Consider the following 144,179-nt stretch of genomic DNA (forward strand, 5'->3'; position numbering starts at 1 on the left):
TAGTCGACTTCCAGTAATGAACGATGGTGTCATTTTAAGAGTTATTTACTGTGGCAATAGTCGACTTTTAGTAATGAACGATGGTGTTATTTTAAGAGTCATTTACTGTGGCCATAGTCGAATTGCAGTAATGAACGATGGTGTTATTTTAAGAGTCATTTACTGTGTCCATAGTCGACGTGCAGTAATGTACGATGGTGTCATTTTAAGAGTCATATACTGTGGCCATAGTCGAATTGCAGTAATGAACAGAGGTGACATTTTAAGAGTCATTTACTGTGGCAATTGTCGACTTGCAGTAATGAACGATGGTGTCATTTTACGAGTCATTTACTGTGGTCATAGTCGACTTGTAGTAATGAACGATGGTGTCATTTTAAGAGTCATTTACTGTGGTCATAGTCGACTTTCAGTAATGAACGATGGTGTCATTTTAAGAGTCATTTACTGTGGCCATAGTCGAATTTCAGTAATGAACGATTGTGTCATTTTAAGAGTAATTTTCTGTGGCCATAGTCGACTTGCAGTACTGATCGATGGTCTCATTTTGAGAGTCATTTACTGTGGCCATAGTCGAATTTCAGTAATGAACGATGGTGTTATTTTAAGAGTCATTTACTGTGGCCATAGTCGACTGTAAGTAATGAACGATGGTGTCATTTTAAGAGTCATTTACTGTGGCCATAGTCGACTTTTAGTAATGAACGATGGTGTCATTTTAAGAGTCTTTTTCCTGTGGCCATAGTCGACTTGCAGTAATGAACGATGGTGTCATTTTAAGAGTCATTTACTGTGGCCATAGTCGACTTGCAGTAATGTACGATGGTGTCATTTTAAGAGTCATTTACTGTGGCCATAGTCGACTTTTAGTAATGAACGATGTTGTCATTTTAAGAGTCATTTACTTTGGCAATAGTCGACTTTTAGTAATGAACGATGGTGTTATTTTAAGAGTCATTTACTGTGGCCATAGTCGAATTGCAGTAATGAACGATGGTGTCATTTTAAAAGTCATTTACTGTGGCCATAGTCGACTTGCAGTAATGAACAGTGGTGACATTTAAAGAATCATTTACTGTGGCCATAGTCGACTTGCAGTAATGTATGATGGTGTCATTTTAAGAGTCATTTACTGTGGCCATATTCGACTTGCAGTAATGAACAGTGGTGACATTTTAAGAGTAATTTACTGTGGCCATAGTCGACTTTCAGTAATGAACGATGGTGTCTTTTTAAGAGTCATTTACTGTGGCCATAGTCGAATTTCAGAAATGAACGATGGTGTTATTTTAAGAGTCATTTACTGTGGCCATAGTTGACTTGCAGTAATGAACAATGGTGTCATTTTAAGAGTCATTTACTGTGGCCATAGTCAACTTACAGTAATGAACAATGGTGTAATTTTAAGATTCATTTACTGTGGCCATAGTCGACTTGTAGTATTGGACGTAGGTGTCATTTAAAGAGTCATTTACTGTGGCCATAGTCGACTTGCAGTAATGAAAAATGGTGTCTTTTTAAGAGTCATTTACTGTTGCCATTGTCGACTTGCAGTAATGAACGATGGGTACATTTTTAGAGCCATTTGCTGTGGCCATAGTCGACTTTCAGTAATGAACGATGGTGTCATTTTAAGAGTGATTAACTGTGGCCATAGTTTACTTGCAGTAATGAACAATTGTGTCATTTTAAGAGTCATTTGCTGTGGTCATAGTCGACTTTCATTAATGAACAGTGGTGACATTTAAAAGGTCATTTACTGTAGCTATATTTGACTTGCAGTAACAAAAAATTGTTTCATTTTCAGAGTCATTCACTGTGGCCATAGTCGACTTGAAGAAATGAGCAATGTTGTCATTTTAATAGTTATTTACTGTGGCCATAGTCGACTTGCAGTAGCGCTCATCACATGCACGCGCACTATCAAGTTGCTTGATTATATATTTATTATCGATGTACATTAAACTTATAAACCATACGTGTAATTTATTTATTTATTAAGTACACCATACACATCCATATTTGACCATTGCAGATAGAAGACTAGTACCAGTACATATAATTTCATTCGTATTTAAGAATGAAATTTATGTTATTACTATTTACTTTTTATCTTTTAGTCCTCCGACGTTTTTCTTAAACTAAATGTTCTATAACCGAACTTTTTTCCATAGCCGAAACAGCCAATCGAAACAGCCAATGGAATCAGGAAAATGGAAAAGAGTGTTTCCCCAGAAAGGGAGCTCACCACCACTTACTATAGCCTATCCTCTCCCCTGATTCAAGATCAGTGTTCTGATTGGCCAAAATGATTTGGGCGACCGTGGACCAACAGGCCTCTGTTGTCATGTGCTTTATACAGTTCAACATTTCTTCCTTCTGTTAACATTAAGTCAATTCGAAAATATTACACAGACGTGAGTGCGTATAATTGCGGTCGAAGATTCGTCGGTGGTGCAGGAGTGTGAAACTTTATGTGAGTTTGTTTAAATTATTTAAAATTATTTTTTTTTAAATGAAACATTTTTTTGTAAATGAATTATGTCGTTTACAAAAATGTTTATTCAGCATACTAAATGTAGTAGTATACATTATAAGGGATATGTCATCGTTGTTGAAGTTAAATCAGACGGTAAGAAATCCATATCAAGAAAATTAATGAAATTACTTTGTTTGAGACAATCACATATCGTAAATACTTGTGTAAATGAAAAACAAATGTTGTGAGAGTTTGCTTCCTGCAGATGTATCCGGTGATTCAATAGTCGTGTCAAACTATTTTACCACTTTTGTACAAAGAAACGCTTATTGCATATAGGATAGTCAATGTCAGTTTTAATTATTTCTTAGAAAACATTGTTCGTATTAGCTTATTTTGGTTTCGAGCAAAGCATGAATCTAAGTGGATCACATTTATTTGCATATTTGTTTTAAATATTGACTATATTGACGTCATTATCGGAATCCCCAAAACCCCCTATTGTTCTTTTATTGTAAAGCGCCATTGAACGCACAATACTGTATGAAAACGGCGCTGTATACATACGGTATTATTATATTCAATTAACACATGAGCTACTATAAAGAAACTCGTTTATCTTAACACCCCTTTTAAATGATGAATATTTACTACAACTACTACTACTACTACTACTACTACTACTACCTACTTCTAGTACTACTACCACTACTACTACTACCACCACTACTACAACTACTACTTCTACTACTACTTCTACTACTACTACTACTACTACTACTACTACTGCTACTACTGCTACTACTACAACTACTACTACTGCTACTACTACTACTACTACTACTACTACTACTACTACTACTAACTACTACTACTACTACTACTACCTACTACTACTACTACTACTACTTCTACTACTACTACTACTACTACTACTACTACTACTACTACTACTACTACTACTACTACTACTACTACTACTACTCTTTTCCTAATATTACTTCTACTGCTGCTACTACTACTTCTAATACTGCTACTTCTACTTATGCTACCGCTACCCCTGCTACTGCTACTACCAATACTACATCTACTTCTACCACTTCTTTTACTGCTTCTATTTCTACTTGTACTACAACGTCTACTACTACTACTACTACTATGACTACTACTACTACTACTACTAATACTACTTCTTCTGCTACTGCTACTACTACTGCTACTACTTCTACTGCTGCTGTTTAAGAATACTTCTACTACGACTATTACTACTACTACTACTACTACTACTACTACTACTACTACTACTACTACTACTACTACTACTACTACTACTACTACTACTACTACTACTAGTACTACTACTACTAGTACTACTATTACTAGTACTACTACTACTACTACTACTACTACTACTACTACTACTACTACTACTACTACTACTACTACTACTACTACTACTACTACTACTACTACTACTACTACTTCTACTACTACTTCTTCTTCTACTACTACTACTACTACTGCTACTACGATTTACTACTACTTCTACTACTACTACTACTACTACCTACTAATAATACGTCTACTACTACAACTACTTCTACTACTACTACTACTACTACTACTACCACTACTACTACTACTACTACTACTACTACTACTACTACTACTACTACTACTACTACTACTACTACTACTACTGCTACTAGTACTTCTACTACTACTTCTTCTTCTACTACTACTACTACTACTACTACTACTACTACTACTACTTCTTACTACTACTTCTACTACTACTTCTACTACTACCTACTAATAATACTTCTACTACTACTACTACTTCTACTACTACTACTACTACTACTACTACTACTACTACTACTACTACTTCTACTACTACTACTACTACTACTACTACTACTACTACTGCTACTACTACTAATGCTACTACTTCTACTACTACCACTACTACTACTACTAACACTACTACTACCAATACTACTACTACTTACACTACTACTACTACTAATACTACAACTACTGCAACTCGTCCAACTTCTATTACTTTTACTAATACTTCTACTTCTACTAGTATTAGTGCTAACAAATTAATTTTATAAACACAAATATATTCAATTTTCCCTACATGACGTGTATAGCGCATCATGGAACCTGGATTACCCCCATTTAACATTTCTAAACGCATGTTATATATACGTTGTGCGCGCATCAGGCTCGGTTTCGATTAGTTGGGTGAATGAATTAAACTTGGGCTCTAATGGATCTCGTTGCAAAGACATGTTTTATTGCGACATGCGGTCATGCACATGTTCGCGAGACCTTTTGATTGGTTTGTTATAAGCGTCCTCCATCAAATGTATGTGTACAAATATGGTTAATTAAACCATATTATCTTGTTAATTGATTTTTTTTTTCAAATTTTACAAAGTGTTGATACGGAATACACGAATATGTAATATCATACCGAACAAACCTATACGCTTTGTAAAATGCTTCCATGACGACATGTCTTAGTTAAGCACGTGTGCAATACAGCCACGCTTTTCATTCGTGGCAAATGCTGCGTTTTGATTGGATAATACATTAATTTCTTCCTGGTCTGATATCATTGTCTGATATTATCGATTCTTCATTGTTATGGCTGTTGTGTTCTTACGTTAATGTATTGACGTTTGCTTCTCGATATTTATGCCTACTTTAATAAACACATGAGCTACTATAACATTGTGGACATCTTTGATTTGTTAAAATATATTAAACATTAATAATATATAGTAATTGTGTACGTAATGTTTGATTTTTCCAAAATTTTAATTGCTTACTGACATGTTTTTTTTTTAGATTTAAGTATTTTAGTATTTTCATCAAACTGTATACCGTTCATTAGCATTAAAAGGAGTACTTCATTAAGCAGTGTGTGAAGTTTACACAACAGTGTTTTGTAGGTTAACACAAACACTTTGTAAAATCTAAAAAAAATATGTTGACTATTTATAATGGTCACATTAAAATTGTAATAATTTAATAATCACCCTCTACATACTAAAGAAGGACGTTTTTAATACCAAGTCATGCCATCACACTTAAACCAGTACTTGAGATGTGTGCGGATTCCTCTTAACAAGGAAAATTATATACAGCTGGTGTGTTGATAGTGATGTCGGAAACACAAGAACAATACCACCATTGTCATTATGTACATGAATATGTATTTTCGCCCTTAGAAAGCCCTATGGTTGGTAAAGAAGTTTGTTTTTAGTAAATTCAATGTGTGCACTTGTTATTGTAACACAATTTGAAACAATATACACAAGAAGCTATGCAAAGTACTTTTAGTTGACCGACATTTATATTCTAGCCGCATGCTTCATAGATGTCCCCCGAACACAAACACACGCACACACACCGTCATGACAAAAGTACTTGCCCATCACTGCATACAAATTGTAAGGATTATATTTCAATTATTGTTCTATCTCGATATAAGGAGTCAATTTCATTATAAATCTGGCTTACAAATTAAGTTTCTTCCAAATTATAGCAGCGTTTAAGTTGCTATGCCAGATTCAGGATTCATTTGCGTATTGCAGTATCATTATACGATATGCATTTAGCAATTCTCAGTATAAAAAATAATTTTCTAATAATTGTTTCATCAAACAAAAAGAACAAGTATAAATTGTATATGCTATCAAATGGTGGGCCTTTAAGTGACTCATAACTTCCTGTGGCACACAAAGCGAGGCTAAGTAGATCTCAGTGACAGTACAGGTCAAGTGAAGACACTGATTTTGTTGCTGACAGCTTACTCTGAACAAGGCTTAATAAAAACAGATGTCCGTTTCCGGTTTCATAATCAATTTTAACTTTTTAGAGAAAAGTACTAAAATGTTAATTCGATTTTAATGAGCAGATGAAAATTGGGCATGTTTGTAAATCCGTTTAGGATAAAGATTTATAAATGGCGTTCGGAAAATAAGGCATACTCTGACAGCGCTCTTGCATGAATGTATCTTCAAATAACTTAGCTTAAGTAACAACCTTGATGAGAAATTGTTAAACTTGCAAAAATATGCCCCTATTTCCGAGGTTACAGTTTACGGTCAAGAGTCAAATGTAATCAACACTTATCACTTTTTCTAGAGCAAAAATCGGTTTAGAAAAGATGTTATACTTATTTTTCCACAAGCCACCAGTATTGTGAGACAGAGTGACTTTCACAGGAACAATCTCCCGTTTTAAAGGCCCAAGTCAACGTATTGTCTTGATTATAAACATGTTGAGCATTGACACGGTGTAGATGCATATCGGTGGCCTCTCTGTCAAAATTCTGCCTCTCTGTTCATTCTCGGCTGCTTCTCTGTCATAAACATGAAAAATGGATGATCGTAATTCACAAAACAGATAAGAAATCTAAAATTTAAACCCGTAAACACATTTGTTCATAAAAGAGGTAGTCCATGAGTTGAAGCATATATCCAGCTACAGGTTCAAAGTATTCCACAGGTCCAAACATTTATCACAAACTCTATCGAAGATGGAATGATGACGAAGGTAGTGGAATAATCGTGCATACATGCCACTTGATGATCAATTTTTAACATAGCTTTTTCGTAATATGTCAATGCTTATCGATCATCCATTTTTCATGTTTATAACTTTTATCACTAAAGAGGCCACATGTATTTTGATGAAACGAGGTCCATCTGTTTATCTTGACGTGTTTTAGGCTGCTTTCATATCTGGGTCACGTTCGTCCAAGTACAGGATCATATAGGCAAGTCCTACAAAAACAGTTTCAACTCGAGAAGGCAAAATTTATGCTCAATCATGATGAAACTGAGTCAGCATGATTATTTCGACAATATTATGGGCAATGTTGAAGTCCAAAAACAGGTTCACTTGTTCAAATCTGCGAGCAACCTTGTTATTGTAAATGGCATTCTTGCTATCCCTGAAGAAGTCACACACTATTGGCAAAATATTGATACCAATTGGTCAGAATGTTTACCATGACAATATCTAACCAAACGTGAATCACGGTAAAACCATAGTCACCAGTTTCATTTTTTCTCGGATCAAAAGTGGTCATTCTTGTTGGTTAATCAATCTAGTTTTACACATGACTTTTAAAATCACCTTTTTGCAAAAAAAACCCACAGAGCTTCAATAATGCTAGGGTAAGGGTGTATTTTATTGTTAAATGCCTCAATGAACATGTTTAGAAAAGCATCTTCAATGAGCACAAACACATTCATTTAACGAACATATTTATCAGAATTAATTTTCAATTTTAATTAAATATATATTCAGTAAATGTATATATTTTCCTTTCTATGAGTATGTCTGTGATAAAACTTCCTAAAGTTATTGTTTGAAGACAAGTACGCTGTACTTTGTATCGTTTGTAAATAGTAAACGCTATCTACTGCTTTCGCTTTTAATTAAGATGCTTCTCTTCACGAGGGTTCTTGAGGTGACGTCAGGCGAAATCCGGTTTTCGCACACGCTACAATTGAAACTACTTTGCACACGGTCATTCGATAAACGACATGACAGCAAATAACTAGTCGTGTACATTCAATGTATTTTTAGCTGAATTGATACTATTGTATCGCATTCATTTATGGCTAAGGATTTACTTTTCTATTTACAATTACAATTACTGGTTATCTTTTTAGTAATTGATAGTTAAAGATGAATAAAAATATGTGACCGGATATGTTTTCTTAGTTTAAAATGTAGTTCCTGATAGTGATCGGTGCGGTTTCATTAAAAGTATATGAATGTATCAGCATATAGATGCACCAGAGTAATTTCTATGTACGGACGAAGAAGGATGTTGGGACCGTGATATTTATCACATGCCATACCCTGTTTCCCATGTAATATAACCATTACATATATTTTTATCTTACACATGTGTACGTCACGAAATGTAAACAACATACGGGGTTTATCATTATGTTTGTGTAAAATATTTATTTAATTTGCTCATTAAAAGCATGTGATAAAAACGATCTGACACCTGTTGTCATATCATACCATTTTTTATTAAACTCGTCCAGGAAATTCGTTAGTAAGCTCGCCAAAGGCTCGCTTGCTAACACAATTCCTAAACTCGTTTAACAACATATGGTATGATATGACAACTCGTGTCAGATATATATATATATATATATATATATATATATATATATATATATATATATATATATATATATATATATATATATATATATATATATATATATATTTATATATATATATATATATATATATATATATATATATATATGCGATATCACGGGAACCCTATTATCTATTTTTAAACATTTGGAAACCGACAGTAAATATATTAAATAAATATTTTTTTCTATCATAGTTTGCTGTCGAATAACCTACAGTTAGGAGTATAGATGCGTAAGCATTAAATCACGAGTGCGAAGTGTCGTTAACAAATCATCATAGAAAAATATTATTTCGATTCTTATACGATTCTGATTGATTTGGTTCAAACAATTAGACTTGAAGTTTATTTTTTCAAAATTCCACCCTTCTTATTACGAAGCTCACTATTAAGTGACGTCATTTAATCGTTACTAACATGACGTAGTTTGCATTCATAATATTTTGCAAATGACGTCACTTTCATTGATAACAAAAAATCGAAGAAACTATATATATATATATATATATATATATATATATGACGTCACGTTTATTGATGCTTCTGAAAAGCTGTCATGCTATAAATGATTTCTTTATTAGATCTACGTTTCCAAACAAATAACATTCTTTGTAGGCGTGATTATGCCACTCATCACCAAATATACACTTTTTAGTTTCATTACATTAACATACATGCCACATAAATTACATTTCTAAAATAACGCGCCTACGTTTAAGATTGACACTTACGCAAGTATTTTGGACGTAAGTATTTTTAAGAAACGGCTTCCTAGGGTATATTCAAGTTCCATAATTCATCCAGATTTCCAAATATGGGCATGCAGTTGGTGTGAACAGATGCAGTTAAGGTTTTTAAAGTTTATAGTTTAAACAAGATGAAATAAGTATTTTTTTACAGACATTTATTTTTTAATAACTTGTTATCTACGGAAGAGCGCCGTGAAATGTAAATGGTTTCAGCCAAGTAGAAATTGGGTTGGTTAAAAACAAACTTTCATAAAATTCAAAATAGTATCATTGAGGTAATATTTTGAACATAGTTTTTAAAGATACACTATATACAGCAAACATACAAAGAAATGGACAGATTTACCGTTTACTTTTTGAAATAAAGATAAAAATGCAGCATGCATGATTCGTATTTCCGCAGAAAATCACCAAATTTAGCCATTACATTGTTTCAATTTGAAAAAAAATGACGAATGTGCATAAAAATTACAACATATTTAACAATAAACATGGCTTATATGCTATATTTAATCAAATTAAGTTAGAACGTAAATAAAATGCGTCGCATAAAGTATGCGTTGCCCGCAGGATTCCAACCTGCGCGGGAAGATCCCAAACGTTTTCAAGTCTATCACCTTAACCAGTCGGCCACGGCAACTTGACCTAGGCTCTTCAATCTTCGAAGAAATCGCGGGAAATGATTATGGGTGCGCTTCCTTATTAACCATGGAGTGAAACATACATAATTCATCATATTGTTAAATTAACTTATCCCTAATTCTCATATTATCGTCCCTCAGCATTTTAACGTGACGAAAATCCCTCAAGGGGTTCTGGACAGTACATGTGTTTCCACTTTTAGAAGTTTTAATTTATTTACTGTTTATAAATGACTATAACGACGCTTTTTCTCATGATTTCCGGTTTTCATTTGAAAGGTCATGCTTATTCCAGGCCGATGGTATGATTACACATAAATCACGAAAAAAGTATGCTAAAGCGTCCGAAAACTTGGAATAATATCATATATCCATCAACAACCTTACCACGGCGGAGATTGTATTGTTTTTGTTTTGTTTTTCAGTAAGATGGCCGCAAGCATCAGCTTATTCACCGACAAGGAGACCAATAACTGGTTAAAGGCGTGCTTAGCACTCAATATAACTAAGGAAGGACTAGCTTACTTTCTGGATACAGAATTACAGAAGTTTTACGCAACCGTTGGTAGCAGTTGTGGTAACTGCTCCATTGAAAAACTCATACCATGTCCAACGCCCCCATATTGTAAGAGTAAAAAAAACTGTCATTTCCATGTCTCACAGAAACCTCAACAATGCGCAGTATGTGATCAAGTGAAACAGAACATAACATTACATCACAGATACAGTAAGCCGTCCTGGCGCAACACTCATGCGGAAAAGTGGGCTAGCGACTATTGGGAGATAGGCAAATGCTTCCTCCCTCCGGAAGGATATAGCAGTGTTCCCACGGTGAAGGAATCGGACTTCAATGGCGTGATAAGCATCATGTTAAACTGCACACATTTCCAGAACTGCCTCTCTTCCTCTTGTTTATCACCTCCATCGCCTGATAAGCAATCTCCACTCGAAATGGTATTAATCTTAAGCACGAGTCTAATGCCTATACAATAGTGTGTCTATTTCTTTGAATAGTAAACGAATGTATTTAGGATGATTTAAGAGTCCTTTAAAATAGCTGTGGCGTATAAAATGTTGTTAATTTGCATAACATGCATCAATTCAATACTGAATTAAGTTGAATTTTCAGTTTACATTTACATTTTTTAAATTGATAACCATTTCATTTGATCACTTACTATATTATCTTGTTATTAAGGTCCGTCTGATAGGCCGAAATGTACGTCACACATCCGACTGCAAGGTTACAGATGCTGATCTGCAGGACTATTTCCAGACACTGTCCACGCTACTGGCTGATCCAACGTGCCTACAACATGACCACTCAGCAACCATAGCGCATAAGAGACTTAATGATGTAAGTTTACATATTAACAAGTTGAAACAATCCAACAATTAAGGTATAGTGCACATGTTGTAAATAAGCAAACTTAAACTAAGCCGATAGAAAGGAGCTGTGAAAATTGTTGTTTTAATTGTAGAAATTGTTATATGTTTAACGTGATCAAAGTGGGAGTCATTAAGCAATGCACTTGTCTGTCCAAATTTATCTTTGAACATCTAGAATTTGCGATATCAAGACCTCTTACCCCGCTAGTGATTTCGATTAAACGTTCATAGCTGAATGGCCTACATGTACATTATTGTTAAATACACTTTTTTGTGACCTTGTTAGACAGACATTTGCACCTTTGTCGGTGTTTCGACTATATGGTACATAAGTAAACATGAACCTCAAATTTGTGTAATCAACTCATCTTGTACTATTTACAAAAGAAACATATTTTAACTACAATATGTTTGTTATTACGAATACTTTGATAAATGTTGTAACGCAAGTTACATAGTGTTTTAGTAGCCAAAAACAATTGCTAAAAAACGGAAGTAATCAGTCGAATAATTTGTAATATTTAGATACACATATTGGTTCAAAATTATATTTTGGTCATAGACTTATAATAACTCAAATTATGCAGATAAAAATTAGTATTCTGAAAGAATTGTTTTTATATCATGTTTGGCAGTGAATGATTGGAGGACACCAATGATGGGCAAAAATTATCATGAGCTTTTGTGGTCGCCTTTTGTCTGTTTTTCGACGTCTTTCGTCTAAATTTATCTCGTGAACACTCTTGAAGTCACATGTATTGCCTAATATTTATCAAACGTGCCAAGTACATTGGTTCTATTGATATCTCATTTGAATTCAACAATAGACAATGTATGATGTATATTAAAGAGGGATTTCAAAGAAATACGTTTTTTAGTTTTAACACGGTGTTGTCATGTTCAGTTTTCACACGTACATTACATTTACATTTTATTTGCCGTTTATAATAAACAAAAGTGCGTGAACAGTTTATACACTTAAACAATGTTATCAGCATTAAATGAAAACACAGATTGAAAGGTCATCATAAACTATATTTGCTACAAGATTAAAAGAAGATTTAATTTTGAAAATATATACCAAATAAATCAATCGTGTTACAGGATTGGGCAACATATATTTATACAAACTAAACACAACATACTTTAAATCATCATTTAATAGTGAGATATATTTAAGTGCATGCTTAAACAGCAATTTGATTAAGAGAAATGAAAACATTTGAATTTGACTTAAATTCATTACCCCACCCACCATCGTACCTTTTTTCATGTGTGTAAAACCACGTTATTTGTCATTGTCAAATGATATTTGGTACATATTTGGAGCATTTAATAAGTATATAATAACAACACATAGTTAGTGTATTTTAATTTTATAAGCTAGAGTAAAAACAAAAGCACCGTACAGTGGAAATAATCGTACTTCTTTGAGAGACAAAATGTAGAAACTATAACACTTTTTTACAATAACATTGCTGAGCGATATTTCTTTTATATCATATGACATCGTTTTATGACGTTACATTTCATAAAAGCTCATTCCGCCTTAGCCTATACACAATATATCGTGAAAATATGTTTGTTTTGCCCACTGAGAAATGATACTGTAAAAATACGATCTAACTTTAACATAAACATTATGTTTAAACAACTGCACAGTATCCTTGATTATAATTAATATTTTTTTTGAGAAAACATTTGGTATGTGTTTGTAGTTGCAGAATAATAAAATGTCCCTCAAAGAACTTGGTGAGCTGTTAGATGAGACCTACCAAACACTTGGTCGTGTGAAAGAAGCAGGCAAGAAGGCAGAAAGAATCCTAAAAAAAGCTTTGCAGAAATTAGAAACTTCTATACTGGCTGGGGAACAACGAATTGACAGCAAGACACAGCTTGGGGAGCAACGAATTGAAAGCACGACTCAGCTTGGGGAACAACAAATTGAAAGCACGACGCTGGCTGGGGAACAACGAATTGAAAGCACGTTGCAGGCTGGGGAACAACGAATTCAAAGCATGACACAGGCTGGGGAACAACGAATTCAAAGCACGACGCAGGCAGGGGAACAACAAATTCAAAGCACGACGCAGGCTGGGGAACAACAAATTCAAAGCACGACGCTTGCTGGGGAACAACGAATTGAAAGCACGTTGCAGGCTGGGGAACAACGAATTGAATGCACGACACAGGCTGGGGAACAACGAATTGAAAGCATGACGCAGGCTGGGGAACAACAAATTGAAAGCACGACGCAGGCTGGGGAACAACGAATTGAAATAAAGGGACACGATGTGGAACAAGACCTTGAAAGACAAATAAAGGATGGGACACAACACATCGCACGCCATGTGCAGGATGGTATTGTGAGTTTGCTGCAGGCAGCGAACAAAACTGAGGCAGAAAACTATGAACGAGGCGTCGCAGGTTTGTAAACGGGTTTGTGTTTCACACATGTTTGTCTTAAAACCCTATATACGTGTACAAATTATCATTTAAAACACAAAACTGACTCTATTTTGATTTAAATTTGGACAAATCATTCAGACCTTATGCAAACATAGCCATGTTTTGTTACATAAAAAGCCTATATAAGCGGTTTCAACCAAAAATCTAAAATCAGTGTGGCGTTGTGATTTAGAAATTGCTTATTAAAATAAATATGTATGTATCTACTGATGGTATCAACATTGGATTTAACAAGGTGTGCTGTGTTAGTTCACTTAAAAGGGCCCATCACTCTCTTCTGCGTTTAGTTGAAATATGTTTAGCTGTTAACTAAGATAATCTAGTAAACTGTTTTCGTGTAAAACCTTTATACCACTGTATGCATGTGAACTAATAATAAAAATAATGTATTACAATTTACCACTTATTATGCCCCCCTTCCAAGAAAAGGGGATATATTGTTTTGAACATGTCGGTCCGTCGGTCGGTCCGTCCACCAAATGTTTTCCGGATGAAAACTCAAGAACGCTTAGGCCTAGGATCATGAAACTTCATAGGTACATTGATCATGACTAGCAAATGACCCCTATTGATTTGCAGGTCACTAAGTCAAAGGTCAAGGTCACAGTAACTCCAAACAGTAAAATTTCCGGATGATAACTCAAGAATGCTTAGGCCTAGGATCATGAAACTTCATAGGAACATTGATCATGACTGGCCGATGACCCCTATTGATTTTCAGGTCACTAGGTCAAAGGTGAAGGTCACAGTGACCTGAAGCAGTAAAATGGTTTCTAACGTATTCACACAATGGCTGCCACTACAACTGATTTGCCATTTGGGGGGCATGCGTGTTTTACAAACAGCCCTTGTTGGTTCTCTGTTTTTAAAGTGGGTATGCACAATTTTGTCAAATATTTATGAATGTACATGTATATAAAATGTGTAAAACACTTACTATAAATATATTTCTTTAAGAATGAAAATAAAAGTTAAGAATGACATGTGTTGAAAATGCGAAATAAGCCAGATATTTAATTCTGAAATCAAAAACGTCTGTACAGTCGAATTCGCCAGTATGTATATCATGCATGAACGGTGTGAATCTAAATTTAGTTTTACGGATCATTTTAATTTCCTGCAACGATATCTATTCATACGACACACGAACACTAATTCTGATCCTAATAAAAAGACGACTGCTTCACTTATTGTAGGAAAAAATGTACCAAATTTAATCGTCACAATCGGCTCGGGGCGCTTATTTGTCTTTGCTGCATTTTATGAAATTCGTCTTCAATGTATAGTTCTTCTTGCCTATTTGTGTTATTGTAACATATTTTTATCAATAATGTATAGTTCTTCTTGCCTATTTGTGTTATTGTAACATATTTTTATCAATAAAAAAATTATTTAATGCATATCAAAATCGTGCACACCCACTTTAAGATCACGGTCAATTCAGCAGAATCATAGTCGAGCGCGTTATTATTGACACTTGACAAATTTTACTGGACTATTGATGCTTAGTCGTCGGCGAAATGTTATGGTTTAGGTTTGATGTAACAACTCCATATCTACTAATATTACTTGTATTCACTGGAAACTATGCATATTTATTATAGACATTAGGTGAGATCTATGCCAATGAAGCCGAATAATGCGTTTTGTTACTACGAACAGTCAGATTAACGTTGCACTGTGAAATTAAGGTTATGTTTGACGTACACATACAAAGACCCATAACTCCGACTTTTAAATAAGTATATGTACTCCGTTTATTATATGTTGACTTTTATAAAGTATTGTTTCTATGCAGCAAACTATTGGGCAAACTACACTTGGTAGCCATTCGAAACATTACACACGAAGTCTGGGTTATTTTTTGAGGTCTTTTTGGATGAAAACAATTCTGACCAGAATTTGAGCAAACATAAAACATTATATTCTCAAAAAATAAATTTGGTTTTGCTTGGAGCAATTCCTGTATCTCTATGTTTATTTTAAATCAAATTAGAACTAAAAACAGGGTCTTACTATAAGGCACATAACTCCAATTTGCTGTTGAGTAGTGATACGTTTTGTTGCGTACGTAAAAATATTAAGTTATGGTTAACGTACAACGCCACTATACATGTGTAACTAGTAAATGTACTCAACTTCTACCTATCCTCAATGTGACAGACTCTGGCTCATAGATCTAATGTGTACTTAAGCAGAATAACTCATATTCTATACATACAAGTTCAAATAAAGGTGTTTGTGTTTTCTACTACAGGCAGTACTTCGAAACTTCAAATGTGACTGCGTAACACCTGAACACATTTTCTTCATGTAACAAGTTACAATTATGTACATTTATTGGTATTGTATAAATACTATTTTGTCCTTTTTTATTTCATTAAACGTGTACAGAATTTTACGTTCCTATATTAGGACTTGCAATGCTATGATTTCAGATCTTCGCCAACGTTTGATGAAATATTATAATGACACGACTTGCAATGTGCCTCTTTCAAACTTAGATGGCAGTCTTGATAAGCGAATAACAGACATGTATGCAACGCCCAAAATACAACGAATCAAAATAGAAAAAGATGGCAAACGCGTGAAAACAGACGAACAAGTACTGACCTACAAAGGCCTATTTTTCACGAACGATAAATCAAATCAACGTATATACATACAGGGAGAACCAGGTAGAGGAAAATCTACATTTGCAGTTAAGTTAGTCCATGATTGGTGCAACGAAAATCAGCCTTCACTGGTATCTTCCATTAACAATCCAGCGTTTGAAGATAGACTAACAATTCAGAAATTCAAGTTTTTATTTTTCATCACGTTGAGAGATTCGAGTGAACAGACTGATGTTACTCAGATGATAAAGAAGCAGCTAATTGATGAAACGTTTTCAGAAGACGAACGCGCCGACGAATACAAACTGTTCGTGCAAATAATGAAAACTGAAATTTGCCTCGTAGTACGAGAAGGTCTAGACGAATGGGTGTGTCCTAGTGATAGTAACCTAGCTGTGCCTTCAATGGCTGGATTTCCGAAGGACACCTGCACGGTACTTACAACTACTCGACCATGGAAACTGGCTGATGAAAAAATCAAGAACTCGCAAATCGACAGTCTGTTTGAGATCGAGGGGATTAGCAGTCCATATAAATTTGCTAAAAATATTCTTCGCAGCATAACTGACCAGACGAAGGCTCTAGAGGACACCGTGGATGAATTTGAGTTATTCATAAAGCGTCGTGAGCTCGAATCGTTATCATCCTCACCAATGTTGTACGCGCTGGTCATCTGTACCTGGGTAGACACGATTGGGGAGGAGGAACATTTGAAAGGATCGTCATTGTGTTTACTTTACACTACTCTGCTCGAAAGTCTGTGTAAAAAGGCTAACAATAACAAAGGTTATTTTAACGATTCTAATGCACCACCAGTGCATTGTTTTTCTAAAACAAATTACATACAGCCAAACATTGTACACTTAAATAAGCTCGCTGGCGCAGCTTACAAATTGTTATTTTCCTTTGAAAGAGAAACATCGATTGTATTCAATGATAGAAAATTTTCTAACTATTTTGTTTCTAATGAAGAGTTTACGGGTTGCAAGATGTTTGCACTTAAGGCAGGGATATTAACAAACAGAAAACAGAAAAGTCGGACAGAGAATTCGAACTCGTTCATACACAAAACTGTACAGGAATTCCTCGCAGCATATCATATCGCATGCAATCCAAATGCCATTGATGACATCATTTCAAGACATCTTAAATGCTTTAAGAATTCATATCTAGAAATATCGCAAGTTTTCATATTTGTGTGTGGAATGAACATTTCCGCTGCGAATAAACTGTCGGCTTTGATGAATCAATCTAACGTTGATAATTGCCGTGCTTCAGATGATTGGTTTTTAGGGGCACTCAGGGTTTGTGCGTTTCAGAGAGTCATTGAGGATGGAATCAGAGAGGCAGTAGCCAACGAGCAGGATGACATTCACCTGAAGCTCAGTCACTTTGACATTACTTCAAGAAACTTGAGAGATTTAAACTTGATATGGTCTACAATCACGTCCAATGTGAATTTATTGACATTTAATATAAAGCGGAATTCACTTTCACGTGATGAGCAAACTACTCATTTGGAATTAAACCTGTCATCGTGCCACAAGTTGAAATGGTTGAAATTAAGCGGAAACGGCATATTGCTTACAGGTAAACAAATATAATATACGATATATCATAAATGCATTAAATGTTGATTAATAAAGTTATTACACTAATAAGCTCTATGTCGACATGGATTTTATATTTATAGGCGTTTGTTTTATGACTAATAATAGACATATGTACTTTTCGTTCATAGAAATGGCAGCAAATCATAAGACCTCACTTTAAAACTCTATTATCATCTTTACCTATAATGGCGCTGTCAGTATAATAGAACGATTTATCGCACCTAGTAGATAAATGTTTGGCAAACAAAATTAAGTTAAAGAAACATGTAACAGAAAACGCAGTATTTGTAGAATTCTCTTTAGTTGTTGTAAAACTTAATTGAATAATTTTTATTTTACACTTCGTACGCAACCAATATAATTACTGAAAGTAAAAAAGATCAAATACCCTGATTGGGTTGCTGAAATTTTCAAAAGCATATTCACTATTAAAAAATCAACTAATTATAAAAGTAGCTACAACGTCTTTGTTGTTTTGGAAACTGCCTCGTAAATGTCGATGGACTTTATGAAACAGGGATGAACATTCTAGTGAAAAAAAGACGCTCACGCTGAAAATAAATCATTGTATTTACACTTTCTCCACGTCTTCTTATTTTAATTCTCTTGTGTTTAGAATTTGGTATACATGTTTTTTATATTTCGTCCATTTGCATTGTCATGATCTTTTACACAAATCTTAAAACCATTTTTAATAGACGCTCACGCTGAAAATAAATCATTGTATTTACACTTTCTCCACGTCTTCTTATTTTAATTCTCTTGTGTTTAGAATTGGGTATACATTTTTTTATATTTCGTCCATTTGCAATGTCATGATCTTTTACACAAATCTTAAAACCATTTTTAATAGATGCTAGCATGTGTTAAGCATTCATAATACTATTGGCAAATCAGTTAATTGTGTGTATGGTCATTAAATATGAATACCGTGTTTAATATATGTTTTCTGACACCCCTTTTTGCCAAAATAATTATTTTTCGTGACTTAATTCTCGGACAAGTGCGTTTTCGTCTATAATTAATGACTCTGAATTTGCGGACAGTTTACAGCGCTATTTTACCATATTTCGGCACTGTTTTCGCTTATCTTGTGTATTTTCGACCATGGATTTGTACAAACGAATTAATGTCATAAAACCTCGGAGACGAATGCCTTAGGGCAATGGACCATAAACTCTGCGTCTTTGGGGAAATAACCATGTATATGGGTATGAAACAATCACTTCACCCAACAATAATTTAAATGATATCTTTCATATTATTGAAGCGGTATGTTTAAAGCGAGATTATACGATATTGTCAAATATTTATGAATTTATAACAAATGTGTAGAAAACTTCTTAAACATATATTTCAATATAAATTAAAATAAAGGTTAAGAAGAACATGTGTCGAAAATGCAAAATAAGCCAGATATTTAATTCTGAAATCGAAAACGTATGTACAGTCGAATTCGCCAGCATGTAAATCATGCATGTACGGTGTGAATCTAAATTTCATTTAATGGTTCATTGTAAATTCCTGCAACGATATCTATTCATACGACACAAGAACACTTACTCTGATTCTAATAAAAAGACGAATGCTTCGGTTATTGTTGGAAAATATGTTTGAAATATCTTCGTCACAATCGGCTCGGGGCGCTAATTTGTCTTTGCTGCATTTTATGAAATTCGTCTTCAATGTATACCTTTTCTTGCCTATTTTGTATTATTGTAACATATTTTTATCAATATATAGTAATTCAACACATATAAAAATCGTATAATCTCGCTTTCAAGTTTTTTCCTTTTTTGTTCTGTATTATTTCAGGTAAGAGTTAGTAAAGCTGTGAAGTTGTATTCATTTCAAAGCAGAAACATTATTGTGCATTGATTTATTTCTTTTATTTCAATTCAATTTTAAAAAATCGGACATTTAATTTTTGTCACTAAATTTTCCGACACCTGTATTTTTTTTATATTTTCCGTATCTAAATTTTCGGACACGAAAAAAAATTAATTAAGTGTCCGAAAACTTAGAGTAATTACGGTATGCAGTTCACACTTATTTCCAAAACCGACGCAACCATTACTACTTTGACCACATAAATGCGTACGTAATGAAGTGAACATAGCATATTTAATAATTGTTGATGCTTGTTTGCTTCATTTTGTATTCCGAAATAAATAATTGTATAATCAAATTCATACGTACATTGGAAACAGCTAGAGCATAAGGCATTTGCAAGTACTATAGCAAACATTTATTGTATTGTCCATGTATAGTCTTTAAATATGCCACTTAAATCCTGTCAAGTATAGCATATTTATTTAATCAAAACAATTAGAAGATTACATTTGAATGTCAACTAACAATATTTAAAATTAGTAATAATTATGATATTAACAATGTTTAAATTTCCACACAGGTAAGCACATCTTCTAATAACTAACACACATGATCGTTAACGTCGGGACCGAACTCGTAATGACTCTTTAAGATATAAAAGCACACTTTTGAAACAAATGAAGAAACAATAAATGAATAAAGCTAACCATCTAGATTGATCACATTCTTGACAATCATCATTCGGTCTCTGTGTGTCTGCCTCTGGCAACTCTAAGCACAGACTCTGATTTCCAGCAGTTATGATCGGGAAATACATCGCGACGACTCTCTTATCCTAGGGTAGTTTTGTACTGTTTCATACGTTTATGCAATTAAATATAAAATACATGTTAAGAGCATTTACAAATATCAACGAATACACATTGAAATAGTTTTAACTCGCATTCAGCGCATTCATATTTATGTAAACTTATTTGGATAGGTCAATCTGAAAGTAAGGCACAAATCAAAATGACAAAATGTGGCATTGCAAAGTTAGTAGGCAAACCCAGTTAATCTAGTCAAACATTGCTCATCCGTTGATGTTCGCTTTTATAAAATCTTCTGAAATACGCACTACGAACTATGTGAAACGTATATCTACATTTTATACTGCAAGCAAAGTCCTGGAGAGGATGAGTACCTGTCGCTTAAAAGTCAATGCTAATGATAAACTATAGTATTACATTCATATGTGGATGTTCATTTATTTTTGCCAGGTATTGTTTCCATTCGAAACTGTCTATAACAATTGTGACGCCCCGATAGTGTGTTACTTTGTTATGCTACAATGAGTGCGACGCAAATAATGTAAGAATACGGACTAGTAAAATCTCCGTTTAACAATTAAATCAAAATTATACTTACTTGTTAAAAAAACAAGTTATGCATATCCACATGCATATTCATATGTTCAATTAAGACTTAGTTGCTAACTCTTATGTTTAAGTTATTTCACATTTCAACTTTATATATTTTCGATTAAAATTAATATGTTCATATAAAGCCAGTGTCTTTGCAAGGTGTAATAAGGTAAGAAACTGCCAATTTCAGGAACATTAAACACATATGTAAATTTTTAGTGCCTTTTATAAAGTACGCCTATTCCTGTTAATATTATTGCAATACTATTAAATATTCTTAAACGTCGACCATAAATAAGCTGTTTAAAACCTCTGGAACAAACGAAATTTAATGTTTTACTGTGTGTATAATTAATGTTATACGTGCACGAGTGTTTTTTATACTTATTATTGTGTCGAGTTCCTTTATTGTGTCTCATTGGTTAGGCAATTATTGTCATGCTACACATAAAGAACCACATTATACAATAAGGTTTCTCTCCTGGAGCAGCTGCAGAGTCACTTTTTGTGTTTGCTATCAGTGTTAGTAGTGGTGATGAGGATTTTGACGTTTGTGCGGATATATCGCTTAGAAATCGCTTTGTGATTTCGGACAATTGAGAAAATGGCGGAAAATGGCAAGCCGTGACAAAGAAAAGAAAAAAGGCAAGTAGTAGTAGCAGTGAAAGTTTTGCTAACTTGTCTACTGATGAGAAACTAAACAGTATATTCGCTCAGTTAAACAAAAACTTTGAAAAGATAAGTGATGTAGAAAACGCGTGCAGGAGGGACGTCCAAAATGTGAACAAGTACTGTAGCGAACTTGAAAACAAAATTATCAAAATGGGACAAATGTGTGAGAGACAGGAGCATATGTCAAAGGTACTGTGCTATAGATCAATAGACATTGAGGCACGGAGCATGAGAAACAATTTAATATTTTATGGAGTAACGGAAAAGTTGACGCACAAATTCGGAGATAAACACTTAGTGTTTCGTTTATGGAAAATGAGTTAAACATAAACACAGAAGATAATTGAGAGGGCACATCGATTAGGGCGAACGTCCCCGCAATCATACAGAGATGTATGTGACCAGAAGCGTCCTTTAATAGCAAGGTTTAGGGACTATAATGACACAGAAGTGATCATGAGGAAAGTGTATCTTCTGAAGAACAGCGGCTTCGGGATAAATAGGTAATACCCAAAAGAAATATCTACAGCAAGTTCGGCACTGTACAAGTCAGAAGAAGCAGTGGATGCCAGATCGAACAGAAGAAATGTCCAGATACGCTACCCAGCCAGGTTATTTATTGACGGCAGGTGCGTAAAAGATGTTCCTGACTGGTTTGAAACGTGCTAGGGACAAATAGACTCGTCGGATTTAATACGAAGTTAACAAAAGAAGAAGACTTAGGCACAAAGTCGAAATCAAGGGCATATTCCAATGAGACAATAGTATATACTCTCGTAAGCAGCGTCTTTATTGAGGACAAGAACGCATCATTACAGACAAGACCCGCCCACACAAATGTAAACAATCCAGAAACTAAGTCAGGCACGTGCGATGAACTAAAAGGGATTAGGGATCATACGGCCCATGGACCATACGGCCCAGACCATACGGCCCAGATTCTCGGACCATACGGCCCAGATTATCCGACTTTACGGCCCAGATTTGCGAACCTTACGGCCCAGATTTACAAAGCATACGGACCATGTCTTCATTAATATTTCTTTCGTGTTCCTTCAATATTGTATAAATTAAAGAAAATATTAAAATTGTAGAATTTCATGTTCATTCAAGCATGTTTTATATTATTTCATCGTGTAAGGATTATCGGATATACGGCCCAGATTTGCGGACAATACGGCCCAGATTTGCGGACCATACGGCCCAGATTTGCAAAGCCTACGGACCATATCTTAATTAATATTTCTTTAGTGTTCCTTCAGATATTGTATGAATAAATTTAAGAACATATTAAAATTAAAGTATTTCATTCAAGCATATTTTATATTATTTCATCGTGTAAGGACACAACTATGAATACCCTAGTAAATTCCTTTATTGTTTGTTAATATAATATCGACATCAAAATACACAACAAAAACTAATATATGTACAACAAATAAAAAAACAATTTCAGGCACATATATATAGAACACTTCTAAACAAATACATATATATGTACAACAAAAAAACAACATTTATAGCAATTTTGTGAAATGTGAGCAAACAAATGTACAAGAACAAAGTTGTATTACATACATACAATCAAACAAATATATTTTATATACAATCAAACAATCAGATATATACATTTTCACTCAATCGTTCACACTAGCAAACAAACAAACACACGTACACATTTACACGGGTCCATACAGTCTACACTCTCTTTCAGAGAAGCTCACTCGTACTAATTTCTTTTTTCCCGTACCGGTCCCAAGCCGCGCACAAACGCCCTTGTGTGGCACGTGTGTCACGACTCTGATGCCGCTGCAATTTCTTTTCCTTGATGAGTTTGCACTGCATAGGTACTTCATTCGCATTCACATACGAAACGCAGATTACGAACCGCTTCGTACTATAACTCTTCCGATATTGAGGTGTTTCCACATCGGATATGATGCCAACGTTGGCACTTGTCACAAGTGAGCGCTCTTGAGTTGGAGTAAATTCTCCTTAAACAAAATAAACACGGAGGCGCAGGCATTTTTCATCGAATATGGTACGACCATGTCCATACTTGATATTTATATTGTCTTCAATAATAACGATTGTCACACTTTACCTTTAATTAGTAATTAAAGACATGCTCACTCTATGCATTAGTGTAATTACAAATTTTTATTTGCCGTTTTCACCACGCGGCATGTATTAAATTTAATAATTATGTTATAATTTTTTATTACTTTTTTCACCACGCGGCATGTTTTAAATTTAATAAGTATTAATTTACAACTTTATTAAAATATATTCTGTCGATTAAAGTGAATGTTTGCGTGATGTGTACTGCTTACATAAATAGTTGATGACAACATTAAAATGAATTTAAAATCTGAGAGAAATAATAACTATTTCATTTCCCGTGTTATTTATTTTCAAAAGCGAAACACATACTAGCATGTATTTATTTTTAACACATTCATAGTACAATGGTAGCACAGTATTGTAGTGTATTCGTGTTTTAGAATTATGTACATGACGTTAAGAAACATGTGGGCCGTATGGTCCGCAAATCTGGGCCGTATAGTCCGATAATCTGGGCCGTATGGTCCGCTTATCTGGGCAGTATAGTCTGGGCCGTAAGGTCCATGGTCCGTATCGTCCGTATACCAACTAAAAGAATGTATCGTCCAGTCACCTGTTTCGGTCGGTAACCTATTTCGGTCGATCGCAGATTTTTCGCGCGTGCGCTCTATCAAAGTTACGTATGACGTCATCGTTTTGTGTGTATATAGAAAGTATCAACACAGACTGCTAGTCGCATTTTTTTCGAAAATGAGAACGAAACAAGTAAGTATTCCGATCTGAATTTATAACCATTGATATTTTTATCATTTTTGCTATTACTTTTTCTGCTCGTTTTATAAAATGAACATAAACATGTAGAAAATCCGATATTGACAGTTCCGAGTATGTAGAGGGAAGATTTTGGCGTCTGCTGTCAAAGTCACGTGACTGTCACGTGGTTAAAATCCAAAATAGCGGTACAAGGGGCGTTCGCAAAGTTTCATCAACTTATATTTTCTAACAATAAAATAGCAGACCTATGCAATCAGGACACTTCAGCTTGTGATTAAAAAAAATATATTAAGTGATCTGTGAATTATATAAAAGAACTTGTAATCAAATTTAATGATACTGAAAATGCCAAAAATAAAAAAGATTGGTCTTAATACCATTTCTGCTCTGTATTTACAGTCATATCCTGTCAAGTATCCGGTCAAGTCATCCTTAAAATACAGGCTGTATTCCCCAACTGCAATGACGAATGCATTTAGAGCTGTCAAGGAACAGCAGATGTCAGTGTGTAGGGCATCCATTCAATTTGGTGTGCCAACTACTTCACTTAGACAGAGGGTAAGGGGAAGAGTTGATCCAGAAGTGATTTCATCAGGACCCTCTCCCGTTCTGTCCCAAGAAGAAGAAGCCATGTTTGTTGACCATTTAAAGTTAATGGCTAGTGTAGGTTATGGCTACACTCGGATGGAAGTTGTGAACATGGCGTCAGAATATGCGGTTTGCCTACACAAACGCGACAAAGAACATCCCTTCTCCATGAAGTGGTTTGAAAGTTTTATGAAACGGTGGCCAGAACTTAACGTTTCGAAACCAAGAGCTTTGTCGTTGGCTAGAGCTAAAGCAACCAGCCAAGAGGTAGTGACCACCTATTTCAAAGAACTCAAAAATGTTCTACATAAACACAGTTTGATGGACAAACCACAACATATTTATAATGTTGATGAGAAAGGCCTACAAACAGAACATTCTCCCCCATTCGTAGTTGGCTGCAGGGAAACCACAACACCAGCTATAACATCAGCTAGAACAGCTACTACCACTGTTATTGGGTGTGGGAATGCTTTGGGAGCACAAATACCACCATATTTTGTATTCAAAGGGGAACGCATGAGGGAGGAACTGCTGGAAGGACGAACACCTGGAGCTGAAGGTACAGTTACTCCCACAGGATGGTCAAACAGAGAAGTGTTTGAAAGTTACCTTCAAAACCACTTTCTCAAATATGTGCAGGGAAGAGACAAGGACCAACCAATATTGGTATTGTATGATGGCCACAAGTCCCACATCTCTTTGCCTTTGATAAACTGGGCAAAAGAGCATAACATCATATTGTTTGTACTGCCAGCCCACACCAGCCATATTTTACAGCCCCTGGATGTTGGTTGTTTCGGCCCTTACCAGCGAATTTTCAACTCTGAATGCCACAAGTTCATGCGTCACAATCCGTCGTCCAGAATTACGAGGTACAACATCTGCTCTCTGGCATTTAAGGCATATACTCATGCTTTGTCCCCTGATAACCTCAAGTCAGCATTTCAGAAATCAGGTATTTTCCCATTCAATCCCACTGCAGTAGATTCTGCCCAGTTCAAACCAGCAACAGTATATAAATCTAAAGGTCCATCTCCATGTAATGCAGAGCCCATAGAGTTGCATGATGTACAGGAATTGACTGTCAATGGCTCAGATACATGTCAACATGATTTTTTTGTGAAGAAAATGGACTGCATTCAAATGAAATCAGTGGACAGTATTAAACAGAGGAGAGATCTAAGTACAATTGTTGGTGGAAAGGCCATCACTGAAGAAAACACTGTCAAAAAAAATGAGGACCACCACAAAAATGTCAATTTAAGTACAGATCAGGCAAAAATTGTGAAAAAAAATCCAACAATAAATAAAAAGAGAAAAGTATTTGCTACAATAACAGAAAAACTGTATAAAATACCGAAAGTGTCCAAACTGCAGGATAATCCCAACCCAGGCCCATCTGGACTTCAAATCCTTCCAGTCTCCGACTGCAGTGATTTTAGTTTAACTGATGATGAGGATGATGAAAAGTGTTGTGTTTGTGGAAGGTTCCAGCCTATCGAATTGACCAATTGTGTGTCACTCATATTTACAAAATGGGCACAGTGTGATGTAGAGAAATGTGGTCACTGGACACATTTACAGTTTTGTTGTCCGCAAAGAGTTGTGAGAAGAGGTAATCGCTTCTGCTGTCCATGTCACATGGCAGTGGAAGATAGCTGTCTTTAATTCCAACTATTTCTTTGATGCTGTTATTCTTTAAGTTATATGTATTTCTGCTTTTATTTGAAGATCTCACAACCAGATCATCATGTATTATATCCATTGTCTATATAGTTGCTAATATTATTTACACCCTGCTGTTATTCTGAATACAGACATTCCATGACTGTATAAACTGTTAAATTGTTGCTGATATGAGCAAAAAAATACATCAAAGCCGGTTTAAGAACTTTTCAATAGGCTTGTTAGTCATTCCTGATTTTTTATATAAGTTTTGGAACAACCCCCGTCGAAATATTGAGGTCTGGGGTCAATCGACCGAAACAGGTGACGCAGTACACAACTTTCCTCGTATGCTGTCATGGCCAAATCTCGGTGTTACGGAAAAAAGGGGAAGCAATTGATCGATATCGATACACGAATTAATGGAGATTGAATAAGTCTTCCTGTACGTATTTTTTATTTTGCCGACTTCACTTTATTTAATCTGATATTTTTCGATTATTTGTTACATCGACCGAAACAGGTGACTCGAGGATACAGAAACTGTTGACTTACCCGAACGTGCACAATAATCCACATATCGTCAAAAAAGCACAAGTAAAAATAACAAAACAACAAGAAATAACAACAACGAAACTTCTAATTATCCAACACCAACAATATCATCTGAAAACCCCAATACGAGGAACAGCGAGCAAAACGTGAAAAGCGAGCATACCATTGGCAGTCATTGTGATAAAAATAGCGTGGGGTGAAAAGAAACTTTCTGTGGGATCCCAATCAGAGTACAGCGGATGGAGATTCGAAACAAGACAACGCGAAAGGCCGCAAAGCTGGAGTGACCAATCAGACACCAATAAACAAAAATAAGTAGGACGGCGATGAGGTCAACAACGAGATCAACCTGTGTTTACTAAATGTTCATGGACTTATTGATAAACAATATAACAAACTTGATAGTACAGAAATAAAATTACTATTTAGTTCATATGACATACCTTTAATTATAATGTTGAGAAGTTTACATCCTTTACTTTACACAGACAAATTAAATTAAAAAACTCTAAAAGAAGTAGTGGTGGAATTATTATGTATCTTGTTCATAATAAACTGAAAAAATATGTAACATTTATTAAAAATACAAGTGATTGTATAATGTGGAATAAACTAGATGGAAAATTGTTTAATTTGAACAATGATTTACTAATGTGTTTAGTTTACAATGCACCACAAGGCAGTGGAAGAGAGGGTTGTGACCCCTTATGTACCAGTCCCTTTATGTACCAGTCCCTTTATGTACCACTTTGAGACTTTATGTACCACCAATATATTATGTAGGTGTTGTCCATTCATTCATAGCAGTATGAAAGGGCATTAATTACCTGTGCAAACACAAGTGTTGATTGAGTCAAATTTGAGTTCATCAAATATTGTCTACTATAACATTGCAATTTATTGTACTGAATCATTTATTTCTTGCTATCAGAAAAGTTTTAACAATTTGGAAAAAAAGTTAAATAAAACTGAGCAACTTAGTAACTCAGTTCTTACTAAGTAAAATATTGCTAAATTTTATATTTTGTTATTGCAATTCATGATGTAATGTTAAGAACCAAAAATTGAATGCCGGACAAAACCCCTCCCGGATAAAAACCCTCCCGTCAGTTTAATAGGGGCCGGACGAAAACCCTCCCATGAATAAACGGGGACGGACAAAAACCCTCCCATGAAAAAAACGGGGGAGGACAAAAACCCTCCCATGAAAAAACGGGACCGGACAAAAACCCTCCCGTGAAATCCGAGCCACGAATTCAACTATCAACAAATATTTATGAATTTTTAATCCGAAATCGGTCATTTCCGAATGTCATTTCCGACATTTGTATTTTGTTGTCGGTTATCCGAGATATTTATTTTTTGTAATAGTGACTTCACTTCAGTAGGTAACATTACACTATATATTGACTAATTAAAATATTTCCGAATTAAAATGTTGTTATTTTACACCCATTTGACGTCAATTATATATGTTTGAACTAAGAAAATAATGCTTTTCAATTGATTTCAGATGACATTCTTCATTTTAAAAATGAGTATGTGTATGAAAAATGTGATTTTCTTATATGTGGAGAATTTAATGCTAGAGTTGGGGAAAAACCAGATTTTGTGTTAAATGACACTGTTCATGTCTGTGTAGAAAATGTGTTACCTGATGATTATGTACAAGATGTAAACTTACGAAGATGTAACCTAGATAAAACTGTAAATGAGTATGGGAGTTATTATTGGATTTGTGTAAAATGTCAGGTTTAAGAATAGTAAATGGTAGACTAGGTTTAGATAGAAATATAGGAAAGCACACATTTACAAGTTCACAGGGTTGTAGCACCATTGATCTTGTTCTCTGTAAAAGTAATATGTTTCCATTGATTCATAAGTTTAAAGTTTTAGACCCTAACATTTTATCAGATCATTGTGTAGTACAATTTAGTATTGAGTGTAGAACTGAGATAGATGTTTATTCCAACAGTAGCCACATGGAAAATGATACCGAAAAGCTACCATACACTTATAAATGGAATAATGAAAACAAAATGGATTATATTAATTCTTTTAATTGTGAAGATGTAATAAATACCTTTGAAACTATTAGTGGCTGTATAGATCAAACCCAAAACAGTGATTCATTGGATAGTTATTTATCCCAATTTTGTGATGTATTTGAAAATATTTGTTCACCATTATTTAAAAAAAAAGATTGTTTACAATACAAAGTTTGTTGATAAAAACAATATTTTTAATGCTGCCCATGTTGATAATGAATGTAAGTATTTAAACAAAATGTTATTATATGAATCTTAATATGTACAGACATTATCCCTCGGAGGAAAATAGACAAAGAATGGTAGAATCTAGAAGCCTTTATAAAGAACAATTAGGAAAAAGAAATATGCTTATAATAAAAATCAAACAACGAAATTAGAAAATGCAAGACATACAAATGCAAAACTTTACTGGAAAATGTTAAAGAATAATACATGCAAAGATAGTAAGCAAGATATAAGTAGTAGGGAGTTTTTAAACTATTTAAAATCAATTCATGACCCTACCTCTAGATTTTATCAAGCTGATAAAGATGTTTTGTTTCAGGACCGGTACTTAAATGGAGAATTAAATATTATGTTTAGTGGGTTAAATGTAGCATTTACTGATCAAGAAATTATAAGTGCTTGTAAGCAAATTCATACTGGTGAATCAGGTGGCCCTGATTATCTGCTTAATAATTTTTTTAATTTTGGAATTAGTAGTAAAAGTTTCTTAAAAGTTGTTTGTAATTTGTTTAATAAATTCTTTGAATATGGACATTTTCCGGAAGTGTGGTGTGAGGGGTTTATTGTTCCATTACATAAAAAAGGTGATAAACAGGATGTTAATAATTACAGAGGGATAACATTATTAAGTACTTTTGGGAAATTATTTACTAAAGCCATTAACAATAGACTTAACAAATGGGCTGAACACTATCATGTCTGTATAGACGCACAAGCAGGATTCAGGTAAAATATGGGAACTGTTGATAACATTTTTGTGTTCCACAGTGTAATTAATTATTTATTAAATGAACAAATAAGATTGTATGCCGTATTTGTTGATTACACCAAAGCGTTTGATTATTTGGTTAGGGATATCATATGGTATAAATTGTTGAAGCTAGGCGTTAGAGGAAAAATGCTTGATATCATCAAATCTATGTATACAAATGTTAAATCAAGAATAAAATTAGGTAATACACTAAGTAATGAAGATTTTTCCTGTTTTTTAGGAGTTAAAGAGGGATAATCATTATCACCTTTCCTATTTTCTATTTAATTGAACGACATTGAAGAATATTATATGTTAAATGGTTTTAAAGGAATATATATTGGTATGCTAAAATTATTTTTGTTGTTATATGCAGATGACATTATAATTATGGCAGAAACTGAGGATGAACTAATTAAAGGTCTGTCTTTGTTAGAGGAATATTGTGATAGATGGAAATTATGTGTTAACACAAATAAAACAAAAGTTATGGGTTTTAAAAAAAGGGGACAACTTAGGAGGGATATTAATTTTTTTTACAAAGACCAAGCATTAGAAATTGTTAAATCATTTACATATTTAGGAATTTTATTCACTACAGGAGGATCTTTTGCAAATACCTTTGAAACACTTGCAGGCCAAGCCTCAGAGGCTGTTTTCAAGCTTAACTCATATTTAATAAATTATCCAACAATTTCAATACTTACCAAATTAGAGTTGTTTGATCAGCTTGTTATGTCCCCCACTATAGTAGTGGGGGACATATTGTTTTTGCCCTGTCTGTCTGTTGGTCTGTTGGTCTGTTTGCGCCAACTTTAACATTTTGCAATAACTTTTGCTATATTGAATATAGCAACTTCATATTTGGCATGCATGTGTATCTAATGAAACTGTACATTTTGAGTCAAGAAAAAAAATGAAAAAAGGAAAAGAACATTGCCCGGAGCAGGTTTCGAACCAGTGACCCTGGAGTCCTGCCAGAGTCCTGAAGTAAAAACGCTTCAGCCTACTGAGCTATTCCGCCGAGTACACATTCATGACGTATTTTATACCATATATAAGCAATCTTCGTAGTTTCACAAAATTTAACGACAAAAACAGAACTCTCCAAATTATCCAATCGTTTTGCGTTGCAACGCTTTATAATTTTTAGGTCTTAAAATCGTCAAAAGATGCATATAATGGCTATATTAGAGCATGGTTAATGTTAAGTATTACTGTTTCCTCACAAATATCATAACTAAAACGAAAACTTACGAAACTGAAACAACTTTTTTCAATTTTGTCAATTTACCAAAGCGTGAAAAGATCCCTTTAATGCCCTAATACTTTATATCGGGCGGTGCCAGGCGCTTTAATGTCATCCCAGGCCGCATCAAGCGTAAGCATGTCGTATTATGTTCGGCGGAGTTCAAAGAATGCATTCCGTTCACAAAATTTACGATAAAATTACGCCGACTGATGGTTGATGATGGTAACTGAATTGCTTCAGTAATTGTTCTTCGTTTTCTAAGTTTGAGTCAATATTTAATTCGAGTATTAAAATTGCTGAAATAATAAAGCAAAACAAATACAATTGACAAAAAGCGTGCATAATACACAATATTAAGCAAACGAACTTTTTGTAAGCAAAATGAATAGCTTAATACAAATATAAAATGCAAGAAATCTGCCTCATACTGTTTGTCACAGTGCGTCGCATTTTCAGGAGCATGCTAATCGATCATGCATGTTATTAAACCACCTACGCGTTGAAATTATACTGGTTCCGTTGATAGGTCTTCATAAATGCGAATTGTCATTACACACGATGTAATGATTGATGATTGATTCTTATAACAGTATATGCTATGTTTATAGGTGTCTATCGCAACCGTTGTACACTTTTGGTGTTTTCACTTCATATACACTTATATTTGTTAATGCAGCATCAACATACTAAAACAATATCCCGGAAAGAGAAAAATAATGATTTTGAATATCAACCGTACTTTCGTTTTGACAACTGACGACAGAAATTATTCGATGTACGACGTAGGTCTTAATTTAGTTTTAGTACAGATTCGTTCATATCTATTCATACGACACACGAACATTACCTCCGATCCTAATAAAAAGACTGTTACGCTCAGCTTAGAGGACTGTACAGTCATGTAAAAAATCGAATATAATATATATTTTTTATAAACAACTAGTAACAAGATGAGTTGCAGATATAATTGGTCAGTTACCACATTTTAACTAACTCTTTTGACATGTTTGTTCTTTTCAGCTGAATTCTTAAGTAAAACATGCGCATAATATTTTAATAATTAGGTTTTAAGTTGTGTTCTTTCCATTTTTAATATGTGAAGGCCAACTATATGCAAACGTACTATAATGATGAACATAAATTGCTTTAATTTAAAAACAAGTTACATATAAGAGTCATAAAAAATATAAATGGATCACGTTATGACGTTAGAATAACGCGGAACTAACCGCTACGAAAACTTTGGAAATGTTACAACATGGTTTGTCTCCATTCGAACATTAATTTTATTGCACGTGTGCTGATTGATAATTTTAAGTGTGATATAGCCTTTTGCACGTTTAACAAAAACAATGTGTAAATGCATGTATTTAATGTAAGTAACGTGCCAAGTTGTAAGTAGTGCAATCGACTACACATACAAGCATCAGCATTTCAATCATAACATTAATAAACTAATGTTTAACATTCGATCAATACAACTCATAGAATTGCGTGTTAAAATTTATGTATTTATAATTTAACACTGTATTAATTGCGATTCCTTATAATTCGTTCATATTGAAATGAGCGTGTGCCGCTAACGATCAAAGCGACTCTTATTAACATTTTCGCAGGCGTTAAACATTGAAATTAGTTAATATTTTGCAGATACAGCCAGTTCAGACACATCGAAGCATCCGGTCTCCATTGTTCTAAACAATGCAGATCAAGTCCAGTGTGCAGACCCTCGTCCAGTACTGCCCTCACTAGAACGCATTGATTTAGATGATGTCGCATGCTCCTCTACCTGGCTACATAGTCTGTTCAGCATTCTGTTGACATGCGATCATGAGGTGGTGTGTAATCTGAAATGTGACATAACGTCGTGTACTGAGCGCGTTTCATCCGAAATAAAGACGGGTAAACGTGCATTTAACATGCACATGGAAGAAAAGTATTACAGCCCCGGTCTGTGGGAGGCTCTCAATGGTCTGAATATCAAGAGTCTGACTCTGAGTGGTTGGATGGATGGTTTCGAAGTGAATAATGTAGAGTCGTTGTCGCAGACACTATTATCGCTCAAACAGCTCGAAACGCTTAATATAAGTTATATTCCCGGTCTGTGGGAGGCTCTCCATGGTCTGAATATTAAGAGTCTAGCTCTGCGTTGGAGGATGGATCGTTTGCAAGTGATTCGTGTAGAGTGGTTGTCGCAGACACTATCATCGCTCAAACAGCTGGAAACGCTTAGTATTGATATGGATATCAGTCCCATTCTGTGGGAGGCTCTCAGTGGTCTGAATATTAAGAGTCTGACTCTGACTCTGAGACATTGGAAGGAACGTTTGCAAGTGAATCATGTAGAGTCTTTGTCGCAGACACTATCATCGCTCAAACAGCTGGAAACGCTTAGTATTGATTTGCCCGAGTCCCCATTTTATACATAGATGGTGACGTCACTACGTTATTGTCACCTCTATACTAAGACGCATCACATTCCCCTGGTTTGGGGAATTATGCTTCCGCCAAAGTAGTTCTGCGTAGGAATGAAAATGTTCATAATGAAAGAACAATCTTTTTTTATTGTGTGTTTAAACCGGAATGTAGTTTAAAGGAATGTTATTTTATTATGTTTAAATGTGATTTTGAATCTCTATTAAGACTGATCGCGATTATCAGAAGCACGATTACCTGACATACTTTCGCTTTCACTTTTCACTCGTAAAAGAGGTGCTACCCACAATTCCTTTCGCGTTAGTACACAGGTCAGTAAGACCAGTGTGTACACATTGCCCAGTCCCTGTCTGTGGGACGCTCTCAATGGTCTGGATATTAAGAGTCTGACTCTGGATCGTTGTAGTGAACGTTTGGAAGTGTTTCATGTAGAGTCGTTGTCGCAGACACTATTATCGCTCAAACAGCTGGAAACGCTTACAGTATGCGTACTTAAATCTATTGACATACAGCTACCACACTCGTTGAAGTATGTGAATATCTACTGTTGCGCATTGTATCCATCCCATTTACGCAAACTTGTGGAAACAATATCTGCATGTGCTCAGAAAATTGAGGGAAAACTGGAATTCGGCTGTTCATGCATTAAATTCAGACATTCGTATTCAGATAAATTCGATGTTGAACCAATCCCAGTGGAGGAATACATGGCCATCCGACAGGAACTAGAGGCGCTGAAGAATGTTGCAGTTAAACGATTCCGAATATTTGATAGGATAAAATCCAACTTGCGGACTGATGATGCAGCTTCAAGCTGGTCTGTACGTGGTATTCGTAATGCCGAGGACGATCATGAGGATTTTGGAAACGTTCAAGATGATGCATACAGAATATGCATTAAAAATATTAAAAATGGCATCATGAATCGTATTTCAATGCGAATGGTGATATGTCCAGCTTCGATCTCATAAATCCATGATTGCGAAATGTACTTAAAGTTAATGATATGAAAAATATCATAATTCATGTATTGAACGCATGTTGTAAATAAGAACACTTGATCCCACTATGATATCATAATTAGTTTGTTTAGGTTATTTCTGTAAAACATTCAAAAAAAGAATGTAATTATATTAGAAGTGTTTTGGTTAATGACCATTGTATATATTCCGTAGCAAACTATCATCGACATCTATCATTTTAATTCTAGCGACAACAAAGCCTTATTTCTTAAGGATTGTATTTGCTCGAGTTTTTAATTTTAATTGACTGACAATACAACCAAATCATAATGGTAAACCCTATTTCCATAATATTCATTGATAAAAATCAAAGAACAGTATCGCGTCCTGTTTATTTTTTCGTCAGTGTAGGTTACTTTAAATTTACATTAAATTTATTTAACGATTTCGTGTTTGTTGTTTGTTAATCATAATGTACACTATGTTATAGATGCCATTTTTCTTAGTTTTGCTTGCATACAAATACCATAAGATTGGTGCAATTTACCTAGTGTGCATTTATACACGTGCATTTATATGTACACATTTCGAACAATCTTCGCAACTACTTAAAAAAACTGGCCCGTCTATAAATATTGCAGAATAACCAAAAATATGTGCACATTTTCTCTGTCACTATTTGCTTGTTATTTTGATCGTTTTGTTTTTCATAACAGTAACATGAAAATTTGTGGGAAGCGGACAACGACAACGAGCGAGGCCTGGTATAGGGGAGATAACCCTGGGTTATGGTTAGGGTAAGGGATAGGGGTAAGGGTTAAGGTTAGGGTTAAGGCTAACCCAAACCCGACCCCTAACCCTACCCCTTACCCTAACCCTCTTACCCCTCCATGCGCATCTCGTTGTCGTTGTCCGCTTCCCAAAAAAATTCCGAGAAAAAGTGATTGGTAGAATGTAAGAAAAAAGTAAAAAGTAAGTTGCCTACATTAAGTTCTCACAGAGTATCACTTAATGTTCAGGGACAAAAATAAACCTACACTTTTATGTAACATTTTTGTTTATTCTTGAATAGAACTCCTAGTTATATGTTTTGAAACGTATTGTTTATATAATTTTACATGTTTTGGAAATAACTTCGGGCAAGTGTGAGATTTGGACTCCTTGAAGCCGGTTAAATTTAAACCCCCTTTGCTTTGCATTTGGCGTCCAAATGCAATTGCCATATATGTATGTATTTTGTGAGTTTTGTTGTGTATTTGTGCGTATTGTTTATTCATATTATCCATTGGTGTTTTTGTCACAATTTTTGGCAATGGGCTCCTTGAAATAAATAAAGGGCCGCATGTTCTTTTCCTGGTACAGCCGCAGTTGACCGTGTTTTTATTTAAATGAATTACAAGTTATGCTCTTTTCCTATTGATGATTTTTGTTAAAATGATGAAAAATCCATACTATGAAATAAAATAAGTACAAATGTGTTTTTTTTTCTTTTTCTTCTTTGTTTTGGTTATTATTTTGTATAAGTTAATTTGTATTTGGATAATTATGATTCTGGTTGCGATAAATATTGTTTAAATCTTAATGAGGGTGGTGCAATTAATAAGGATAAGAACTCTTATTATCATGAAAATAAGGCTTTGAACGTATATAGTGATGATCACGATAATGCATGGGAAGCAGTAAATGGAGCAAGCAAACAACCAAACACGAACGCCGACCTCGCAGAATTGCAGCAATTTGCTTTATTTATAGGACAAACATTCTCAGGAAAGGGTGCGGAAACACATTGCCTGTTGTAAACCATAAGGCCTTTTTAATTGTGCGGTTAACCTAAAAATGAGAAGGCGATATTTCCTGCCAATCTTCCTACAACTTAATGTTATCGAAGCAGTTTATAGATACCATAGAGATACCAATCCAATGAAACTCAGAGAACTTGATATTTTACCTCAAAATATATATTCGTTTTGTTTGTTCTCCCATGTTATCATTATATCAATCAGCATGATTGTTGGTTAAAGCATTCTGAAAAAATAGTTCAAATTTCCTGTTTACGGAATATCGTTATGGTCATCGTGGTTACACATTAAAGTCAAGATGGCGACAGTACAACAATACGATGGCGGCAGTGCGACAGCACGATGGCGACAATGTGCTAATACGATGACAGTGCGATAATATGATGGCGAAAACGCGATAATACGATGGCGACAATGCGATAGTCATATCGTACTGTCGACATCGCATTGTCGCCATCGTACTATCGCATTGTCGCCATCGTACTATCGCGTTGTCTCACTGTCGTCATCGTATTATCGCATTGTCGCCATCGTTCTATCGCACTTTCGCCATCGTATTGTCGCACTGTCGTCATCGTATTATCGAATTGTCGCCATCGTACTATCGCACTGTCGTCAACGTTTCATCGCACTTTCGCATTGTCGCCATCGTATTATCGCACTGTCGCCATTGTATTGTCGCACTGTCGCCATCGTACTATCGCATTGTCGCCATCGTTCTATCGCGTTGTCGCAAACGTACTATCGCATTGTCGCCATCGTACTATCGCATTGTCGCCCTCTGGATTTTAAGGGGTGTTGCGGCAGTTTATTTAACCGAGGATATATTTATAGCAACACCGATGATGCTATTATCACGACTCAATATTTTTGTTATCAGTATCATCAGAAATGACCGAGTTGGTTCATAATACAATTGTCAGTGGTTCGATCCAGGCGGGGTTAACTTTTTTTTTTACTTTTTTTTCTTTCTTTAATTTCATACTTGTTTTATACTGGAGCTCTTTAGTCCTGTTGTTTACATTTATCAACTTTAAGCATTTAAACACAAACTTCAAAACATGCCGAAATCTGTGAACATGTAAGTTATTAATGATTAATGATAAATGAAGGCCGAGTTTGATATTGTATGGTCAGAGACGTAGTTATCTACGTCTCTGGTATGGTATTATGTTTGTGATTAAATATTGTTTTTATTAATTTCTTTTGTGTTGTGATCCCAGTTAAGATTGTAAACAATTTCTAATGTTTATGCATATTTCTGACAATCTATGTACCGGTACTTATTGCTGTTTTTTAATGAAATTTGACGTCTAGACGGCAGGGATAATTAAAACAAATAATCTCTGTTAAAAGTGCGGTGACCCCCTTTTTTTATTTTTGTTTCATGATAACAATACATAGATGAACATATTTGAGAAGTTTCGCAAAAAGTTATTAGAGAGAACTTTTTTAAATTTCATTTTTGTGGTAAAAAATAGTAAAAAAAGGACGTTTTTTGGGTGACATAAAATTTATAAAAATTAAATTTCTTAAAAGTTAACTTGTGTTCTCCATTTTTTTGGTTGTTTGTGGTTTACTTAAATGGTATATGATATATATTAGCTTATATAATCTCTACATGTTTCCAATTTCATAGGTTATTAATCATTATTATGCAATTAGAGATTTTTCAGTTTTAATGAAAAAGTACATATTATATGATGGTGAATAAAATCCAAACAAAGCCGGTGACCCTATGTTTTTATTGCATTTTTCATTTAGTATTTGTATGCAGTACTTGAATAAAAATTTTGAGCAAAAGTTATTAGATGGAAAAAAATCATCAAAACTGCAGCAACACCCCTTAATGTGTATCCAAGATGGCCTTAACGGTATTCCGTACCTGTTACATGACCCTGTGACGATGGTCACGAGTGTTTATGACATGAAGGTAACGATGATAAGAAGGAAGATAAAATGTAGAAGGAAACAGTGATTTAGGTAATGTTGGTGATGTTGACGATTACGAAGAACATGTGGAAAGATGTTGGTTGTCGACGATGCACTTTATGTGGAACTGCATGAGTGCATTTCAATACAACTGCAAATCTAATTTACTTGTTGTTGTCGTTAAGCAGGATATACATGCATTTTAAATTTAAAATTTGAATAAAAAGAACTCCATAAAAGCAGGATTCAATATATACTTTATATACGTGATATGGCAATATTAGTCTGTTAAAAGCGTATTGTAATAACGGAGCTCAGGGATTTATTAATTGTATTGTTTGTGTACCATTTCATTGACAATCAGCTATTACTATCAGATTATTGCCGACTTAAGTAAGGCGTGAATATCTTCTTGAATCGGTGAGAAACTTCACAGTTGCGAACACGTTAGTAATGTCGCGACATTTCTATTTGGTTATTTAACGAAGAGACCAAATAGTACAGTTAAATCGCATCTTTCACCCGATCGCAATTTCATTAAAAAATATTTCTTTTTCAATAAAATATATACAGTTTAATCGAACAGGACCGGTTTCTCCATTCGTTTCCCCCCAATCAGATTTTTGTATCGCGATTCGTGATATCTCATTTCGACTTTATTAAAAAGGCCCATATTCGACAGAAAATCATACATGAAATGATTTAAAATGTGACGAAATAATTTAATCACATTTAAACTAATTTGATATCTATTCTCTCTTGCTGATGCACCCACTTGTTGGCAAGACAGATATATGTCGTCTTTCTAAAGCCTTTATAAAACATACATACGAAATAAAAATTGTATGATCAATATCACCATAATAAATCAAAGCGCCGTAGGCGCTGAAGGCATGGGGCTAGATTTAGGGTGCTTGGAAAGAAGTGTAGTGACTAAACTGAAGTAAATGTAAACGGATCCACGCTATTTTGCTGCCAGACACAGTGTACATGTATGCTGATGTTATGAAGTTGAAGGTTTAATATGTTACTCGTGCTTAATATGTCTATCTAGTTTTAAACACTTCGACCTTTAAGCTAAGGTCATTCAATGGTCAAGGTCATGATAAAATAGGTCAGTGGGAAGGTCTTGTCCAAAGGGGAGTTATGGACAACAATAAAGTAAATCCAATCACGAACCACAAAGTTATGGTGAATGTTAAGTTATTGGGTGCTTTGACTTTTGAGTTCAAGGGCCAAGGTCATCAAGAACTATGTCCGTGGGAAGGTGTTGATCAAGGAAGAGTTGTGTACAAATATCAAGTGAAAAAATTATTCTGTAGTATGGAAGTTATGGCAAAAGTATAATTTTTCGGACAGACAGTTCAGAAACCATATGCCTGCCTTCGGGGCATAAAAACAATGCATGTATGAACAAGTTTTAATTAAATATTAGATTTATGGTTGTATTTTACAGACAAACATTTTCAAGAGATGAAGAGGAAGATTCATAAGTAAGGCTATGTTTCTTTAACTAAAGTGTTAATCGGATGTCAAGCTTCTCATTTATACTCTGGACAAGCAGTATCAAGTGTTGACAAGAGCACTGCAAACGGGTGCAGGACGCTGGAATACAAGTGCTTGATTGTCGCAGTCGGCAGTCCATCGAGCCAGTGTCAACTTCTTATAAAATTATAATAGAGAGGTAGACACCAGTCACACTCTTTTTAAATATTTCGCCGTAATCCAATACATTCAAATTACACAACCAAAAAACCCAACCGTCGTCACTTTTGCAGACATTTCTTAAATCATCGTAAAAGAAAAAGAATACAATAATTGCTAACAGTTGTACGGTTGTTTTGCGTTTCATTAAAAGTAAACCAATAAAATGCCACTAATTGGTCACGTGATTAGAAACGTAGAACATCGTCATCAAAATGGAATTTCATTCATAAAACGGAAGTGAGAACACGCAGTTTGTTTTCATTTCGTTTTAAGTTAATAACTTCGTTATAAAACTAAGTTTGTAACCATACTTTTTGACGAGAATTTCAATAATAAGGTTATTTTTAGATTTCATGGCCAATTTCAGTATTTTCGTCGAGCTCCTGTGCGACTCCGTATAATTATAAGGCGCGAAACGCTATTAGCAACAATACAACTGCTCAAAAAAGCACAGAAAATCAACAAAATATGTTCTGGACAGATATGGAGCATCATTAGCATGTTCGAACTTGGCCTAGAGACCATGTAGATAAAACTTGTGAACAAGTTTGGTGAAGATCAGATGAAAATTACTTGAATTAGAGAGCGGACACCAAGCTGAATATTTAAAACGCACTAAGTGACCCAGTGAACTAGTTTTTTGCAGAGGTTCGTCTACATAGGCGGTGAAGATATACAACAACATGGCCGCACAAAAACTGTTATTGTTGGCGTCAAATAAATACCTTTCAATAGCCTAAATAGTTTTGCTAACGCCGGTCGATCGGCGAGGACCGGGATGATTCGTAGCGTGGACATTTTTAACGCAGTCACACTATTTCCCGGTGCCGCCACGGTAGAAGCTGGTCAACAGCCCGGCAGAGTCCCGGTCAACCCGGACTGGCTACGGTTTATCCCGGTCAAGCCCCGGTTGTCACCGGTAGTGCCCCGATGAAAGCCGGCAGCGTCCCGGCATAGCCTCGGTAGTCGCCGGTAGTGTCCCGGTGAAATCCGGCAGCGTCCCGGCAGAGCCCCGGTATACCGTAACACCGCCGGCACTCACCGTGTCTATACCGGCATCAGACCCCGGCAGAGCTACGGCAATGCCCCGGTTTCACCCCGGGGCACGTACTAAAAGGCGGATAAAAGAGCGGGTGATATAGGGTATATAGTAAAGAGAGGATAATATAGACAAAGAAGGATTATGGAAAGAGCGGATGATATGAACAAAGAAGGAAACAGCGGATGATATGATAAACAAAGACGGCAATATACCATAGTACACTGAATGGTGTGACTGGCTAACAAGAATGAGTATTTAAAATATGTTTGACTATGATTCAATGAAAAAGGATGATAAGATTATTAATTTTTTGTAAAACCAAGTTATATTGCACATCCAATTTTAATAGAAGACATTACTTTATTGATAATAAACACATCAGTAATGTTAGATTGATAAAATGAATTACATTTTTATCCACAAAAGCATCATAATATACATATGATATAGGGTATATGATATAGGGTATAAAGTAAAGAGCGGATAATATAGACAAAGAAGGATTATCGGAAAGAGCGGATGATATGAACAAAGAAGGAAACTGCGGATGATATACACAAAGAAGGAATCTGCGGATGATATATTTGATATAGGGTATATATTAAAGAGCAGATAATATAGTCAAAGAAGGATTATCGGAGAGAGCGGATGATATGAACAAAGAAGGAAACAGCGGATGATATTTACAAAGAAGGGATTTGCGGATATATGAATAATTTTTAAATTTGCGGACATAATGAATCTGCGGATGATATGAACAAATAAGGAAACTGTGGACATGATAATGGACAGACAATATACCATATTACACTGAATGGTGTGACTGGCTAACAAGAATTAGTATTTAAAATATGTTTGGCTATGATTCAATGAAAAAGGATGATAAGATTATTATTGTTTTGTAAAACCAAGTTTTATTGCACATCCAATTTTAATAGAAGACATTACTTTATTGGTGATAAACATATCAGTAATGTTAGATTTATAAAATGAATTGCATTTTTATCCACAAAAGCATCATAATATATATATATATATATATATATATATATATATATATATATATATATATATATATATATATATATCTTTTTCTGGAAAAAGTAAACAACAACTGTTAAGACTCCCTATTGTTATCATTCATACGCACCCTAAGTGTCCTTACTGAAGATATTTAGCGCATTATCGATTATCGATTGCTCCTAGTACACAAGAAATTGACATGTTATTTTAAACTTATTGTTGATAAGCTGATAATAATCTTGAGATCAAGTCACCCAGATCATTAAAGCGTAGCATAACGGTTTTACCAATATATGAATGAGATAACGTAAATATTAAACTTAACAAATTTTAAAGGAAATATTTTCTAATGACATCTTCACTAATTGCACATGCAAGTAAAAGTACATTGAATGCTGTATGTATTATGTGCAGCAAATATGAATATGTAAACTTCATGAAATAAAAAGAAGTATAATATATTTGTCGTTGTTTTAATTTTTGTTTGTTTCCGTTCTAATTAAGTCAAAAAACCGACATTCACAATATGTCGATGTAATCGCAATTCATATGCTCACTTAAAAATGAATTAATTAATTCGATGTTTTTCTCACATTTTCACCAAAATGCATGGCTTATTGATAATTTTGTTTTATCATCCAAGTCTTACAACTTACCAGTTAATAAGTAAGGCACAATTAATTTGTTTAGAAGCAACTGTAGACAAATACTCAACACATCAACTTGTATTATGTTGTTAAGGTACCATGTCTGTTAAACGTTTGTAATTATTCACAGATTGTTCCACTAACAAGTATATGATCAAAGCCACAGGTCACACCTTAATCAAACTGTAATGATCGTCAGTCGGTTGTACCTTTAATTTCCATTAACAAGTATATGATCAAAGCCACATGTCACACCTTTTACCAGCTGTAATGATAGAGTAAATGTCGACTGCGTATATATATTTCAAAATCATCCAGCTTTTTTACAAACCTTTACAGCATATCTATAGTATAGTGAGCATTACACAGAGTTTTTTCGTAATAATATTTATTATTAAAGCGTGTGTGTGTGTGTGTGTGTGTGTGTGTGTGTGTGTGTGTGTGTGTGTGTGTGTGTGTGTGTGTGTGTGTGTGTGCGTGCGTGCGTGCGTGCGTGCGTGCGTGCGTGCGTGCGTGCGTGCGTGCGTGCGTGCGTGCGTGAGTGCGTGCGTGCGTGCGTGTGTGTGTGCAGAAATAGCGTCATTATGGCCATGATAATTGGACATTCACAGACTAAGTATCTTAAGTCGAGCACTTTGTGCCCAGTGTTCCCATACCCTGGATTTAAAGTGAAAGATTTAATGCGCGGTCACCTGGAATTTTACAAGCAATTGTGCCAGAAATCGGTAAGTTCATTTTATAGTAATAGTTTTGTACACATTATCCGCAGCTTCATTTCTTATTTGCATCAGATCATTATTATTTATTTAAAGTGCATTTTTATAGTGATAGTTTTGTACACATTATCCGCAGCTTACTTCTTTATTTGCATCAGATCATTATTATTTATTTAATGGTCCTTATTTCTATATATTATCCGCAGTTTCCTTCTTTGTACATATCATCCGCAGTTTCGTTTTTTGTATATATTATCCGCAAATCCATTCTTTGTATATATCATCCGCAGATTTATTAATTATTCATATTGTCCGCAGTTTCCTTCTTTGTATATTTCATCCGCTGTTTCCTTCTTTGTTTATATCATCCGCTCTTTCCGATAATCCTTCTTTGTCTATTTTATCCGCTCTTTACAGGTTTTTTTGGCGGCTGATCGCAAAATTTTGCGCTCGGCCGCCATTGGTGCGTTTTACTATGTACACTTATACTAAGATTAGCAGACTATATATATCATCCGCAGTTTCGTTCTTTGTATATATCATCCGCAGATTTATTAATTATTTATATTATCCGCAGTTTCCTTCTTTGTACATATCATCCGCAGTTTCCTTCTTTAATTGTACATATCATCCGCAGTTTCGTTCTTTGTATATATCATCCGCAGATTTATTAATTATTCATATTATCCGCAGTTTCCTTCTTTGTATATTTTATCCGCTGCTTCCTTCTTTGTTCATATCATCCGCTCTTTCCGATAATCCTTCTTTGTCTATATTATCCGCTCTTTACAGATTTTTTTGGCGGCTGATTGCAAAATTTTGCGCTCGGCCGCCATTGGTGCGTTATACTTTGTACACTTATACTAAGATTAGCAGACTATATATATCATTCGCAGTTTCGTTCTTTGCATATATCATCCGCAGATTTATTAATTGTTTATTTTATCCGCAGTTTCCTTCTTTGTACATATCATCCGCAGTTTCGTTCTTTGTATATATCATCCGCAGATTTATTAATTATTTATATTATCCGCAGTTTCATTCTTTGTACATATCATCCGCAGTTTCTTCGTATATATCATCCGCAGATTTATTAATTATTCATATTATCCGCAGTTTCCTTCTTTGTATATTTCATCCGCTGTTTCCTTCTTTGTTCATATCATCCGCTCTTTCCGATAATCCTTCTTTGTCTATATTATCTGCTCTTTACAGATTTTTTTGGCGGCTGATCGCAAAATTTTGCGTTTCGGCCGCCATTAATTGGTGCGTTATACTTTGTACACTTATTCTAAGATTAGCAGACTATATATATCATCCGCAGTTTCGTTCTTTGTATATATCATCCGCAGATTTATTAATTATTCATATTATCCGCAGTTTCCTTCTTTGTACAAATCATCCGCAGTTTCGTTCTTTGTATATATCATCCGCAGATTTATTAATTATTCATATTATCCGCAGTTTTCTTCTTTGTATATATCATCCGCAGTTTCGTTCTTTGTATATATTATCCGCAGATTTATTAATTATTCATATTATCCGCAGTTTCCTTCTTTGTACATATCATCCGCAGTTTCGTTCTTTGTATATATCATCCGCAGATTTATTAATTATTCATATTATCCGCAGTTTCCTCCTTTGTACATATCATCCGCAGTTTCGTTCTTTGTATATATTATCCGCAAATCCCTTCTTTGTATATATCATCCGCAGATTTATTAATTATTCATATTGTCCGCAGTTTCCTTCTTTGTATATTTCATCCGCTGTTTCCTTCTTTGTTCATATCATCCGCTCTTTCCGATAATCCTTCTTTGTCTATATTATCCGCTCTTTACAGATTTTTTTCGCGGCTGATCGCCATAGATAATTATCTAATTTTTGCAACATGTATAATAACTTCTATTATATAAAAACATAATACGGGATAAATAGCAATGTATGACTCATTTTTTATTATATGTATTTATATTATGTACCATATATTTAATTACACTTGCTTCAAAATTTAATTTATTGTTTATATAATTGACGATTTCGGCCTATTTTTTTTGGCGCTTACAAGTGGTGGCCTCCACGTGGCAAGAGCTTGGCAACATATTCATTTTGTTGGTAAACTACCTCATGTATATTTAGAGAGAAATTGAATAGTATTTTTGCTTTTTGTTTAAACTTAAGTCAATATCTAACGAAGTTATTATTTACTAAATACATATATATTTAGTAGCCTAAAAATACTATTGTGCTTTATATTTAAACTTATATAACTTAATATTTACTTTCAAATATTTCAGTACCAAAACATAACGCGAGAACAATTACAAAACAATCGTTCAATAATAATCCATATCGTCTCCTATTTCCTTCTTTGTTCATATCATCCGCTCTTTCCGATAATCTTTCTTTGTCTATATTATCCGCTCTTTACTATATACGCTATATCATCCGCTCTTTTATCCGCCTTTTAGCACGACCCTCACCCCGGTCGTCGCCGGTAATGCCCAGGCGGAGCCCCGGTGAATGCCACCACGGTGAATGCCGGTGGCATTCCGGCAGAGCGCCGGTTTTCATATGTACCGTAGCTATACCGGGACTTTAACGGCATTCATTAAAATGAAAGAAAAGAAAATTGTATGAAAAAGTTAACGCTTTCTGCGCAGATTGAGGGTGTTGACATGTTGATTTTCTCTTCTTTCTTCGCATATTTCTAAGTACTGTGGTATTCTGCATTGATCATTTAAGATTAAATACAATTCACCGTACAATATTATTTTTTTGACATTTTCAGTTTTGAACCCCCATTTTTTTTCCTCCATTTTTTGTGAACCATTGGTTTACACAATTCACTCTCATTCATCCAAATGTTGAACAAACAACACGTTTTTAGTATATAAATGCATAATATATACAAATGTGATAGTTTATAACATGTGATAAAAGGAATAAAGAAACAAGGGCTGTTTGTTAAACATGCATGCCCCCCATTTGGGCTGTCAGTTGTAGTGGCAGCCAATGGGTGAATACGTTTTTGTCACTGTGACCTTGACCTTTAACCTAGTGACCTGAAAATGAATAGGGGTCATCTGCCAGTCATGATCAATTTACCTATGAAGTTTCATGATTCTAGGCCTAGGCATTCTTGAGTTATCATCCGGAAATCATTTTACTGTTTCCAGTCACTGTGACCTTGACCTTTGACCTAGTGACCTGAAAATCAATAGGGTTCATCTGCTAGTCATGATCAATGTTCCAATGAAGTTTCATGATCTTAGGCCTAAGTTCTTGACTTATCATCCGGAAACCATTTTACTATTTGGAGTCACTGTGACATTGACCTTTGACCAAGTGACCTGAAAATCAATAGGGGTCATCTGCCAGTCATGATCAATGTACCTGTGAAGTTTCATGATCCTAGATCTAAACGTTCTTGAGTTATCATCCGGAAACCATCTGGTGGACGGACCGACCGACGGACCGACCGACATGTGCAATAACAATATACCCCCTCTTCTTCGAAGGGGGGCATACAAATTAACAAACAAGTGAGGTCATCATCCTTCGAAAACGCGAAAAATTGCCATATCTAGTCACGAGTCTTTTTTTAAATAAATTGTCAAACAAGAGCTGTCACCATAGAATGGCATATGCCCCCTATAAACGGTTTGATAGAAGTTATAGCATTTTTCGAAACGCAGATTTTGAAACCTAATCGCGGACCCTAAGTTCAAGGTCAAGGTCACAGGGGTCAAAATGTTTGTGTGTATGGAAAGGCATTGTCCATATAAACATGCACACCAAATATGAAGGTTATATCTCAAGGGACATAGAAGTTATGAGCATTTTTCGAAACCTAAACGCAGATTTTGAAACCTAAACACAGACCATAAGTTCAAGGTCAAGGTCACAGGGGTCAAAATTTGTTTGTCTATGGAAAGGCCTTGCCCATATACACATGCATACAAAATATGAATGCTTTATCTCAAGGGACATAGAAGTTATGAGCATTTTTCGAAACCTCAACGCAAAGTGTGACGGAAAGACGGACAGTCCGATCACTATATGCTCCCTTTTCTTCAAAAAGGGGCATAAAAAACATAGCAAAAGGAAATTACAATCTTCGAACATAGAAATCATCTACAATGTATGCTTGAATGAAAAATAAAGAAAACAAGAGCGTCAGAGGACAGTGCGCTCGACTATTCGAGTGCTTGACAGTATAACATAAGCCATCATGGGGAAATTAATCAAATTAATCAAGAAGGTCAAGGTTATTGTTCAGGTATATTTTCAACAATCTATTGAGCATTTGTAAAGACATAAAACAAACTAATAAGATTTTTTTTCAAGTTTGATACCAATAGCTTGGGTGGGATGTTTGGATGGTCCTTCAAAAATAAAGTAAATAAACATTTGTTTCTTTTTTTTTAAACCATGTTTCAAAGAAAAGAAAAAAAATGTGGGTTGGGTAGGGGGGGGAGGGTTGAGCGGCGGTATAATGTGGGGCGTGGTCATTTATTAGAAAGACACTTAGTGACACTTAGACAATCTGACAAAAAATAAAATCTATGGCCAATATATAAGTCTAAATTCATAAATACTATCACACAAAATACATTTCATCAATAACACACATTCATATTAAATTAGTTATCTCTATATATTATAAATATGGTACATAAAGTGTCAGATAGTGGTACATAAAGTGTCGGTACATAAACGTACTGATACGTAAGGTGTGACATTCAACATTTAAAAAATCAGTTAACAACATATGGACTTCATTGTTTTGCATATACGCAATCAAAGCATAATTATTAAAAATTAAAACACACTGTTCATGGCTGTATCTTTTTATTTATACATGCATCAACTATTCTGGTTATTAATACATTTTTTAAATTATATATAAACAAGAGCAACACATAATGGGTGCCAAGCTAGGCTGCGGTGCAGTTTTGAATAAATGGAATTTAATAAATTTATTTTTAGAGGTTAGTGACCTTGACCTTTGACCACGTGACCCCAAAATGGGTGTGGTGTGTACAAATCATCAAGGTGCATATACATGTGAGGTTTCAATGTTATAGGTGGAAGCCCTTTGATTTTAGAGCTGATGTAAAGGTTTAAGCACGACGGAGATGTCTGACGACGAGCTGTCGATGACAATACCTAGGGTTTTCCATGAAAACAGCCGAGCTAAAATTGAGCGATCTGAATTGAATGGAAAACATACAATATTATGTCAAGAAAAATAAAGCTGTAAAAATCTCACCTGCCCGTCTTTGATGTTGCAATTAGCACATTCAGCATTTTCAGTATCTACTAAATAAATATATGAAAGTGCCAAATGTCCAAGATACCATGACGTCCTCCTCAAAATGTTAGATCCTTCTAACTCCATTTATTTTATCTCTGATTAATCCTCTCACACATTAGGCCGACATGTAAGATTCCTTGTAATGTTCACAGCGTTTATTTTAAATCGTTCACGTTCTCAAATTTCAGCAGGTATTTAATTATAAATGTTTATTTATGATTTAGATTTATTTACTATTTCGAAGATACAGTCTTGCAACGTCTTTAGTTAGTCTAAGTTACGTGTTTAGTGATTCTTACAAACAATAGACTGACATGAAAAGTGGCTCCTTTTGAAGCACAAACTGCATCCAAATATATATTACAGCTGGCCCAGTTTGATGTGGCCTGTTTTTGATAATAATTAATTACCATTTTTCACTTCCGTGTTTATTATGTTTACCAACGCCATGATGGAAAAAAGTCCGTTTCCCACAATGCTTAGCGCGCATTCACACAGTTCAGTAGGACCGGTGTGACACAATGGCCTAGTATGGCAAGCGGTTCGACGCATAATCCCAAGAAACTAGGTTTCTCATGAGAACCTAGGTTCTCAAAATGAGAACCTAGGTTCTCAGAATGAGAACCTAGGTTCTCGCTTGAAAATTGCACATAACGTCAAGAACCCAAGTTTTCAAATGAGAACCTAGGTTTTCATGAGAACCTAGGTTCTTATTTGAAAACCTAGGTTCTCATGAGAACCTAGGTTCTCATTTGAAAACCTAGGTTTTCATGAGAACCTATGTTCTCAGAATGAGAACCTAGGTTCTCATGAGAAACCTAGTTTCTTGGGATTATGCGTCTAACTGCTTGCCATATCCGTGGTTTTCATTTGGGAACCATAGGTTCTCTGAGAACCTAGGTTCTCTGAGAACCTAGGTTTTCAGAGAACCTAGGTTCTCATTATGAGAACCAAGGTTCTCATAGAACCTAGGTTCTGATGAAAACCTAGGTTCTTTGAAAACCTAGGTTCTCTGAGAACCTAGGTTCTCTGAAAACCTAGGTTTTCTGAAAACCTAGGTTCTCTGAGAACCTAGGTTTTCAGATCTCTAGGTTTTCAGAATTACGCGTCGGACGGCGTAAACTTGCTCGTTTGGAATACGGGACACATTATTCAAGGCGCAGGATCAATGGGGTTCACATATGATTACACACGGGCTGGACAGAATGAAAACACGCCGTTAAGAACTTTATTTTTGCAGATATCTCAAGTTATTGAAATATGTTTGCAAAGTCTTTAGCGCATAAGTTTTTCTTGCAATGTTGCCGATATCTTACGATTGAATAATACATTATTACACATAATCAATAGAGATAAAACTTTATACCATAATGATTGCTTCCTACATGTAGGTCACAGACATACTTAAAATAGAAAACTGTACCGTACAGTCGTTTGAGGCCCGAACAAGGGAACTGAATATTTGAAACTCATTCAATGCTGTAACAATGTATTATGTAACGATTGATCTGAATTTTTAGTCTCAAAATAATATTTACAATTAAAGATGTATTCATAAACAGTTCAATTTTTTATTAACGTGTTCAGACCAATGTCGACCGATTACTTTACTAATTTCATTCCTCAAGAACACCCATGCACGGAAACATGAACAAGAAGCGGTCACCGACGGCTAATGCTTGTTGTCACAAATATTCAACAGATAAGTTTCGTAGAATATTACTGAGCATTGTCTGAACATTGTTCAGAAAATACTCTTGGGGAGAAACATTCACGGTTTCACGCCTATTTCTATTCATTTTACACATATGCCGCCAGCGTGTACCAAGCAATGTGAGACAACTGGAGGTTAATTATGGCAAGCGGTTCGACGCATAATCCCAAGAAACTAGGTTTCTCATGAGAACCTAGGTTCTCATGAGGACCTAGGTTTATGAAATCCCAAGAAACCAGGTTTCTCACGAGAACCTAGGTTCTTATGAGAACCTAGGTTCTCATGAGAACCAAGGTTTATGAAATCCCAAGAAACCAGGTTTCTCATGAGAACCTAGGTTCTCATTTGAAAACCTTGGTTTACGCTTGAGAACCTAGGTTTTCATGAGAAACTAGGTTTTTCATGAGAACCTAGGTTCTCATAGACACATAGAACCTAGGTTCTCATGAGAAACCTAGTTTCTTGGGATTATGCGTCGAACCGCTTGCCATAGCCTAGACCGTCAAGTGAGGAACTTATTCTCGCATGAATATGCAAACAATAATAAAAACTATGCCGTACCCAATGCTTAGGAATTTTGCTTCAATAATATTTTTTAAACGTTTTATGACACTGTCATGTTATAAAGTGATGTTCTGTATTCACAATGCGGGTTATTGATAACTTCTTTGCAGGGACCTATTTCTTTGTATAGGTCCCTCTTCTTTGATTGCGCATGAATGACCGCCAAGTGGTAAATCGGACTTTTCCAAATTCATTCATTAGTGGTTGTTTTGGCAGGCAGCCAAGTCAGCTTATCTCACAAAACGGTATTGAGTACTATGGCCTAGGGGCTTCGCCCCAGGCCAAAAACTGGTTACCAGCCTGACTTGACTGGCCCATGCGTTTGGTCAAGCTGGACATAAGTCACAATTCGGACGGACTGACTACTGGTCGAACCTCGCTCTTGAGCTATGTGCTCGTCTTAAAACTGAAACCAAGATCGACATGAACCTTTTAATTACAAGAGCAATATTAAAACAAGAGGGCCATGATGGCCCTGAATCGCTCACCTGACTCATTAAGATCAGATGAAAACTATGACCTCTATTGTCTACACAATGTTTTTCTATGATTTGACCTAGTGACCTAGTTCCTGACTCTAAATGACCCAAATACAATCCCAATCCAGATTTCATCAAGATAAACATTCTGACCACAGTTCATAAATATTTGATGAAAACTGTGACCTCTATTGTCAACGCAAGGTTTTTCTATTTATTTGACCTAGATTTTTACCCCAGATGACCCAAATACAATCCCACCCAGATTTCATCAAGAATTCTGACCAAATTTCATAAAGGTTGGATGAAAACTGTGATCTCTAATGTCTACACAAGGTTTTTCTATTATTTGACCTAGTGACCTAGTTTTTGACCCCAGATGACCCAAATAAAATCCCAACTCAGATTTCATCAAGATAAACATTCTGACCAAATTTCATAAAGATTGGATGAAAACTGTGACCTCTATTGTCTACAGAAGGTTGTTCTATTATTTGACCTAGTGACCTTGTTTTTGACCATAGTGACCCAAATACAATCCCAAACCGGATTTCATCAAGATAAACATTTTGACCAAATTTCATCAAGATTGGATGCAAACTGTGACCTCTACTGTCTACACAAACAAATTGTTGACGGACGGACGCACGGACACACGCAGGCACGCACAACGGACGCCGGTCATCACACGATCACATAAGCTCACTGTGTCACTTCATGACAGGTGACCTAAAAATATGTGTCGGAGATAAACATGAACAGTTGTGGTTAAAATCCCATAGAAACAAGGGCTGTTTGTAAAACATGCATGTCCCCCTATATGGGCTATAAGTTGTAGTAGCAGCCATTGTGTGAATACGTTTTTTGTCACTGTGAATGGTGGTGGTGGTGGTGGTGGTGGTGGTGGTGGTGTAGTAGTAGTAGTAGTAGTAGTAGTAGTAGTAGTAGTAGTAGTAGTAGTAGTAGTAGTAGTAGTAGTAGTAGTAGTAGTAGTAGTAGTAGTAGTAGTAGTAGTAGTAGTAGTATAGTAGTAGTAGTAGTAGTAGTAGTAGTAGTAGTAGAGTAGTAGTAGTAGAAGTAGTAGTAGTTGTAGTAGTAGTAGTAGAAGTAGTAGTAGTAGTAGTAGTAGTAGTAGTAGTAGTAGTAGTAGTAGTAGTAGTAGTAATATAGTAGTAGTAGTAGTAGGTGGTGGTGGTGGTAGCAAAAGAAATAGTAGTAGTAGTAGTAGTAGTAGTAGTAGTAGTAGTAGTAGTAGTAGTAGTAGTAGTAGTAGTAGTAGTAGAAGTAGTAGTAGTAGTAGTAGTGGTAGTAGTAGTAGTAGTAGTAGTAGTAGTAGTAGAGCAGTAGTAGAAGTAGTATAGTAGTAGTAGTAGTAGTAGTAGTAGTAGTAGTAGTAGTAGTAGTAGTAGTAGTAGTAGTAGAGTAGTAGTAGTAGTAGTAGTAGTAGTAGTAGTAGTAGTAGAAGTAGCAGTAGAAGTAGTAGTAGTAGTAGTAGTAGTAGTAGTAGTAGTAGTAGTAGTAGTAGTAGTAGAAGTAGTAGAAGAAGTAGTAGTAGCAGCAGCAGCAGCAGCAGCAGCAGCAGTAGTAGTAGTAGTAGTAGTAGTAGTAGTAGTAGTAGTATGCATTACAAAAATGCAGTTAGCCTTACATTTGGTAAAATTTAAATATATTACAAGGGAGGCAAATCTGTAACAATAAATTTAAACTTATTGCATTTGTTTCCCCTGTAGTGTATTACCTCCCCTGTCATGCTTATATTTATATTAATCAACAAAATTAAACATTAACACAATATTTAATATACACAATATACAAAAAATATCATATTCTGATAATATTTTTACTGATCCACTGTATTTTACTAAAAGGATGATGTTTCATTGGACTGATAATTATAGATTTAGGATTACAGACCAGTTGCTTCAGTAGTATTGTTCAGAGTGTGCCCTGTTGGCCGCGTATGCATTCTAAAATTATCATTCAAAAAATAGGCAAAAACGAATAAACATGCAAAGTTCAACGAGCTCCTGCGGCCATGTTTTTTGACGAATCAAATTTCTTTGAACAACTTTTTCAGGGGAGCCTTCAAAGGTCATCCCTGTGAATTTTTTTGAAAATCTGATAAGCGGTTTCTGACAAGAAGATTTTTTAAGGTTTTTACCATATATGGTCATGGCGGCCATCTTGGTTATGTGATCAAATTTTTTTTAACAATTCTTTTGTCCCATGACCTAGGGATGCTCCACATGAAATTTAGTTGAAATGGGCTCAATGGCTTAGTAGAAGAAGATGTTTACAAATTGTTTACAGACAGACAGACAGACAGACAGACAGACAGACAGACAGACAGACAGACAGACGGACGGACGGACGCCAGACGGTGAGTGATCACAATAGCTCACCCAGAGCTATCGCTCAGGTGAGCTAAAAAGCATAAATTTAACAAGCCACAAACAGGTGTGTGTCTTGAAAGTGCAAAACAATTGAAATTGTATTTGTACAATTTCTAGCTTATTAACTTGCACCTTTAAAACAAACAAACAAGAACAGATTTATCTGTTTTGAGTAACTGTTAATTAGTCAAAATAAATTACATGACAGACGGGTAATTTAGGTTAAATATATTATGTGCCCATATATATTTCAATCGCAATGTGCTATAGAACAAGTGATTGATTCAATGGTTTTGAAAGAATTGTATATACACTGTGGCTTTAAAATAATGGAATTTCCAGCCAAATTTGAAAACGTTATAACCTTTCCTGCACCATTGCACAGGAATCCTGATAACAGATGACAGGGGTAAACAAGACTATTGCCAAGCAATATATGTCCCCTACCGGCTCTACCATTGTCAGAATTATTTTTTTTGTTGCCATAGCAACCAGAATTTTTGACGTAGGAAGAAAATGAAAATACTTGCATAATGTCCATATTGCCATCTATCCATGTTTCAAGTTTCATGAAAAAATATGAAGAACTTTTTAAGTTATCGCAGGATCAAGAAAAGTGTGAGAGACTGACGGACTCACTGACTGACGGACACACAGAGCGCAAACCATAAGTCCCCTCTGGACAATGGATCACTCGATATTGTTAATCAAATTTATCCATATATTTTTTACCGTCAAAATTCTGATTTTGCAACCTACGAAAATCTCTAAACCACCAAAAGCAAACACACATTTTAACCCTTTCCCACTAAGACACGCATTTCGACAGGTTTGTATTCCCTTACAAAGTCAAATTAAATTAAAGAAGTTTCTTACTAGATTTAAGTTTTTAAGCCTTCATTTCCAACTCTATGATACTGATGAGCAGCAAACCGGCATAAAAATGTGGCATTAAGGGTTATAATGTTTTCAAATGTTTCTGGACATTCCATTATTTTATAGCCACAATTTACATACAATTCTTTCAGAATCATTGAATCAAGCACTTGTTCTATAGCACATGGGGAACGAAATATATTTGGGCACATAATGTATTTAAAGTAAATTACCCGTCTGTTGTGTAATTTATTTTGGCTGGTTTTATGTTCTGGTTTAATGCTGGTTGCATACAGCCATTTTCACTTTGATTCTGAGCAGGAAATGGTTAAATATATATTGACTTACAAGATACATTGTATGTAGTAAGGACAATCTCTGTTGAACACGCGAGCAATGAGCGATGAAAGACATCGTTGTTGAGAAGGCTGCTAAAGTCCTTTAGAGGCGCCAACCTTTCCCTCTCCTAAAAGAATAGAATGCAAACAAATTAACATGTATATAAATGTAAAATATGCAGTGTAGTACCTCATCATCAGAACCCAAGTTGACTACAATACTCAATGCTTATTGATTCAGATTGGACATAACTAATTCATTTTTAATCAGGTGTTTCATTGACCCAGTTAGCACAGAAATTTATCAAATGGAACAACTCGGTATGAGAACAGTTGTACATTTGTTGACATATTGGTTCCCAAAGTCCTCACACCGGTTATCCTTCTATTATCAGAGACTGGTTCACTTTATATTATTATACTCACAATGTCGAGGAGTCTCTTCATGAGCCGGTAGTACAAGTTGGTTGCCTGCCTGTACCGTTGCTCGGCAACTGCACCCTGCTCATTCCCGGAAGTCTCGAGGTAGTGAGAGAGAAACTTTAGCTTTATCTGTGAAGCTCTGTCTGTGATTGACCTCTCAGGGTTGCTGGCACAGTTCTTGGAATGGAGGAAAGTAATATTGAATTATAAGACCACAGTTACCTGATAAATATTAAATGTAATATATTCAGATACATAAATTGACAAAATAACACAAGTGACAAAAGAAATCCCTATGTGATGAATAAACAAGAGCTGTGTTTGTGAAACACAATGCCCCCTACTGCCCTTTGAAGCCATATATTTGACCTTCAACCTTGAAGGATGACCTTGACCATGACCTTTCACCACTCAAAATGTGCAGCTCCATGCAATACACATGCATGCCAAATATCAAGATGCTATCTTCAATATTGCAAAAGTTATGACCAAGGTTTAAGTTTTGGGACACATACAATAACAGACAGACAGGCCAAAAACAATATACCTCCAATCAATCTATCCGGGAGCATAAAAATATAATTGACAAATTAAAAGGAACTATTGCTTTGTCACAGACGTGACGGAAACACCCCCATGCCGCATTGACACAGAAAATTGTGCATGATGTCTTCACAAAAATCAGCGGACACCATGCTCAATGTTAAAAACACACTAGGTGACCCAGTGACCTTCTTTTTGACCTGGCATGGCCCATGATCGAACTTGACCTACATATCCTCTAGATACAACTTCTGACCACATGTGGTGAAGGTCGGATGAAAACTACTTGAATTAGGGAGCGGACACAATGCTCAATGTTTAAACGCACTAAGTGACCCCGTGAAATAGCTCGGGGTCTTGACCGCAAATCTGGCTTGGATTAATTATGCTAAAATAACTCAGGATCTTGACCACCAAACTGGCTTGGATTTTAATAAACCTGAAAAAGCTTGGAGTCTTAACCACAAAAATGGCTTAGATTTTATTTATCCTGAAATAGCCTGGGGTCTGGACCACTTAAATAGCTTGGGTTTAAATAATACTGAAAAAGCTTGGGATCTTGATCACCAAACTTGCTTGGATTTAAATTATGCTGAAATAGCTTGGGGTTATGGCCACCAATCTGGCTTGGATTTTAATTATGCCGAAATAGCTTGGGGTCTTGACATCCAAAATGGCTTGGGTTTCAATAATGATGAAATAGATTGGGATCTTGATCATTAAAATGGCTTGGATTTTAATTATGCTAAAATAGCTTGGGATCTTGATCACCAAACTGGCATTTATTTTGAAAATGATGAAATAGCCCGGGGTCTTGACCGCCAAAATGGCGTGCCGGCTTTTTATAATACAGAAATAGCTTGGGATCTTGACCACCAAACTGGCTTGGATTTAAATTATGCTGAAATAGCTTGGGGTCTAGGCCGCAATCTGGCTTGGATTTTAATCATGCTGAATTAGCTCGTGGTCTTGACCACCAAACTGGCTTGGATTTAAATTATTCTGAAATAGCTTGGGTTCTTGGCCGCCAATCTGGCTTGCATTTTAATTATGCTGAAATAGCTCGGGTCTTGACTGTCAATCTGGCTTGGATTTTAATTATGCCGGAATAGCTCGGGATTTTGACATCCACATTGGCTTGGGTTTCAATAATGCTAAAATAGCTAGGGATCTTGACCACCAAACTGACTTGGATTTTAATTATGCTAAAATAGCTTGGGGTATTTACTGCAAATCTGGCTTGGATTTTAATTATGCTGAAATAGCTCGGGGTCTTGACCGCGTATCTGGCTTGAATTTGTATATGTGCGGAAATAGCTCGGGATCTTGACCACCAAACTTGTTTAGATTTTAATTATGCTAAAATCGCTCAGGGTCTTGACAGCCCATCTGGTTTGGATTTGCTGAAATAGCTCTGGATCTTGATCACTGAACTGGCTTGGATTTTAATTATGCTAAAATAGCTCAGGATCTTGACCACCAAACTGGCTTTGATTTTAATAAGCCTGAAAAAGCTTGGGGTCTTAACCACAAAAATGGCTTATATTTTTTATAATTATGCTGAAATAGACTGGGGTCTGGACCGACAAAATTGGCTTGGGTTTTAATAATAATGAAAAAGCTTTGGATCTTGACCACCAAACTGGCTTGGATTTAACTTATGCTGAAATAGCTTGGGGTCTTGGCCGCCTATCTGGCTTGGATTTTAATTATGCTAAAATAGCTTGGGGTCTTGACTGCCAATATGGCTTTGATTTTAATAATGAATTAGCTCGACATCTTGACTGCCAATCTGGCTTTGATTTTAATTATGCTGAAATAGCTCGGAATCTTGACCATGAAATGTTCAGTATTAATTTGAAGTCAATTGGTGAATAAATGAAGAAGTTATGTTAAAACAAAATTTTGGGTGGGCGTGGTCTATGTGGGCGGGGCGCCCCAGGGTTGTTAAGGGGTCATGCATAGTTGAGATTGACCGTATTGTCATGGGAGATGTTCAGTATCAATTTGAAGTAAATCGGTGTAGAAATGAAGAAATTATTGTAAAATAACCTAAACAAGATTGTTAACAAGGTTTTACTATAGCCATATAAGGAAAACTGCCCCTATAGCCATATAAGGAAAACTTCCCCGCCCCCATAACTTTTCACCCACGGTCAGATCAAAATTCCAAATAGTGCAGGGTCGCACATATGCTCATAGCTACATGTACCATGTGTGTAAGTTTCAAGGTTCTAGTGCTTAGAGTGTAGGAGAAGATAGTGGCCAGGACGGACGGACAGACGGACAGACGCCGGAGATAACCACAATATCCCCACGCTTTTCAAAAAGCGTGGGGATAACAATTATATATACAGTGGAACCCCTCAAAACCGGACATCCAGGGGACCAAGAGGAAATTCCGGTTTAGAGAGGATTCCGGTTAAGAGGGGACATTGTCTATTTTACTTTCAGAAGCTCAATTACATAGCTGATATGGAAAGAACACTTTCAGCAAAATTTAATAGCCTATTTACATATAACATTTATTGATACTGCATCACATAAGAACAACACATGTCACTTATAATATAATATATTGATTCGAAAGCAATATCATTCACAACATAAAACAAACAGTGCAACCTTAAAAACAAACAATTTTACACATGTATGCATTTTTTAGGTGAATTAAGTCCCTTTTAACACTGAAAAACATCTTCCAACGACACAGCCACCCATAAGACGCTTTAAAGTCACTAATTCCTAGTTCCTTAGCAAAGCTCCGTGCCTTTTCCTGTATGATCGGACCAGAGATCGGCAATGACTTAGCCCTTACAATACAGAACCAGTCCCATACAAGTTCATTGATGTTTCTAAATTTCATTTCATTGTTAAACCGACTTTTGTTTGGTGAAGAGTTTTCCCAATGAGATATGTACCCAGACTATTTTCGCACGATATCCCCGATCGTCGACTTTTCTACCCTATATTTCTCTGACAGAATCTTAAGTGTAGGTTTAGGGAACATCTCTGATTCTTTTATCAATTTGATTTTGTCTTCCAGAGACAATTCCACGCGCCTTCGCTTAGAAGGAGGTTCGGACATTTTTAGTCTTAGTTATCTTAATTACCAATATGAAAATCTAAATGAATATCTAAATGCAACTGCTTCAAGAACTCTGCAAATCACCATTTTATATGACAATAAATTAGAATTTGTAATAAACTACACAAAATATAATAGCATTAAGATTATTAAAATTTACCACGGCTTCCTACATCAACAACAAAACACACTAAAGAACTCTATGTTTGTTATCAGTAATTATAATCAGTATTATCACCTCTATTGATCGATATATACATCACAGGGCAAGTATCTTTAAATTGGTTTGCGATTTTTACAGATTACAAATTTTTGAACACCTTTTTTAATTTCACGCGTCTTTAATCCGCTATTCACAACTTTTCGACACAAGGTCTGAGGTGCGATAAACCGGGCCTGAGCGGTTTAGAGGGGTACAATTACGAATGGAATGACCCAATTTTGATCCAAAGAATGACGGTATTCGGAAATGAGGGGATTCTGGTCTCGAGGAGATATTTTACGCATGGTATTATAGGGAAAAAATGGGACCGGACAATTTGTCCGGTTTAGAGAGGATTCCGGTATAAAGAGGATCCGGTTTAGAGGGTTTCCACTGTAAGTCGTTTTTTTTCAAGTTGGACCAAGATATTGAACACAAGTTAAAGAGGACCAAGATATTGAACACAAGTAAAACAGGACCAAGATATTGAACACAAGTAAAACAGGACCAAGATATTGAACACAAGTAAAACAGGATCAAAATATTGAACACAAGTAAAACAGGACCACAATATTGAACACAAGTAAAACAATCAACTAAAGCTAAATGTAAATAAGTGATCTTTGATTGATAATTATCTTCTGATGACATCATTTAAATTGTGTGAATTTCTAGTTTACTTATAGAATTGAATAGTGTATGGCAATAGCTATTGAAAACAAGAAATGTGGCCCTAGGACTCAGATGCTCCCAAAGTATGCTTTTGTCTCAAAACTAACCAAGTTTCATGAAGAATGAACAACAAATGGCCCCCTGGCGGCCATGTTTTTCCAACAGACCTGAACAATTTTTAACTCGTCCAAGATATCAATGGGACAAATGTTCTTCTGACCAAGTTTCATGAAGATCAGACAATAAATGTGGCCTCTACAGTGTTCACAAGGCAAAATGTTGACGCCGCACGACGGACAAAAGGCGATCACAAAAGCTCACCATGAGCACGTTGTGCTCAGGTGAGCTAAAAAAAGTGCAAATATCTCTGGCATTACATCTTTTTTCACAAAACCAAAGTGTAGTGACCAGATAGTAAGTCTACTGCAGCACGCTGTAGTCCGTTCCTATTGTATGGTCTGAAGCTGTCACAACCAGTCCCTGTCAAGGTGATCTCAGTATGCGTTACTTTTTCTACCTATTTAAGAAAAACGCGCGCATTTTTTTCCTGAAAGTGGAAAATCGCGCGTAAAATTCTCCCACGTAAGGGCTTAAGGCCCCATCCCCAACAACCCAAAACAACTCTTGTTGTAATTTTTGTTTTCATGAAAAATACAAAAGATTAAAATTATGTTTAACAGTAACAAAAGAGAACAAGAGATGCGTTTGTCAGAATCACAATGCCTCCTAATGCACTGCTTTGATTTTTTTAACCTTTCACCTTGATGGATGACCTTGACCTTTCACCACTCAAAATGTGCAGATACATGAAATACACATACATGCCAAATATCAAGTTGCTATCATCATTATTGCAAAACTTATGACCAAGGTTAAAATTTTGTGACACATACAATGACAGACACATACAATGACAGACACATAAAATGACAGACAGACAAGCCAAAAACAATATACCCCAGTTCATTCGATCTGGGGGCATAAAAAGAGACATTTCCACTATGTAAAGCAGTTAAAGTATGTATTGGCGTACTTTGTCAGCCTGTCTGGAAGTCATTTTTGAAAGCCTGAATAGGTTACCGTAATGCTACAAATCACACAACTTGATGTCAACATTTTATCAAAATGAACGGTGCTTAGATGTTCCATTTACAAGACGCTATGAGATTTTTAAAGACTAAGGTCATGCCAAAAAGTGTCTTATGCCATGTGTGGCCAGCATTTTATTTGTGAGTGCCAACCCATACATTATTTGTTTTTACCAAAATTAACATAATTTTTTTTTTTTTAAAGGTGAAGGGACCTATCTCAATACTTCAATCAAAAAGGGGAAAGGGGTGGGAGTGGAGAGGGATGTATAGTGTGGGGATGTGGTCATTCATTACATACATTATCTTTCAAAAATAAGAAAACAAAGTCGGGGGGGATTCTGGGGTGGGGCGTGGGGGATGGTTTGGGTGGAATCTATTGTGCTATGTAAGGTAAGGGTTGTTTTGTCAAAGTATGAATCAAATCTGGTCATACATGTAAATAAATAAGTTATGGCAATATTAGCAAAATTTAATAATTTGACCTTGACAGTCAAGGTATTTCAAAGGTCAAGGTCAAATTCAACTTGCCAGGAACAGTACTCTCATGATAGCATAAAAGTATTAGCAAATTGAAAGCATGATCCAAACACAAAATTAAACCAAATATTTAAAGTTACAAAGTCAAAAAAGGGCCATAATTATGCCAAAATGCCAACCAGAGTTATGCAACTTGTCCTGTACAGTCCCCTTATGATAGTTAGTAAGTCTTCCAAGTCCAAAAGCAACAGCTATGATACTCTAGGAGTAAAGTGGACCAAAACACAAAACTTCACGAAATTCAATATTTTTAGTATAAAGGGTCCATATTTCTGTCAAAAATGCCATAATTTTGCCTGCACAGTCTCCTTATAGTTAGTAAGCGTTGCAAGTATGAAAGCAATAGCTTTCATACTTTAGGAATAAAGTGGACCTAAACACAAAACTTAACAAAATTTTTGAATTTTCTAAGTATAAAAACTAGATCAGCAAAAAATGAATTTTACACTTCATTGTTTGTTATGTCGGTGGACTCACATACCGAAATTCAGCTCAATATCATAAAGCTTTGCGTAAAAGACCTTCGTAAAACAAAATGCCAGACAGACAGACTTCTATATGCCACACTACTGGGGGGCATACAAATGATTAAAGGAGCCTTTTCATGTTTGGGTAAATTGACAAAATTAAAAACAATGTTTCAGATTAGCCAACTTGTTGTGTACATATACTTATTATATTTGTGAGTAACCAGCACCCGATTGTATAAACGCTGGTTAAAGTTACCGCTCGGTAACATTCAAACCTTGGTAAGTTTGCAGTTATTCAGGTATAGTAACCTTCAAGGTAACTGACGATTGTATAAACATGATATACCGCAAAGTAACCTAACCGCGCATAGTGGAATTTAACCACCGGTAACTTTAACCAAAACATTCCCACAATGCATTTTCTTATGACGTAATTTTCGCGCAAAGCTTCACGCTTATAAACAGCGACATGTATTTTTTTTTATCAAATTCATTAACAAATGAATTCACAATAAAATAAAGTGTAAATTTTAACTATGAGTTCATCAAAATGACCAGGGACAAATTGATAATGATGTCGGGATTTGCATCATTTAGCGGAATCCCTGGTGCTTCCAAACTGCAACAGAGTGCTTACAAAGACGTCTATTCTTCTAGTTGTTCTAGTTGTAACATAAAAATTATACATGGTCGTCGTAACATGCTAGACCAGGGGTTTTTTTTAGAGAAAGGGGAAGACGCTGGACGCTGGGTGAAAGGGGAAAAAAGAGTGCGAAAGAGACATTTTAGGGGAAAAAATAAAAACTGTTCATTTCAATGTCTATCACTCATCAAAAGAGGCTTGTCTCTGTCCTTTTTGTTTTTAAACACATTTAACACGTATTAAAGTCAAAGTCCTTAAATAAGTTGCAGGTGTAGATCTAATTATGGGAAATGTTTTCAACTATATACCTGTACTGGGGCCGGGGGACAATGTCAATTTTGTGATTTCAATTTCATGATGAATGGGTTGACGATCTTGATCTGCTACCGAATTGGAAGGGAAAGGAGCGGCAGCTGCCGATTGACTACTTTCACTTTCACAATGTTCGATGTTGATTACCTCAGAATCCTGCTGGGTTATAACGGTTTTCGATGATTCTTTCCTTAAAAATGCCTCGATGCGTTCAGTATCTTCCGAGTCGAATGTTTTATTTTGTTTGTGTAAGAACGCCAATTGTGAGACATTTTTTTCTGTTTTCACGTTTATATCTTGGCTTGCACATAGCCCGAATGAAAATTCGACTGGTTTCCGGTAATTTATTGATGAAACACCCTTCTCGCGCAAGACCGGTATCCAGTAAAATAGTCACATGATTATTACAATTAGTTGCCCAGTTTACATGACGTAATTTAAGAGCTATATTTAGAATAACTGGGATTCCCATATTTTTTGTGTTCTTCTGGAGAGAGAGAAAGATCGTTGTACATGGTGCAAATTGGATAATTGTCGAATGCTCAAAGGAAAAATAAACATTTCTTTGAGAGAAAATATTATATTTTGGTGAAAAATGATATTTTTAGTGGGGAAATTGTATTTTGAGGGGAAAAATTCTGGTAGGGGAAGACGCCGAATATCGGCGTCACTTTCTTAGTAAAAAAAAAACCTGTAGACTATTCTTCTAATTTGGCTTATGTTTACAATAAACTTACTTTCTTGGGCAATAAGAAAACTGGGCATAATGCATGTGCGTAAAGTGTCGTCTCAGATTAGCTTGTTAAGTTCGCACAGGATAATCAGGGACGACACTTTCCGCCCAAAATTGATTTTTGCTAAGAAGGGACTTCATTTAAACAAAAAAATGTAATAAAAGCGGAAAGTGTCGTCCCTGATTAGCCTGTGCAAACTGCACAGGCTAATATGGGACGACACTTTAAGCACATGCATTATGCCCATTTTTCTCAGAAACGACATTTTCGATAAACTGCGCCGGTTCATTTTAACAGCAGTAATGTACATAGAGTACATGACGTAGCGTGTGACGAGGGAGAAAGTTAATTGAGTTCTCATTTGAATATAATGATATGATGGCATAAGGGTCTTTATTCAACTATGCTAAAATAATTATCAAAGACCCTAGATGCAAACTCCTCAATTATTGAATTAAATGGATTATTTATGGATTTTAAAGGATTATTTAAAGGTAAAATACTTGTTCGAACGAGTTTTGTTTTTTGTTTGTACTTTTGTTGTTCCCTGTTCTCGGAGAAATGATTTTAACATGGGCGCCATTGATGCATCGAATCACACACGGCATACTCATAACAGAATATGAGAAACACGTTCTGTGCGCCCTAAATTTGTCGTCCGAAGTCGGAAATCGTATTGCCCTGTAAATTAAGTCAAATAAAGTGTCAGTCGCTGCAATTTTGTTGTTTACTCGTCGAAATTGTGAAGGTCGTCGATGGTTAGCTTTTATGATGTCGCGCGCCGCGGCCATTTGGGTAAGTTACCTCTCGGTAACTTGTACTTACCCACCTAGGGAAGCAGGGTATGTTTTAACTGGGTTTTAATCGATCGGTATAACTAACCAAATTTTATACAAACACTTACCGACCAGTAACCAACATGTTACCGACTTTTAACCGCCGGTATGTGGTTAACCGCCGGTTTAACTGTTTATACAATCGGGTGCAGTAGTACTGAACATTTACCATGCTCTAAAATATCCATTGTATTCATATTTTGACGATTAAAACCTGAAAATTATAAAGCGTTGCAATGCCAAACGATTATATAATTTGGAGAGTTATGTTGTTGTCGTGATATTATGTGGATTGCGTATATAAGGCATACAATACATCACTCATTGTATGAGCACTGGTGGCCGAGTGGTCTTAGCCATAGACAGGGCTTTTTTTTGCCCGATTTTATAGCCGAAATTTGGCTATACTTCCAATCGCAAAAAGTATACTTTTTTTCCCAAAATTTGCTAAAAAATTCCCAATTGGGGAAAAAACGCTAATGACATCGGCTGTTTCGCTTTACGCAAAGCGTAGTCCAATCCGGTCTCGTACGGGTTTTAGACTATACTTCGATATGGATAACGTCGGCATTATTCGTGTGCAGGATACTCTACGTGTTGTTCAGGGGCTTATTATAATTGCGATGAAATTCAAGCTTTTTGTGATTCCGCTGTATGGAAAACAAATCGGTCGCGCAATTCGAAATATTACGTGAAAAAGATTCGTCAGCAAAACCCTGGCGGCAAAACGAAAACTTGTTAAGTAAGCGTCATTAAATAAACAACCATCGTCAAGAAGTACAAGTCTTTCCGTTGATACTCCTTCCATTCTTAATGATAGAAATTTAATAACAAGTAAGTATTTTATTGCTGTTGCATCGTTGCATCATCATTGATTTCCAAAAACAAAGCGCTGACTGATATTCAACATCTTGAAAGCAGGATTATTTCAGAAGAAGATGAAGCGTCTCCTAACATCTCTGCTCATTTTACCAGATAAAATATATTATATGATCTCCAACATGGCTTTAGGGAGCGCCGTTCCTGCGAAACGCAACTCATCCAACTGGTAGATGACCTTGCGAGAACCCTTGTTGCAGGGCAGCAGTCAGATCTTATTCTTCTGGACTTAAGCAAGGCTTTTGATAAAATCAGCCATTCCAAACTTCTCTATAAACTTTACGAAGATGGTATCAGAGGCTGTACTCTTGATTGGATCTGTTTGTTTCCTAATTGGTCGAACTCAAGTTGTCGTTCTGGAGGGCGAGAAATCTGATAAAGTTCCTGTGACATCTGGTGTGCCCCAAGGCTCTGTCCTAGGCCCCCTCTTATTTCTCCTCTACATAAACAATAGGACTGTACGAAACATTCGAATATTCGAATTACTCGAATACGGCTGTGGACGAATCATATTCGTTATTCGCCACCTCCTGAACCGAATATTTGATGAATACAAACAACCTGGTTCGAGTTTGAAAGTTTAATCATCTTACCTTACACATGATTGTTCATACAATTAACCCCTATCAACCCCTTTCAGTGTTCGACACTAACGGGAGTCCGGGAGTCCGAGGCTCCTAGAAATGGGACTCGGACTCCTTGAAAATCATCTTTCAATTATACAACATCCATTGATCTACGTGTTCTTATCACGAGATCAGAATGTCCGAACTTTTGCACATCCGAAAACATATGACATCATTTTGCTTAAACACATCGACAAAAAAAAAATCCGAATTATTTATTTGGTTTCCCTGTCGCAGGCCTTGTGTGTAGTAAAAAGGGAACTCTAGAACTACGAATCTACTAGATCCTGGCCGTTTTCTTTTCTCTTTGCCATTTTTGCTAAATTAAACTAGATTTCCAAACAGTCTCTTATCACTAAAAATCATCATCACCCGAAATTGTTTTTACAATGCACATTTCATGGACCCAAGTAACTGAAGATAGAATGCGTAAAGAACAACGTGTCGCTATCAATAGATTATTTCAGAGGTTTATTTGCAGTTCGTTGACTTTGTTATACCGACCACACTTGTCTATCCCTACGGTGTATTACTCCACGATAAAATCGTTGCCAGTTACTTAAAGGGGCCTTTTCACAGATTTTGGCGTGTTTTGAAGTTTGTCATTAAATGCTTTATATTGATAAAGGTAAACATTAAATTTTAAAAGCTCCAGTTAAAAATCAAAAATAAAATTTTAAAAAAGGAAAAAAAGTAGCCTGCAGCAGGGCTCAAACCAGTGAGCCCCGGAATCCTGAAGTAAAAACGCATTAAGCCAACTGAGCTATCCTGCCAAGCCAGGGTTGGCATATTGACCGGTCAATTGAGTATTGACCGGGCCGGCGGTCAATACCCGGTTTAAACCGGTCAATACTGGTCATTACTGGTCTTTACTGGTCAATACTGGTCGATTGAAAATTGTAGCATTTAAACATTACAAAGGAGCCATTTTATATTTAATCAATAATTATTATGTACTTGATAAACTTTTTTCTGAGTTATTTATTGTAAAAAAAATCTTTAAAGCTGTAAAAAGTTACTTCTTTATTATTTATGGAAACAGCCTCAAATACATAAGGACTGAGGCAATAACTTTATCTCAGTGTATTACATCTGTTATTAAAGTATTATTACTATTGTAGGTACCATAGTATTTCACTTATCTATTGATATATCTATTTGATAAGCAGATGGACAAACAGAACTCTTGTGTATTCTAGGGTTATAAATCTAGCCTCTTAGTTGGTAATAAAATGCATGCAGTGTTATGTCTCTGATATTGACAATTAAGCAAATCTGCCCTTAGGCTATTTCACATCACTCACACAAGAAGATTACATTGTACTTGCTATTAATTTAATAGTTACTTCTAACTTGATTCCTTTCTGTATTAAGAGTTTTTTTTTCCCTTTCATATTAAAAAGTTCAATTGGTATTCAAATGAATAAACAATCAAAGTTCTTGATTTTGCCAACAAATAATGTTTTCCAATTGTGGGTCTACTCTTCTTTTCAATTATTTTTTTTAAATAATTATTTCTTATTATGTTTTTTTATTCTTATATCAATAAAAATTAAAGTTGTTTTCACTATTTTGTTTAAAAAGTATTTAAAGAAATCAATGCAAAAATACATGACAAGTAAGGATTGTGTCAAAAAGGTGCCATTTAAGGCCCTATTATCAGTTTTGGGTGCCCTAACCTGTCTAGGTGAGAAGACTGTTAGAAGACTGTGGGGACAGTGGGGTATGGGGAACAACTCATACACAGTAATTGACAGGTTCTTGTTGAATCAAACACAGAATTATCTGAGCATCATAATTCATTAGAATTGAAAAAAAGTTCAATCAACCAGAAAAATCAAATTGACCAACTTCGACTTATTTGCAAAATTTTGAGAGATTGGCCTACAAATTGCATGAACAGGTATAAAATAGTGGGTATTCATAGCTTAAGACATTATTGGCAACATGTCTGTTTGATTTATATTATCAATATTGTTTAATTAGGCATGGAATATAAATTAAAATTGGGGGTAAAGTTCAATCGACCAGTATTGACCAGTAATAACCACTTCGGGAGTATTGACCGGGACGGTTTTAACCGGTAAAAACCGCCGGTTAAAACCAGGGGGCGGTCGATTGGTGCCAACCCTGTGCCAAGCATACATAAGATGCGTATTTTATACCTTATATAAGCAATCTTCGTAGTTTCACAAATTTAAACAACAACAACAGAACTCTCCAAATTATTCAATTGTTTCGCGTTGCAACGCTTTATAATTTTTAGGTTTATAAATCATCAAAAGATGCTTATAATGGCAAATGTTCAGTAATACTTTTTCCTCACAAATATCATAACTAAACCGAAAATGTGCGAATCTGCTTACAACTTTTTTCAACTTTGTCAATTCACCAAACCGTAAAAAAATCCCTTTAAGAGACTGATGATGGCAACCGGGTGTAATCCTCACGGAAAGTGTGCTTTTCATGCATAATACTAAAAAATATTCTTTTGATTGACATTTCATCTAAAGTACTTTCAAATCAAACACCCTGTATCTTTATTGTTACGGTCTTTAAGATAAGTAGAAATCTAATTATTGAAACAGTTATTGTACTTTCTACATTTTAAACAGAAAATCCGGACAAAACTGGAATTAGTGTAAGGCGTTTTGAAAATGGTTAAACATGTGTAATAACCCGAACAATAATGTATTTACAAAGTATCTGATTGTTGGACTCCCTGAAGTCTGTTCGGACTCCTAAATTTTTAAAGTAGGGAGTCCAAAGGACTCCTTACTCAGATTAGTTAGTGTCGAACACTGCCTATATTTTAATGTTCTTCTCCGTATTCCGGCGTTTTTCATCATTTTTACCACACCCACTATGTTACACTGTGAGATTATCAACAAAAATGGCGGGCACCAGTTAAATATTTACGACATTGAATTGAAAAATCTTTTGATGGTTGTTTAATGTTTATTTAGGTAAATACGAGTGATTTGATGCTTAAACATACACACAAAGGATTAGCAGATGGAATTTCTTTTTTGTTTATCATTACGACAATGATTGTGCAACTTATCAACAAACATGGAGCCTTGCGAAGGAAATGCTATTGGTATCGTTGACATGCCTGCCAAATACACGTTGTTTGTCTGGCGCTATTTGGTTTCTCCAAAAAAGACGATGAGACAAAGACAATTTGCAGTGTTTTGTTATTTCAAAGTGTTATATTTCATATTTTCAGTATGCAATGATACTCAATCAAATTGACAAATACACATAGTTTCATACTATATAATGTCATGTCAAGTTGTCAGTATTACTTTTGTTCAATGAAATTCATATTCACGAATAAATATTCGTATTCGCTACTCTGTATTCGTGAGACGTATCGTATTCGTCACCTAGTGTATTCATTACAGCCCTAATAAACAACCTTCCAGATCATGTAAGATCCCAAGTCCGTCTCTTCGCTAATGACACTGCTGTGTACCTCACGATCAACAACCTAAATGATTGCAACCAATTACAGCATGCTATAATACCTTGGAAAAATGGGAAACCAAATGGGAAATGCAGTTTAACCCCAGTTAATGCCAAGTCCTTAATATAACTCGAACCAAACATAAAATCAAACATAATTATATATTAGATGACCATATACTTGAAACCGTACCAAATGCAAAATACTTAGGAGTATACTTATCCGAAGACTTTTCTTTCAACACTCACATTAATAGAATATGTACAACAGCCAGTGTTTTTTTTATGACAATTTCGGGGCCGATATTCGGCCCCATTCCCCTCCAAAAATAGCATATATTTTCCCCCATTTTTTTTGCAAAAATCCCCTCCAAAAGTAAAAAAAAAAAATTGTTTTTTGTTTTTTTTTAGAAACAACTGCCTCATGACAGATATCTCTCAAATTCATTTTATAAACAACTAACAAGGTATATAACTATAATTAATATGATTTTTTATTATTATAAAGAGTTATATTAAATTAGGTTTTCCCAAATCAGTGGACTTCATGAATTAAATTTTTTTCCAAAATGGCCAAGAAAAGGCCTGATGTATCTATATTGTGTCATATTTGTTGATAAAAACATTCCAATTTGGCCCAATTTTTTGATAAAAAATGCTCACATTTGCCATTTTATTGATTAAAAACATCCCAATTAGACTCTAATTGGCTTGGAAAACTGATACTGTGCATGACGGCTGAACTGACTGAAACTAATGTTGAACAAATCATTGATATATATTTAAGAAAAAGAACAGAGACATTCAGCTGTGAATATTACATTCATACATACATGTGTATTCATATAATAAATATCATTACATATAAAAGAATGACTTCTTAATTTTCACCTTTTCCTAAAAAACGACGAATTTTTCCCCTTTGGACGAGCCCCGCCACCATTCCCCTATAGGTGAAAAAAAACACTAAGAGCAAATAGAACACTTGGTTTCCTTAAACGTAACATCCAAACTAAAAGCACAAAAGTAAAAGAAACTGCCTATAAAGCTCTTGTCAGGCCTAAAGTAGAATACCCGTCTCCAGTCTGGTCGCCATACACCAAACAAAACATCAATACAATCGGAATGGTTCAAAGAGGAGCAATCAGATGTATAATTAACAACTATTCCACTTATGATAGTGTCTCAGACATGCAACAGTAACTCAGTATCTCTAGAGAACAGACGGAGTGATGCTAAAATAGTATTATTTTACAAAATTGTCCAATCTTTAGTAGTTGTCCCCGTCCCAATTTTTTGGGAAAAACCCAGGAGATTGACTCGCCACACACATCCTTTAGCTTATAGGCAGATTTACACAGTTGCTAACTATTATAAATTTTCTTTCTTTCCCAGCACTGTCATAATATGGAACAACCTCCCATCAGAAATTGTTCTACTGCAAACGCTTGAATCCTTCAAGCTGGTAGCTTAAATTCTTCAAGCTGGCAGTAAGCAAAATTTCATACAATTAGTTGCAGAGTGTGTTTTTAACCTGATTTTCACTCTTGTCTATACATATACTTACACTTTCAAACTTTGTTTCAGTCTCACTTTCTTTTTTGACGTCTCACTGTCAAAACTTTTATTGTTTAATATTGTATAAATCTTTTAATCGCACTGACAATGCAATCTGTTAATAATATCCAAAAGGGGAGTTCAACAGTATCCGAAGATAGATAGATAGATAATAAAATGGTGCCTGATTTGACTGAAGACTTTGTGTGAGCTTTTTATGTGAAAAACTGTTGAAAATGGTGATGATTGTGATTAAATATGCTGAACTCATTCATGTAGTCTTAAATCTAAATTTATTTTCCCAATTTCTTGAAAATGCCGATGAAATTCCCAACTTCAAAGCCATGGGCTATCTTCCCACAAAGCTGATAAAAGCCCTGAATAGCCTTTTTCTTCAGTGGACAGTGGTTTCGGTACAGTTGAGGGTTACTTTCTTTCTCTCTTTAATTTTGTTCTTGTTTTTTAACTTGAGCTTTTCAGATCCAATGTTTATATATATCAATATAAAGCATTTAATGACCAACTTGAATACATTGCCAAAATCTGTGAAAAGGCCCGTTTATTTAAATAATAATTGTTTCCTGCCGACCTATCCTTTAAAAAGCAAAGGGCTACGTAGAATTGACAAACAATATTTCTGATTGATCATTTTCGATTTTAACTGACTACGTGAACATTACACTGCTTCCGTAATCTAACTTTTTTGTTTGATGAGGAAATTGATGTGCATTGATGTGCATATGTCTAGGTCCTCAGTCTACAGACACTGACTCAACGCTTATCTAACTTGTTTGTTTGATGTGCATATGTCTAGGTCCTCAGGCTACAGACACTGACTCAACCCTTATCTAACTGAAATAACTTCCAAGAATTGAATGTATCAAAGTTAATTAAACTATACAAACACAGTGTCAATGCATTTCTGGTAAATTTACTAAACAAGAGGGCCTAAAAGGCCCAAAGTCGCTCACCTGAGATAAAAATAAATGACCTGTTCTTTGCAGCCCAAGATATCAATAGAACAAATGTTCTAACCAAGTTTCATAAATAATGAACAACAAATGGCCCCCTGGCGGCCATGTTTTTCCAGACTGGAACCATTTTTGAACACGTCCAAGAAATTAATATGACAAATCTTCTGAAAAAGTTTCATGAAGATCCAACAATAAATGCGGCCTCTACAGCGTTAACAAGGCAAATATTCATGACGCACAACAGAAGACAGACAATTGACAAAAAGGTGATCACAAAAGTTCACCATGAGCAAAAATATTATGCTCATAAAGATTGTCACCATGTGTGAAGATCAGCAAGTGTCATTCAGATTGAACTAAAAATGTGACTAAAAGTATTCACAATGTTTCACTATAAACAACTGTGGAAGTGCGGTCTTGTTCGATTACGCAAGTGAACTGGTCACGGGACGGTTACGAGTTATGTAACTTTGTGAGCACTTATGTAATACGGAAATATTTATCGAGTCTAATTAAAGAACGCTTATTTCCGGTCAGGATGACACCACTGACTGGTTGTAATTGAATTAACTAAAGGCGTCCAGTCAGATACGCATGAATACACTCAAAGATTAATCTATCTAAGTGAAAACCAAAGCAGCTTTAACAAAAATAACTAACTTTTATTCTAAGAACTAGAAAAATGAAGAACACTGACAGAGAATTTTAGAACAGGTACAAGCCAAGACTAAAGAATCTAAGCATCATTAAAAATGAACATATACAGCAAATACCTTAATGAATGTAAAAAGAAGCCGGTTTAAACTTTTACTCTTATATAAAAGAAGGTGTATTTTTTTTAAACCGTCATTGCTGTGAATATTAGACCGGTTATATTTACCATTTTTATACCTTTTCTGTACATATTGTATCATATTACAGAAGGGGAGATTATTCATATCCATGTCTATTCATATTTATGTTTTCAGTAAAATAAAGTCATATTTATGTTTCAGGAAAATATAAATATAAACTGGAAAAGTGGCTCCTTTTAAAGTCTCGTTATCAATTAATTAATACTGTTATTTTTCAGTCAGATTCAAATTTTATGCTTATTCATAAATAAATTTGCATACAATTATCATAATCTAAAACTGCAAATATGTATTGTGTTATTGATTAATAATTCATATGTAGCTGAATTGTAATTTACAAAATACAAAGAATAATGACCTGATTACTTTCTTAAGAATATATAGTAAACTAGAAATGGCGCGGCAGAGGCCGACGCGTATCCCCACGCCGAATGTTTGACCTAGGTGTGCCCCAGGGTTGGTAATGGGGCCATGCATAGTTGAGATTGACCGTATTGTCATAAGAGAGGTTCAGTATCAATTTGAAGTGAATCTGTGTAGAAATGAAGAAATTATAGTAAAAGGCAATTTTGGGTGGGTGTGGTCTATGTGGGCGGGGCGCCCCAGGGTTGGTAATGGGGCCATGCATAGTTGAGATTGACTGTATTGTCATAAGAGAAGTTCAATATCAATTTGAAGTGAATCGGTGTAGAAATGAAGAAATTGTAGTAAAGGCAATTTTGGGTGGGTGTGGTCTATGTGGGCGGGGCCCCAGGGTTGGTTATGGGGCCATGCATAGTTGAGATTGACCCTAATGTCATAAGAGAAGTTCAGTATCAATTTGAAGTGAATCCGTGTAGAAATGAAAAAATTATAGTAAATGGAATTTTTTGGTGGGTGTGGCCTATGTGGGCGGGCGCCCCAGGGTTGGGATTGGGGCCATGCATTGTTGAGATTGACCCTAATGTCATAACAAAAGTTCAGTATCAATTTGAAGTAAATCCGTGTAGAAATGAAAAAATTATAGTAAATGGAAATTTTGGGTGGGTGTGGCCTATGTGGGCGGGGCGACCCAGGGTTGGGAATGGGGCCATGCATGGTTGAGATTGACCGTATTGTCATAAGAGAGGTCCAGTATCAATTTCAAGTGAATCGGTGTAGAAATAAAGAAGTAAATGTAAAATAACCTAAAAAAATGAGTGATAATTTCTGACGCGGCCCCACCCCAACCGCTATAACTTTTGACCCAGGGGTCAGATCAAAATTCCAAATAGTGCAGGGTCGCCAGGGTTTTTTTTGGCCCGATTTTATAGCCGAAATTCGGCTATGTTCCCAATCCCAAAAAGTATACTTTTTTCCCAAAATGTGGCAAAAAATTCCCAATTTCTAAAAAAAAAAAAAAAAAAAAAAAATTTTTTTTTTTTTTTTTTAGAAAGAAGTCTTATGTGTATTTTATCTCAATTTTAATTCTATTACATCTAACAAAGTATTAAATGATTTTTTCTTTTAATTTGAATGATTATAAAGAGTATCAAATTTAGTATTTCCCTAATCAGTTGACTTTTCGTGTGGAAAAAAAGGCTAATGAATTTATTTTCCCAATTTCATGAAAATACCGATAAAATTCCCAATTCCAAAGCCATGGGCTATCTTCCCAAAAAGTGGAAAAAGAACCCTGGTCGCACATATGCTCATAGCTACCATGTGTGTAAGTTTCAAGGTTCTAGTGCTTTTAGTGTAGGAGGAGATAGTGGCCAGGACGGACAGACAGACAGACGGACGGACGGCGGAGATAACCACAATATCCCCACCTTTTTTTCAAAAAGCCTGGGGATAATAATACAATATTTTGTGCAAGAAGATTATCCTTTAACATGCAATTTGTTTCATTCTCATCAGATTATTTGCAAATTGATAATATCATGATCACAGAAAATTAAAACACTGAAGTTGCTGAACAGCACATTTCATCTTTCTTATCAGTTATACTCATTACACACAGTGCAGCTGCTGGCTGGTTACAAGCAGATATCAAATTACTCTACTCCTCAGTGTTTTATTGTCAAGCAATTTATTTTGGATTTCTCCCTTCATGACAAGGTGTTTGGTGAAAATACTGCCTTACCCTTGTCCTATAACTGTGATCAATATCTTAGCTCTAGGGAACTCTGTAGGGGTTTTCTCAAAAATGGCTTATCAGTAATAGTTCCCATTATATATTAATTTGCAGGGCCCTCAATCCATTTTAGGGGAAGCGGGTCGCTACCCATAGCCGAGGGAATTTTCGCGGCGTTTCCCTTTTTGGAGGATTTTTAACTTACTCTCTAATTATTACATTTGTACATGTTTGCACTATATTCATTGCTTATTTCATAATTTAGTATGTTTGACAAGATTAAATTAAAATAGAATTGAGATATAGTAATCATGAGACATCTATTTTTTTAATGGGAATTGTTCCCCCAAAAAGGGGAAAAAAGAATACAAATGTACTTTCCAGGGGGGGGTGGGATGCGGCCGAATTTCGGCCGTGGATTTGACAGATTGAGGGCCCTGAAATTTTCTACAAACTGATAACAAATATGACAAAACAATTATGTACAGATTTACACTAGAAATTACAACTTAGCCCAAAATGTCATTATACTAGAAAAATATGCATTTTGTAGTATTTACCCTTTAAGTGTTTTGAAACCAAGGGGTCTAACAAATTCCAGGTGAACTAAACATAGATTAGGGAACCTGAGTCAGCAGGTTAAACAAGGTTGTTAACTATTAGAAAGTATGTACAGGTTATCTTTCTTTAACATTATGGCTTATAAAATTCTTGTGAACTAGACTGTTCCCTTGTTTTTACTATATACATATAGTGAAAACTGCCCCACCCCCAGGCGGCCATATTTTTCCACCCATCATGACCATTTTCGAACTCGTCTGAGATATCTATAAAATCGATGTTTAGAAAAAAGTATAATGATTAGGCAAAAAATGTGACTTATACAGTGTCAACAAGCTTTTTTTTACTATATAAATTTACTATATAAGGAAAATGACCCCCCCCCCTGGCGGCCATGTTTTTTTACCGATCCAAACCATTTTCGAAATCAACCGTTATATCTAGAAAACACATTTTCTGACCAAATTTCATGAAGATTGGACCAACAATGTGACTTCTAGAGTGTTCACATGTTTTCACTATATACATATTGAGAAAACTGCCCCGCACCCCCGTGGCCATGTTTTTTCACTGATCTGGACCATTTTCGAAGTCGTACGAGATATCAATGAAACCAATGCTTTGACAAAATTTCATGATTTTAGGGCACAAATTGTGACTTCCACAAGGCTTCTCTATAGCCATATAAGGAATACTGCCCTGCCCCTTGGCGGCCATGTTTTTCAACGGACCCAAACCATTTTTTAACTCAACCAACATATCATTTAGACAAACATTTTGACAAAGTTACATTGAGGTTGGGTATCAAATGTGACTTCTACAGTGTTCACAAAGTTGTTTTTTTTACCAAGTTACCTAGTTTTTGACCCAGCATGACCCAGATTCGAACTCGATCGAGGTTTCAATGGGACAAACGTTCTGACCAAGATTCATGAAGATCAGACAATAAATGTGGCCTCTGGAGTACGTGTTCACAAGGCAACTGTTGACTGCGTACAACGGACGACGGACAAAAGGCAATCACAAAAGCTCACCATGAGCACATTGCGCTCAGGTGAGCTAAAAATAATATGTTTTGACACTTAACAATAGCAGGGCCCTCACACTAATTTGGGGGAAGGGGTCCGCAGCCCTTAGGAGGGGGAATTTTTGCGGCGTTTCCCTTTTGGGGGGAATTTTTTACTTACTCTCTCATTATTTCATTTGTTCATGTTTGCACTATATTCAGTATATTGAGATATAATAATAGAGAATTGAGATATAATCATCATGAGACACATCTTTCTATTAAAAAAAAAATATATATACTTTTCAGGTGGGGGATTGCCGCCGAAATTTGACGGCAGATTTGATAGATTGAGGGCCCTGAATGGTCTAGATATACTCTCTAAATGGTAAATTGTCTATAATTTGAATATAACCTGTTATGCGTTACAATTCACACAATAATCTCAAACTTGTTAAATAAATATGCAAATTATTCAACGATCAACAGATTAAAAATACACCTTCACCAGGGCTTTCCTTTGACCTGAGCTCCCGGGTTTTGACGCTTAAAAATTACAGAAGACCCTAGTTTGACTCTTGAGAAAATTACGTCATGCGTCGCATTTGACCCGGGGGAATAAACCGACTTGCGTCAACGAGATTACAAGTTGTTAAGACAGACTAAGCAATAATTGGCTTGGGGCGGAGTATCTCTTTTGGTATACGCTAACCGTTATTGCCAGTTTCCAATCATTGAAGAACATGTCTGCCCGGTAGGCGGAGTTTGGCCCATTGAGAAATCTAGTAAAGACCAATAAAAACACTGCTGGTTCAATGACGCGTGTATGAACGTTCATTATTTTTCTGAGCGTTTGTTACAGCTGATCGCAGAAAATACATGTATTAAACCACGGACTCAGATGATAATTATACGCTCCGTGATAAAACCCACCAAAACAGAATGGACTCACCCGCTTCAGTTTTAATAATATCCAATATATGATAATAACATCCATATCTACAATAGACTGTAAAGCATATTTTAAGAAATACTTCCACAATATGTCAGAATGTATTTCCAAAGCTGAATACACCCAACGTCAGGGTTCGACATTAACTTTTTTAACAGCAAGACCGTCGGTCCAGCTCCTCTAAAAATGTACTAGCCCGAACCTGATGTCTACTAGACCATACATGACATAGCAAATGAACACAATTGTGTCATGTAACTGTTTAATCAGGAGAACACCAGATTTTTTTATGCATAGAGTAAAACAATATAAACAAGGGATGTTTGTAAAACATGCATGCCCCCCATATGGGCTGTCCGATGTAGTGGCAGCCATTGTGTGATACGTTTTTTGTCACTGTGACCTTGACCTTTGACCTTGTGACCTGAAAACCAATAGGGGTCATCTGTGAGTCACGATCAATGTACCTATGAAGTGTCATGATCCTAGGCAAAAGCGTTCTTGAGTTATCATCCAAAATCAATAGGGGTCATCTGCGAGTCATGATCAATCTACCTGTGAAGTTTCATGATCCTAGGCATATGCGTTCTTGAGTAATCATCCGAAAACCATTTTACTATTTCGGGTCACCGCGACCTTGACCTTTGACCTAGTGACCTCAAAATCAATAGGGGTCATCTGCGAGTCAAGATCAATCTACCCATGAAGTTTCATGATTCTAGGCGTATGCATTCTTGAGTTATCATCCGGAAACCATTTTACTATTTCGGGTCACCCCGACCTTGACCTTTGACCTAGTGACCTCAAAATCAATAGGGGTCATCTGCGAGTCATGATCAATCTACCCATGAAGTTTCATGATCCTAGGCATATGCGTTCTTGAGTTATCATTCAAAAACCATTTTACTATTTCGGGTCACCGTGACCTTTGACCTAGTGACCTCAAAATCAATAGGGGTCATCTGCGAGTCATGATTAATGTACCTATGAAGTTTCATGATCCTAGGCCCAAGCGTTCTTGAGTTATCGTCTGACAACCACCTGGTGGACGGACCAACCGACAGACCGACATGAGCAAAGCAATATACCCCCTCGTCTTCGAAGGGGGGGGGGGGCATAATAATATATAATAACCCTTTTTTTGCTTTTCTTCGTCAAATTCAAGCCATGGGAACTGACTCGATTTTCCATCTAGGTTTCCGGTCATTTCCCCCCCAAGACGTTTCCTCCCCAAGACGTCCCCCCCCCAAGACGTTTCCTTCCCAGACGTTTCCCCCCATTTTAGTTTTAATGCAGATGTTCACCCCCCCCTCCAAATAAATTTATAATTGTTTGGTTGAAGTATAATCTTTGTTTATTATCAAAATTATTATTTTGTTTATGAAGTCTTTAATTAACTTTTAATATCTATGAAGCAGCTTGTATGTTTTTTTTGGTTTTAGAATTGTTTTTTTGGAGGGTTTAACTGTGTAAGGATTGCGTGTAAATCATTAGTAAGTGCATGTTGGTGTACTAGTGGAATAAATGGAATATCTACGTTAGCGTTACCGATCGCCAAAATCGCCATTGGCGATTACAATTCCTGGCAGGCGATTAAAAGTAAGATATTCAAGAAATTGGTGATTTAAAAAAATAGACCATTAGCTTTACAAATGCACACTCTAAATGTATAAATCGGTATTCGTTTAAATTGCCAGAAACAACTTTACGATTACACAGATAACACCCCAACCTGAAAGGTTCCAGGGGATAATGACGACCGCCTAGGTCGATAATCCACATGGCTAATGTCTTAATTGGTCACGCTGAACAATGCGACCAGACTTTTCGAACATTTGGGGTACTTGGTGATTTAGTGATAACTCAATCACTGAAGCGTGCCGTGTAATGACCTATGCTATAGATGTTACGATTCAATGATTCAATTTTCCAAGAAACAAAGATTTTGATTGGCTAAAATAGTAGATAAGAGTAACTTCCCTTTACGGTCGATATGCGACTTAAAAGACCGATTAAGAAAGTGAGTTGCAGATTCCGGGAAAAATGGATGCTGCGAACGAAAATGGAAAGTCGAAGCCACAGAAATTTACACAATTCTTTAGAAAAGAAAGCGGACAGAATAATGTAAACTCAGGAAATGACCAAATGTTAGGTTCGGGATCGGAGGACGTCTAAAATAGTCCAGACTACATTGCAGAATCGGAAACGTCTACCTGTCAAGTCTCACAGTTTCGCCTTGAGTCTCTGACATGCAATGACGATCTAATGCTGACTAAGTAATTTCTCACGCATTTCTTCGAAAACAAAAAAATGAAAAAAAGTAATGTTTGGATTTCATAAAATGTCGTATAATTACTACCGAGACGGCGGGTTGTTTTAGTGGTTTCTAACCTAGATACCACATGAACTGAAAACTGTTTAACGGTGTAAATGTATCATTATCACTACGCCACCGGTGTTTATGTAAACAAAAAATATCTGCTGCAAAATGTCAGCAAGTGGCTCACCAGCTAAGAAATTTTTTCAAGCAAAACATGGCCTAATTTCAGACAAAAGTAGTCTTAATTTTGCTCAGGAAATAGCCCAATAACGCACCACAGATGATATAGGATCCAAAAAATTTACGGGGGGGGGGGGGGTAATGTGTAATCAAGACCCGTTTTGAATACATAATTAACACCTTATTTCAGAGTAAACCTGGGCAGGGTTGTGCAATTGTAGTTCTTTGTTGTTTTTTATCCAATTAAATATGGTCGATTGACAAATTGAAAAAGTGTAAAATCAAATTTAAATTAAATTCAAAACTGTTTTCCTTGTAACAGTTTAATATGATAAATAAATAAACTTTGTAACTGTCAACATTTTTTTTCATACATTCATATGTTTATTATCAAATTATTGGATGTCACTGATATTTTATTTTTTACTAATAACTCATTTAGACTAATTAAAACAGAATTAAACTTTCCTTGCGCATTATTTCATTATTAATAATCTAATAAGCAAATGTAATACAAACGTATTGATATAAGAAACACAAAACACCATTACTCTTTTGTATTAAATGAATTTGTGGAATTTAAGGAAAAATTAATAACTTTATGAATTAAAAGAAAATTAAATTCAAAGCAATTTATTAATAATAATTAAAACAGTGATAAACTATTTAAAAATGTTTTTGTATGATAATGTGCTAATCTCATCTTATGAATGACTTTCCCCCTTCAAAGATGTCACCTGATCTCATCAATGCTGACTGATGGGCCTGTATATTGCACCATAAGTACCCCTTTATACAATAGCTGTTATCTTGTTATATACACTTGCTAATCCAATTAACGCTTGTATATTGCACCATTAGTGCCCGATATATTGTTCAATGGTAGGTGTGTGTTGTTACTTAATATTAGTGAAAACATTATTTTCCTATTATTTGCCTGGTTTTGAAAATATTTTATCCTTGAGTTTCCTTCAATTTTTAAAGAATATTTTTGAGAGGTAACACCTGAGTACTACAAATCAATGTAAAATGTTCATACAAGCTGTATTGGGACATTATAATTTAAATGTTACATAACGATTCTATTTAGATGCCTCAAGATAAATATCCCAATATGATATTTATTTAGTCAAAATAATTTGTGTTTCAGGTAAAACTTGGATATAGTTATTATTCTTCATTAAAAATCACAACTATTCCACTTGAAATGACCATCAAAGAACATCAAAGCTGTGCTTTTACTCAATTTTTCAAGGATCTCAATAAATGAAAGAAAAAATTCAGGCATTTATAAAAACAATTCTAATTAGATCTACATGTATTTAATTGGTAAAATTTGTTTGAGGCTTCCCTAAAAACAACCATAAACAAGATGTGTTTGTGAAACACTATGTCCCCGTATATGACGTTTGACCTTAAAGGATGACCTTGACCTTGACCCTTCACCACTCAAAATGTGCAGCTCCATATTTGACACATGCATGTCAAATATATAATTGCTAGCTTCAATATTGCAGAAGTGACATTACATGAGCAATTTTGACCAATATATTTGACCTTGAAGGATGACCTTGACCTTTTACCACTCAAAATGTGCAGCACCATGAGATACACATGCATGCCAAATATCAAGTTGCTATCTTCAATATTGCAAAAGTACTCATCAAATGAGCGATTTTGGCCACATATATTTGAACTTTGACCTTGAAGGATGACCTTGACCTTTCACCAGTCAAAATGTGCAGCTCCATGAGATACACATGCATGCCAACTATCAAGTTGCTATCTTGAATATTGAAATATTGCAAAAGTGTACATTAAATGAGCGATTTTGACCCATATATTTGACATTTGACCTTGAAGGATGAACTTGACCTTGACCTTTAACCACTCAAAATGTGCAGCTCTATGAGATACACATGCATGCCAAATATCAAGTTGCTATCTTCAATATTGCAAAAGTTATTGCAAATGTTAAAGTTGGCGCAAACCAACCAACCAACAGACAGGGCAAAAACAATATGTTCACCCGATAAATTGACGTTTTCGTGTTTCTTCATATGTACGTTTCGTGTCAGTTAAGCTCGGATTCTTTTTATAACTGATTTGTCGGACAAAAATCCGAACTTGAACAAAGCCATTCTTTAAATAACATTATCTTGTCTGCTACGCAAAAATATTTACATTGACGATACCGATTTTCGATAGAAGTTGTAAAATCATGCTCTACAGTTTTACGACACTGCAGAAAATCCTTAATATTCATGACAACTTGACCAATTGAAACAAGCAATTTCTACAGGAAGCTCTCATTTGCGTCTAAAAATAGCGATGAATCATGTGAATGCTCCGCGTTTATTTAAATATATACTAGTTTTGTTTTAATGTAAATAACGGATTCAAGAGTAATTTTACACATTAAAAGTAAAGGTTTTCACAGCAGTTATTTATAGTTATATGAATCAGTATAGATTTTTTTTTAATTTATGTACGACCAGTCGGACAAGCTAGCCCGCAGTTTTACTAGCCCGACCACCTATCTTACAAGACAATGTCTGTCGGACGTGCCTTAGTGTCGAACCCTGCCAACCCTGTTTTTACTTCATGTTTGCTCCGTTCAAAGACGCGCAAAAGTTATGCTGGCATAACTATGTACATGCTACAATATCACATTACACGCTTTGCATCAGAGTTGCTAAAAATAACCATACAATCGGTATAACTGACCTTGTGGCAAAGTGATAAATTTGGATGCTGCATGTGCTAATTGATTTCAACATAGGCGTAATACAGTACAGCCAAAGCGGCACAAACATAATCCACGGCTACGCCACGGTCAGATTATTAGTACCCGGCGGCAGAATCGTGTGTTGACGCGGCGTATCGCCGTGGCACTCAGCATCGATCTGCGCAACGACGCCGAGTCTGTAGTTAACCTCGCGTACCTTTGCGGAGTTAATCCGCCGCATACGTACGCCGCAGATCGAATGCAAAGATATCCACCTACATGTACATACATGTATGTGTAGCGTAGAATTAATTTACGCGCAACTGCAGGGGTTAACGTAAGAAATTGACACTCACTTTCCCAGGGGGGCAAGTTACTTTGAACATCTACTTGCCCTCAATAAAAACTGGTTGCCCTATTTTGAAGTCAATTTTGTATTGTCATTTGATCTTTAAAGCATTGATACACATGCACTATTATGCTAGATTTAATTTCAGCTATGTTCAATGTATCAAAAATAAAATAATAATCGTTTTTATAATATAAAGTTGTCAACAAAACAAAATCTGGACAGTTTTATTTCATTGAATAGTCACTTTTGGATACAATTAATATGAAGAGTTTATTACTATTAAAATTTTAAAACGGTATACGTGTCACTATATCGATACAAGTTATGGCATAGATTAAAAGGGGGAAGGTTTAAAATAGTACTGTGAAAATGATTGTTCAGAGTTAGAAAATCATGTTGATGTCTTTGATGAAGAGTTTCTCACTATTTGTAACTGTGAATATGTAACAAACAAGTTATTCACAGTTTAAAATAATGAGAAACTCTTCATATGCATTCTTAGCAAGTTTTAAACGGTCTGCATATTCAACATGATTTTCAAACTCTGACCAATCCTTTTCACAGTTATTATATTCATGTTCATAGACACAGGGCTCGCGCTGTCGTTCGCCACTTGAGCCATTTGCGAAAATATTGAGAATTTGGCTCAAGAAAAATCCGATTTGCGAAAATGCTAAAATCTCGTAAAATTTCATTGAAAACAGCCGCCATTTTAACCCGAAACTGGTTTTCTATATTTTTCTTTTTGTTTCAATGAAATTATTCGCAATTTGAACAGTGAACGAAAACCGGTCTGCACCTGTATCGAACCATCGCTTGACCTTATTGTTATTGAAGTGCACATGGTAGCTGGCCAATCAAAACCGAGCTCGCTTACACATGACATGACGTTGTTGAATGAAACGCAAAAATGGGTGGAGCTTTGAATACACAGTTAATATTGTCATCTGCAAACAAAATAGCGGCCGGTCGCAAATATCGTATTATAAGATTAAAAATGAAAATAAGCGTGACAATAAATTAACTATTTCCAAGCTGACTATCGATCTAAATTAATGCGTGATAATTAAATAATTAGTTCTATGTTGTTGATGTTACAACTTTCTGCCGATTTTCGATTGAAATGAAAAGGTGATAATTAATTAATTTGATCGTTTTACTCACACACTATGCTAACTAACAGTGGTGTATTTTAATCAAAGGAAAACGTGAAAAACACGCGCGGTTTAATTGCAATTAAAGTTTAATTTAAGTTACGAATTTGTAACGCATAGGAAGACTAATTCATGTCGTCTACTATATAAATGGAAGTAACCACTTTGTCCGTACAGTCGCTAACATAACTTCTTTAACTTTAAAGCGTCCATTGACCGAAAATGAGTCTGGACAAAAAAATAAATAAATAAAACACAAAAAACTAGAGCATTCAAAGAGTCATGGACAGTTGATTATAATTGGCTTCGCTTTGAGAATCAAAATCAATGTACTGTGACCTATGCATTAAGGTGCAGAATTCCAACACATTCACTGTAGGTTGCAATATCCTGAAAAAAGACTCGGTGATCCCAGTCCCACAAATACACTCAGACATTGACACTGTCTCTGACTACTTAGGTACTGTAGGAATTGAAGGCTGACAGTCTGAACTGTTTTGCTTTGCCTATATTACAAAAGCCAGCCATAATTCTGGAAACAAGTCAGTGACTGACATTCACTCTGCTGCAAATTTGGCAATTAAAAGTGTCCATTCCTATACAGCATCAGCAGAAGCTGCCAAAAGGTTGTTAGTATCCCCAGTGTCTACAGTTGATTGTGAATGAGGGTTCAGTAGGCAGAATGTAATCAAAACTGATCTAAGAAATTGTTTGACTGTAAAAAATTTGGAACATCTCATGAAAATCTCAATTGAAGGAAAAGACTGCAAATATGTTGACTTTAAAGTGATCTACAAACTGTGGGCTGGTAAAAAACATTGCAGAACAATAATGAAATAATGATACACTTCATGACTTTGTTCTCTTTATATAGCAGGATTTGTTTGAAATGTATTTTGTGAATGAAGTATATGCTTGTATTTTACATGCCATTCATCATGTTGTTATTACTATGAAAATTGTGATGTGATGTATATTATGATATGTGACATGTGCTTGTTGTCGTGAAAAGAAATCTGAAAAATCTATAATATATATTATTATTTGAAACAAACAAAAACTGGTTCCGGGGGGGGGGGGACACCACTATCACTAGTATACGCTTCTTCATCCAGTTCTAGTAACTGTTCTGAAATTGTTTCAGTTTGAGTGGTTTTACACAAGAAAATTGGAATAGCACAGTTACTACCAACAATTTCATCTTGCTTGTTATTAATATCAGGGACATTGTTGTTTTGGTCTGGTTCAGAACATTTAAAATGTTTAAATGAAAAAATCGGCTGGACGCTACCGTCCGCCATGTTGAAACATCTGCCGAGTAGAACTTGTTTTGAGCGTTTAGATTGGCTTATACAACGCAAGAGACCAATCAAATCTCGATTTACTTGTACTTGATAAAAAATATATTGACCCAAAGAAATTAAATAGATACAAGGGGAAAAGTCGAAAAAATACCGCAATTATGCTTATACGAAACGGACTTGCCCGGCGGACTATCTACTTTGGAAAATCACTTTCCCGCGACGATTTTAACCCGGCACGGGCAAGCGGGCGTCCGCTTAAAAAAAAGCCCTGAACTGTTAATGTTTCGTTTGATTATCATCATTTAATTTGTAATCCGAAACACACTTCCGAATTTTAAGTCTAACGCAACATTTGGCAAATTCTAGCGTCAAATAAACAGTGCTAAAATATCCTTTGTTTCATAAAAAGCGCGCGAAAATTATGCAGACATGTAGAACGTTGTTTGGAAAGATTGGGTGTATTTTGTGTGGTATAAATACATGAACATCACGTCAGGCGTAAATCGCGTGTTCAGTGGGGAAAAAAACGCCCCGATTAGACGTTATTTATCATCTCTATAAATAGTAAAAAATGCCAAAATGTATTTGATACTAAAGGAAATATTGAGAATGTTTGTGCATCGTAAATATTTACCAGCATTTGCTTCAAAATTGGAATATACGGGATTATCGGGTAATTAGTAGCGATATTAACTATATAATATGAACAAAAATCAGGGCTTTTTTTCCTTCTTTGCGTTTGGCCGTGGACGGACATTTCACAATTTTGACACGGCCAATTCACAAACCTGACATGGCCGTGAATATTTACAAAAACGGCCGTTTTAAATCGTGAAAAACGGACTTTTTGTGCTCAAAACTGTCAAAAACGGCCATTTCGGAACAGAAATATAAGTTTCATAACCTCGTTTTTAATTCCGAATTCGCGAAAAACTGTCGACTCGCGTTACCGATGTTTGTTTGTTTTAATCGATTTTAAAGTGTTGTGTAACTGGTGAAACCGGCGTAAATAGTAAAAGCTCTGCCCAGCAACGTCACTATAAAAAATGGTGACGCCGAACGCTCTCTACTACACGAAGAAAATTAAAAAAAAACGCAAAATAATCCCGATTTATTTAAATTTGGGATAACAGTAAAGAAACAAAAGCTTTCTACAAAAGGGTAAGATTTGAAACATGCACATTGATAACATTATAAGGAAAGTCATTTGATAAACGTGAAAGTATCTGCCGCGGCTTATGTATTGATGGAAGCTAGTCAAAAAGGCCCCTAGTCAAAACGTCCCCTAGTATTGATGACCGAGACTTGTTATTCGTATCTGTTTACGATTGGAAATCTTGGTTAAAATACATGTAATAATTTTATATATATATTTTTTTCATTTAAATGCATATTCATGACACATATTCATGATTCAAACTTTGTATGTAGTCTATTTATGCTTTGTGAAAAAATGTGAAAAATAAAATAACTTGTTTACATTTCTTACAAAAGTACTGTTTTTCAATGTATACCTAATGTTTCAGATCAAATGACAACCTCCCAGGGAGATCATCATACACTGGCGAGGGTCAGGCTCACAGAACATGAAAATTATCATGAAGAAGGAATTTTCCTCTTCAGATTTTGAGAGAATTATTGACATTTTCAAGAGTAAAAAGAACAGAGTTCTAAAGCTGTAAAGTCCAGAACATGTCTGAGTTATGTGCCCTTGAAATGTTCTATGTTTATAAATGTTATTCCTGTGGAAAAGAATTGTTGGGACCAGGTATTTTAGTTGCATTTGGTACATGAATAATTTTTTGCAAATCGGATATATGTATATGTGTTGTTATTGTATCAAATACAGTATTCATACAGGGGTTTTTTTTACTAAGAAAGTGACGCCGATATTCGGCGTCTTCCCCTACCAGAATTTTTCCCCTAAAGTACCATTTCCCCTCCAAAAATATAATTTTTCACCAAAATATAATATTTTACCCTCAAGAAATGTTTTTTTTCTTTTGGGAAGTCGACACTTATTCAATTTGTACCATGTACAACGATCTCACTTTCTCTCTCTCTCCCGACGAACACTCAAATCTGGGAATCCCAGTGATTCTATATATAGCTCTTAAATTACGTCATGGAAACTGGGAAACTAATCGTATTAATCATGTGACTAATTTACTGGATTCCGGTCTTGCGCGAGAAGGGTGTTTCGTCAATTAATTACCGGAAACCAGTCGAATTTTCATCCGGGTTATGTGAAAGCCAAGATATAAACGTTAAAACAGAAAAAAGTCTCACAATTGGCGTTCATACACGAACAAAATAAAACGTTCGGACTCGGAAAATATTAATTGCGTTGACGCATTTTTTTAGAATGAATCATCAAAAACCGTTGAAACCCAGCAGGATTCGGAGGTACATGTAATCAACATCGAATAATACTGTCGGATTATTGTGGGAGTGAAAGTAGACAATCGGCAGCTGCCGCACCTTTCCCTTCCAATACTGTAGCAGATCTAGATCGTCAACCCATTCATCATGAAATTGAAATCATAATATTGACATCGTTCCCCAGCCCCAGTTGAAATCATTTCCCATTATTAGATCTACACCTGCAACTTTATTTAGGACTTTGACTTTAATATCATACTTGTTCATGTGTTTTATAAGAACAAAAAGGGCAGAGACATGTCTCTTTTTCTAAAAAAAACACCTGAAGTCTGTAGGTGAGTTATAGACATTGAAATGAACAGTTTTTATTTTTTCCCCAAATATGTCTCTTTCGCGCTAAATTTTCCCCTTTTACCCAGCGTCCAGCGTCTTCCCCTTTTTCTAAAAAAAAACCATGATTCATAGAAGGAAAATATGCCTTTATTGCATTATTTAAGGAAATTTTGATAATATTCAAGTTTTTAACATGCTTTAGCTATGCTAATGCATTGAACTTTGAATTTCACAATTTAAAGAAGTTCGCGACTCGTTTTTTCACAATTTTAAGAAGTTCGCGACTCAATTTTTCACAATTTTGAAAAGTTCGCGATTCAATTTTTCACAATTTTGACAAGTTCGCGACTCATTTTTTCACAAAGTGAGGGGCCAGGGCCGCTTCACAAAGTCAGGAAAAAAAGCCCTGAAAATAAAACGTGTTTATATAGGCATATTCAAACAATAGTTATAATAAGCTGATAATTAACAAAACAACAAATACGTCGTCACCGTCTTGATTATTGATGTGGCTTCAAGCTGCTAATTTTCTCAGCTTAAATATAATAGCAAATTCAACCTGCAATTAATTTATAAATCCACCATATGCAGGAGCCTTGACCACTTGTATGTGCGAAAACATAATTACGTGACCTTGTTTTTGTGTGAAATACATACACTACCGGCGTGAAACAAACTTAATTGGCCAGACACATTAACTATGCTTACGTGTATATGCTAATACAATCCGCGCACAATAAATTTATTATGATTTTAATTATTTTTATAATTGTTCTTTCAAAATTTGTTTACTACATGTAACTAATAATTTTCAAAAGATTTTCTATTTCATGATGCGCATCAACTCGGCATCATGTCGCGGATCGCGGCATGCCTCGGCGGACAGATGCGAAGTTTCGCGGTGAAATGCGAGTTGCCGCCGCATATGGACGAGGCTTCAACGACAAATGAAATAATTAAATCCGGATTTGAGCCGTCCATGGTCGATTTTGAGATGAATGTAAATCCGATGAGTTAGTTTAAGGCGGGGGAGGGCCTATTTATTTCTGATTTTTGACGGTAAGCGGCTGGAACCGCACTGACATGAGCAGTAACTGACGAAACATCTTCGCTCCTTTCCGAAAACAGTACCATTCTACGAAAGTTGCCAATGTCCGCTATCTTTAAATTATCTTTCAGCAAAGTAAAGCACTACAATATATTTTAAAACAATATGTCAATCGAATTATTATATTTATTGCGTATTTGCTAGGTTCTTATTACTGTACTGGCTTTCATTTCTCAAGTCAAACAAAATGCATATTTTATTTAATGTGCAAAAGACATCTCTCAACATGTTTTCGGACAGTCGTTTTCGGATACGGTATGGTTTGTCGATTGTAATATATATTTTCAACGATCTTTATAACATTTATATAGAATGATGAATACACAGGCGGTGTTACGGATGGTCTGATTGATAACATTTCGCATTGTACTCACAAGAAATTGCACATAGAAAGAAAATTAAAAAAAACAATAAGCTAGGGCTTGAGGGGCTCTGCCCTCTATTTTCTTTATCTTACGATCTCAGACTCTTTGCTTAATTTTCCGGATTTCGAATTTGGGACAATTGACACCCCTGATATATATTATGTCAGTACCAGTGAATGTGTTGTTTTTTTTCGTATTGATTTCACTATGCTCACAATGCTGGTCACAATGTTTGTTTACATGGTGTCTTTTATTGACTGGAATATAAGAAATAAATGTTTAAATATTTGTTAATTTGTTGTTTTTCTCAGTAATTATCTTTTGCTACAAAATATCATTGACTCTCCTGCGGTATTATTATGATTCGTACAAATTTAATTTTGACTCTTTGAAATATGGTCCCAAGAGTCATTGACTCTTGAGATTGGAGGTCTAAGGAAAGCCCTGCTCACTCACATCTTGGTGAAGAGACGGCATTAATGACTCACGAGTGATAATGGCTGTACTACCGACTTAAAATATATTATGAGCGCCAATAAAACAACATGTACCTTATAAAATTACTTTTCATTCAAGCAATGCTTACAAATACAGTTTTAGAGCTAAAATGAAATAATAACACCTTAAAACACAATAAAAGAAACTTAATTATGTTTGCATGAAACATGTTGCTTACGAATTGCTGGTTCGAAACACATCGAGTACGAATCGCCCATTCTTTAGCAGACAATTTTATTATTTATACTATATTAAAACACTCAATTGGGCACTATATGCATGTATATGACAAAAAGGTATTTTAAAGTAATAATAACAACAATTTGTTTACTTACATTGCAAGGTAAAGCTCAGAACTTAATATTTTAAATGCAGTAACTGTGTTCCTCGCAAAAAGACAAGAACTATCTTAGCTGTGAAAATAGCTAAAAGGCCACACACAACCATACTACAAACTCGCGTCAGCAGAGTAGGAGACATGGAATATTATACTATACAGAGATCGATAGCCTTACAATTATATGGATAATTATATGGTGTTGTGTTGTAAAAATGGCAGCGACGACCGTAATCATTTCGGTGGTTTTGATAGTTCTAGGGTAATTTTATCGTGGCGACGTTTGTGGTTTTAATGAAATATGTATAGCACGTGATGATAGCAGTGGTCATGGTTTTGCTAGAGTTGTTTGTCGTTGAGGTGTAAGAAGTTGTCGCAGCAGCACTTCTTGTTAGTCGTTGTTGCAATTATGCTTAAATTGGCGGTAGTTATAGCTGTGAATATATTGTCAGTGATGGAAATGTGGATGTTGTGGGTTCAATGATAGTATCGCAACTTGAAGATGATACTTATAATAATGATTTTGGTGGAGATGTTGGTAATCTTTGCGCTGCTGTCAGCGATAGTTATACACGTGTTTGTGTCGGTGGCTGTTATGGTTGTGCCGATGTCTGTGATGAAGGAAAAGAATCCATTCTTGATGCTGATATGATCGTTTTGTCAGTGATTGTTATAGTACAATGTCGTTTCCGTTTCGGTTATGCTGTTTGTTGAAAAAAAATGTCAGTCCAGGACTCTTGATTTCAGCACACATCAAGGATAGTATGCCCCTTTTTTTCCATTGTACTAGTAAGATACTCGCTGATTTTGCAATAGACAGAACAAAAACTTGTTAATCTATATAGAAACAACATAATCAAATTCATAATAATTTAAAATCAAAAAGACGTGTTTGTAAGATCATGCTGGAATCAAAATAATGTTGACAATGTTGTAAGCTAGGACACAACTCGTTGACAACATTAAACAGACAAGTATTCAGTAAATATGGATTTGAACTCTGTTAAAGCAATGATTATACCAGAGTTTCAAGGTTATTGTGTGGTTGTTTATTTAATTTGATCTTAAAATTTAAATATAATATTCCTCGAGGCCGTACACTAAGGAGCGTCAAGCAAATCATTCATACGATTTCAAAGCAGCCAATCAAGAAATAAATTACATGCTTCCTTATTCCGCTACGCTTATACACGTGGACGTAAAACTTGCTATATAGGTGTGTGAAACAGTGATGTTGTTCAATCTCGCCTGAGAGCCAGACTTTTCACCAGCAAAGCTTCGCAAGTGCTACCATTATGTTTGTTCTAACGGCGATAGTTTCCGCGATTTGCATATTTTTTGCAGTTGGGGACCATATGATTTCGAATTCGGAAAAACAAAAGCCGTTGAGAAATTCGCATTCCGTCTTCGGTAAGTTATTAATTATAAACTCATTATTTTCATTTGAACTTATTATTCAATTATGATACATTGTTAAACTACGTTATATTTACTTTATTTGATCACTGACTGTTTTAACTATTAAAAATATAAATACCCGTACATCAAATATTTTAACGAATAAAAGAATGTTATATTTTACCTTTAAATAAAATTATTTACATATTTAAACTTGAAGCAAACATAATAACAATATATCTAAATTACGCTCATTGGGTCATTGTCGACCTGAAATGGCCCACAAGTCACTCGGGGATGACTAGAAGCCGATTCTTGTCATCCTAGGGTGACTTCAAGCCGATTCATGTCACCCTGGAGTGACATGAAGCCGATTCTAGTCACCCGGGGGTGACTAGCGTCGGCTTGAAGTCACCCCAGGGTGACATGAATCGGCTTCTAATCACCCCCGGTTGACTTCTGGGCCATTTCATGTCGACAATGACCAATGAGCGTAAATTACGATATGTTTTTGCGTTCTTTCTGTCATTGGGGTTGGGTTTTTTTAAATATCAATCACATTATTTGATCGTTGCTTTTTTGTTAATTTAGGACTATATTATCAACTAAATATAAAATAGACTAATACAAAAACAGTTATTTAACGCTCTGGCGTTAAAAAGTGTGGGAATGTTTTTGTCTAGCATCGATTAAAATGTTCCTAAATTAGTGTTACATTTAACAACCACTTTGACATTTGTACAATATTATCATTGAAACAATCTCAAAAGTTTGAATTTTTAAACTATCTTAATAAATGCGTCAGATCTGAATGCAGCATGTACAAAAGTACCGGTAATGTTCGCAAACAATAGCCTTTTTATGAACGGTCTCATTTGTATGTAATAGTAATACTAGTAATAATGTTATTATACATCCGTGCGGCATAGTTGCTGTATACATACACAGTTGTTATTTCGACATTAATATGTTTGTGAGCTCTTAACTGAAAATTGTTTTGTTTGGGTTTTCATATAAAATCAACAATGTGATTTTTGGAACGCCCGTTTCAAATTGTGTAAAATACATAAAGCGAAAATATTTCATAACATCATTAAAATTAAAAAAAAAAATGTTTTTACACTGTTTCAATTGTTTGACTGTATATAAGTAAAAACAATGGTGCTGTTGTTTTTGTATGTGTTTGCGTTTAAGGCAAGCTTCCCCATTTAGTATTTTCTAGAGCGGTAACTCGTTGTAAGAATTACTTAAATGAGAGTTTCCAAGATATAACTGATTCCATTGTTCTGTTCCTATTTGTTTTAAATGGACAAAGTTAACATAGTTTATTTGAAAATGAGTTATTTTTTACTCTTATCAATGACTTGGTCAATTAATGTGTGTCGAAATGGCAAATTGGTCTGACAAAAATAAAGCAAATTATCTTTAAAACCTGATGGTTTTATTTTTTCTTTGGTATGTCCGTCCTTTAAAACTAAATAGATAATGCTATAAGGAAAAAAGTTATGGATTTACATATTTTATTTTTTACGGATACAATAAGTTAATAGTGCTGATTGTAAATTTTGCCGTCTTCTCTGCAAAGTGGATTGCTGCCTCGGCCGCAAATTCTTGTGCAGGCCTCTGCCCTGGGAAAGGAACCGCACACCCCGGCCTAGGATGTTAACAACTTCACAGATTTGCGATGGCTTTGCGGACTGCCCTTTCGGAGACGACGAGATCTGCACAAAGTGTAAGTTATATTTCTTGTTGATCCCAAAGGTAGTTGAGTTGAACGCGATTTCATTGAAGATATATTCAATCCGGATACCATGTAATATAATACGAGTTCAGTGCATGGAAGGACTATTAAGTTTTCTGCCAGTTCGTCTGTTTGTCTGTCTGTCCGTCCGAATCTGGATCCTTCCCTTACTCAGAGATTCTGTTTGTATGTTGATGAAACTTGACATGTGGATAGAAGGCCATATGGCAAATATGCAGGTGATTTCAGTTTTTTACTCAGAGATTCTGTTTGTATGTTGATGAAACTTGACATGTGGATAGAAGGCCATATGGCGAATATGCAGGTGATTTCAGTTTTTTACTCAGAGATTCTGTTTGTATGTTGATGAAACTTGACATGTGGATAGAAGGCCGTATGGCGCTTATGCAGGTGATTTCAGTTTTTTGTCAGACAAACAGATGGTGATACATTTAAATTGAATCACGCAAGATTGATGAACCTTGATATGAGGATAAAGGACAATATTGGATATAACCAAGTTATTGAAGTTGTTTTTGTTTTTTTCAGACACAAACTTGTGGTTTATATAGAAACAGATGCTATTAGTGAATGAAACAATGAAAACGAATTTAGATCATGCGATAACTATAACAATATCTTAACTTGATATATTAAATTTGGTATGTGGATATAGGCAATATTCACATCTAGCACGTACCGTTATTACTCTTAGTTTTCGGACACTGTACATTATCGAAAAAAACCGTCTTAGCCATAATAATTATTTTTTACAACCGAACTCAGGTTTGGAAGAAGAATGCCTAAGGGTAATGGAACATTCCATTTGCGTTTTTGGGTATATACATAGCGGTTACGGGTAATAGACAATGGTTCCACACATCAGCGGATAGTGAAATATGCATAAACTTAATGTATACTATACGGCGTGGTATTTTTCAGGCACGTGCTAGTATTCGCTTAAACAATCGACGCTATACGTATTAGATACCCTGATCCGATCATCAATGCATTATTTTTTTCCGTCTGTAAATTTTGAAACACCCGTATTTTCTGTCTCCAAATTTTGGGACACTTCTTTTTATCGATTTTTTTATCTAAATGTTCGGACACGAAATTTTTAAATGCCCGAAAACTTAGAGAAATTAGGGCTATGTCAGTTTTGAACGTGTGTTTAAATAATTTTAGTTTGGATCATACGATAAATAAAAAAGTACTCAATCTTGTTTGATGAAACTTGGTATTTGGATTTAGGGCCATATACGAAAGATACGCTTATGTACATTTTGAGAAATAGGAACATAATTACAGTTGCTTCGTCAGACACTAATTGTTTTCCTATTGAAAAAAGGGAAAACGAAAATATCGATCCTTGGAAATAACAAAAAGTACCAAAACTTAGTTGAGTCTCTTTGTTCGTCCGTCTGAGAAACCTGGATTCTGTGATAACTTAAATAGTACTTGAGCTAGGTTGACGAAACCCTGTTTGTGGATAAAAGGCCATGTGGGAATTAACTTTAAACGTACTTAACATGTGTTGATTAAAGTCATGATATGTAAAGATATATGCATAAGGGCAACATGCAAATTATTACCGTTTATTGATCAGCTTGATCAATTAAAATAATAGTAAGGTCGCATCTTCATATATGCTTACCTATTTCTGTAGTTTGCGCTAACTTTCTGTCTTAATCTACGAATTTCCTGCATTTTCAATTGTGCATTACCTATCAGAAGACACACTCTTTCAATGGGCCATGCTCTGTGAAAAGGGGGTTAAATGAATATGCGTTAAGTGTCGTCCCATATTAGCATGTGCAGTGCAAACATGATAATCAGGGACGACACTTTCCGCTTGTATGATAGTTTTCGTTTCAAGACAGTCTCTTCTTAGCGAAAATCAAGTTTTGCGGAAAGTGTCGTTATGATAAGCCTGTGCGGACTTCACATGCTAATCTGGGACGACACTTTACGCACATTCATTAAACCCCTTTTTCACAGAGCACGGCTCAAAAGTATCAAGCATTATCCGTCCCGATTAAACGTTATCTCACACACGTTTATCTACCCACATCGGCATCTTCTCTAAGCCTACGTTGTTTATCTTTCCTATTCAATCTTCTCCACACACATAATTCACGAGCATTACCCGTGTTAAGGACACATTACCGATGTATCATATAGCTCGAAAACATTAAAGGGGCCTTTTCACAGATTCCGTCATTTTTTAACTTATTCATTAAATGCTTTATATCGATAAATGTAAACATTGGATTGTAAAAGCTCCAGTAAAAAATCAAGAATAAAATTTAAAAAAGGAATAGAACATTGGCCGGACTGGTTTTCGAACCAGTGACCCCTGGAGTCCTGCCAGAGTCCTGAAGTAAAAACGCTTTAGCCAACTGAGCTATTCCGCCGAATACACATACGTGACGTATTTTATACCTTATATAAGCAATCTTCGTAGTTTCACAAAATTTAACGACAAAAACAGAACTCTCCAAATTATTCAATCGTTTCGCGTTGCAACGCTTTATAATTTTTAGGTTTTAAAATCGTCAAAAGATGCATATAATGGCTATATTAGACCATGGTAAATGTTCAGTATTACTGTTTCCTCACAAATATCATAACTAAAACGAAAATGTGCGATTCTGAAACAATTTTTTTCAATTTTGTCAATTTACCAAAGCGTGAAAAGATCCCTTTAACTTACACTCAAGAAAGTCCCGAAGAGTTTCATAGAGTTGTTAATTATATTTAGACTAACACATGTACTTTTACTCGTGTTATCGAAATAAATATTTAAATTTTAGGTGGAGAACCACCGCATGTTTCTTCGGGATCACGTTCAGGAAGCCAAACGCATTTTCCAGTGGGAGCGACGGTCGAGTATGAGTGCCGACCAGGATTCATCTTTAAGGACGTAAAAAGCGTAGTGTGTAATGGACTTGGTCTGTGGACCAAGGCGCCTGTCTGTGAGCGTGGTAAGAAAACATAATGTTCATAAAAACATATTTTTAATATTTAAAACGTGTGTTCTTTGGAAAATAACTTCACATTAACTTCATTTCAGCGTCGTAAACTAAAACTGAAGATTTGTCATCTTGCCTGATGCGATGACTTGAATTGACACCTATTAGAACGCATGATTTTGATATAGATTCATTAAAATTTTAAAATGTTCAATTTTAAAATGCGTAGATGATACAATTGCATAGAAATTCAATCTATGTTTAAGTTACGATAATATATCTTAACAGGTATGGCCAATATACTTAATTGTGTTGATTTGTTTCTTCCAAATATGACGAATTTTTATCGGACTTTTGAAGGATTAACTCATCAGTCCTGTTGTAATCCATTGTTTCTTAAGCCACGTGTTATTGCTATCAATGACAATAACACATTCATGCATTTATCAATCAATAAAGAATTCTTATGATGTAGGATACATTGAGGAAGGAAATATTGCTTATAATTTCGATGAATTTAAGAAAAAGGCTATGTTATCGTAACCATGCCCATATGGGATCAGATCAATCGAACTCAATATAATAACAACAAACGACAAATTACAGCAAAAAAATAAAATCTGATTTTGGTAAACGGCTATATACATAATATTATTTGATCAAAGAATGCGGACTGATAGCTCAAGTGGTGGATGTGTTACCAATACTTGTAAATAAGCGTCGTTTCCATATAGCGTCTTTGTTAGAAAAATACGATTCTACTTTGTTTTAAAACTATATTTGTCACTCAGAAATGACAGTATACATGTTCTCCTAATGTTTGATTGTTCTCAACCAAAAGAGTGCGGCATGATACCTAGTGTGGTAAACGGCGTTGTGGACACGAACAATGGACCGCTAAAGGAAGGAGCAGTGCTGACGTACACGTGTAACCAGGGATACGCTCCGAAGACGAACAACGTCATTCGATGTGACTCGAGCGGAGCCTGGCTCGGAACGCCCGAGTGCGTAAAAGGTATTATTTTTATTTAAGTCGTCGTTAAATGTGTATTAGTTTGCAATATATTTTTGTGTGTGGTGGATGTGTAACCAATATTTGTGATCAAGCGTCGTTTCCATATACCGTTTTTTTTTTAAACACAACACAATGCTACTTTTTATGTTTTGTTTTTAATAATGTTTGTCTCTCAGCAAAGCAATTATTCATTTTCTCCTATTGCTCGATTATTCCCACCAACCTCAAAGATATATATTTACGAATAAAGATCAATTTATGTATTTAATAAATATTTCAATCCAGTTCTTGAATTTTCAACACCTTCATATGATCTGCCGTTTTTTAAGGATTATAACACTTATCACACTTATTTTGTTAATTTACTTAAACTTTATTACAAAACTATGTTACCGTTTTTGTTTAATTTTCATTCAATTGCATACTCAATTTATGACGTATCTCGTGTGAATTAATTTCTGGGACAAAACAAACAAGTTGCATTAAGAATCTCTGAATGTTCGGGTTACGCTTCTTACGTTTGTTTCTCAACAGTTTATTGAATTCTAAATTTTAAACATATTTCGGATTGTATGTTTGACTTATATAATTAAACACTTTAATATTACTACAAAGACAATCAATCGTTGTGATTATTTTCTCAAATGCTCATAGCATGTTTTTGTCAGAATGGTAAGAAGGCTATATACGAACTTTTCATTAAAAATGGTGTGGTTTAAATTAAATTAAGATTTTTGAATAAAGAAAATAACTCGGAAAGTCAAATCGTTTTAAACTTTATCGACAATTATAAAACGATACAACCGCGAAACGATTATATAATTTGTTCATTTTTAAAATGTGAAGATGATAATATTGCATAGAAATAATTCCATTTACGTTTAAGTTACGGTACATATATCTTAACAGGCATGGCCAATACTTTTAATTGTGTTGAATTGTTTCTTCCAAATATGACGAATTTTTATCGGACTTTTGAAGGATTAACTCATCAGTCCTGTTGTAATCCATTGTTTCTTAAGCCACGTGTTAGTGCTAACAATGACAATAACACATTCATGCATTTATAAATCAATAAAGAATTCTTATGATGTAGGATACATTGAGGAAAGAACTATTGCTTATAATTTCGATGAATTTAAGAAAAAGGCTATGTTATCGTAACCATGCCCATATGGGATCAGATCAATCGAACTCAATATAATAACAACAAACGACAAATTACAGCAAAAAATATAATCTGATTTTGGTAAACGGCTATATACATAATATAATTTGATCAAAGAATGCGGACTGATAGCTCAAGTGGTGAAGGTGTTACCAATACTTGTGAATAAGCGTCGTTTCGATAAAGCGTTTTTGTTAGAAAAATACAGTTCTACTTTGTTTTAAAACTATATTTGTCACTCAGAAATGACAGTATGCATGTACTCCTAATGTTTGATTGTTCTCAACCAAAAGAGTGCGGCATGATACCTAGTGTGGTAAACGGCGTTGTGGACACGAACAATGGACCGCTAAAGGAAGGAGCAGTGCTGACGTACACGTGTAACCAGGGATACGCTCCGAAGACGAACAACGTCCTCCGATGTGGCTCGAGCGGAGCCTGGCTCGGAACGCCCGAGTGCGTAAAAGGTATTATTTTTATTTAAGTCGTCGTTAAATGTGTAATAGTTTGCAATATATTTTTTGTGTGTGGTGGATGTGTAACCAATATTTGTGATCAAGCGTCGTTTCCATATACCGTTTTGTTTTTAAACACAACACAATTCTACTTTTTATGTTTTGTTTTTAATATGTTTGTCTCTCAGCAAAGCAATTATTCATTTTCTCCTATTGCTCGATTATTCCCACCCACCTCAAAGATATATATTTACGAATAAAGATCAATTTATGTATTTAATAAATATTTCAATCCAGTTCTTGAATTTTCAACACCTTCATATGATCTGCCGTTTATTAAGGATTATAACACTTATCACACTTATTTTGTTAATTTACTTAAACTTTATTACAAAACTATGTTACCGTTTTTGTTTAATTTTCATTCAATTGCATACTCAATTTATGACGTATCTCGTGTGAATTAATTTCTGGTACAAAACAAACAAGTTGCATTAAGAATCTCTGAATGTTCGGGTTACGCTTCTTACGTTTGTTTATCAACAGTTAATTGAATTCTAAATTTTAAACATATTTCGGATTGTATGTTTGACTTGCATAATTAAACACTTTAATATTACTTCATTACTACAAAGACTATCAATCGTTGTGATCATTTCCTCAAATGCTCAAAGCATGTTTTTTGTCAGAATGGTAAGAAGGCTATAAACACTCTTTTCATTGAAAATGGTGTGGTTCAGATTTATGAATGGAAGAAAATAACACGGAAAGTCAAATCGTTTTAAACTTTATTGACAATTATAAAACAATACAACCGCGAAACGATTATATAATTTGGAATGATTTTGATGTTTTTGTTAATATTGATCACTTATATCATTTATAAAATGACTTTCTCTTTATAATTATCCGGATGGTCGGATGATGTGCGCTTATATCTTTCAATCCCAAGAACATTGAATCCAGCCCCTCTAAATACAGACATTTTTCATCTTACTTAAATTCTTTTTATAAATGCAGCTCTTAAGTTCCATTACTAAAATCTGGCAATAAAATACATTTACTGGTGTATGTAAAAAGCCAAATATGCGAACAGTTCCCTTGAATACATTCAAGTATGTTGATCAGATTAGTTATGCTATTTGCAGTATATGATATAAATATCACACCCAAAGACGTTGATTTAACGTATTGTCAACATGAAAATGGCTATGTCCACTGACTATCCTATCGTTTTATGCATTTGTTATGTTTTTTTATCTGTTGACAACAAAAATGTTTCCACTTCAAGTGATTCTTCCTACAAGCATTCAGTAGTTATTATAAATAATGTTTTTATGTTCTCAAATAAGCGGGACTTTATAAATACCTTTTAGTAGAGCATGCGTTGATATGTCCAGTATCTCATTCTTTTTTTTCTATTTCTTATTCGTCTGCATGCTTTCAGTTCTCGTTTAGAAAAAGGGGAAATGAACGCATGTTTTTTTAGTTACAGTATGTTTGGCTTCTTCTCTTCCTACTAATGATTCTCCGTTTGTTGACGACGCTGAACCAGCTTTCCCAGTAGTAGACGATCAGCTTGTTGGCACTGTGGTGAATTATGTGTGCACGGTGAACCTCGAAATTCCCGATGTTGATTCACCGATGGCATTTGTTTGTGCAAGCACGGGGTCTTGGATTGGCATGGCGGATTGTGATTAATGAATTACATTTTCAGTCTTTTAATATGCTTAGCCAACACAGATAATTGATGCTTGTAATGTGTTTATTGATATGTCATACTATTTTTAACGCAAGTTAATTATTAAGCATTGTGTAGCAGTTTTAAATCTCTTGTGATAAAACACATATACGTTATGTTTTTTAGCACATTTAGATTAATAGACAATAGCATTTGTGTTATAACTGATATTGCTTATTGTCAAAACGTATACGACCCACGGATACCCAAGATCCCTTATGATTGCTTATGTTGATGAGTTATGTAACTTTCAATAAAATAAACTACAATATAGCACGTCAGCTTCGTTCTTTGTTCATTTTATCAAAAAAGGCAATTTACTACCCAACTCGATACCGTAATTCGTAATTAAGCTATTATACAAGTTGTAATATGTGAATACAAGCAACATTTTCAACAACGTTCTTTTCATTGAACAATAAGAGCATGCGTTGATATTTCCATGATCTCATTTTTGTTCTAGTTCTCGTTCCTCTGCATTCTTTCAGTTCTCGTTAAGTACATATGTTAGTTAATTTAAAAGAAAAGAGGGAAATGAACGCATGTTTTTTTAGTTACAGTATGTTCGGCATCTTCTCTTCCTACTGATGCTGGTTCTCTGTTTGTTGCACTTGCTCAACAAGCCTCCCCAATAGTAGTAGGCGACCAGCCTGTTGGAAAAGTGGTGACGTATGTGTGCACGTCAGGCGTTCCCGATCCGGATACACCGATGTCATTTGTTTGTACCAGCACGGGGTCTTGGGTTGGAAGCGCGGATTGTGATAATTGACACAGATAATTGATGCTTGTTATGTGTGTATTTATATGGCATTCTTTTTTTAACGCAAGTTAATTAATTAATACTTTGTAGCAGTTTTAAATATCTTGTGATAAAACACATCTACGTTATGTTTCTTTTAGCACATTCAGTTTAATAGACAACAGCATCTATGTTATAAATGATATTGCTTATTGTCAAAACGTATACGACTCACAGATACCCAAGTTCTTTTATGATTGCTTATGCTGATAAAGTATGTATCGTTTAATAAAATAAACTACAATATAGCACAGTTGCTTCACTAAACGTTTTAATGCCTCTATTGGCAACGTCAGCTTGGTTCTTTGTCCATTTTATCACGGAAGGCCATTTACTACATAAGTCGACACCGTAAATCTAAATAAAACTTCAAGTTGTAAAATGTGAATATAAGCAACAGTTTTAACAACGTTTTTTTATTCATACAATTAATACACCTAACAATATAATGCCTCAATAGGAAATAACGGCTTTGAAAGACAACTCTACGGATCAAACTCGATATCGGGATTGTGAAAAGGGTCAATTGAATCGGAACAGAATGAACATGTTCCCGAATGAAAAATGGTCCAAAGAAAAGTGGGCATCAAAACATGAATGAACAAACGCAACTCTTCGGAACAGTCACATCACATAGACACACTCCACTTCGACAAACTGGGCGTTAAGATTAACCTGTCTCGACCCTGCTGACAGGAGCATCCATAGGTTTAAAGTAAAACGAGATAGCACATTGTTTCACGGACGAGCAGAATATATATGAACGGCAGGAAATTTGAAAGGGCACTTTGATGGAACTATTATTCATAAATTAACCAGCAGGCATTCTACACTAGTAATAGTATACAGTGCCTGCTGGTTTCGTTTAAAATAATAATTTCATCAAAGTGCTCTAACAAATTTCCCGCCATTCCTCACAATTGACGAGACTTTATCGTGAGCTGATCAGGCCGTTTTTTCGAAAAACCTTTTTTGAAACTGACGACAGTCAACAAGTAACCACTCTGAAGAGTAAGCCACGGCAAGTTATTCTGTGATTTCAATATGCGTCATATATGTTGACTTTGGTCACGTGAATCGGATAGAGATTAAGAGCAAGTGTAATCTTAACCATTTGAAAGAACTTTTAAATTTCTTAAGCATATAAACGTTTCAAAATGACAAATCCTGACAGAAGTTATTCGGAACTGAAAAAACGTTTAACCGTTAATTTCTGAAGTGGAATTGAACATAACCATAGTCCATTTAATTTACCTCGCTGATAAATCCATTATAAAGTACACAAATGCTGTTTAATAACTTGTATAAAAGTGAATGTCAACGTTAACAATCAGCAGTGGTGATATGCATATTATCACAGAGTGGCTGCATTTGTTACTTGTTCACCATTTGGAGGCGTAACCATTGATTTAAAACGTTAACAAGTTTCGAAGCGGGCAAAATGACGTAGCCCTTTCAACCCCCCCCCCAAAAAAAAACACAAAAAAACAACAATAACAACAACAAAAACTCGTAGGTATTCGAATTCTATTCAAGTTCGCAAATCTGTTACAACGAAATCTCTTTGATGTTATGGGTGTGTGAAGTAAATTAACTGTAAGTTATAAACGAATGTGTTTATGCAGGATGTTAGTTTCCTTACATTTGTCCTTTTCATAACAAGCTTTGGGTACAATAACAAAGACAGACGTGCCTTCTGCATCAACTACATAAAACAACAATACATAAATTAACATAAACATGTCATACATTTATTGTGACGCAAACGAGCACTAATGAAAGGAATATCATATACAAACATATAACCATTCTTACATATAATATACCGATAGCCAAGTCATCAAACTCGGCTAGATGTAAACATCGTTATCAGGCCGATGTCAAGCCAAAAAGCACATGAGCCGTGCTCTCTGAAAAAGCGTTTTAATGAATGTGCGTAAAATGTTGTCCAGGGTTACCCTGTGTAATCCGCACAGGCTAATCAGTAACGACACTTTCCGCTGTTATGATATTTTTCGTTTCAAAAAAGTCTCTTCTCAGCAAGAATCAAGTTTTTGCGGAAAGTGTCATCCCTGATAGATTGCGGACTGCACAGGCTAATTTGGAACGACACTTTACGCACATGCATTAAACCCCTTTTTCACAGAGCACAGTCCAAATGTGTTATGGTCAAATCCAAACAGTAAGTGGCCTTTTTGTGCTGCCATGAATTCAAACCAAAAATACCTTCAAACAAGAAACATGTGTTAACAAGATGACCGACGTCTATATTATAATGTTTTTAATTAGTTAAATTCATATTGGCTTTGTTATTGAGCTCAAGACAGCCGTATTGGCCTGACAATAACTAAGCCAACATGAATTCAACTAATTAATGACAATTTTATTAATTAACTTTTTAATATTATTCAGTATAGACGAAACATTCTTTCTAGACATTACATGATGCAGGAACACATTGACAGTTCGCGAAATTATGCAAAATTTACCTGAGTAACATTCCAGCCACACTGGATCCACTACCGTTGTTTTTAATACAATTCAGAAAGACAATAAGGATTGAAAACTAATTTATTGCCATTAGGAATTGCATTTGTTATGTATAAATCCTCCATGATTTCGAATTAGTTTTGCTTCCGACGCTTGATAATTGTTGATTGTAGCGTTGTTATTTCAATCTGAACGCATCGGACAGTGGGCTACACCACACCGTCTCTCTGATGTATGTAGGCGGCCGTCATATTGGATTTGGAACTACTTTAGAAAACAAGATGGCGGCCCCCTCGTAAAGAGGAAAAATTTAAACATGTGTTTTAGCTCGTCTTTTTCAAGATAACATTCTTTAAGTAATAATTTAATGTAGATCTGTGAATTCCCACAACGTACTTAAAAACTTGTTAAAATTTAAAGATGCCATTACTGACATACGTGTAACTGATAGGGAGTACACAATTTTAAATTTACTCGATGTCAATACTATAAGTTATAGTATTGACATCGAGTAAATATAAAAATTAAATCGACTGTTTTCGTTATATTTTGTGAGATACGAGGATTGCTTACATAAACTTGATAAAGTATGAAACACATCACTCATTGTATTAGCATGGATGGCCGAGTGTAGTTGCAATAATCCAACTCCCAGCTATTGACCCTCTGGGTACGTATGTACTCATAAAAAGCTGAGATCATTTAAGAAGAACTAGGCCGAGTGGTCCAAACGGTAGACTTTTACTCCACGGGGTCAATGGTTCGAGCCCATTTGAGGGTTACTTTTGCTCGATTGGTCATTGTCGGCTCGGGTACTACTTACATGTACCCCGGGTACTCTTAAGTATACTTACATGTACCCCAGGTACGGTTAATATACTTAATCGTACCCGGTCGATTTTAGACTGTACCCGAGTTATATTTCGCCCTAAATCCGATGTCGTAAAACGCGCTACCGATTATCTTTAACAAATTTCTCTTTTAACAAAACTGCACTAACATGCTTTTTGAATATGAGTTTCGATAATAATTTTAATATAGAGGCCATCTTACAAAGACCGATTTAGCGTTACATTTCCTGGGTACGTTTTAGTATATTTACCGTACCCGGGGTACATGTAAGTATACTTAAGAGTACCCGGGGTACATGTAAGTAGTACCCGAGCCAACAATTACTAATCAAGCGTTACTTTTTTATTTTTATTCAATTTTATTCTTTTATTCTTTTTTTTTTATTGCAGCTTTTTAGATCCAATGTTTGCATTTATCAATATAGCATAGAGTCTATAATGAAAAAGATAATTTTGGGAGTTCTTATGTTATTGTTAGATTTTGTGACATTTAAAGGATTGCTTATATAAAGTATAAAATAAACCACTTACTATATGGGAGCACTGATGGCCCATAAGTTTAAGCTTTTACTCCAAGGGTCAGTGGATCGAGCCCAGTTAAGGAAGACTTCCTTTCTTTTGTTTTCTTTTTTATTATTTTTTATTGGAGTAAATTGCTCAAATGTTTACTTATCAATTTAAAGTATTTAATAACAAACTTCAATACATGTCTAATCTGTGAGTGTGAAAACATCCCTTTGATATTGCTAGTTTTCCTCTTACATGCCCTTGTATTTTAAGATAGAATACTTTCCTCTCCAGAGGAAAGAGGTATGGGTTTGAATCCCATCGGGGGCTTCAGAGGATGATTCATTTTGAGACAAATGTTAATATTTGCTTTAGTGTATCCCAAAATTAGCCTTATATTAAATATATAACTGTGAAAGATAATTCAAAATAATGTTTGTTTCTATATACATTGTGATTCATGGACATGAACATTCAATTATGCACGAAACATGTATGATTTGAGGGAAGAATACGACAGCAAACTTAGAATGGACATTCATTTAAGATTGTTAAGTAACCAAAACTATAAATGTTGTAAAGCTTAAAATTGTGTATGACGTCCTTGCTTCTGGACAGCAAAACAGTTTAGGCATAAATGATTACTCTTTTTCTTTAGAATCAACATTGATGCATTATTACTTAAGCAAAGTTGAACTTTTTAAAAACTCGATGAATTGGGAACTGAATTTTTCATGTTCGTTACCAGTACTGAACATAATGTTACTGGTGAACAAATGCCTTCTCTCTTTACACTCTACAGGGAGATGGTGTTTTTCATAAATATCCAGGTTAATTTGTATAAATACCGGGTAAGACCTCGTATCATATTTATATACATGTAAGCTCTACATTTATGATGATGACATTTTGTGTTTCGCTGTAAATTTACAGAGAAAATATACGACAGCTGCATGTCCAGGTTTTTTTGGCCCGATTTTATAGCCGAAATTCGGCTATGTTCCCAATCCCAAAAAGTATACTTTTTTCCAAAAATGTGGCAAAAAATTCCCAATTTCCCCCCCCCCCCAAAAAAATTTTGTTTTTGTTTTTAGAAAGAAGTCTCATGCGTATTTTATCTCGATTTCAATTCAATTACATCTAACAAAGTATTATATGATTTTATTCTTTTAATTTGAATGATTATAAAGAGTTATATCAAATTTAGTATTTCCCTAATCAGTGGACTTTTCATGTGGAAAAAAAGGCTAATGAATTTATTTTCCCAATTTCATGAAAATGCCGATAAAATTCCCAATTCCAAAGCCATGGGCTATCTTCCCAAAAAGTGGGAAAAAAACCCTGATGTCACCAGAGTTGTTAAAAGAGCATTTAGACAGTATTGTCCCTGACTTTTGCCCATTTTGACATATTCTTATAAACAAGAGGGCCACGATGGCCCTGTATCGCTCCACTGCTGAAAAAAAGGCTGAAACAAATATTCTTGGCATGTGCAAATACTTAAGTATAGGCCCTATTTAAGAACATGTACACTTTTGTGACCCCCTGGGCTGGGTCAAAAAACCCAGGAGCATAATTTGAGCAAAATTTGTAGAGGACTTCTATACATCACTACATACAAAATGTGGTAGACCTAGGTCCTAGAGTTAATGATAAGAATATGTTAACAGTTTTCATAAAATAAGCAAGATATAAGCGTATAATATAATGTTAAATTTTGTGACCCGCGGGTCAGGGTCAATTTGAACAAACTTGGTAGAGGACTTTAAGATGTTACTGCATACCAAATTTGGTAGCCGTAGTCCGAATGGTTTTCAACAAGAAGATGTTTAAAGATTTCACAAAATAGGCGCTTTATAAGCGTTTATTCAATTTTGTGACCCCCGGGGCAGGGTCAAACTTGACCCCAGAGGCATTATTTGTACAAATTTTGTAGAGGTTTATTAGATGCCACTACATACAAAATTTGGTAGCCCTAGGCCCAATGGTTATGAACAAAAAGATTTTTAAAGTTTTCACAAAATAGGCCCCATATAAGCGTATGTTCAGTTTTGTGAACCCCTGGGCAAGGTCAAACTTGACCCCAGAGGCATTATTTGTACAAATTTGGTAGAGGTTTATTAGATGCCACTACATACACAATTTTGTAGCCCTAGGCCCAAGGGTTATGAACAAAAAGATTTTTAAAGTTTTCACAAAATAGGCCCCATATAAGTGTATGTTCAGTTTTGTGAACCCCCTGGCAGGATCAAATTTGACCCAAGGGGCCTAATTTGAACAAACTTGGTAGAAAACTATTAGATGTCACTACATACCAAATTTGGTAGCCCTATGCCTTATGGTTAAGGACAAGAAGATATTTAAAGTTTTCACAAAATAGGCACTATATTAGCATATAATCGATTTTGTGGCCCCCAGGGCAGGGTCAAATTTGACCCCAGGGATAAAATCTGAACAAATTTGGTAGAGGACTATTAGATGTCACTACATACCAAATTTGATAGCCCTAGGCCGGATGGTTATGGACAAGAATATATTTGAAGTTTTCACAAAATAGGCCTTATATAAGCAGATGTTCAATTTTGTGACCCCCGGGGCAGGGTCAAATTTGACCCCAGGGATAAAATTTGAACATATTAGGTAGAGAACTATAAGATGTCACTACATACCAAATTTGGTAGCCCTAGGCCCAATGTTTATGGACAAGAAGTTTTTTAAGTTTTCACAAAAAAGGCTCCATATAAGCGTATTTTCAATTTTGTGACCTCCAGGGCAGGGTCAAATTTGACCCCAGGGGCATAATTTGAACAAACTTGGTAGAGAACTATAAGATGTCACTACATACCAAATTTGGTAGCCTTAGGCCCAATGGTTATGGACAAGATGGTTTTAAAATTTCACAAAAAATTAGCCCTTTATAAGCATACATTCAATTTTGTGACCCCCGGGGCAGTTTCAAATTTGACCCAAGGGGCATAATGTGCACAAACTAAACTATTACATGTCACTACATACCAAATGGTAGCCCTATGCCATACAGTTATGGACAAGAAGTTTTTAAAGTTTTCACAAAATAGGCCTTATATAAGCATATGTTCAATGTTGTGACCCTCGGCGCAGGGTCAAACTTGACTCAAGGGCATAATTTGAACAAATTTGGTTGAGGATTATAAGATGTCATTATATACCAAATTTGGTAGCCCTAGGTCCAATGGCTATGGACAAGAATATATTTGAAGTTTTCTCAAAATAAGCACTTTATAAGCATATATTCAATTTTGTGACCCCCGGGGCAGTTTCAAATTTGACCCAGGGGAATTCTTTGAACAAATTAAGAAGAGAACTAGTACATGTCACTTCATACTAAATTTGGTAGCCCTGTGCCATACAGTTATGGACAAGAAGTTTTAAAGTTTTCACAAAATAGGCCTTATATAAGCATATGTTCAATTTTGTGAAACTCGGGACAGAGTCAAACTTGACCCCAGGGGCATAATTTGAACAAACTTTGTAGAGGACTATAAGATGTCACTACATACCAAATTTGGTAGCCCTAGGCCCAATGGATATGGACAAAAGATTTTTAAAGTTTTCACAAAATAAGCACTTTATAATCATACAGTGTATATTCAATTTTGTGAACCCCGGAACAGGGTCAAACTTGACCCCAGGGGCATAATTTAAACAAACTTGGTAGAGGACTTTATATGCCACTACATACCAAATTTGGTAGCCCTAGGCCCAATGGATATGGACAAGAAATTTTTTAAGTTTTTACAAAATAGGCCTTATATAAGCATATGTGCAATGTTGTGACCCTCGGGGCAGAGTCAAACTTGACCCCAGGGGCATAATTTGGACAAACTTGGTAGAGGACTATAAGATGCCACTACATACCAAATTTGGTAGCCCTAGGCCCAATGGTTATGGACAAGAAGTTTTTAAAGTTTTCAGAAAATAGGCCTTATATATGCATATGTTCAATTTTGTGACCCCCGGGGCAGGGTTAAATTTTACCCAGGGGCATAATTTGAACAAATTTGGCCAGTGGAGCTAAAAACTGATTCTTTGTTTAGCGTGCAAAGGGGATGGAGGAACATTTGTTGGTGCCTTTTTAAAAAGTTGTTTCATTGTGTGGAAAATTGAGTTTAAAAATGTATACACAATGCCTAATATGTGGCAAATTCCAACAATGTCTGTGGTTTTTCATGTAAAAATAAGAGATGTGTTTGTCAGAAACATAATGCCCCCTATTGCGCTGCTTTGAAGCCATATATTTGACCTTTAAGGATGACCTTGACCTTTCAGAACTCAAAATGTGCAGCTCCACGAGATACACATGTATACCAAATACCAAGTTGCTACTTTCAATATTGCAAAAGTTATAGGAAATGTTTAAGTTTTCGGACAGACAGTTCGCACATATAAGTTGGTTTTACAAATTCACTGAGTGTAAACATTGGGCACTTATATTGCTCAAAGTGACCGGGAAACAAATTCTTGTGTTCTGATTTACATACATGTATTTACACTTGAAAAATTCAAAGTTAAGAATGGTAATTGTTTTCTTATTGCCAACAACTGCATAAATCTTAACATTGTAAACTGGTTGTTTTGTCTTTATTACTACTTTTGTACATTTTTTTCGTATTGCTCTCTTTATATTAACTTTCAACATATATATATTATATCCAGTAATTGTAGATATCAGATGTTTTGTTATGTAAATGTGTAGGGTTCTTGTTACTTGTCACACCCATTTCCATTTCATAATGCCTTAACACTGATATAGCATATTAGTGATTTTTGATTATTGTATTTATGTAAACTTATTCTATATGCTGATAAAAGTGTCATCCTTTATTTTTACAAAGATCCTAGTATCATCAGTAGTGATTTTTGTGAAGAACTTGAAAATTGTATTAAATGGTTAGTTGATAACAACACTGTCTTGACTACTTGGAAAAACTGAATGTATAGTGTTTGGTTCTAAAAGGAAATTATCTAAACTTCATAATTTTACTGTAAAATGTAATGATCACACTATTGTTTCTCAATCATCTGTTGAACACCTTGGTTCAATATTCGACACTGATCTTTCTGCTACATCTATTGTTAATAATATTATTAAAAAGGTGAACTCAAGAATAAGATTCTTCAGGGGCATAGCTAGCATTTTTTGAGCTGTAGGCCCGAATATGTTACATGAAAACATACATCTAAATGTGATAACAAGATAATAGTATAACCAGTGCTCTCTAATAATATATGCTATTTACTATTTGATCTCAAATTTAAATGAATGATATGTTTATGTGTATTAATGCCACCATTTGTGTACATTTGCCACCCATATATAGGACCCTATTGGAAATAAGTTGCAAAACTTTCATGGGACATCCTGTGGTATATATATATCATGTCTTGATTTCAACATCTTGTAACTACTTGTTATTTCAGATCTCTGCTAAATACACTGACTAGTTACTTGTAACTGAATTTAACTGATTAACTTTGACTGTGATATTCAAAATGTGATCTATCACTGCATTGTGATCCAAAACCTGTGATAATTGTTTTCCAATTGTTAAATGTTGTAAATTGACTGTATTGTATGATCTGTACTTGTATGACATATATATACATATGTATGAATAAATCAATATTTAGAAAAGTGTGACTGACACTGTTTCCAGACATATTACAGTTAAATTACTTCATGTCAGTAATGGCAGTCAGGGATGGAAAATATCTTTTTACAATTGTTGCCTGCACTGTCGACCATATTTAGTGTTTTTGTTTCCCATCTTAAGAGTACCGACCCAAAACCATGGGCATGCCTGTGATATGTTTCTTAAAGTTTCTTAAAAGATAAATAATATAAATTTTAACAACACCACTGCTCAGTTTTAACATTTCCAATACAGTATGTCTTATTTTGAGGGGCCATTCTGAATTGAGTTCATTTCAAAGGGCAAAGTTATGCTTTAATATATTAATATTACCAAACTGAACATTGTTACACTGTCCCTAATTTTAATGGCACTGGATTATTTAAGGCTTTGAAAAGCTAGTTGCCTGGCCGGGATAACAACATCTGGAATTAAAATGCCTAGGATAAAATATAAACAATATCTGCAAGAAGTACTGTAGGGTTACCATCATCAAATGCACAGAAAGAATCGTTTTTCAAATTCAATCAAGCCCCAGACATTCCATTCCATGAAATCTTTCAGGTGTTTAAATACTGATAATAGCCCCACTGAGGGCCGTATGGCTATGGTCCATATACAGTTTGTGACTGCCTGGCTGGTCACTATAATGCCATTGGGACCAATGTGGAGTTTACTATTTCTTATATTACACCGAAGAGTTTTCTCTGTAACACTGTCCAGTGTTGTACGATTGTTAATGGTATAGAACATAAACATATTGATTAAATCTCAAAGTTTGTCGCCTGCAGCTGAACATCAGCAATGTTGCAATGAATATAATTTAAGAAATACTGATTCTTTTAAGTTTGAATAATGTTGTTGTTTTCACTTCAATAAACAACTAATTGGCTTTCTTAAAATTTATTAAAATTTGAATATTTTGCATGCAATAATATCTAATTTTAAACAATAACATTAATAAATTTACTATTATATTACTCCTTAAAGATATTTGTCCTTATATATCTATATTATCGGTTAATTTAGTGCAAATTTGTTTGTGTGTAACCCGAACTATATTTTCGGTGTAATATCTTTCGCCTAGAGGCGTTAGACATATCCTTCCACCAAATACACCCGAGAGACGATCGCCGTTATGGCGGAATTGTCCGAGGAGTCCCGATTGTTGTTATTTATGTACGCTCAAATATTGAACCTTACTGTTGTGGTTACACTGCACTATTCTTATTGTCGAAACCTTGAGCTGAAAATATTAGGGGCTGAGTACTTTAAGTATATTTTTAAAGGTTTAAACAATTGCACTAAAACTAAGCATACAACTTCAAAATGGCGTTCACAATTGTCAAATTTTTTCCTGGTTTCTGATTGGCTGAATCTCGTATTGGCCGACCTTTTTCCGTATTGGCCGTGTTTTTTCCATATTGGCCGCCTTTTTCTCGTATAAGGCGAGTTTCGAGCTTTATTGGCGAGGCTCAACTTGTATTGGGCACACAAATTGAACACGTTCTCGTCTAATATCATAAAGTTAATTAATAATTAACCGTATCGGAATGGGCGTCGCCATCTCGACTATCACGTGATTACTCTCTCTGCATGTTCCCGATATAACCATTTAGTTATACACCTTATTCTCTTAATTTTCACAACCAAAAGTGTGTCTGACCAAAGAAACTGAAATAATTTGCATATTTCCCATACGGACCTCTGTCTACAAACCAAGTTCAATCAATCTAGATTAAATAGGACCAGCGGGCGGACCCGGGTAAAACCTGTAGTCTCCTACGGTAGGGGACTGAAACGGGTCATAAACTTAACATTTTCAATACGGTACATTGTAAAATGCGCCATTCTACTGGATGTAAAGTCTATTATTAAAACACATTTATTACATCGCGCGTGCCCAGACCTCCGCAGTTTATGTATAACGTAATTAAAACAGTACCGAGTATCTTTCGAAATTTATATCACCTACAAGATGAGAGGCGGTTAGTTTAGATATCGAATGGAAATTCTTCTTAAATGGAGTCATAAACATGAACTTACACAACCTCACTTAAACACATATGTATAATAAAAGAGAGGATAATTCTAAAAAGGGATATAATAAATTACCAACACATGCAATAAAAGAAGAAAGCAGATGAAACAAACGTGGGTTAAAACACAAACACACATATAATATTTATCAAACCTTACATGGAACAAAACCACTAGTAAAGAAATCGGCTCCAACTAATTGATAAGCTGTAAAAGCTAACAACATACATAGACTTAGTGGCACAACACGTTCATCACTAAATCAGCAGTATATCAAGATCCTTTTTAGAAAATATAATCGCCTTTATCTGTTGCTGTATAAAGTTCTGTTTATTAGCCCATCTGAGCACAACGTGCTCATAGTGACCTACTGTTATATTCTGTGATGTCCTTCTTCTGGGCATGACGTGCGAGTGTCCGTGAACTTATTTCTTCAAAATACAACTCCTTCTAAACTGTTGGACAGATTTGCCAAAATACGTTATACAAATGTTTCAGAAGGGGCATCTATAAACACAATCAATCGACCTGTAACTTTGATTAATTTAGTCATGGGGACACAAATGGAGAGCAAAATGAAGCTGAATCATCTTTGATCGTAAGGCCGACATTTTTGTAGTGTTACCTCGTATTTAAGTCCCCTAAACCGTTTGTTCAAATAATGCCCCTCGGGCCTCGCTGTACCCTCCCCGGGGTTCACCAGTTTATCAAAGCCGTATAAAGGAAACACATGTAATAATCTTGTCTAAAACCACGAAAATTCGACGTTGAGCATCATGTTAAGGTCCTCTACGAAGTTTATTTAATGTATGTCATGGGATTAAAACTAGCCTCGCCCCCATTCAAGCCTTTGAACTCAAAATAATATGTTTTGGGTCATTTTCATGAAAACATCTATGACAACTTGATTAACTATGAATGTACAAATGTAATCATACAAACTTAACTTATGATCATGCCTTCAGATGTGTTTATAACGACGCTTTATGGTTTATATAACATATTATATTCCTATGAATGCGAGATATTCCGACTAACAAATATTTCATCGAGTTGTGTATGGGTACAGCAAAAAATGAAGGAACATACTTCATCAATATGCCTCGCATTGTTCACGTCAAAGCTAGGAGCAATAGAGGCTATCACGCACGCGTGTGTGGTTTTTCAATTTACAAAGCCATAGAAATATATCAGAATAATGAAACTCACAAAAACGTAATCAGATAAATTCATGATACCATCCGATGCATTTTAATGAAGGTGCCAACTGCCTATGCGAAAATTCAGGAAAAAGACACAACACGTCAAAACATATAACACTGATTCTAGCTGTTGTTGATAATAGTCTTTACCCAGGATTTGGGGTTTTAGCCATTTGTAAGGCATGTACTTACACCCAAGAACATTTATAGACAAACATTCATATAAATATAAGAATGTATAAAATTACGAATACAACTATTAAAAAGCAAATCAAATCAACCAATTTTGAAGACGACGAAAAATTTCGCAGTCTAAAATATGAATCTATACAGACCGTATATACCCTGGATGCATTTGTTTGGAGATCCGATGGGGGACAGTTATTTGGTATGTTTCTTAAGTATGATATGTTAAGCATGTATCGATCATTAGACTTCAAACCAATACAGCCGCTAAACGTATGTCTACTCATTTCGGCGTTTGAAATTCCGGCGTTTTTCATGACTGTAAACGCCAGCTGAACACTCGGACATAAGTGAATAGAAATTGCCAAACCGGCCACAAAATAGACCTGATCACAACCCTTAACAATCAGCTTGCCTTGAGGTTCATCCATGGCTACGTTGGCAAACACAGGAATCGTAATCAGACGCCCGCTGATGGTCACACTAAGATATGCAAGCTTCGTCTACATTTCCCTCGCAATTTGTTTTAATTTTTTTCATGGAACACCAGGAACTTACCGCTAAAAGCATCATTACGGAGCAAGTCGAGTGTTTGGACATATTTCGCAGGATATTCCGTATGTCGTTTGGACGTACTCTTTAAGAATCAAGGCACACTTGATTAAGTCACTTGACTTCAATATGCCTAAATCGACATTCGTTAATTCTTGTAAACACAGTTGCCATACCAGTCATTTTAACTGAGTTTAAACATTTGCCATCTATCGCCATGGAGCCTCGCGGACAAATGAGCTCTCGGCTTTGTCATTTTGTACATTTTGTAGTGCCGTATTTATGACGTTTTGAAACTCGAGACTTTAAACGCTCAATCGTTTATTGCACATTATATTTGAATTTTAAATTACCATATAAACACATGAAATAACAGCAAACTTTCACTCTGCGTACGGTGAAATTATAATGGTATGAGCGGTCACATAAAAGTTAACATATATTTGTCTTGTTCATTTCCTTCTATAAGTTACAAAGACAAACAAAATAAAAAACCCAATATATTTGTAATGTAAGTCTGTGCAACAAAATCAATTTACCCTCTTAGCTTTTTATTATAAATACAAGCTTGGTCTATTGTGACTGGTATGAATTTTGTAAGAATGTAAAAATACTGTTAGAAGTATTTTATCCTAATAGGCAATTCTTGTCCCGAATACGAAAAACAAACGGCCCGTTTTGGCTTTCGACTTTTTTAATTTTTGGGATTTGTACTAATCGAAGCAGAACGTGACATCTTTCTTGCAAACGATCGACTGCAATTTCCACTGTGTGTAGTACGAAAAACGATTATGTGTGCTATTTAGTCTTGGTTACGCTACATTACGATATGATACGATTTGTAACGACGATCCCAATTAACAGTTCAGCGGAGTTGATAGCACACATTCTTTTTAACAGTTCAAACACAATCTCTAGCAGAGTTGTCGTTCCAAGCTCTCACTTACAATATCTGCCATCAAAAGAAAATCCAACCAGATTTTGTAGGATTGAATTTTTTCGTTTAAGCATTTTATTACGAAAAGTAATATCATTTTCTTTTATATTTAAAAAAGTGTATAAGTTTAGATTCTTTATACATGATAAATTACCTTTATACAAAAGTTAAAATAACAATTGTAAAATTATTGTACCATGTAGATTGGCTATCATCTCGTGGTTTATTATGAAGGAAGATATTTGATGCAGCTATGCTGTTTCCAGAATTTTTTTGCGGGGAGGTCGGTTAAACCGTGCAACATGTGTCCACGCTTAATACGATTGACACGAATCATTGCAGGATATGACAATACGTGTTTAATCTTTGCAATTGTGGCGTCTATCGCGATAGTCGGAACGTAGCATACTGGTAACTAAAGTGACCATTCTAAAAAATTGCTTTGCACAAATCCACTGCATAAATTATTGCAAAGATTTGCCATACACAATTTGTTTAGTTTTCATAAAGGCTATACAAAACGGAATGGAGTCGTATTGAAGCCGTTTCTTCGGAATGACGTATCGAAACTTTTTGCAGACCGTGCCTTAATTCAAACTTAACCGACTGTCCAGTTTCTTAGCATGAGTATGTGAACTTAATAAACCTTGACGAATTGATTTTTTAAGTCTCCAGATAAGGAACATTTTTTATTAAAATAGTATTGGGTAATTTTACACACCGACAACCTCAGCCCGTCATTTTTTTGTATCGTGATTCGTTGTATCGCGTTTCTATTGCTACTTACTATACGCAAATAAAAATAAATATTTAAAAAATGAGACTCTGAGTCAGGATCGAGCCAAATTGTCCTGAATAAAAGAACGCCTTAGGTGGCGACTTAAGGCGACAACTTTAGACAAAGGAAACTTCGTACAAGATTATGGGCATGGTCGCAATGAGAACGCCATAAACATAGAAGCAACGCAGAGCAAACACCAAGGTCGCAGAAGAGATGTAAAAGAAATGCAAAGAAAGTATTAAGGTCCCCTTTACGCTTTACGTCACAAAGTATCGATTTGGAGGAAGCTTTGAAAATCAAGCAATACATAAACGTAAATTTATCAACGTTCTTGTCAAGTGCTCTTTCATTCTGCTAAAATTTACAAACTTGTGGTTTTTTGTTCTGCTCGGTCTGGTCGCTCCTGAAAGCTCTTCTTTATGCATTGAATGGGCTTTTTGGATGTCTGATACTGCCAGTAGAGTGTGTGTTTGACAATTTGCCTTTCTCAGGAAATGTCGCCGATATCCTGACTACTATATTCCGACCAAGACCCAAATTATTTAGCAATGACAAAGATCCAGTGAATTCAAACGTTTACATAATACATGCAGTGCGGACGCTGTATGGTCGTAGAACATTATCAGCGCATATGTCAAGGTTGCAGTTGAGGTGTTGAAGGCTTGCCAATAATGTTAAGTGGACGACATGAATTCGCCGATGATCGCCGTGTAAAGGCTGATGAATTGCAGCATAAGTGCAGTACTTACGCTTAAGGACGTAATTGGAATGCCGCGTACACGCGAAAAAAAAACAACAGACAGCGGGATCAATTTATTACGGTATATGTTTTTTGTAAGGAAAACACATTGGCGTTTATATTGTTACTTTTTTGTCCACACCTGAATGCTTGGGTCGTTATGAAGACGCCAGTGCGAAGTGACAGAGTTTTAATGGAAAGCGCCGTTTTGGAATGAGAAAATACCAGGGCGTTATTTGCCTTTTACATCAAAAACAATATGCGATGCTATTAAAAGACTTGGTTAATCCACATAACTTTATTTTGTAGAAAGCGGACGGTTGAACAGCTAAAGTGAAAGCATGGCCGAGTTCAAGTTTCGGCTACCCATGACGATTGTTTGACTCCTACTCGTCGCGTTAGGAACACAAGATTACGTCATGGCTACAACAGGTTGGGAAACATTTTTATCTTGATTCAAATATTTTATATTTTATTTTTCGTTTAATATAAATGTGTATAGGTATATGTCTTCATGATAAAGAAAAAAGTTTAATTCGTCGACAATTAAGCGGGATTCCGTTAGAGTTGTGATCAGCATGTTTAACGTATATGTGCTACGGCCAATTACAACCGACACAATGAAATACAACATAGTATTTTGGTAATCGCAAGTTAGTCGATATGCTCGTTAACGCACAAATCCACCCCCATAAAAATTGGTGTGCGAAAAAACGGGCTCTCTAACGTTCTGTTTTATTAAGGCTTTTATTATTTTATGTGTGTGTCATACTTACGATTTAAAACTTTGTTTTGATTGGACAATTTCAGCTCGTTAAAACTAACTCAAACAAACTATTTTTAATCGTAAATGTATAAGTAGTGTACCATTAATTCGAATTTAAAGAAGCGATCGAACAAACGTATGCATGTTAAGATGTTATTTTATTGCTCCTCTCGATAAGTAAAAAATGCAGGCTAAGTAAGCAGTCACTCGCCTCCCATGCATATTGCAAGTCACATAGTTCCAGATTAAATTAGGGAAACGATCATGTTTGATAAATGATCATAAAATTAAACGTATATGCAGTTCTTTCTGTTGTACGCTTGCACATATTGTTTCATTTATCTAAATTGATTCATAATGTACGTGTGTTTTGCAGAAAATACTGGAAACTAATAACAATATACATTCAATGTTAATAAGCAATACACATTTAACGGCAAATAGTTTTTATTGTAATGCATTTCGCATTATATATTTTACTTGTAATTAACATTTAAAAAATTGAATATACAAGATTTAAATCGACTGCGTAGCATTTGATAGCTTCAAACGCAAGGATGGCGTTATACGAGACTGAGTAAAATAACTGCGCCGGAAAATTTCACAAGACGCTAGAAGAGGTATGTTATGGCTGAAAACACGCGTCATTTTACTAAAAATACTCATATTCAACTGTTGATGCAGCCCGCGGCCGCTTTTGATCATAATTGATTGTAAGATATAGCATTTAATTGAATACGAAAATTAAGAACTGTGCATTTCAAACATTCTTGAAAATTTCGCATATGCAACAATTTATTATTTATCTATAACATATATTTCAGAGAATATTTTTCAAATAATTGCGTTGATACAAATCGTCCTTTTTTTAACTTTTTAGTACCACATGTTTGTGATTCTTTTTGTTTTTGTACGCTGTCACGGAAATTGCAAAATACGCTTGTCATTCTGCGTTTTTGGGTAAGTAATTTCAATGAAAAAACTAAGTAGAAGTAACATGAATACCTTTTAATATTTATTAAAAGTATTCGATACTGTAATCGATACTGCTCCGGATGTTTCTTTCATATGTCCCTTTGTATTCATACATGTGCTATAAGCCCAGATAAACAACAGTTCTTTACACACTTCATGTGATATATTTGTGATATGTTCGTATCTTTCTTCTAACTTCATTTAACACTTTTGTCCGGAAGAATCTGCAAATAGGAGCCTCAAGGCATGAAAGAAACATGAGCTTATTCTGGCATTCCTGAATTGTGCAAAGTTATACTGACGAGTTTTCCAAAACAATAGCTTGTAAATCAGGCGTAGACACCAAACAAGAATGACATACATAGATATGGTATGCCCACATGTTATACAAATTGTTGAGGATTTTTGAGCAAATTAAAGATAAGTAGCAAAACACCATTGTCGCTAAAAAAAAGTAACAACTGTCCTAAAATAAATAAGCTTATAAACTCTCTTTTGATGTATCAAAACAATAACACCTTACTTTCATAAAGGCTCTAAATGAGTACGTAACATATGTGAGAATGTTTTAAGATGTAAATCTATCTAACTAATACAACAACGCTCCGGCGTTAAAGCGAACCGACCGGAATGTCTTTCTCTTAAGATTCTTAAAGAATGGCGTTTAAAAAAAATGAATGGTGAAATGAAATTACCAGCCTAACCAACACATATTGGAAAGAACACAACACTCATAATGCTTGTGCGATTTGCATTTTGCAATAAACGACAGGCTGCTGCCGTGACCGAGTTGAATCTTTCTTCATGCATGTAAGAGCAACATGGAGGTCGTCGTGGTGTAAAGGATATGGTGTCCGCCTAGCGACCGGGGGGTCATTGGTTCGATCCCCACTGTGGGAACGTTCTTGAGATATCCCCAAAAAGCACCAATTACTGGAAATAGGCCCAGGAAACGGACTAGAGAGCGTTTCACTAAGCCTGAGGCTTTTGATGAGCAACATTTCATAGTTTACACGTATATGTATAATGTATTTGACGCATTCGAACACCTTATTTTATCGGCTAGCATTTTGGTGTTTTTGTATATGCCCAGTTACGGTTAATTCGTGGGGCTGAGTATAAATAACAAACTAAATATTGTTTGTCAGACCAGGGGGATTTTAGAAACTATTTTATAACCCTGACCCTACTTTGTCTATACATATGTACATCGTTTTTAAAGGGGCCTTGTCACGGATTTTGTCATGTAATGAAGTTTAACATTAAATGCTCTATATTGATAAATGTAAACATTGGATCTTAAAAGCTCCAGTAAAAAACAACAACAAGAATACAATAAAAAAAAGACAAAAAAGTTACCCTCAACTGGGATCGAACCACTGACCCCTGGAGTCCTGGAGTAAAATGTTACCGCTTTGACCACTCGGCAATCCGTCCTCATTCAATGAGTAATGTATGTATTATTTATATAAGCAATCCTTGTAGTATCAAAAAATATAACGACAACTATAGAACTCCCCAAATTATTCAATCGTTTCGCGTTGCAACGCTTTATAATTTTCAGGTTTTTAAATCGTCAAAAGATGCATATAATGGATATTTTAGAAGATGGTACATCTTCAGTATTACTGTTTCCTCACAAATATCAAAACTAAAACGAAAATAACTTTTTTTAATTTTGTCAAATAAACCAAAACGTGAAAATGCCCCTTTAATGCATACTATTTTACATAAAGTAATGTCACGTGTCAGTATATTATTATGTTTACCAATAAGAGTAGTCTTTGATCAATGAGAAAATCAGCAGCTGTGTAGGGTGTATATAAGTCTATATAATAAATAATAATTATAAATATTCACATACACAACTGTGTGCGTGCATATTAAATACGTATTCAATGTTAAATATATGTATGCCAAGTAAAAGGAAAAACAATGTAAGCGTGTGAATACTTAGATGCAATAGGAGTTGTTGTTCATGACCAGCTCAATGTAATCATAAGTTCACAACAAAGTCATTTGTTCCATGTAAACTACTTATTTAAAAAATGTATTGGGAAGTTTTAGTATATACAAACATATCATTCATGTATGCATATATGTTATTTGATAATTAAACTGTATCAAGTTAATTATAACGTATTGCTACTTCTTTAACAATATTTGCTGCTGATATAATTGACGCAATACATATGCATATCAACGCAAAGCATTACATACGTAAAATTCTTCGAACAAACATGTCAACTTTATTCAGGATTTTTCATATGTGATGGGCATTTGATTGATGTTTATTCGCATATTATTTTAATCCTTGTGATAATGTAAGTAAATGAATTGTTTAAAGCTTATTATGTATCTTAGTTCACCAACCAAAGATAAAGGTATAAACACTATGGAAGTTTAAGCATATATATCATATAGCATATACACTAAAGTATGTATTTAACACAATCTTTAATACATGTATGAAAGGAGTATGTACTTTAAGAAAGTAATATGACGATTGTGTGCTAAACTAATTATTATTAATTAACTTTATAATATTAGACGAGAATGTGTTCAATTTGTTCGCCTAATACAAGTTGAGCCTCGCCAATAATCTAGAAACTCGCCTTATACGAGAAAAAGGCGGCAAATATGGAAAAAACACGGCCAATACGGAAAAAGGTCGGCCAATACGAGAATCAGCCAATCAGAAACCAGGAAAAACTCGGCCTTATATGAGATTCTAAAATTTCGACGATTGTGGACGCCGTTTTGAAGTTGTATGCTAAGTTTAGGTGCAACAAGTCTAAACCTTTAAAAATATACTTAAAGTACTCAGCCCCTAATATTTTAGCTCAAGGTTTCGCTTATAAGAATAGTGCAGTGTAACCACAACAGTAAGGTTCAATATTTGAGAGTACATAAATAACAACGCTATAGGTTACATTACACTAAATCATTGTGTATCCCTCCGTGGTCCATTCGAAAGTAGTGCCTATTTCTAAAGAGTTCCTTTTCTCTTCTTGAATATAAGCCATTTAACAATGTGAGACATGTCTTTTGTGGTTATTTGTAATATCCTGTATGTGTCTGGAGTACTTTGATGCCCTGGATTGGAAGCTAACTTAAAAGATAGACTTTTGAGGGTGTGTTTTCTATTGTGTGGGGCTTTTGTCGAAATTAGGATTCCGAAACACGTTTTTCTACGATGGGTTCATTCGACAGCGATTTACTTTCTTAGAAAATGCGAGACGGTATGTTTTTGATTGCAATTATTGGAAGATGACAGATCCATCTTTAAAATGATACCAGGTTCGGAAAAAATGATACGTCGGAAAGGCAAGAAAAATGCTGTGAAAGTTGTCAGTTTTATAATGGGACCCTACGGGAATCGGAATTAGTGTGATATAACCTTTAAAAAGCACATTTACTGCAATGTCAAGGTCACATGGATTCGTCTGCAAGCGAGACAAGTAGAAAATGAATTTTAATGAATGTTTTGATGATTTAGGTGCTAAAATAGATGAGAGATGTCAATATTTTGGTCCAAATGGATGTTTTAGGTGGTTTTGGACTGTTCCGGATGGGTGGGGGACCTGGTATGGACAAGAAAGGGTAACAGTTCCAACAAATCTTAAATGTAAATATTATTATGTTCATAGATTGAAGTTTCATGTGGAGAGCAAGATGAAAAATATGTCAAATTACATGCGTGCAACCCATTTATGCCATTTCTCTCTTTGTTTGTAGGCCTGACCGTTTGTCCTTGAACCGTAGATGGTCAACAATCCGCTAGCTGTCTTGCTCTGACTGGTGCACTGGACATGATTTCAATGTGAGTCATCATACTGATTGTTTAATTAATACATGAATTTCAGTTTGTTCGTTAAAGTACTAACTTAGCTGTGTATTTACAGTGAACGTGGTGGTGCGGTGCATGTGGTAGACTAGTTATTTCCATATATACACTATGTTTACAGAATTGCGGCCAGTGGAGCAACATAGCTGATGAGTTAATAGCACTAGTTCTTCAGACAAAAAACTTTATTTTCAACCTATAAAGCATATTTAGCTGTAGGTGGGGCCATTTAGCTGTAAGATCTGGCTTTTGTTCTGTTAAGCCCTTAGAGTAATGAATTTCAGAGTGAAGACCATAGCGCCTTTTCCTAGTCAAGTATCGGGCAGCTGTATGTCTTTTCAGAAATGCACATGTCTTCTTAAGCATGTCATTGTGTTTGCTTTTAATAAGATAGGCAATAAACTCATAACCTTTAGACAAATGAGCATCTGTAAATTCAGATTTCACTATTTCAGAGTCAGCCAGACCATGATTGAGCTTAAGGATTGTGCTGCGGATGCAGCCTGTGCAGTTCCGGGAGAAAGTCACTGTCTTGGGCAATGCGGTCTGGTATCAGGTAAGCACTATTGAAAGCCTCACACTTTTTGGGGGTCTTAAGGCTTGTGCTGTCAATGCGATCTGGTTCAAGTACAATTAGAATGCATTCTTAAAGCAGTACTTCATCATCAGATATGGTTATCTCAAGCTTACAGTTCGCGGGCAGATATGACTTCGATTTGTTCTTGCTAGCAGAACCCCTACAGGCCAAACTATGCGTTAAGCACTATTTTCCACAGCAACCCTTGCAGACAGAAAAACAATACTTAAAATTACTTCTGGCATTTAATTTCTAATTTCCTTTATATCTCTTTTGTATGTTTGTTTGCCCTTTTTAACTCTGACATGCCATCTTGCTCACATTGATGGAGCATACCTGTTTTTGTTTAGAGCCAAGTCCCCCGCTGCTCGAGTTTGCCGTGTCAATAATGAGAAAGCCATGGCATGATGTCTCCTCTATGTGTTTCCTTATCTCAGTGTTGAACATAATTGCCAGTTTCAGGGGCCTAAACATTTTATTTTATTAAAGGTCTGGATGATCCTTGCCTGACTGCGGGTTTGTGAACACCTCAATCCGACTCTGTGTCCTGAACAGAGGCCGCAGTGGTGCAGCGCTTGTGGACGATCCATCAACATCCTGAAAGGTCAACACTTCACCAAGCTGGGAAAATTGATCCTGATAGTCATCCCCAGGTAGTGGAATGAATGTACACTGAACTACAGTGGAATCACACCCAAATGACTTTCCTGCCACGACATTAGTGTGGCCACTCGCGTAGGAATTCCTTAGCAAACATGCTCTTTTGCATGGTTACTGTGGTCATTTTTGCAACACTTAAGCTTTCAACACTGGATTTTAAAGAGAATACTTAATAAAATGTCGCTAACAGGACTTATTTATATGAGAGAGACTATCTGGATGCGCATTAAGTGTCACTTTGTGTCGTAAGCTGTTGAAGGAGCGATTTGCGCCTTTTAAAGTGTTAATTTTGGGTAGCCGGCTTGTATCGGCTTGAAAGCTGCAAATTATGCCTCTCATCATAATGACATTAATTTTTGTGATTGCAATGTGTATGTTTAGATTGTAAGTGAAGCTTTTAATAATAATTTTCTTCAAAAACATGATTTTATATGCTGTGAGTGAGTTTTTTTATTGAAAAAAGTACTTAAAATAAAAAAGTCTCCTATTTCATCAAGAAAATTACACTGATTCACAATCAATACGTTTATTTGGGCCTTTTCCTGTTATATTGGTGAATTTCGCATGCAATGATACCAGTTTTTGCCATAAAAGTTACGCGTAACAATAATTGGAGACACGAAATCAGCTGTCGTCTCTTAGACTAAAAATCATGCATTCCGACTTGACTGCGGCCAATTTAGTCACCGCTTAAAATGGCCATTTTAAGGCCTTTACCCCCATCCGAATGCACTGAAATTGCATATTCATTGTGGAAATAGTTGAAATCTCATGTGGAGAAAGTTTGAAAAAGATAGGACAAAGTTGAGCTGCCTTAAAGGTTACATTACACTAAATCATTGTGTATCCCTCCGTGGTCCATTCGAAAGTAGTGCCTATTGCTAAAGAGTTCCTTTTCTCTTCTTGCATATAAGCCATTTAACAATGTGAGACATGTCTTTTGTGGTTATTTGTAATATACTGTATGTGTCTGGAGTACTTTGATGCCTTGGATTGGAAGCTAACTTAAAAGATGAACTTTTGAGGGTGTGTTTTCTATTGTGTGGGGCTTTTGTCGAAATTAGGATTCCGAAACACGTTTTTCTACGGTGGGTTCATTCGACAGCGATTTACTTTCTTAGAAGTTGCGAGACGGTATGTTTTTGATTGCAATTATTGGAAGATGACAGATCCATCTTTAAAATGATACCAGGTTCGGAAAAATTGATACGTCGGAAAGGCAAGAAAAATGCTGTGAAAGTTGTCAGTTTTATAATGGGACCCTATGGGAATCGGAATTAGTGTGATATAACCTTTAAAAAGCACATTTACTGCAATGTCAAGGTCACATGGATTCGTCTGCAAGCGAGACAAGTAGAAAATGAATTTTAATGAATGTTTTGATGATTTGGGTGCTAAAATAGATGAGAGATGTCAATATTTTGGTTTAAATGGATGTTTTAGGTGGTTTTGGACTGTTCCGGATGGGTGGGGGACCTGTTATGGACACGTAAGGGTAACAGTTCCAACAAATCTTAAATGTAAATATTATTATGTTCATAGATTGAAGTTTCATGTGGAGAGCAAGATGAAAAATATGCCAAATTACATGCGTGCAACCCATTTATGCCATTTTTCTCTTTGTTTGTAGGCCTGACCGTTTGTCCTTGAGCCGTAGATGGTCAACAATCCGCTAGCTGTCTTGCTCTGACTGGTGCACTGGACATGATTTCAATGTGAGTCATCATACTGATTGTTTAATTAATACATGAATTTCAGTTTGTTCGTTAAAGTACTAACTTAGCTGTGTATTTACAGTGGACGTGGTGGTGCGGTGCATGTGGAAGACTAGTTATTTCCATATATACACTATGTTTACAGAATTGCGGCCAGTGGAGCAACATAGCTGATGAGTTAATAGCTCTAGTTCTTCAGACAAATAACTTAATTTTTAACCAATAAAGCATATTTAGCTGTAGGTGGGGCCATTTAGCTGTAAGATCTGGCTTTTGTTCTGTTAAGCCCTTAGAGTAATGAATTTCAGAGTGAAGACCATAGCGCCTTTTCCTAGTCAAGTATCGGGCAGCTGTATGTCTTTTCAGAAATGCACATGTCTTCTTAAGCATGTCATTGTGTTTGCTTTTAATAAGATAGGCAATAAACTCATAACCTTTAGACAAATGAGCATCTGTAAATTCAAATTTCACTATTTCAGAGTCAGCCAGACCATGCTTGAGCTTAAGGATTGTGCTGCGGATGCAGCCTGTGCAGTTCCGGGAGAAAGTCACTGTCTTGGGCAATGCGGTCTGGTATCAGGTAAGCACTATTGAAAGCCTCACACTTTTTGGGGTCTTAAGCCTTGTGCTGTCAATGCGATCTGGTTCAAGTACAATTAGAATGCATTCTTAAAGCAGTACTTCATCATCAGATATGGTTATCTCAAGCTTACAGTTCGCGGGCAGATATGACTTCGATTTGTTCTTGCTAGCAGAACCCCTACAGGCCGAACTATGCGTTAAGCACTATTTTCCACAGCAACCCTTGCAGACAGAAAAACAATACTTAAAATTACTTCTGGCATTTAATTTCTAATTTCCTTTATATCTCTTTTGTATGTTTGTTTGCCCTTTTTAACTCTGACATGCCATCTTGCTCACATTGATGGAGCATACCTGTTTTTGTTTAGAGCCAAGTCCCCAGCTGCTCGAGTTTGCCGTGTCAATAATGAGAAAGCCATGGCATGATGTCTCCTCTATGTGTTTCCTTATCTCAGTGTTGAACATAATTGCCAGTTTCAGGGGCCTAAACATTTTATTTTATTAAAGGTCTGGATGATCCTTGCCTGACTGCGGGTTTGTGTACACCTCAATCCGACTCTGTGTCCTAAACAGAGGCCGCAGTGGTGCAGCGCTTGTGGACGATCCATCAATATCCTGAAAGGTCAACACTTCACCAAGCTGGGAAAATTGATCCTGATAGTCAACCCCAGGTAGTGGAATGAATGTACACTGAACTACAGTGGAATCACACCCAAATGACTTTCCTGCCACGACATTAGTGTGGCCACTCGCGTAGGAATTCCTTAGCAAACATGCTCTTTTGCATGGTGACTGTGGGCATTTTTGCAACACTTAAGCTTTCAACGCTGGATTTTAAAGAGAATACTTAATAAAATGTCGCTAACAGGACTTATTTATATGAGAGAGACTATCTGAATGCGCATTAAGTGTCACTTTGTGTCGTTAGCTGTTGAAGGAGCGATTTGCGCCTTTTAAAGTGTTAATTTTGGGTAGCCGGCTTGTATCGGCTTGAAAGCTGCAAATTATGCCTCTCATCATAATGGCATTAATTTTTGTAATTGCAATGTGTATGTTTAAATTGTAAGTGAAGCTTTTAATAATAATTTTCTTAACAAACATGATTTTATATGCTGTCAGTGAGTTTTTTTATTGAAAAAAGTGCTTAAAATTTAAAAAAAGTCTCCTATTTCATCAAGAAAAGTACACTGATTCACAATCAATACATTTATTTGGGCCTTTTCCTGATATATTGGTGAATTTCGCATGCAATGATACCAGTTTTTGCCATAAAAGTTACGCGTAACAATAATTGGAGACACGAAATCAGCTGTCGTCACTTAGACTAAAAATCATGCATTTCGACTTGACTGCGGCCAATTTAGTCACCGCTTCAAATGGCCATTTTAAGGCCTTTACCCCCATCCGAATGCACTGAAATTGCATATTCATTGTGGAAATAGTTGAAATCTCATGTGGAGAAAGTTTGAAAAAGATAGGACAAAGTTGAGTTCCCTTAAAGGTTACATTACACTAAATCATTGTGTATCCCTCCGTGGTCCATTCGAAAGTAGTGCCTATTTCTAAAGAGTTCCTCATCTCTTCTTGAATATAAGCCATTTAACAATGTGAGACATGTCTTTTGTGGTTCTTTGTAATATCCTGTATGTGTCTGGAGTACTTTGATGCCTTGGATTGGAAGCTAACTTAAAAGATGAACTTTTGAGGGTGTGTTTTCTATTGTGTGGGGCTTTTGTCGAAATTAGGATTCCGAAACACGTTTTTCTACGGTGGGTTCATTCGACAGCGATTTACTTTCTTAGAAGTTGCGAGACGGTATGTTTTTGATTGCAATTATTGGAAGATGACAGATCCATCTTTTAAATGATACCATTTTCGGAAAAATTGATACGTCGGAAAGGCAAGAAAAATGCTGTGAAAGTTGTCAGTTTTATAATGGGACCCTATGGGAATCGGAATTAGTGTAATATAACCTATAATCAACAATTATCAAGCGTCGGAAGCAAAACTAATTCGAAATCATGGAGGATTTATAAATAACAAATGCAATTCCTAATGGCAATAAGTAAGTTTTCAATCCTTATTGTCTTTCTGAGTTGTATTAAAAACAACGGTAGTGGATCCAATGTGGCTGGAATGTTATTCAGGTAAATTTTGCATAATTTCGCGACCTGTCAAATTGTGTTCCTGCATCATGTAATGTCTAGAAAGAATCTTTCGTCTATACTGAATAATATTATAAAATTAATTAATAAAATTGCCATTACTTAGTTGAATTTATATTGGATTTGTTATTGAGCTTCAGACAGCCGTATTGTCCTTCGGCCTGCGGCCTCAGGCCAATACGGCTGTCTTCAGCTCAATAGCAAAGCCAATATGAATTCAACTAATTAATAACATTATATTATTGCAGTTGTATACCCTTTATTAATTTTGTTTAATTTAAAACGCTCAATTTCCAGCAATATCAGTCGACAGGTAATTAGCGTTATTTCGTATTAAAATTCACTTTTTATCTCGACTTTACTCCCCGCATATGTTCTTACTGGAGATGTTATTAGGTCATCCCGTTAGGGAATTTCGCAGGGAGTGAAGTCGATATATGGAGCGAGTATTAATACGAAATAAACGCTAGTAACTTTCTTGCTGATATTGCGTGTACAGTTAGTGGCATAACACAAATAATACAAGTAATACATGGTATAAAACGGCGAAAAATATCTGCTTCGGCATTGATTTCGCCATCTTGACTATCACGTGATTATCCTCTTTGATATGGGGAGCATGCACGTTTTCTTTAGACAAAAATTAGAGTATATATGGTTACCGCTGGTATGGTCACAAACATATTTAAAAACTAAAATATTCTTTTAGATATGAATAAACAAGTACGCAAACTTGGTTGTTGAGACTAAGTATGTGCATATAGGGTCATATGGGGAATGTGCACATTATTTCAGTGTTTCCGTCTGTCTGTTTATCCGCCCGTTTATCATTTCATTTACTTCCATGAATAAAAAAGTGCTTAAGCTTCCTTTCCAAAACTCAGTATATGGACAGTATATGAATGTGTAAGTTTATAAAGGACAGTATATGAATGTGTAAGTTTATAAAGGTTACAGATTTCATTGAATGTAAAACTAATTAAATCGCAAGAAATGTTTGGAGAATCGGTTTGTTTTCAACAACATAAACCAAAAATCGACTTATATTTGTAGTTTTGCTAGTTGTCCTACTGACAATCTGTGTGCTTATTATGAAGATTTAATATAATAAGTGTTACTTGGCTTTTTCATTGTGTTCTATTTGATAAATAAAATTTGCTTATTCGCTGTTTACCGAATGTCGTAAAACTGATTCAATGCTGTCGTGAGGCATGCTTTGCATTTCTGTTTGATTAAATTGGTTCTTTTGTTAATTATATAAAATATACACATTTAAATCGGACGTGACTGCCAACCTCATTCTTATAACCCAGTGATATTGGTGTATCGCGATGTATTGTAATGCCTTTCTATTGTATTTGAATGACCCGTATTTGACAGAAAGCAAGAGATTAAATAAATTAAAATGGGAATTAATAATGTAATCACAACAGAAGCTAATATAAAGCGTTTTTGCATATATATTATTAAACTTTTTGTAAACATATTAATAGGTCATACATTTAAAGTGTTTATCAGACATCTCTACAAAAAAGTCCCATGACCATAATCTATAACATCTTCTACCGCTGGTCATCGGCCTGACCACTGCAAAGGAGATATATTACAGCAGAACATTTTTTTTAATTTAATTAAACAGAAATTTTGTGATAATGTTAGAACTACTTTTTGGTAACATGTATTTGTTTTTTTTTATTTTCATTATCGTTTGAACGATTAATACTTCAGTATACTTTTTTCCAAGTAATGCCATTTAATGATTAACGTATTGGTCGTTAAGTGCATCTTCGATTATTATGTTTCGCTCCCACCAACGGAGAATTTAAAAACAAAGACACATCGTGGTAGTGTACATTATTGACAGTTAATATTTGTATCGTGAGGGTGATTTGTCTTCATCCGCAAGATTATAGTTTGAGCCAGTGTTTGTCTAAAATACAGCGACTGGCGTTTTTTTTATGAATAAAAACTATTTTAAGCTACAATTGTTTTATAAAAAAGGTAATGTCTTAAAGCATGCATATCAAAAACATGTATGTGAACGAAGCTGACATCATATGCGTAAATTAATTTAAAATATGTGTTGAATACGTAGACATTTGTTATGTAAATAAACACAATGACCAATCCAGGTATAGTTTGGCTGCTTATTTTAGAAACATATGTCGCTTAAAAGATAAGGTATCATTTTGTTTGCACCACATTAAGTGAGTGTTTGACACTGTAATGCATCAATAATTGTATTTATGATTTATTGTCTGTATGGCCTATATTTTCTCACAGCTTGAACGGTTTTGTTGTTCTGACAGTAATATTGTGAGAAACATTCATATCCCGTTGACTTTGTAGGTGGTACCAAACGGCGTCTGTATGTATGGTTTGAAGACTGGGTCATTAACCATTAGGGATTTTCGCTGCGCTTTGTCCCAACAAAAGTCACATGGCTTCTGCAAAGATGACGCGCGAACTATGTGCTATTTCAGTAAGAAACTTGCAGAAAGGGCAGTTTATATGCATAGGCTTTACACATTTACTGCATTTGCTGTCAATTCACGCCTGTAATGGGTATGCCTTTTCCTATCCCCGACTTTAAAAAATAGTACCTGGTTCGTCTTCAATTTGAAGACAGGCATTCTCACATGCGATACGTGTATAACTTAAGATTACATGGACGTTAAACAATTTTAGCATACATTGTTTTTCTGACTTGAGCTGACTTGAATCGAGATTGCGCTTCAGACGTTAAATAGCAATTGATGTCTTGAATCTCAAAACACGCATACATAATAATCAGTTTGAATAAACATTTTGCAATTGTTAACAACTTTATGTGTGTATATATAAATATGCAGTGGTATCATAACAGCAATGACATAGAAACTTATATTTATAATATAAAAAAAATTGATGGCAACACATAATCGAATTATTACAATACTCTTTTTCAATCCAAATACATGTTCTTTATTTGTTGTAGGCGATCTTGTCTATAGAACATGTGTTGTATAAAAGAGGCCAAGCCAAGCATTGTGATTATAGACGTCCAGACATGAAGATCAATGGTACTATTTATACAGCGTAAATACTGTAGTAACAGTTAACTGGATACTGCATTTTGTATATATATATTTATTTATTTATATGTATGTGTGCGTGTATTCCTGCTAAAAAAACAACTTGAGCTATTCAAACCCAACTCGAAATATTCCCGACCACAATATAGACACGCTTCTGCGACGCAATAAAAGCTTGCTCATATATCAAAGCAGTCTAATAGCTCCTTACATCTCACATTAGTGCATACACTCACTCCATTTTTTTAAATCATCAACGAATGCTTATCAAGGGCACGACGTACAGACAAACAACCATAATTTGGTTATTTACGTTCGGTGCCAATTTAACCTAGCTCGAACAATATCTGACTACAATGGGGATTGAACCCGACACCGCCCCTGGTTGCAATACAGAAACTTCCGCTGCGCTATAAACGCTTGCTAATATTGCAAGGTAGTTGAAGTGCTTTATATACATCATCTTACTCTACTACAGATACTAAACTTATTTAAACACAACACCAATCCAATGCAATTTATTGTGAGATTCAGTCTCATGTCATGTGCCCTTACTCGTGAAAATACAATTGCCCAACGCTTGAAACAATGGGGCTGTTTTATAACTGGAATGCTTGTTCGTTCGTTTTAAAATAAGTACAACTATTACGTTATGTGTTGTGGAAAGAATAGCTCAGAATTTTTAAATTGAAGGGCTTACTACATTTGTCATTCACTTTGGTGGCCTTAGGCCTAAACCATTAACACTTTTACAGCCAATAAAATTCGACTCGTCTATGGACGTCTCCGCTATTGAAACACGTATTTTCCATATGTAGTTTGACCGAAGTGCATCACAATGCTCAAAAAGGTTTTTCCTCAACACATAAACTTGTCGGATTGAGTTTTATATACAATGTTGTGTACAACATGATAGTTTAAAAGAAAATTTTAACAGTGATTCGTCGTCCCTCAAGTGTACCGGTTTTAGACTCAGGTATGTACGATATTTTGTGAAAGTAGTTCCAATTGTAGGTTGATACGAGTTTTAATAATAGAGTGCAGTTGCTGTTCGAAAGCCGGTGGGTTATTGTAGGCAAGTAAGTATAACATTATATTGAAACCTTATTGTATTAATATTGTTTTATTAACGCAAATAAATTAATGATTAATTTGTATCTATTTGTGTAGCACTCGCTTGCAAACTGTTGTAATGTGTGTCGTTTTGTTAACATGCTAATTTTGTCGAAGTATTTTGCATGCATTGTTATTTATATGTTACGTAAAAACTATTGGAGAAAATCTATTTTCGTTCTTTGAATGATAACAAACAAACATTTCTTTTAAATACATTGGGAACTTGCGTCAAATACAATATACTAATTGATCGGTTGCTAAAACATTTAAAGGGACGTTTTCGACGGAAATTTGCAAAAACGAAGAAACGTATCTGAACAATATTGATTATAATTGTTTATTCATTTATTTATCGAGTAGAATTGATATGATGATTACATCTTTATGAACACAATATTAGGTGCCAACAGGTGTTTATCAAATGGAATTCGAATAAATTTCTGCAAGAATCGAACACAGACCTGAATCATTCATGCGCGTGGCGTTATTTGATGTACACTGAACGAGTTTCGTATTTCAATTTTAGCGACTGTTATCAATGAATCCAAAACGAGATTCGCAATTAGCATTTCCCTGGTGTTCAGTATATAGAGAATACTAGGTTAGTGTTGAATACAGAGAAGTTCAGTATAGTGTGCATATACATTGTGGAACTGTTGAGTTTATTTGTTATATATAAGTACATATTTTACGCCTTGATCAACAAAATAAACTCATACATAAAACATTATGATAAGCGTCATTAGATAAATAGTAAGGTGTCGCTAATACGATACAATGCAAAGTATGCTAGTGTTCTTAGATTGAAACGCATGTCGAAGTTATTCTCCACAACCGTGTCTAATAAATTATTACATCACAATCCTAAAATTGGAACATGATCACTTGTTCATAGGGATGTGTATAGGTGTGTCCTACTTTTAAGATGACGCTTGGAAATTAAGTGAGAAACAATTTATATTTGGTTTAAGTAATCCAGGAGCCACAAACTCGATCATAATGATACATATCTTTTTTATAGTAAAGCATAATTTAAGTATAGCTCAAAAGAAATAAAACGTACATTTTTTACCAAGTATATATAATATTGCTCTGAATGGAAAATCATGTTATTCATTTTGCGCGCGTTAGAACGAGCATCTATTAAATATTAAAATATGTATGTCTGGTTTGTACACACAGACGCCATACTACAAAAAAGACAATTGGAAAATGTTTGTTTTTGTTGTTGTTGTTTTTTGGGGGAGGGTATTAATTTCAGTAAAAATTAAACTTGTGTTATGTTCATTTATTTGTAGTTTCTGATCGGTTGTATATTTTAATAGAGCGTTAGTTTCACGCCATAGTCTTAGGTAAAACAAACATGCTTTTGGTTGATTAATTTACGTATTTATGCCTAGCGTCTAGAAAAATGGCATTGGCAAACAGCGTAGACCCAGACGAGACGCAGCATGAAGGAATTTCTGTAAGAAATATTATAAATATAGAAATAAATATACCAGATATCCCTAATATTGGAAATAAATTGATCCAATTTAGAAGAATGGGAGAGTCAACTAGGCATAAATAGGTTAATATGTGCTTGTTACCTTACTTGTTACCTTATTCAGTTACGGAAGGGTAACATCGCTAATGTTTTCCCGTTACAAAATAGCTACAAACACATTTCATGTAAAGCATTATATTATAAACCCATGTAAATAATAGTTTAATATTGGTTGTAGAAGACGCTAGTCTTTTTATTTGATAATTTAGGCCTACTGTACTGCATAGGCTTACTGTACTGCACAATACGCATTAACAGATGTACATTCTTGCAATTCATATTGTGTGAAATTAAACAGATACACAAAACAACCGATGATTACTTTAAAAGACCATGATTTTAATTTCATATACTCGTCTTTAATATTTTTTTCTCCCTGATATACCAATTCGTTCAGCAAATTACAAAATGTATATTTTCATTAACAAGCTTTAAGAACAGTTAGGACCTAACTGAGGTGCTTGCTATAACAGAGCTGCCTCAATCTTGAAAATCTCTTGTGTTTGCCAACAAAGTCGAACATGTCATGTATTACTGAATTACACAAACTTAATACTTATTTGTGTGTTTCTGTAATTCATACTTTTTTGTGATGTTTTACCATTGTCAAATTTCGTCTAAAGGTCTACTGTAACGCTTCAATTGTTGTGTCAAATTACATTGTATCATCTGCAATATGTCGGCGTTACAGATTTCGCAAAGAAGATATCATGCACTACCAGTGTTTAGTATTATGATCGTATTATTATTGCAAATGTATATATAATGAGGCTGAAACGATATACCTCTATGGTTATGCTGAATGCAATTCAATAAAAAATAGATACCCCACCGCATTGCGTGCGTCATGTCGTTTCACGAAATTGTATATTTGGGCTTTTACTCAGCTTTGCATGGTGGTGGTTTCAAAACTTATGGAGGACTGATTTCATTGCATGTCGCTAAGGTTTTTAAATACAGATGTTTGCGCATTTTAGAAAGCAATCATATAAGCTGCCTTTTGAAAAGAATTAAAATTGGTCAAGTTTGTGTGTAACTACTCTATTAAATAGAAATGAATTTAAGTATGTATTCATTTAATTCAAACATGGCCATTTCATACATTCCTAATTCGTTTTAAAGGTCTCTAGTTAAACTTTGAAAAATTATGTCAATATTTTCAGTCTTTAGCTCAATTCCTTGTACAAATCAGTAATGTCGTTTAGTCCCTAGTGAAACAGTTATTTCACTAAAACCCAGAAAAGTTTAGGGATTTTGTAAAATTCCTTAGTTTTACAGATTTACCGTAACATATTCACATCAATGACTTCTCGTTAAGATCGCTTTACTTGTTAATTGATAAGGCAGGAAGCAAATTATAAATTGACAATATAATTTTACAAAGAACTACGGATGTGTACCAGGGAAAATATTAGATATCGACGTAACAAAAATGAGAAATGGGATGTGGAAATGTAAAATTCAATAATATGTTCAATACCGTTCATAATTGTTTACTACTAAAAGTATTTTTAGTACATGTAAATGTTGTAAAAATTGTAAACTGTACATAAAATTAAAAGCACTAAGAAAGCCTGATATTATTGTAAGAACGACCCAGTGCAAAAATGTAGGATATTTACAAAATAATGCGCCATAAATCTGTCTGTTTTACATTCAAAACAGTACAAACTATGTCACTGATTAAAAATATGTTGTTTCAAAAAGTAGCACATTATTAGAAACGGTTTCATATAATCGTGGAAACTGTCATTCACCTGTTTGTGTGTTCGGCTGTTTCACTCACATGTAGTTTTCCTCGTCGTTGGCCCCATCCATAGTCGTTACGCCCTACTCCAACTTCAATGTGTACGTCTTTGAAAAAAATGCTTTGTTTTAACTTTTGTTGCTTAGCTTATTTTTTGTTTTAAAATATTGACGATTATAATTCTGTATGTACTTCTCTTTAAAAGATTTATTTTCTACTGGAAGACTTCACTGTGAGCTTTTCAGTCAAATTGTAAAACAAAACCCAATTAAAATTTCCTTCACGAACTCTTCAAAAATAACGCTGTGAAAGAATTTGTTTAATAATATTGTTTAAATTGAGTCGTACATACATTCAGCTAATTTGTAGATAAATGTAGACTCAATTAACAAATATGTTTTTGTTCATATATAATGTACATAATCTGGAAATCTATGTATTGTCAACATCCTGTGGCGCCAATAATTGCAAGTATTCTCACTCAACAATGGGTCATAAAACAGGATGTATTATTTCCAATCCACATAAGTTGGGTGTAATTTAGACGACGTTCGCACCAAATATAAAGAAAGTCATGTCGCAGATTACCTGTTATCATGAGTCATTTTTCACGAGATGGTCTGATGTATTTTACCTGAATATTATTTTACAACCTAGTGAGTGTTTTTAGGATAACTGTCTGCATTAACTTTCCTAAATTAACTGGGGAATCGAGTTTCGTTGTAAACAACTTAGGGTCTTAAATTTGAATTTCTATAGGTTTTCAGATTTCAGACAAACAACTTAAACCATCATTGCTTTAAAGTAAGTTTTATAGGTGTATTCCTAAAAAATATAAACGTATATTCACAATAACTTGTGACGGTTTCAACATTAATTTTATTTCCTACTTTAAATTTAAATAAACATACAGTTTAAACAACAATAATTAAACTAAATTGGACACAAACAACGCATGCATTTTAAGCGACATGCTCATATTGAGTGCATATAAGCAGGTGCTGCCATTTGAACATTTACTACCGTCGCCAACAATTAACTTAAATTATATATTTTTCTTACATAAGTTGGTTTACATAGATTATCCATTTGTGTTATTGTTTATTTGTTAAATGAATGCTGTTTGCGGCTTACGCATGTTAGCGTGATGCTCATGTCGATTGTGTTATTGCGGAGATAGTTCAAGATGTTGCTTAATAAATTCTCCCTGCATCGTTTGTGACGACTTCTAGTTGAGCGGCAGTATTGCTGATATATACCACTCTGCTGTTAATGTTGTGATGATGTTGATATGAATTGCGGTGGTGCTAATGTCGGATGTGGTGACACTGATAGCATTGGTGCGGATAATGATGTCAGTCATGGTGATATTAATGTTAGCTGCCATTGATAATTTTTTTTGTATATTTTAACACAATGCCCATATAAGTTATGAAGCTCAAACAATTCAATTTGTGGTCGCGTGCACGTGACATATTAAGACAGAACGTGATTACATCAGGTGTTAGTCAATAGTCCTTAAAAGCTATTGTTTTGGATGGTCGGATACGCAAATATGGTCGCTGCACGTTCTAATGTAATATATACCATACAGGCAAATTAAATGAATGGTCACGTTCACGGGCCGAATAAAGACGGCTTGTAACTGTATCAGCTTGCTAGGTATTTTACACGCATATATCAGTCCATGGTCCCGGGAAACTCTGGAGGGGGGTTTTTGACGCTAAATTAGATGATAACGTGCATCTGACCTATTAAGACTATATCTGTGTGGTCGCTGCCTGTTAACCACAAAAGTACGTTTTAGGTCATAGTCTGTGAAAATTCTTGTTTACTTATGTTTTATACCCAAACATAGTGTTTGTGCGCTATAATATAATTTAATAAATATGTAACACCCTGACCCAAACGGACACGTACACGTGACGAATGAAGACGGCACGATGCTATAAAACAGCGTGGTTAGTGTTTATGTATTCTACAAGCACGTGTTAGTCCAAATACCGGAAAATACGTATTTTGAACACAATCACTATGATGAATTATTGTGACGCTTATAATCAAACAGAACTCTGAAACTGAAACAATGGTTTGAACGCTAAACATTTTAATATATAATACAGCAAAGGTGAACGATTAGCTAGGTTTAAACAATGCAACAAGTAAAGACACAAATATATATTGTACTTTTTGCCGTATATTTGGAGACCAATTTGGAATGTATAAAGTGCTTAGACGTTTGGATATCCCTTTATATGACGGCAATGGTGAATAATGGTGTAGTGATGTAGTAAATACTAGGTTTGATGTATTAAATAAATGAAGATATCTTTGCCATGAATTTAAATGTGTTCATATGTTTGATTTTTTTACAGGAAAACCATGTACAAAGATTCGCATTGCATTTTATGTACATATTACTGATATCCCTTAATATCTATCAGTAAAGTCATAAGTTGCAGGTGTTATAGGGGTAATATAATACAAACACTATAAAATGCATAAAGCACAATAAATGATCACATGGGTGAAACACTATATACCGTACGTGCGTTTATTTCGAAGTTTACGACATCCTTTAGCGGTTGAGGTTGAGTTAATTATCATCTTTGTATCAGGTTTACGTGCCTATGTATCCAAATACACCAAAGGTAACGGTCCAATGACTTTTTGCAATCATCCACTAGGTTTAAGACCGTCATCCGGTTGTAAAAACGCATTTTTATAAAATTCATCTATACCAAAAAAAATATATAAGGGAAAACTGTGGAAGTCCGCAAAATTAGAGTTACACAATGTAATTACTTGGGCTTTAAACGAGGAGAGTGTCCGAAAACTTAGAGTAATAACGGTATATCACAAATTCTTATACCGGATATTGTACAACATTGATTGTTGTATGTTTACAAAATACAATAATTATACGGAAATATGCTCATACGTAAAAAAACGAGACCGAATGGCTGTGATTATGTTAAAAAAACTACACATTTTATAACAATTTTTCGGCCGAATAATCATGCGCTTTTTGGCCTAGCGTGACTGACACGAAAAAAGAAGAAGCGATACCTTCGTTTCTGATATCATCATTTTATAGCACGATATGTGCATTTTTACCCTTGCACGCATATTTATTTTGAAAGTATATACTATTCGTTTACATAATATACACAATGGTAAAATTACCTTAATAAAATCAAATACATACATGAAACGGATATAAATGGAATAATACAACACTTTTGGCAAGGGCGTATAAAAATAGTAGTCTATAAAGACTGAAGCAAATAATATAATATATTTGCAAGCCATATGAACAATGTAACTAGTGGAGTCCATAATGTCTACATATGACATTCCATTTCAAAAGTAGATTTTTCACATCGCTTGATTGTACTACAACCGAATCAGAACGCACACTAAGATGATGCCCCATATTATTTACATCTTAGCACATGGATAATCACAATCAACACTTTGCCGTCATTAAATATGAAAAAGTAACAAAAAGCCCGTTTACACCCTATTCCATGAAGGCTGGATAAGGATAACGGTTTAACCTATAATTTAGAGTGACGCAAGTAGCGCATGTGTATGTTAAGCTGTATTGTAAACTCAAGGACAGTCTTGAGGAGTTAAGTAGTTATTTAACTCAAGGACAGTCTTGATGAGTTAAGGAGTTATTTAACTCAAGGACAGTCTTGAGGAGTTAAGTAGTTATTTAGCTCAAGGACAGTCTTGAGGAGTTAAGTAGTTATATAACTCAAGGACAGTCTTGAGGAGTTAAGTAGTTATTTAACTCAAGGACAGTCTTGATGAGTTAAGTAGTTATTTAACTCAAGGACAGTCTTGAGGAGTTAAGTAGTTATTTAACTCAAGGACAGTCTTGAGGAGTTAAGTAGTTATTTTGCTATTTACCCTTTGAGTTTATCTTGATAGCAAGCGACCGTTCAAATTGAATCTAGATATGTTAACGGACATATGTTCTTATTTTATAAGTTATTTTGCTACATTATCGTGAATTAAATGAAAATAATTCAACATTGTACGATTTAAGTCGTCATGGCGGTGACGATATGCATGCAATAAATATGTGTTGGTATAGTTAATCTTATATGTATTCTCATTATTTTTAGACCGGAAAATCCGTGGTTAAATAGATACTGGGATCCATATGAGTAAAAATTGTGATTAAGGTACGTAATATAATCATTATTAACATACGCATGCTTATTGTAGTGCAAATGATTGCATATTATTGTTATTTACTAATATATCATTACGTATTGACAGTCACTACAGATGAAATAAAGTATTGTTATACACACCACATTTGTGTAACAAAACAGTTATTTTGGTGTAATAAGACAGTTTATTGTCAAAAGATGTACCGGTGTGTGAAAAGTACACATCTTCTAATTGTGGCTGCCTATTCAAGTAGTGTTTGCAGTAAAAAGCAATTTTCGGAAGTGTGTAAGGTTCCATTTAATTACTGATTGACTTCGTTTGGGGTTTTCATGAACCTTTGTGTCGCGCAATGTCAAACAATATAAGAAGCGACCTTTATAGTTATCGTAGCAAAAACTGAAGTATATTAAGAGTTTCATCGAATACAATATAATGTTGATTATAATAGTGTGATATTTGATGAACATGGCATACTGTATAAAGTTCGTGCCATGTATGTTTATATATGGCTAAACGGGTATTTCTATTATATTAGAAATTAAACCGGTATTTCTGTGGCTATTATAGTATGTATTATACGTTAAATGTTTATAACGGTATGTTGTGCGTTTATTTTGGTATGTTGTGTTGCTACATACTTGTATATCGTGCTTATTATGATGTGTCGTATAGTACGTTGATTGATTAATATAGTATGTTCTATGGTGTGCTGTATGCGAGTATCACCATGAGGGTTCATTTGGTATGCTGTATTTTGATGTAAGTATATTTGAGTGTGCAGAGTTTGCTGTGTGCTTTTAAAACTAATGTGTTTTTTTTAGATAATTTGGCATGTGTTTATAATTTGTACATAATGTGATGGTGTGTGATATTAATGGCAAGCTGCAAAATGTATAAATTATGTGCTACAATAATTATTTAAAGTTTGGTTTAATATTGTAATGTGTTTTTCATATTCAATTGTGTTGGTTTTGATCGCATCTTATGATTTCTTTCTCTCAACGAACTTGCTCTTGACACATTCGACCATGTCAAGGTATTAATATCGATTCTGTTTATAAACTTTAACATACATGTTTTCGACAACTGTTGACTTATCAACAATTATTTTTTGTGTGAAAATATTGGTATGATAATGGCAGTAAAATATAGTATTGAAAACTGTGCGCATTTTGTGTCACTTCAAGAGATACACATAAGAATGAATATACAAATGTACCAGTAAATATGCTACATAAGGGAGGCACAAACATGTTCTCTCTTCATACTTTTCCTCAGAGAAACGTTAACAATAAGAATAGTAAAAAGTACATTCATATCCCATGTTGTCAAACCTATATACTACCAATAATTCTAAATAAATGCATTAGCTATTGCATGGTATCTTAAAATGGAACTCTGAAATTACAACATGCCAAACAAAATGTAATACATACTTTGCAAATGATTCCATACGATGGAAAACGTCTTTGAACGAGTGTTTACAATTACGAATACATCTTTTCAATGAATACAATCTCGAATTATCCACAGAATATTGGAAATGAACTAATTTTTTTTAAATGGTGTTGTCGGATAATTATACATGCACTTTTTGAAAAATGTCAGAATAACCAGTTTTCTATTCAATCTGGGGTATTAACACATTACACACACTAATGTAAGATATATCTGATTGCTTAAAAAATGCAAATACATAAATAGTGTTACACTACAAATTGCAACTTCTGAGTGTAACACATGAATCGATAAATGACAAATATTTTAATATGTTCATGGAAATAAATAAGTAAATAATTGAGTGCAAAAGGAGAGAAGTTATCCCAAATGTTCGGGGTTTAACGGCTTACCTTAGCGTTGCTGTAAATAAGTATTAAAACACAAGTGAATTAAATAAAAGAGGTTTTGGAACATTTATAAGACTATAAGAATATGTTCTTCATAATTTCATTAATACAAACATAAATGTTGTAAGCCTAGCAACTCATATTATATATGTTAAAATGACGCTTACATACTTAACTGTTTTTGGAACGCAACTTGACAATTATTACATAATATGATTTTATGTTGTTTTAATATTGTTATCATAGCAACAGTGACGTTAAAAATCAGAAACGTTTTGTTTGTTAAGAATCATGTTTAATACAAAAACTTATACAAAATTGTAGTTTTAACCATGAGCAGTGATTTTTAGCACTTGTCGTTTAAATGTCTTTTAAAATATCGTCACCGAATAAACGTATCTCTATATGCAGTTTTTCTCATCCACACAAAAAGAATAACATCTAAACACAGCACACGTTAAGTTGGTTTTGGACTTAATAATACTGGAAATTAATTTTTATCGATCATTTTCCATGTGTGTCCTTCTCTTTACAGAACGTTTTATTTTCAACGTAATGAAATAATGTAAGGCTGACATATAATGGACACTT

The 144,179-nt window shown here is 35.1% G+C and overlaps 2 protein-coding genes and 2 long non-coding RNA genes across 4 annotated transcripts; 3 read left to right on the plus strand and 1 right to left on the minus strand.

Moving 5' to 3' along the window:
* Nucleotides 1-2,340: 2,340 nt before the first annotated feature.
* Nucleotides 2,341-34,431, plus strand: LOC127835825 (uncharacterized). The gene is made up of 8 exons (XM_052362256.1): nucleotides 2,341-2,476; nucleotides 10,506-11,034; nucleotides 11,279-11,437; nucleotides 13,188-13,896; nucleotides 16,377-18,007; nucleotides 25,312-25,420; nucleotides 25,895-26,062; nucleotides 33,653-34,431. The coding sequence occupies exons 2-8, from the start codon at nucleotides 10,510-10,512 to the stop codon at nucleotides 34,429-34,431; spliced, it is 4,080 nt and encodes a 1,359-aa protein (XP_052218216.1). The 5' UTR covers nucleotides 2,341-2,476; nucleotides 10,506-10,509.
* A 21,528-nt stretch (nucleotides 34,432-55,959) lies between these two features.
* On the minus strand, nucleotides 55,960-91,650 carry LOC127833622 (uncharacterized). Its single transcript, XR_008027506.1, has 3 exons — nucleotides 91,533-91,650; nucleotides 56,377-56,550; nucleotides 55,960-56,078 (listed from the first exon to the last, which is right to left on the minus strand). It is a non-coding gene; the product is annotated as an uncharacterized LOC127833622 (long non-coding RNA).
* Nucleotides 91,651-92,810: 1,160 nt separating this feature from the next.
* On the plus strand, nucleotides 92,811-102,117 carry LOC127833613 (sushi, von Willebrand factor type A, EGF and pentraxin domain-containing protein 1-like). Its single transcript, XM_052358974.1, has 5 exons — nucleotides 92,811-92,944; nucleotides 94,518-94,664; nucleotides 97,490-97,660; nucleotides 100,125-100,298; nucleotides 101,776-102,117. Exons 1-5 carry the CDS (start codon nucleotides 92,830-92,832, stop codon nucleotides 101,985-101,987), a joined length of 819 nt encoding a protein of 272 aa, XP_052214934.1. The 5' UTR covers nucleotides 92,811-92,829; the 3' UTR covers nucleotides 101,988-102,117.
* Nucleotides 102,118-124,205: 22,088 nt separating this feature from the next.
* On the plus strand, nucleotides 124,206-128,850 carry LOC127833619 (uncharacterized). Its single transcript, XR_008027503.1, has 6 exons — nucleotides 124,206-124,347; nucleotides 124,827-124,927; nucleotides 125,438-125,601; nucleotides 127,239-127,323; nucleotides 127,803-127,903; nucleotides 128,413-128,850. It is a non-coding gene; the product is annotated as an uncharacterized LOC127833619 (long non-coding RNA).
* Nucleotides 128,851-144,179: the final 15,329 nt, after the last annotated feature.

Source organism: Dreissena polymorpha, chromosome 6, assembly GCF_020536995.1.
Source record: "Dreissena polymorpha isolate Duluth1 chromosome 6, UMN_Dpol_1.0, whole genome shotgun sequence".
NCBI classification, from domain to species: domain Eukaryota; kingdom Metazoa; phylum Mollusca; class Bivalvia; order Myida; family Dreissenidae; genus Dreissena; species Dreissena polymorpha.

What these genes read in the sequence shown, in the direction of transcription:
- LOC127835825 (XM_052362256.1), top strand. Translation starts at nt 10,510, where the DNA reads ATGGCCGCAAGCATCAGCTTATTCACCGACAAGGAGACCAATAACTGG. An exon ending in AGCAATCTCCACTCGAAATG is followed by an intron (nt 11,035 to 11,278) that starts GTATTAATCTTA and finishes CTTGTTATTAAG; the next exon opens with GTCCGTCTGATAGGCCGAAA. An exon ending in CGCATAAGAGACTTAATGAT is followed by an intron (nt 11,438 to 13,187) that starts GTAAGTTTACAT and finishes ATGTGTTTGTAG; the next exon opens with TTGCAGAATAATAAAATGTC.
- LOC127833613 (XM_052358974.1), top strand. Translation starts at nt 92,830, where the DNA reads ATGTTTGTTCTAACGGCGATAGTTTCCGCGATTTGCATATTTTTTGCA. An exon ending in AAATTCGCATTCCGTCTTCG is followed by an intron (nt 92,945 to 94,517) that starts GTAAGTTATTAA and finishes TTCTCTGCAAAG; the next exon opens with TGGATTGCTGCCTCGGCCGC. An exon ending in GGCGCCTGTCTGTGAGCGTG is followed by an intron (nt 97,661 to 100,124) that starts GTAAGAAAACAT and finishes CTCAACCAAAAG; the next exon opens with AGTGCGGCATGATACCTAGT.